Source organism: Oncorhynchus nerka, linkage group LG22, assembly GCF_034236695.1.
Source record: "Oncorhynchus nerka isolate Pitt River linkage group LG22, Oner_Uvic_2.0, whole genome shotgun sequence".
NCBI lineage: Eukaryota > Metazoa > Chordata > Actinopteri > Salmoniformes > Salmonidae > Oncorhynchus > Oncorhynchus nerka.
In genome coordinates this window covers 39,953,614-40,097,792 of record NC_088417.1, presented here as the reverse complement: position 1 = coordinate 40,097,792, position 144,179 = coordinate 39,953,614, and the positions used below count along the sequence as shown (strand labels likewise).

At 43.6% G+C, this 144,179-nt stretch overlaps 6 protein-coding genes and 1 pseudogene across 8 annotated transcripts in view; 4 read left to right on the top strand and 3 right to left on the bottom strand.

The window, feature by feature from the left end:
- The window catches only part of LOC115105163 (tyrosine-protein kinase Yes-like), a 51,363-nt gene extending 26,472 nt beyond the window's left edge, over nucleotides 1-24,891 (top strand). The window contains exons 3-11 of one of the 2 annotated variants that reach the window (XM_029626844.2): nucleotides 479-577; nucleotides 1,640-1,743; nucleotides 2,101-2,250; nucleotides 4,775-4,930; nucleotides 11,061-11,240; nucleotides 16,866-16,942; nucleotides 17,331-17,484; nucleotides 19,161-19,292; nucleotides 22,621-24,891. In XM_029626844.2, coding sequence (XP_029482704.1) covers nucleotides 479-577; nucleotides 1,640-1,743; nucleotides 2,101-2,250; nucleotides 4,775-4,930; nucleotides 11,061-11,240; nucleotides 16,866-16,942; nucleotides 17,331-17,484; nucleotides 19,161-19,292; nucleotides 22,621-22,829 — 1,261 coding nt within the window. In that variant the 3' untranslated portion in view covers nucleotides 22,830-24,891. Of the gene's footprint in view, nucleotides 1-478; nucleotides 578-1,639; nucleotides 1,744-2,100; nucleotides 2,251-4,774; nucleotides 4,931-11,060; nucleotides 11,241-16,865; nucleotides 16,943-17,330; nucleotides 17,485-19,160; nucleotides 19,547-22,620 lie in introns of those variants that run through there. The other variant, XM_065007145.1, reaches the window with a different exon arrangement.
- Nucleotides 24,892-25,131: 240 nt separating this feature from the next.
- enosf1 (enolase superfamily member 1) lies at nucleotides 25,132-30,248 on the top strand. 2 transcript variants are annotated; one of them, XM_065007146.1, is made up of 16 exons: nucleotides 25,132-25,497; nucleotides 25,630-25,732; nucleotides 26,034-26,149; nucleotides 26,263-26,349; nucleotides 26,678-26,704; nucleotides 27,169-27,241; nucleotides 27,394-27,432; nucleotides 27,624-27,706; nucleotides 27,980-28,081; nucleotides 28,299-28,421; nucleotides 28,510-28,644; nucleotides 28,863-28,904; nucleotides 29,026-29,155; nucleotides 29,346-29,445; nucleotides 29,601-29,682; nucleotides 29,785-30,248. In XM_065007146.1, exons 1-16 carry the CDS (start codon nucleotides 25,417-25,419, stop codon nucleotides 29,869-29,871), a joined length of 1,410 nt encoding a protein of 469 aa, XP_064863218.1. In that variant the 5' UTR covers nucleotides 25,132-25,416; the 3' UTR covers nucleotides 29,872-30,248. The 2 variants fall into 2 exon arrangements, with proteins under 2 accessions (XP_064863218.1, XP_029482705.2); XM_029626845.2 differs by lacking the exon at nucleotides 27,980-28,081 and having other exon boundaries at nucleotides 25,134-25,497.
- A 1,627-nt stretch (nucleotides 30,249-31,875) lies between these two features.
- LOC115104529 (thymidylate synthase-like) lies at nucleotides 31,876-33,048 on the bottom strand (annotated as a pseudogene).
- A 4,162-nt stretch (nucleotides 33,049-37,210) lies between these two features.
- On the bottom strand, nucleotides 37,211-38,437 carry LOC115104528 (zinc-binding protein A33-like; the record flags this gene model as incomplete). Its single annotated transcript, XM_029625890.2, has 2 exons — nucleotides 37,211-37,968; nucleotides 38,266-38,437. Coding segments are annotated over 2 exons (711 nt in total), but the record flags the coding sequence as incomplete, so codon positions are not given.
- A 28,692-nt stretch (nucleotides 38,438-67,129) lies between these two features.
- On the top strand, nucleotides 67,130-115,048 carry LOC115105161 (collectin-12-like). The gene is made up of 10 exons (XM_029626841.2): nucleotides 67,130-67,730; nucleotides 73,568-73,618; nucleotides 100,779-100,901; nucleotides 111,224-111,310; nucleotides 111,535-112,578; nucleotides 112,687-113,184; nucleotides 113,314-113,450; nucleotides 113,558-113,667; nucleotides 113,836-113,981; nucleotides 114,131-115,048. The coding sequence occupies exons 1-10, from the start codon at nucleotides 67,724-67,726 to the stop codon at nucleotides 114,148-114,150; spliced, it is 2,223 nt and encodes a 740-aa protein (XP_029482701.1). The 5' UTR covers nucleotides 67,130-67,723; the 3' UTR covers nucleotides 114,151-115,048.
- A 1,543-nt stretch (nucleotides 115,049-116,591) lies between these two features.
- LOC115105162 (very-long-chain (3R)-3-hydroxyacyl-CoA dehydratase 1-like) lies at nucleotides 116,592-128,525 on the bottom strand. Its single transcript, XM_029626842.2, has 7 exons — nucleotides 128,281-128,525; nucleotides 124,348-124,465; nucleotides 124,137-124,155; nucleotides 123,460-123,548; nucleotides 123,031-123,152; nucleotides 117,869-118,047; nucleotides 116,592-117,475 (listed from the first exon to the last, which is right to left on the bottom strand). The coding sequence occupies exons 1-7, from the start codon at nucleotides 128,397-128,399 to the stop codon at nucleotides 117,393-117,395; spliced, it is 729 nt and encodes a 242-aa protein (XP_029482702.1). The 5' UTR covers nucleotides 128,400-128,525; the 3' UTR covers nucleotides 116,592-117,392.
- Nucleotides 128,526-132,636: 4,111 nt separating this feature from the next.
- On the top strand, nucleotides 132,637-140,511 carry LOC115104608 (transmembrane protein 236-like). The gene is made up of 4 exons (XM_029625967.2): nucleotides 132,637-133,203; nucleotides 133,638-133,710; nucleotides 137,567-137,690; nucleotides 138,205-140,511. The coding sequence occupies exons 1-4, from the start codon at nucleotides 132,794-132,796 to the stop codon at nucleotides 138,948-138,950; spliced, it is 1,353 nt and encodes a 450-aa protein (XP_029481827.1). The 5' UTR covers nucleotides 132,637-132,793; the 3' UTR covers nucleotides 138,951-140,511.
- Nucleotides 140,512-144,179: the final 3,668 nt, after the last annotated feature.

Genomic DNA, 144,179 nt, shown 5'->3' with positions numbered 1-144,179 from the left:
AGTAGGCCACTATATAGGGAATAGGATGCCATTTGGGATGCAGGCTCCCTCTTTGCACCTGTTCTATACAACTTTCTTCCTACATGTTAAATAAAGGTTAAATAAAAATCGAATTAAAAAAATTTGAAAAACATGGATTAGAGTTTTGTTTTCACCCTCTGATCCAGTTTTTTTACACCCAGATCGCTGGAGTCTTTCATTTATTTAACGAAACCCTTTTAACACAGATGTGCCTTAGGTCATAAATACCTCTCTGCTCTAGAATGTAGCCTTGGTTGACTTTGTTCAATTCAAATATAATGCAGTGCTGTGCTGCGTGCCATAATATAGCTATAGAACACATGCATAAAAGACAGCATGTACAAGACATAACCAGACTTCCGTTACTAGGAACCGTGTGTGCTGGAGTGTGCAGACATAGTAGTGACACTAGATCTGGATGATTCTCTCTTTCGCTCTGTGTTTTTTCCCCCTACAGAGAAGGGGACTGGTGGGAGGCGCGCTCCATCAACACAGGGAAGAAAGGATACATTCCCAGTAACTATGTGGCTCCAGCTGACTCCATCCAGGCTGAAGAGTAAGGCCCTTGTTTATCCTCTCACCTAACCTAACCTGATTAGGACCTTCCACTGACACAACAGCGCTATCCTAACCACAGCATCATGATCATGCATCACATGCCTCTCACTGGAAGCCCATTCACATTTATTTTTATTTTTTATTTAATTTAACCAGGCTAGACAGTTATTTGCAATAACAGCCTCCTGGGGTACAGTGGGTTAACTGCCTTGTTCAGGGGCAGAATGACAGATTTTTACCTGGTCAGCTCGGCGATTCGATCCAGCAACCTTTCGGTTACTGACCCAATGCTCTAACCACTAGGCTACCTGCCGCCCCCAAACTAGAATAGCTCATAGCTTCTTCTGCTCTCCTGAGGCCATATGTATCAAGCGTCTCAGAATAGGAGTGCTGATCAGGTTCCTCCTGTCCATGTAATCTTATTCATAGCGATCTACAGATGTAGGATCTTAATTAGATCAAGACAACTTTCCTGCAATTTTGAGGTTTAAAAAGACTTCTGAAGTTTCCACTTTGACATTTCAGACTTAATTTTCATAATGTATCAACCCCTACCAAAAAATGTCCATTAATTCGCATGACTTGTTGCTGCAGGATTATTTTCCTGCTGTAGAAAACGGTCTCAAATTTAAAACGGGCTCTAAATCAGCACTCCTACGCCTGAGACACTTGATCCATGTGTCCCCAGGGGGTTTCATCTACCATCTCGTGTTGGATATAAGCCTAGAGGTTTATGATCGTTTAGCAAGGAAATAGAATGTAATCCTGTTTGTTCGATGACCCCTGACGGACTCAAATAATTCTGTATTTCCTCTCATTGTGTATTTCAAGTTTGACTTTTCCAAACACGGAAATGATCCTTACGAGTATTGAGTCAAATAAAGTTAATAATAACATAAGCCGGTATTCATGTTAATGTGTGTCCTCATAAGAATAGAAGGATGTGCTAGTTCTGGAGCGCAGTAAATACCTGGAATGGCTGGGGTTTCTCAAGGACAGATTTGGGAAAGGCTCATTTTTACAAAGGCTCAACTCATTCTAAGTCTGTGTTCTTCCTCAGGTGGTACTTTGGTAAAATGGGCCGTAAAGATGCCGAGCGGCTGCTGTTGAATCCAGGCAACAACCGAGGCACCTTCCTGGTGCGAGAAAGTGAAACCACTAAAGGTGACGATGATTAACGTGGAAAACGTGCATGGACTGCATCTCAAGTAACCCGCTATTCCCCATGTAGTGCACTACTTTTGAGGGTTCATATTCATAAAGTGCCTCAGAATATGGGTGTGCTGATCCAGGATCAGATTCTCCCCGCCCAGAATAATCTGATTCATTGTGATCTAAAAGGTGAAACTGATCTTAAATCAGCACTTGAGCTCATATGGTGCCCTAAGTAGTGCACTATATGGAGAATAGGGAGTCATGTAAGACATAGCCAGTGACACTCTCATTTACATGAATAGATAAAGCCTAGATCTTAATACTGTTGGTTGGATGGACGAAGAATCTGGTCATTGTCTCCTCCAGGTGCCTACTCCCTGTCCATACGAGACTGGGACGATGCCAAAGGCGACAATGTGAAACACTACAAGATCCGCAAACTTGACAACGGGGGTTACTACATCACCACACGCGCCCAGTTTGACACACTGCAGAAACTGGTCAAACACTACACAGGTAGGTCTTGTAGCTCTTTTTCATAGGATCTCTCTCTCTCTCTAAGCCACTCACTCACCTCTCTTCTCTAACACTTTCTTACAGACCTGCAACCCTCCAAATGTAACCTTGCTGAGCGTGAGACACTCCTATTCATTTCAATGAAACCTGGGTGGAAGCAGCACGGCTCCGCGTGAGGCTTGCACTGCTCATCGTAAAATTACACTGGTTCTATTTTGAAGAGTATGATGTGCAGCTCACACACAAGAACACTTAATAAAGTGGCTTGCGTTCTGTTCACGCCGGCAAAAGGTCACGCGTCCAGTGTGTTACCTAAAAAACAACTGTTTTCCCAACAACCGAGTGTAGCTCCCCAGTAACTTTCTCATTCACAGCTTCCCTCCCTTCTCCAAGAGCAGAGCAGTTCCTGATCTAAAATTCACTCTCTTTTACCACAGTCTCTCTCTGTCCCTTGTCTGTGCTTCGGTAATACCTGGCTAACCTGTAATTGTCCCGGTGATTTCTCCAGCTAGAGGAATGGTATTCAGATTGAATATTTAATGGATACCTTCCTCAGGTGCTTCTCTTGCCGCTAAAGGAGAGAGGTTAAAGCGCTCTGGGAGAGCCCACTTTACGGCTTGGTTTCAAAATGCACCAGAGAAGAGTAGATTATGTCCCAAATGGAACACTGTTCCCTACATAGTGCACTACTTTTGACCTTAGCCCTATGGGACCAGGCGAAACGTAATGCACTACAGTGGGGGAAAAAGTATTTAGTCAGCCACCAATTGTGCAAGTTCTTCCACTTAAAAAGATGAGAGAGGCCTGTAATTTTCATCATAGGTACACTTCAACTATGACAGACAAAATGAGAAAAAAAATCCAGAAAATCACATTGTAGGATTTTTTATGAATTTATTTGCAAATGATGGTGGAAAATAAGTATTTGGTCAAATAACAAAAGTGTACCTCAATATTTTGTTATATACCCTTTGTTGGCAATGACAGAGGTCAAACGTTTTCTGTAAGTCTTCACAAGGTTTTCACACACTGTTGCTGGTATTTTGGCCCATTCCTCCATGCAGATCTCCTCTAGAGCATTGATGTTTTGGGGCTGTTGCTGGGCAACACGGACTTTCAACTCCCTCCAAAGATTTTCTATGGGGTTGAGATCTGGAGACTGGCTAGGCCTCTCCAGGACCTTGAAATGCTTCTTACGAAGCCACTCCTTCCTTGCCCGGGGGGGGTGTGTTTGGGATCATTGTCATGCTGAAAGACCCAGCCACGTTTCATCTTCAATGCCCTTGCTGATGGAAGGAGGTTTTCACTCAAAATCTCACGATACATGGCCCCATTCATTCTTTCCTTTACATGGATCAGTTGTCCTGGTCCCTTTGCAGAAAAACAGCCCCAAAGCATGATGTTTCCACCCCCATGCTTCACAGTAGGTATGGTGTTCTTTGGATGCAACTCAGCATTCTTTGTCCTCCAAACACGACGAGTTGAGTTTTTACCAAAAAGTTCTATTTTGGTTTCATCTGACCATATGACATTCTCCCAATCTTCTTCTGGATCATCCAAATGCTCTCTAGCAAACTTCAGACGAGGGGGACACGTCTGGCACTGCAGGATTTGAGACCCTGGCGGCGTAGTGTGTTACTGATGGTAGGCTTTGTTACTTTGGTCCCAGCTCTCTGCAGGTCATTCACTAGGTCCCCCCATGTGGTTCTGGGATTTTTGCTCACCGTTCTTGTGATCATTTTGACCCCACGGGGTGAGATCTTGCGTGGAGCCCCAGATCGAGGGAGATTATCAGTGGTCTTGTATGTCTTCCATTTCCTAATAATTGCTCCCACAGTTGATTTCTTCAAACCAAGCTGCTTACCTATTGCAGATTCAGTCTTCCCAGCTTGGTGCAGGTCTACAATTTTGTTTCTGGTGTCCTTTGACAGCTCTTTGGTCTTGGCCATAGTGGACTGTTTGAGGTTGTGGACAGGTGTGGTTGTGGACAGGTGTATTTTATACTGATAACAAGTTCAAACAGGTGCCATTAATACAGGTAACGAGTGGAGGACAGAGGAGCCTCTTAAAGAAGAAGTTACAGGTCTGTGAGAGCCAGAAATCTTGTTTGTTTGTAGGTGACCAAATACTTATTTTCCACCATCATTTGCAAATAAATTCATTAAAAATCCTACAATGTGATATTATGGATTTCTTTTCCTCATTTTGTCTGTCATAGTTGAAGTGTACCTATGATGACAATTACAGGCATTTTGAAACCAGCAGGTCCAAGCCGTGTTAAACCATCCTCTTCTCATTCATATTTTAGCTGTGTAATTATAGGCTGAATTTAGCCGTATCGCATGGCGTACGGAAACACTTGAAGTAATGTGTGAAATGTCCCCTTTTTAAGCTACGTTCGGTTTTCCTTGTATATTAGTAACTCCTGTGACTCGTAAAAATATTGACCATGGTATTTATGTGTGTGCGTGCGTGCGTGCATCTGTGTGTGTGTATATGTGTGTGTGTCTGTCTCCCCGCTCAGAGCATGCAGACGGGCTGTGCCACCGGCTGACCACGGTGTGCCCCACGGTGAAGCCCCAGACTCAGGGCCTGGCCAAGGATGCCTGGGAGATCCCCCGGGAGTCCCTCCGCCTGGAGCTCAAACTGGGCCAGGGCTGCTTCGGAGAGGTCTGGATGGGTAAGACTACCCACACACATACAGACAGACAGAGACACACACACACATACTTGACACATAAAATCACCCAGCAGTGCTATTTGTAGAGTTAGCTCAGAGTAATTGTTTCAATTTTTCAACCATTCCCGAACCTGCAACCAAAAATAAGCTACACATGGGCAGTAGCAAAACAAGTGACCAAATGATTGTCTCTTCGCATGCAAAATCTGCAGAGCTGTGAGGGTTGTATCCCCCATATATATGGCATTCTATTGGTTGCAAGAATTTTGTTTAATAATTTAAATTGGAAAAACTCTACGTTTTGAACCCGGCGTCGTTTTGTGTATCAATTCATAAACCATGTGAAAGGAATTGGTGTATCAAAAATCTCCTCCCAACTACTTTTCAACCAGTATGGCACATCTGTCAATTGTTTGGTCCTAAAATGAACATGGGACACTTTTTTTAATCTATCACAATTTTCTATAGCCAACTTTGGTATTTAATGCAAGGCTAACAGACAAGTTTCTTACCTTCTCACATATCCACTTGTGTCATACATTTTTGCAGTAATGCTGCAATCAGTTGGTTGTAATTTTGGGAAGAGCAGACATTTCCATGTATTTTTGTTAATTGCATGTGTGACATAACTCCACCAGTCCTATTTATGATATAATTCACAAAGATCATATTTATTTATTTTTATAAATAATGTTTTTTCATCAATTAGTATATTTGAGTTAAACCATAGTATTTGTTCTGTATTTTATAGTGGATTAAACTGAAATTGCAACCAACCAACTGTTCCTAGGCTGTCATTGTAAATAACCATTTGTTCTTAACTGACTTGCCTAGTTTAATAAAGGTTAAAATGTATATAAATATTTATTTCAATAAAGGGGAAAAGGACATTCTTAAACATTCTTAGAGAACCAGTTCAGATTTAAGTATAGTTTTTGTGTGATTGAAGCCTTTAGTGAGAGTTCCGATGCTTTAATATTTAATCATTTCTGCCGTCGGAATTAATATTCAATATATAAAAAGACCTGTTTAATTTTGTCTCGCTTCTATTCCAAATAAAGTGAATATTTTTTGCTCATACAATAAATAAATAAAACTTTTTTAGGTGTAGGCAGGGCCATAAGTAAATAGGTAAACTGGGATATGACTGAATAATTCATCAGGGTGCACATCATTATTCAGTATTAATCCAGAGAGGTTAGAAAAATGATCTAGCTCCTGTCAGGCTGTGCAGGGATCCAAATCAGCGTACAATGACACCTTTGTTTTTAAGCCCTGGATTTCTAGCCCCTCAATATTGTTGTCGGATCTGACTTTAATAGCTAACATTTCGATGGCCATAATAAATAGATATGCCGATAGTGGACAACCTTGTTTTACTCCTCTTGACAATTTATTACTTTCTGAGAAGTAGCCATTATTTACTATTTTACATCTGGGGTTACTGTACATAACTTTAACCCATTTAATAAGAGATTCTCCTAAATTAACATAGTCCAGGCATTTATATATACATTTCGGGCGTACTTTATCAAAGGCCTTTTCAAAGTTAGCTATGAATACCAGGCCTGGTTTCCCTGATTTTTGTTGTTATAGTGTTCTATTGTTTCCAGTACTTATCTTATATTATCTCCAATGTATTGTCCATATAAACACCTGTTGTAAATGACTGTTGTATCTGGAAATGGCAGATTTGTTTATTTTTATGGAATACCTACATAGGCGTACAGAGGCCCATTATCAGCAACTATCAGTCCTGTGTTCCAATGGCACGTTGTGTTAGCTAATCCAAGTTTATAATTTTAAAAGGCCAATTGATCACTAGAAATCCCTTTTGCGATTATGTTAGCACAGCTGAAAACTGTTGTTCTGATTTAAAGAAGCAATAAAACTGTCCTTCTTTAGACTAGTTGAGTATCTGGAACAACATTCGATTACAGGCTCAAAATGACCAGAAACAATTAACTTTCTTCTGAATCTCATCAGTCTATTTTTGTTCTGAGAAACGAAGGCTATTGCATGCAAGAAATTGTCAAGAAACTTCAGATCTTGTTCAACGCTGTGTACTACTCCTTTCATAGAACAGCACAAACGGGCTCTAACCAGAATAGAAGGAGAAGTGGGAGGCCCCGGTGCACAAGTGAGCAAGAGGACAAGTACATTAGAGTGTCTAGTTTTAGAAACAGACGCCTCACAAGTCCTCAACTGGCAGCTTTATTAAATAGTACCCACAAAACACCAGTCTCAACGTCAACAGATAAGAGGCGTCTCTGGGATGCTGGCCTTCTAGGCAGAGTTGCAAAGAAAAAGTCATATCTCAGACTGGCCAATAAAAATAGAAGAATAAGATGTTCAAAATAACACAGACACTGGACAAAGGAAGATTGAAAAAAAGTGTTATGAACAGACAACTCTAAGTTTCAGGAGTTCGGATCACAAAGAAGAACATTTGTGAGAGACCGAAAAAATGAAAAGACGCTGGAGGAGTGCTTGACACCATCTGTTGTAAAGACGACTAGCTTTATTGAGCCTCTGCCATGTATATCTCACTCGTTCAGGATATTTAAGCCTCCATATATCCACTAGTTCCAATATACTGATAATATTAGTAATTTCCTTAGGTGTGAGGGTGATAGTTTGCAGTGTGATTTCCTTTATGCTCCATTGAGTTACACTATATATACAAAAGAATGTGGACACCCCTTCAAATTAGTGGATTCGGCTATTTCAGCCACACCCATTGCTGACAAATTTATAAAAACGAGCACACAGCTGTGCAATCTCAATAGACAAACATTGGTAGTAGAATGGCCTTACAGAAAAGCTCAGGGACTTTAACATGGTACCGTCATAGGATTACACCTTTCCAACAAGTCAGTTCTTCAAAATTCTGCCCTGCTAGAGCTGCTCCGGTCAACTGTAAATGCTGTTATTTTGTGGTGAAAACTTCAAGGTGCAATAAGGCTCAGCGGACCAGAGAGTGCTGAAGCATGCTGAAGCATGTCGTGCGTAAAAATTGTCTGTCCTCAGTTGTGAAACTCCCTACTGAGTTCCAAACTGCCTCTGGAAGCAATGTCAGCACAATAACTGTTTGTCGGAAGCTTCATAAAATGGGTTTCCATGGCCTAGCAGGCGGCTGCTCAAGGCTAAGATCACCATGCACAATGCCAAGCGTCAGCCGGAGTGGTGTAAAGCTCACTGCCATTTGACTCTGGAGCAGTGGAAACATGTTCTCTGGAGTGATGAATCACGCTTCATCATCTGGCAGTCCGACAGACAAATCTGTGTTTGGCGGATGCCAGGAAAACGCTACCTGCCGAATGCACAGTGCTAACTGTGAAGTTTAGTGGAGGAGGAATAATGATCTGGGGCTGTTTTTCATGGTTCAGGCTAGGCCCCTTAGTGAAGGGAAATCTTTGTCTAGATAGGTGTGGAGGAATTTGACTGTCATGCACAGAGCCCTGACCTCAACCCCATTGAACACTGTTGGGATGAATTCTCAGATTCTCAGCCAACGTAATTTCGAACACATTCGCCTTGTTTGTACCCCTTCCCAACTCAAGAGAATACTTTGTGTGAATGCATATACAGTTTGGCTGTTTAAGAAGGCATGCTAAATTGAGCATGAATGGGAAGATTTAATTAACCAATATCTAGTCCAAGCTGATGGAGCTCGCATATCCCCTTTCCCCCCAACACCCACACAAGTGTCCCCCATTGTGACCTATCTTCCGAAGCACCTCTGTGCAGTCAGACCATTTTATTATTCTGTGCCGCCAAGGCCACAATAATATGCCCCCACTCTGATTGTCCGAGTGCAACTCCCTCCCCATGGGTTACTGCAGCCAGTGTTTCCAGCACAGCCATTACCTGGGTGGGGGTACTCCACCGGAATTCCCACCGGCTAGGTGCGAGGTCATCAAGGTTCTCATTAGCAGCTTTGAGAAAATCCCATCTGGGTCTTTGGCTTTTGGACCTACCCTGCCAGGCAGGGTCAGACTCTTGTGGGGGCGGTGCTGCTTTAGTGGATCTCAGACCACATGACTGCATAGGCTACTTGCAGCAGGCCTATAAAACGGATAAGGACTAATCCTTAGTGGGTGGGTCACTCAGGTGGGTGTCTAGGATATAGGGTTGGCACTGTGCGATCATGATAGGACAAAAAGCAAGTTGGTTAGAACAAAAAACAAGTTGGTTAGGACATCTACTTTGCATGACACAAGTAATTTTTTCCAACAATTGTTTACAGACAGATTATTTGACTTATAATTCACTGCATCACAATTCCATTGGATCAGAAGTTTACATACACTAAGTTGACTGTGCCTTTAAACAGATTGGAAAATTCCAGAAAATTATGTCATGGCTTTAGAAGCTTCTGATAGGCTAATTGAGGTATTTTGAGTCAATTGGAGGTGTACCTGCGGATGTATTTCAAGGCCTACCTTCAAACTCAGTGCCTCTTTGCTTGACATCATGGGAACATTTTTTTTAATCAGCCAAGGCCTCAGAAAAAAAATTGTAGACCTCCACAAGTCTGGTTCATCCTTGGGAGCAATTTCCAAATGCCTGAAGGTACCACGTTCATCTATACAAACAATAGTACGCAAGTATAAACACCATAAGACCATGCAGCTGTCATACCGCTCAGCAAGGAGATGTGTTCTGTCTCCTAAAGATGAACATACATTTGTGCGAAAAGTGCAAATCCATCCCAGAACAACAGCAAATGACCTTGTGAAGATGCTAGAGGAAACGGGTACAAAAGTATATATCCATAGTAAAACGAGTCCTATATCGACATAATCTGAAGGGCCCCTCAGCAAGGAGGAAGCCTTTGCTCCAAAACCGCCATAAAAAAAGCCAGACTACGGTTTGCAACTGCACATGGGGACAAAGATCGTACTTTTTGGAGAAATGTCCTCTGGTCTGATGAACAAAAATAGAACTGTTTGGCCATAATGACCATTGTTATGTTTGGAGGAAAAAGGGGGAGGCTTGCAAGCCAAAGAACACCATCCCAACCATTAAACACAGGGGTGGCAGCATCATGTTGTGGGGGTGCTTTGCTGCAGGAAGGGACTGGTGCACTTCACTAAATAGATGGCATCATGAGGACGGAAAATTATGTGGATATATTGAAGCAACATCTCAACACATCAGTCAGGAAGTTAAAGCTTGGTAGCAAATGGATCTTCCAAATGGACAGTGACCCCAAGCATACTTCGAAAGTTGTGGCAAAATTGCTTAAGGACTTCAAATTCAAGGTATTGGAGTGGCCATCACAAAGCTCTGACCTCAATCCTATAGAATATTTGTGGGCAGAACTGAAAAGGCGTGTGCGAGCAAGGAGGTCTACAAACCTGATTCAGTTACACAAGCTCTGTCAGGAGGAATGGGCCAAAATTCACCCAACTTATTGTGGGAAGCTTGTGGAAGGCTACCTGAAACGTTTGACCCAAGTTAAATAATTTAAAGGCAATGCTACCAAATACTAATTGAGTGTACGTAAACTTCTGACCCACTGGGAATGTGATGAAAGAAATAAAAGCTGAAATAAATCATTCTCTCTACTGACATTCTGACATTTCACATTCTTAAAATAAAGTGGTGATCCTATCTGACTTAAGACAGGGAATGTTTACTAGGGGTAAATGTCAGGAATTGTGAAAAACTGAGTTTAAATGTATTTGGCTAAGGTGTATGTAAACTTCCCACTTCAAATGGATGTTTGTATATCCCATATCTGCGTAAAAGTGAAGACTCGCTCTGTCACAGTGGCATCCGCTTCTTCGGGGACTCAAGTCCTTTCAGCTTCAGCTCATAACTTCATGTGTGCTTTCCTCTATGTACCCAAATACACCCCGTTTGTCACATTGTACCTATGACACACTGTGTAACTCTATAAACAGTAGCCATACTATAATATGTCAGAGGTTTGCATCCCAAATGGCGCCCTACTCCATATGTAGTGCACTTCTTTTGACCAGGCTGTGTAGGGAATAGAGTGCCATTTGGTACACATACATAATGTGTACTGTGCTGGAAACAACCATTTGTTTACTCCTGTTTACACTATTGTCTTTCTGGTACAATATGACTCAAACATGACTTTTGTCATTCTATTCAGGCACGTGGAACGGCACCACCAAGGTGGCGATTAAGACCCTGAAGCCAGGCACCATGTCCCCCGAGGCCTTCCTCCAGGAGGCCCAGATCATGAAGAAGCTGAGGCACGACAAGCTGGTGCCCCTCTACGCCGTGGTGTCTGAGGAACCCATCTACATCGTCACTGAGTACATGGCCAAAGGTACACTTCGTCGTACGCACGTATAGCAGATGCGTATAAATCACACACACACATATTATTGTACACACACGCATGTGACATGGAAATCCGTCGACATAGTTACAAAGTACATGACTAAACGCACCCATGATTATGACACACGCATGCATAAAGGCACGTACGCATGCGTTGCATAACCCATCTGCATAGGGGCAGTAGTCAGAGGGCTTGTTCGACATTGCAGGCGACTGCCGACTGACTGATCTACAAATGACCTTGCATCATAAATAACTACTCCTTATTATTTGTGGATCAGGCAGTCAGTCACATTTTACCCAAAATGCTTCACGTCGGCAACAATGTGGAACAAGCCAACAGACATGGCTAGGTAGCAGGTACACATGTTCATGACACACACAGATGCAGTGACGTGTGTGTGTGTGTGACTGGCAGCATGGTGTTGAGATGTAGATCTACGGCTGATCAAATGTGTAATTAAAAAAGGTATAGCTAGAGCCTCTCTCCAGAAGGGTCCTTACACACATGCCTGGGGCAGGTGATTGGCTGACTGGCTCAGCTGGCGCTTGTTATACATGTGTGATGGAGTTGGAGAACCTGACATGGAATTTAATACAAAGAAGAGAAAGCATGAGATTTGGACGTTAGTTGAATGTCTCCGAAAGATCTTAGGGCGCAGAACTTGTGAGAAAGTTTGGAATTGGAAGTTTTACATTTACATTTAAGTCATTTAGCAGACGCTCTTATCCAGAGCGACTTACAAATTGGTGCTTTCACCTTATGACATCCAGTGGAACAGCCACTTTACAATAGTGCATCTAAGTCTTTTAAGTGGGGGGGGGGGTGAGAAGGATTACTTTATCCTATCCTAGGTATTCCTTAAAGAGGTGGGGTTTCAGGTGTCTCCGGAAGGTGGTGATTGACTCCGCTGTCCTGGCGTCGTGAGGGAGTTTGTTCCACCATTGGGGGGCCAGAGCAGCGAACAGTTTTGACTGGGCTGAGCGGGAACTGTACTTCCTCAGTGGTAGGGAGGCGAGCAGGCCAGAGGTGGATGAACGCAGTGGCCTTGTTTGGGTGTAGGGCCTGATCAGAGCCTGGAGGTACTGAGGTGCCGTTCCCCTCACAGCTCCGTAGGCAAGCACCATGGTCTTGTAGCGGATGCGAGCTTCAACTGGAAGCCAGTGGAGAGAGCGGAGGAGCGGGGTGACGTGAGAGAACTTGGGAAGGTTGAACACCAGACGGGCTGCAGCGTTCTGGATGAGTTGTAGGGGTTTAATGGCACAGGCAGGGAGCCCAGCCAACAGCGAGTTGCAGTAATCCAGATGGGAGATGACAAGTGCCTGGATTAGGACCTGCGCCGCTTCCTGTGTGAGGCAGGGTCGTACTCTGCGGATGTTGTAGAGCATGAACCTACAGGAACGGGCCACCGCCTTGATGTTAGTTGAGAACGACAGGGTGTTGTCCAGGATCACGCCAAGGTTCTTAGCGCTCTGGGAGGAGGACACGATGAAGTTGTCAACCGTGATGGCGAGATCATGGAACGGGCAGTCCTTCCCCGGGAGGAAGAGCAGCTCCGTCTTGCCGAGGTTCAGCTTGAGGTGGTGATCCGTCATCCACACTGATATGTCTGCCAGACATGCAGAGATGCGATTCGCCACCTGGTCATCAGAGGGGGAAAGGAGAAGATTAATTGTGTGTCGTCTGCATAGCAATGATAGGAGAGACCATGTGAGGTTATGACAGAGCCAAGTGACTTGGTGTATAGCGAGAATAGGAGAGGGCCTAGAACAGAGCCCTGGGGACACCAGTGGTGAGAGCGCGTGGTGAGGAGACAGATTCTCGCCACGCCACCTGGTAGGAGCGACCTGTCAGGTAGGACGCAATCCAAGCATGGGCCGCGCCGGAGATGCCCAACTCGGAGAGGGTGGAGAGGAGGATCTGATGGTTCACAGTATCGAAGGCAGCCGATAGGTCTAGAAGGATGAGAGCAGAGGAGAGAGAGTTAGCTTTAGCAGTGCGGAGTGCCTCCGTGATACAGAGAAGAGCAGTCTCAGTTGAATGACTAGTCTTGAAACCTGACTGATTTGGATCAAGAAGGTCATTCTGAGAGAGATAGCGGGAGAGCTGGCCAAGGACGGCACGTTCAAGAGTTTTGGAGAGAAAAGAAAGAAGGGATACTGGTCTGTAGTTGTTGACATCGGAGGGATCGAGTGTAGGTTTTTTCAGAAGGGGTGCAACTCTCGCTCTCTTGAAGACGGGAGGGACGTAGCCAGCGGTCAGGGATGAGTTGATGAGCGAGGTGAGGTAAGGGAGAAGGTCACCGGAAATGGTCTGGAGAAGAGAGGAGGGGATAGGGTCAAGCGGGCAGGTTGTTGGGCGGCCGGCCGTCACAAGACGCGAGATGTCATCTGGAGAGAGAGGGGAGAAAGAGGTCAGAGCACAGGGTAGGGCAGTGTGAGCAGAACCAGCGGTGTCGTTTGACTTAGCAACGAGGATCGGATGTCGTCGACCTTCTTTTCAAAATGGTTGACGAAGTCATCTGCAGAGAGGGAGGAGGGGGGATTCAGGAGGGAGGAGAAGGTGGCAAAGAGCTTCCTAGGGTTAGAGGCAGATGCTTGGAATTTAGAGTGGTAGAAAGTGGCTTTAGCAGCAGAGACAGAGGAGGAAAATGTAGAGAGGAGGGAGTGAAAGGATGCCAGGTCCGCAGGGAGGCGAGTTTTCCTCCATTTCCGCTCGGCTGCCCGGAGCCCTGTTCTGTGAGCTCGCAATGAGTCGTCGAGCCACGGAGCGGGAGGGGAGGACCGAGCCGGCCTGGAGGATAGGGGACATAGAGAGTCAAAGGATGCAGAAAGGGAGGAGAGGAGGGTTGAGGAGTCAGAATCAGGAGATAGGTTGGAGAAGGTTTGAGCAGAGGGAAGAGATGATATGATGGAAGAGGAGAGAGTAGCGGGGGAGAGAGAGCGAAGGTTGGGACGGCGCGATACCATCCGAGTAGGGGCAGTGTGGGAAGTGTTGGATGAGAGCGAGAGGGAAAAGGATACAAGGTAGTGGTCGGAGACTTGGAGGGGAGTTGCAATCTAGTAAAGCATCTAGTAAAGATGAGGTCGAGCGTATTGCCTGCCTTGTGAGTAGGGGGGGGAAGGTGAGAGGGTGAGGTCAAAAGAGGAGAGGAGTGGAAAGGAGGCAGAGAGGAATGAGTCAAAGGTAGACGTGGGGAGGTTAAAGTCGCCCAGAACTGTGAGAGGTGAGCCGTCCTCAGGAAAGGAGCTTATCAAGGCATCAAGCTCATTGATGAACTCTCTGAGGGAACCTGGAGGGCGATAAATGATAAGGATGTTAAGCTTGAAAGGGCTGGTAACTGTGACAGCATGGAATTCAAAGGAGGCGATAGACAGATGGGTAAGGGGAGAAAGAGAGAATGACCACTTGGGAGAGATGAGGATCCCGGTGCCACCACCCCGCTGACCAGAAGCTCTCGGGGTGTGCGAGATCACGTGGGCGGACGAAGAGAGAGCAGTAGGAGTAGCGGTGTTGTCTGTGGTGATCCATGTTTCCGTCAGTGCCAAGAAGTCGAGGGACTGGAGGGAGGCATAGGCTGAGATGAACTCTGCCTTGTTGGCCGTAGATCGGCAGTTCCAGAGGCTACCGGAGACCTGGAACTCCACGTGGGTCGTGCGCGCTGGGACCACCAGATTAGGGTGGCCGCGGCCACGCGGTGTGGAGCGTTTGTATGGTCTGTGCAGAGAAGAGAGAACAGGGATAGACAGACACATAGTTGACAGGCTAGAGAAGAGGCTACACTAATGCAAAGGAGATTGGAATGACAAGTGGACTACACGTCTCGAATGTTCAGAAAGTTAAGCTTACGTAGCAAGAATATAATTGACTAAAATGATTAAAATGATACAGTACTGCTGAGGTAGGCTAGCTGGCAGTGGCTGCGTGGTTGACTTTGTAGGCTAGCTGGCAGTGGCTGCGTTGTTGACACTACACTAATCAAGTCGTTCCGTTGAGTGTAAAGTTCTACAATGCTGCTATTCGGGGGCTAGCTGGCTACCTAGCAGTGTTGATTACGTTACGTTGCGTTAAAAGAACGACAATAGCTGGCTAGCTAACCTAGAAAATCGCTCTAGACTACACAATTATCTTTGAAACAAAGACGGCTATGTAGCTAGCTATGTAGCTAGCTACGATCAAACAAATCACACCGTTGGGACTGTAATGAAATGAAATGAAAATGTGATACTACCTGTGGAGCGAAGCGGAATGCGACCGGAATGCGAAAGTTCTATTCAGTAGACGTTGGCTAGCTGTTGGCTAGCTAGGAGTGACTCCTACGTTAAGGACGACAAATAGCTGGCTAGCTAACCTCGGTAAATTAAGATAATCACTCTAAGACTACACACTCTAAACTACACAATTATCTTGGATACGAAGACAGCAAAGACAACTATGTAGCTAGCTAACACTACACTAATCAAGTCGTTCAGTTGAGTGTGATAGTTACTACAGTGCTACGGTAGACGGTGAACGTTTGCTAGCTGGCTAGCTGCTGGGCAGATAGGAGGACGACGAAATACGATAATTACGCAATTATCTTTGATACAAAGACGGCTATGTAGCTAGCTAAGAAGAAATTGCTAAGATTAGACAAATCAAACCGTTGTACTATAATGAAATGTAATGAAATGTAATGAAAAGTTATACAACCTGCAGACCGAAGCAGACCGAAGCGCGGATGCGACCGCTCGCTCCAACCTGGATATTACGCCACAATGCACACGTCACCCTATTAGAAGTATCCCGGACAATTTCCTTAAATATTACATTTTTTAAGTGTTATGGCCGTTTTAATTAACGTACCCTACCGGTTGAAAGTCCTTGGAAATCCCATGTGGGTTTTGGAGGCCCGGAGCAGAGATGTTTAATTGAAAACTGCAGCAGTTTTGTGGCGAGCATTCATCTTTCTTGACTGCAATGCGTCTCACTGTTTCTTTTTAATTAGTGATTGAACACTAATGACTTATCCCTAAGTGGACTCAGTGATGTGTGTGTGTGTGTGTGTGTGTGTGTGTGTGTGTGTGTGTGTGTGTGTGTGTGTGTGTGTGTGTGTGTGTGTGTGTGTGTGTGTGTGTGTGCGTGTGTGTGTTTGTGTGTGTGTGTGTGTGTGTTCTAAATGATATTGCATTGGTGTGTGTGTGTAGACTAGCCTAACTCACAAGGGAGTGTGTGTTTATCCCATTGATGTCCCCTGTGACTCTAATCTTGGTTTCCTCTCACACTGAGGAAATGTTTGTGTCCCAAATGACACCCTATTCCCAATATAGTGTATTAGTTTATATAGTGTACCAGTCACCAGGGCCTCATAGGGCTGTGGTAAAAAGTAGTGCACTATATAGGGAATAGGGTGTTATTTGGGACACAACCTAAATGTCATTAAGAGCCATGTACCAAGCATAGACACACGCTGCTAGCTTCATCAATACCAAGGGAATATTTAAGATGTCGTATTTAAGAAGCCTTAAGTCACTATTTCTGTGGTGTTTTGTTGCCGCACCGTTGGCAACATTTACAGCACTCTCTCTCTGGTACAGTAACTGTCATGTGTTGCTGATTTTGTAATTGTAGGAAGTTTGCTGGATTTCCTGAAGGAGGGAGATGGTAAATTCCTCAAGCTTCCCTTGCTGGTGGATATGGCCGCACAGGTAAGTCAAAAGTCAGCCTCTCAGTAAACCACCATGTATGATTGCAAGTTTCTCGCCCATCAGTTTCTCCACCTAAGGATACGTTTGGCCTCTTTTTGACTACCAGTAGTACATGAAAAAACTATTTCTTCCTTTCTCCATCACAAGATTCCTCCCTCTTGTGTGTATCGATGGGTCCCAGATGGCAACCTTTTCCCTATTTAGTGCAATACTTTTACCCAGGGCCCATAGGGCTCTGGTCAAAAGTAGTGCACTATATAGGGATTAGGGTGTCATTTAGGACTTAACCTAAGAAAGGCTGCTCAGCTCTGAGTGGGTCACATCAAATATTAACGTGGGCATCAGTGAGGAAATGGAGTGTTTAAACTATTTTTCTTGTTTTCCTCAGATCGCTGACGGTATGGCTTTCATCGAGAGGATGAACTACATTCACAGGGACCTCCGTGCCGCTAACATCCTGGTCGCAGACAACTTGGTGTGCAAGATCGCCGACTTCGGTCTGGCCAGGCTGATAGAGGACAACGAGTACACGGCTAGGCAAGGTTAGTAGAGCACAGAGTAGGCTTGAGCGGGATACCGTATACCGGGGTATTTGGAAATAGCCACGGGGTGGTTCTTTAATACCATCAATACTAATAAACAATTTTAAGTTTTTCAATACATTGTAATATTTGTAGCTATTTTTAAAGTAAATACCTGTAGTCAACTTGTGCAAAGCGTTCTTATTTCACCTGTCACATTATTTTACATTATGAAGCTTACCTAGTTCCCCAGAACAGTTGATCCAGTCACGTGTTTGTTTGTAAATAGCACAACGGGAGAAAGAGGGAGCAGGTGAATCCAACTGTGTATTGACAGGGGTCGTGTTTTATATTGAAAGTCTTTTATTTATTTTTTTGGGCTTCAATAGAGTGGTCAGGGACGGCGCAACTATAGTTTTCCTTCACGGAAAATACATAAGTGCAACACAGAAAATAGCTTCATTTTCGTCAGATTGACAACACAGGTGCAGCGCTATTTGGCTGGCAGCCACACAACTAAATGAGCTAACAATGAAAAAGCAAATACGATGCATGGCCGTGATGTTTGTAATATTTAGGCCTGTCGTAGAAAGACTGTAGCCAGCTACATTTCCTAATGTTTTGCTTCAAGTTCATCTTGAAAAGCACCGGAGTTAAGTAGCTGCACATCAGTCAGAGCGCGGCCTGCCCATTCGAATGCCCGTTAGTGAATTCTCATCCGAGTTTAGAAGTGCCACTTGCGCACAACATTTGTCTGGTGCCGAGCAAGAAATTACAATAAGAAGCATTTTAGATCTGTGTTTACAAAACACAGCAAGATATTTCGTTAAATGTCAACCCACTGGTTTGGCCTAGCTCCCCAATCAGAATGTATTTTTCTTCACAAAGGGGCTTTATTACAGACAGAAATACTCCTCAGTTTCATCAGCTGCCGGTGTGATTGGCTCGTTAAATGTCATTATTGTAGGGCTCATAAAATGCATTGAATATATGGCGCATCAGGATTGGATGTTCATGCTGATCAAAGCTCTAATCAAATCCAGACATATTTATATCCTTTATAATGCTTTAGATCGACACTTCAGGTTTTAGTGGGAAATACCGGGTTTCCCGGGAGAAAAGTCGGAATGGAACATTTGTAAAATACCGGGAAAATACTCTGCCCTATTTCCTACCATGGTAAATTAGGCTAATGACGAAAAGCAGATGGTCATATCCAATCGGATTAGTTGAGGTGAGCAAACTCTTTCTCAAGCTTCCTGCTGCTTAACCATTTAAGCCCGATGGTTTCAGCAGAGAACTAGCACTCCTTTTCCCACTCAACAACACTCTAAAACCTCAAACCTTTTGGAATGGGACTTTTGATTTTTCGCCCCGCTGTGATATATTAATGATATAGGATTCTTTTTTGATCAATTACCTTGCAATCAGATCACACTTCAACCGTAAAAAAATTCAGCTATGATTCATTTTGTTACGGGAGGTCAATAGTGTAATTGTTATGGCAGACTTGAGTGTGAACTGTAATATCGGTCACCTCTCAGTGGTTATGGTACAGAGCTGTAAAGGTCTCTGATGACCCCTAGTGGAAGTTAATGTTCTGTCTCGCTTCTTTCTCTCTCTGTATTTCCCCCTCTTCTCTCTCTGTCTTTGTCCCTTCCCGCTCTTCTTTTATCCCTTCCCCTCCTGGTTTTTAGGGGCCAAGTTCCCCATCAAGTGGACGGCTCCTGAGGCTGCTCTGTACGGCCGCTTCACCATCAAGTCAGATGGCTGGTCGTTCGGCATCTTACTCACCGAACTGGTGACCAAGGGCAGGGTGCCCTACCCAGGTGAGAACACATACACAATGAAAAGCCATGTTTGCGTCCCACATGGGACCCATTTCCCTATACAGTGCATTTCCTTTGACTAGAGCACATAGGGAATGGGCACTATGTAGGAATTAGAGTGCCATTTTGGGATGCAGTCCCATAACAACAATGGCAGTCTGTGAGGCTGTCCATCTGGATACACCATCAAGTCAGATGGCTGGTCGTTCGGCATCTTACTCACCGAACTGGTGACCAAGGGCAGGGTGCCCTACCCAGGTGAGAACACATACACAATGAAAAGCCATGTTTGCGTCCCACATGGGACCCATTTCCCTATACAGTGCATTTCCTTTGACTAGAGCACATAGGGAATGGGCACTATGTAGGAATTAGAGTGCCATTTTGGGATGCAGTCCCATAACAACAATGGCAGTCTGTGAGGCTGTCCATCTGGATACACCATCAAGTCAGATGGCTGGTCGTTCCATCTTACTCACCGAACTGGTGACCAAGGGCAGGGTGCCCTACCCAGGTGAGAACACATACACAATGAAAAGCCATGTTTGCTCCCACATGGGACCCATTTCCCTATACAGTGCATTTCCTTTGACTAGAGCACATAGGGAATGGGCACTATGTAGGAATTAGAGTGCCATTTTGGGATGCAGTCCCATAACAACAATGGCAGTCTGTGAGGCTGTCCATCTGGATAAGATACTTCAATTGTATGATGCCTGAAGCTGGGAAGCAGATTTCTTGTGTGACCAGGAGGAGTAGTCATAAATTAGATGCCAGCGCAATGTAAACAAGGAAGTGACTAATTTGGTTAAAGGTGATCCGTCGCAAGTCTTATAGCCTAGACTAGTTAATACTGTCATAGGAAGTGGGCCAGGGGTGACACTGTCTGATTGCTGTTTTTGTCTCTGTGGGGTAAACACACACACACACAAGCTGGCTGAGATTAGAGGAGACCATCTGGTGGGATTTGATCCGGAGATTGAACACCACTCTTGTTTAGAACCATCTGTCCCAGACTGATCGAGCTCTGGGGAGAGAGAGAGGGAGGCTGGCGGGTGCTCTGAAACACTGACACACACAGACACTAACCTTCAGGCCAGGCTTTAGAACCGAAATTATTTTCCAATCGTTTCGTTCTGAACAGTACCATTATTATAATTTTTTTCCCGACCAGCAAAATGAAATTCTGAACCAGTTTGAAACCCTAACCCTTTCTGTTACTTTTTAAACCTCTTGAAATGAACCTTTTTATTACATTTAGCTTAATATTAAATTACTTCACCAATCAGTGCAGGTAGAGCAGGTTGCTATGGAGTGTGCAAACTATTTACATGCGTTGTACAGACCATTGTAGGGCGCGAGATGCGACTGAACATTTGCAGGTGGGGAGAGACGGCGGAGGAAGAGGCTTGACTTGAAGCGCTGGGCATCTTGTTGTTATGACATTCGTTATCTGAATTAGGCCCACAGAATTATACCTACGGAGGAGCGGCTTCTACAGTATGAAGGAACTTTGAGTGTCTTTGAACTTCAGAGAGTTGCCTTAACGTTGGACCAGAGCTAGCTAGCTATCTAAGAAGCGTGTGTGTGCAGAGCGGCACCAGAATTTAAATGAAAACAAGTCTTCCCTTTTTGTAGTTAATAAATAACTACAGTGCCTTCGGAAAGTATTCAGACCCCTCAACCTTTTCCACATTTTGTTACGTTACAGCCTTAATCTAAAAAAAAAACTTTTTTTTAAATACCCCATAATGACAAAGCGAAATTAGGTTTTTAGATTATTTTTGCAAATTTATACAAAAGAAAAATTGCAATACCTTATTTGCATAAGTATTCAAGGACATAAAAATTGAGCTCAGGTACATCCTGTTTCCATTGATCATCCTTGAGATGTTTCTACAACTTGATTTAGAGTCCACCTGTGGTAAATTCAATTGATTGGACATGATTTGGAAAGGCACACACCTGTCTATATAAGGTCCCACAGTTGACAGTGCATGTCAGAGCAAATACCAAGACGACGGAATTGTCAGTAAAAGTCAGGAGACAGGGGTGTGTTGAGGCGCAGATCTGAGGAAGGGTACCAAAAAACCTCTGCAGCATTGAAGTTCCCCAAGAGCACAGTGGCCTCCATCATTCTTAAATGGAAGAAGATTGGAACCACCAAGACTCTTCCTAGAGCTGGCCACCTGGTCAAATTGAGCAATCGGGGGAGAAGGGCCTTGGTAAGGGAAATAACCAAATACCCAATGGTCCCTCTGACAGTGGAGATGGGAGAACTTTCCAGAAGGACAACCATCTCTGCAGCACTCCACCAAACAGGCCTTTATGGTAGAGTGGCCAGAAGGGAACCCACTCCTCAGTAAAACGCACATGAAAGCCCGCTTGGAATTTGCCAAAAGTCACCAAAAGACTTTCAGACCATAAGAAACAAGATTCTCTGGTGTGATGAAACCAAGATGACACTCTTTGGCCTGAATGCCAAGCGTTACGTCTGGAGGACACCTGGCACCATCCCTATGGTGAAGCATGATGGAGGCAGCATCATGCAGTGGGGATGTTTTTCAGAGGGAGGGATTGGGAGACTAGTCAGGATCGAGGCATAGATGAAGGAAGCAAGGTATAGAGAGATCCTTGGTGAAAACCTGCTCCAGGACCTCAGAATGGGATGACGGTTCACCTTCCAACAGGACAACGACCCTAAGCACACAGCCAAGACAACGCAGAAGTGTTGACAAGTCTCTATGTCCTTGAGTGACCCAGCCAGAGCCCGGACTTGAACTCGAACAAACATCTCTGGATAGACCTGAAAATAGCTGTGTAGCAACGCTCCCCACCAACCTGACAGAGCTTGAGAGGATCTGCAGAGAAGAATGGGAGAAACTCCCCAAATACAGCTGTGCCAAGCTTGTAGCGTCATACACAAGAAGACTCAAGGCTGTAATCCCCGCAAAGGTTCATCAACAAAGTGCGGAGTAAAGGGTCTGAATACTTATGTAAATGTGATATTTCCATTTTATTCCAAAAATGGGGGGGGGGGGACATTTTAATCTAATTTAGAATAGCTTGTTACAAAATGTGGAAAAAGTCAAGGGGTCTGAAAAACCTTCCGAAGGTGCTGTATCATTACAGATTCTGTTCCTTGAAAAAATTTCATTGTTTTAGGATCTGTTCCCTGAACCGATTCCAACCCCTGATTCAGGCCTCCTTTTTATTTATGCTTTTTGAGGGGGAGGGAGGAGGGGGGTGTCTCAGTGGAATTAGATCACCCCCCCCCCCCCCGCTCTGTTATTTATCCCTTTCTTTCTATTTCTCTTTCTCCACCCAGGCATGGTGAACAGGGAGGTCCTGGAGCAGGTGGAGCGGGGGTACCGTATGCCCTGCCCCCAGGGTTGTCCCGATTCCCTCCACGAGATGATGAAGCTGTGCTGGAAGAAGGACCCCGACGAGAGGCCCACCTTCGAGTACATCCAGTCCTTCCTGGAGGACTACTTCACAGCCACAGAGCCACAGTACCAGCCCGGGGATAACCTATAGTCAGGCCTGGCCGCAGCGCAGCCCTGGACCCCTTCACCGTGCAAAGTATCCCTCCACCCAGGAGGAACAGACTTTGATACTGACGCATGAAGATTAAATGCTATGAATAATGTGCTTCAGAAAAGGCAACTGGAAGCTTGGTTATCGAGTTGCACAAACCACTGCTATCCTTGATGATAAAAATAAATATGCTATTTTTTTTTTTTACACTAATTTTTACTGATCATTTTGTCTTTTTTATTTCAGGTACTACAGGTCTTAGTTTGTATGACTTTACTCCTTTGTTCCTTTGTTTTTTTTTATTCCTCAATTTCCCACATGGTTATAATGATCATGTTCTTTTTCGAAGTGACCAATCATTCTGTTGTGTTGTTTCTAAAATCTTTGTTGAACTGTGAAAATGCCACATGAGAGAGATGGGTAGGTGCCCTTGGAATAAGAGCTCTTCAAAATGGTGGATGAGAGAGAAGGATGTACTGTAAGCGATGAAAATATTGTCAAGTACTGTGGGAATATTTCAGTTAGGATAATTCAGTTCTGTGTTCAGTACATTTCATCAGTTCAACTGGAAAATGCTTTTTTCTCCTCCTGTGTTTTTCTGAACGATTGACTTGAGTGACGCGGATCAGGGACAGTTGCGTGGGTCCGTCTAGTCTGCTCATTTTCTATTTTATTTGTTGATTTTATTCTATGTAACTGTAAGAATAATTAATATCATGGACATGGTTCTAGGTTCATGTGAAGCCTTCCCTTCGAGTCCTTCAGTTGGACATTTTTACAACACTAAGGCCATCATGTTGTGTGTCCCTGACAGACCATTGCTATGCCAAGTTAAATCGCCTCTTTAAAGATCACTACAGAGTATTTTCTGCATATGTAGTTGTAAGATGAAGTTGCACCTAAACACTGATCTTGGTTCAATTTAGCATTTCCCCTACTAATTGTTATGGAAAGGGAAGCTGATCTTAGATCTGTACCTAGGGGAAACTTCACCCCAGAGCAATATATCACTGTGAGATGGGAGAATATTCAGCTCTCCTTGCAAAGCCCACAGCCCTGTAGCTCACTAAGCTACAAGCCAATGTGTCTCGTCTCTGCACATATCATAGCACTACACAAAAACAAACTAAATATTCACCCTCTTAGTTCCAGATTTGAATTTGTTGATACAACCACCTGATTTGGCCATTACATGCCAGAAATTGGTTCTACACACCTATGTTAAAGAGGACTTGGCCTTCTCTTTCACATACATGGAGAAGTCCTTCAACAAACGTTATCTTTTGGATTGTATACTTGACTCATCCTCACGTGTTTCATTTTTAGATCTAAAAATTGTTTTTAAAAAAGTAACAATTTTGCCTTTATGGGAATATATTGCCAAAGCACCTGAACTGTTTTATGTTGTCTACATGTGATTTTATTTTGTGAATGGATTTAATTCAGTCTACAGTTTCAGCCTAGATACAAAGAGAATGAGTTTTTATTTCCATTTTCGTTTTTATAAAGTAGCCATAACCAGTGAGCAGTCAGTTATTTTAAGACTGCAACAGGAGGAAGCTCAAAGGTCTTTTTAATGTGTCATGTCACATCAACAGTTGTCATTTTACTCCTTTGTTGTTCTTTAAACTCATCAATTCAGTGACGCATTTGATTATGCATACTTGCATAGATGGGCAGAACACACATGTTCAGCTGAGGTTTTAAAGAAGGGCTTTGTACAAAGTTGTGAAATCCTAATTTTATAAATAAATTTAAAAAAGGACAGCAAAGACTAGAATGCAAGTCATAAAGTTGGTGAAAAGATCAATAAATATGATTTAGATACTAATCTGTGGAATTTGTAATTAAACATTACAAAAATTAAATATTTCAGATTTTAATGTGTGCTATTTGTTGAACTCGTTAGATTCATCAGTTTCATACAGACAACAGACAGTTGATATTGCGTTTTTTTAAGACAGCTAAGACTAGAATGCAAGTTATGAAGTTGGTGGAGTAATAATTATGGATGCTTATCTGTGGAATTTGTAGTTATACAATTAAACATGTCGGATTTGAATGTGTGCTATTCTTGTTGAATTCGTTAGATGCAATAGTTTTATACAGACAAACAGGGAGTTGATGACACTTGTCGAGGCACGAGCTGTCACAATGTTAATATTATTGGCATGAATTCATTTTTTGACAGTTGCATTGACGGAGATCTATGAAACTGCCCCGGATTTACCGAGGCTATGGCCCGTCACGTGACCAGACGTATCGGTTAAGGGAGGCCAGCCCTGCTCAAAAGTGAACGGTAATCTGCTCTGCACTCACTCATTACTCCAGGCGCGTCACTTTTGCCTGTCGGACAGAACGGAACACCCGGCTCAAGCCCAAGAGGCAGCCGGTACCCAGGAAGATTGTAAATCAACGCCAAACTGGTTCACCCGGTTGTAGCCACTATGATTGCATAAAGTCATGTGAGAATCACACTTTTCCTACGCGGAAAGGCATTTCAACCAATCGCAGTGGGCGGGACTCATGTTGAGCAAGCGATAGTACACTAGCGGGCTACTTCCCTGTCTAAAAGAAATTGAGCAAAATGACTAAAACAATTATAAAGTTGACTGTCCGCGATGTCAGATTTCCAACATCTTTGGAGCAACATGGTTCAGACGCAATGGTAGGTGCATCAATGCAATGAATGCGTTCTTGCAGAAGTTGCAGACAATTTATTTCTGCAGCACTTTCATTTTCCCCTACCTATGGTCGGCCTAAGGATCATATAGGAAAATACACATTTTGCTTCTTTCAGCACACCGACCCGGACTACTCTGTCGCCTATGTTGTCATCGAAACTGATCAAGGAATGCAAGGATATGGCTTGACTTTTACTGTGGGGAGAGGCACAGAAATTGGTAAGATTCTTGATCCAACGTTCACCATTTCAATGTGTTTTTGAGTGTTATAGTTGGTGGGCTTTGTTTAGTAGTCTAAATACATGTTATCCACAGCTACATCTTGTGGTAGTATGTGTAAACACAACACAGTCTGGCTTTGTATGCATAGGTGCAACCAGAACATAGGTACTCCCAGATCTCTAAATTATTATGCATTACATGCTAGTTGTCCCCATGTGAACCTATCTGCCAGTCTGAGGATAATACTGTGTACTTTTTTTCAAATGACTAACATTTGTCCCTTTTTTAAACTGTGCAGTTGTGTGCGCTGTGGAAGCCCTGTCAGCCCTAGTTGTGGGGAAATCTCTAGAGGAGATTGTGAGTGACTTCCGTGGATTTTACCGGCTCCTCACCAGCGATGGACAGATGCGATGGGTGAATATACACAGCCACTCCAACACAAACTACCCTAATCAATCCACACTGAGTAACTAACACTTCACTGAAAGATGTGTGTACGCATCTCTTTTACCCCGGTCTTGTACCAGATTGGACCAGAGAAAGGAGTCATTCAGTTGGCCACTGCGGCGGTCCTGAATGCAGTATGGGACCTCTGGGCACGGTCCGAGGGCAAGGTGAGAGAGTGGAGTCCTGTCTCCTATATAGTGCGCTAGTTTTGACTATGGCCCACATTGCCTCAGCAATCGTTGCGGTCTGAACCTTGTAACTGATTTTATTTAATTGTTCAAATGAATTGAAAGCAGTAACCCCTCGATGTACTCTGAACATATCATAGGACCAAGAAAATGTATTCAAAATATATTTTTTGTGTTGATTTTTGGAGATGAGGGTTTTCATCAGACAGCGACACTATGGATGTTAGTGGTCCAGGCATGCCAAGCAATATAGCAAGACACTTCATATGTCGAGATACTGCTAAAATGACTGTCCTTTTGTCAACAGCCACTGTGGAAGCTGCTTGTTGAAATGGTAAGTTGCTGATATGGAGAGCTTTTTAGCTTTACTCTTGAGTAAAGCATCAAACTTAAAGGTTTATTTATTTATTTTTTTTCTGACAATCATATCTGTATTTTGGATGTAAATGGCATGTTCTAGAAATGTCAAGACAGAAACTTACCCAAACCAGCGATTGACATCCTCGTTCTGTAGTAATGTGGGCTCGAACAAAAGCTCCAAATGTGTCTTTATAGAAACGGAAAAGCTGTCCGTATAGTGATGCAGGTCTTTAGATGTGTACAAATGAAATTGTCGTGCCGAACTTTATCCGCCACGTCATATTCAGTTTTGTGCGACATTGAAATATGACTTTGCGGATAAAGTTTGGAATGACCCAATGTAATGTGTACATCTTGGAATGTGCTGTAATCAGACACGTTTTTAGGATGAAGTAGTGTATGTACGTGTGCCTGTACACGCTTGTGTTCTTGCCTCAGGACCCCAGAAAGCTCATCTCATGCATTGACTTCAGATATATCACTGATGCCCTTACTGAAGAGGAGGCCCTTGGTACGTCTTGCTGAACACTGTCCATAATATGTTCCTCTATTGGCCATCGGCACTCTGGTTTAACAGGTTCACAAGGTAGTCTACAAACACCATTACCTATTATCTTTGATATGCGTGTTCTCTCTCGTTCGCTCTCTCTCTCACTCTCTCAGATATACTTGTGAAAGCTCAAACGGGGAAGCAGCAGAGAGGTAAGCACACAAAGGGCCTGAGCGACGTTAACGGCTTTGATAAGTGGAGTTTAGTGGCTGTAATTGCTCCTCCATGAAGTGATTACAATCCCATAATATACTCAGTACTGCAATTATAAAAATGTACCTTCCTCTATTGGAATATGAATTTTATTAATGAAGTGTATTGATGTGAATGTATGACCTCTCAGTGGACCAGATGCTGAAGGAGGGTTATCCTGCCTATACCACCTCCTGTGCCTGGCTAGGATACTCCGACCAGCTGCTGAAACAGGTCTCCTCTCATACATATGCTGTGCATTGGTCCGAGTACCAAATGGCACCTTATTCCCTATGTAGGGCACTACGTTTTACCAGGCCCCATAGGGAAACCGTATATACAGTGTGGTCCTAAATTATTGACACCCTTAATAAAGATGAGCAATAATTACTGTATTAAATTATTAAAATACTGGGCTATAATTAATGCAAAAAAGTGGATTGTTTTCTATACTAATACAATTTATAAGTTTAACAAGTGATACCTTTTTTGTTCTCAAAAAGATAGGTGTCAGAATTGACACCCCTGAAGACACTTGTGAATAAAGGAGTCAAAAGTGTAATATTTGGTCCCATAGTCCTAGCATGCAATGACTACATGAAACGAATGGTAAATGTGTTTGTCACTTATTTTAAATAAGAATAGAATGTTTATAAACACTTCTACATTAATGTGGATGCTACTATGATTACGTATAATGATAAGTGAAAAAGTTAGGGGGTCAAAGATCATACCACCAAAGACATGCTAACCTCCCCTGGTAGTAGTAATTGTGAGAGGTTAGCATGTCTTGGGGGTATGGGTGTCAATTTCTATCTTCCTGTAGCTGTGCACCGATGCACTAAATGATGGATGGACCAAGTTCAAAGTGAAGGTGGGGGCTGACCTAAAGGATGACATTCGCCGGTGCAGTCTCATACGGCAGATGATTGGACCCCACAACACACTGGTAAATCTGTAATGCCGTTGGATTCAGTAAACCTCATGCACAGGATTGGCTCAATTCATTCTGCAGCCAATTGTCTTCTCTTTTTCAGATGATTGATGCCAACCAAAGGTGGGACGTAGGCGAGGCCATAACCTGGGTGACCAGGCTGGCTGAGTACAAACCCCTGTGGATCGAAGAGCCCACCTCCCCTGACGATATCCTGGGACATGCTGCCATCTCCAAGGTGATGAGGGAAGGATCTGAGGCCTGGGTTCTTAATTGCTTTGTGATCCCTCACGTCCTATTTCCCCGCCTCCTTTTCAACTGTATTAGAGAAGGTCCCTCCCCTTGGACCTTTTCTCCAATGTGTTTTGAGGAGTCAAGGAGATGGGATGTGAGAAATTGCGGAAGCACAAATTGAGAAACAGTCATGGATTTAACGTCTCTGTTCTGCCATTGCAGGCCTTGGCGCCGCTTGGCATTGGAGTGGCCACAGGAGAACAGGTTAGGACTCCCTGTGTGTCAATGTTACTGACTCATCGTGTTCAGTGTTTTACACTAGCGCTGTCAGTATTTAGTCAGTTTAACTGATATGTAATGAATGTTGTTCTTGTGGCTCCTCCAGTGCCATAATAGAGTGATGTTCAAGCAGTTCCTCCAGGCGTCAGCGTTGCAGTTTGTCCAGATTGACAGCTGTAGACTGGGAAGTGTCAACGAGAACCTAGCCGTGCTGCTCATGGCCCACAAGTTCAAGGGTAAGACATCAGCGGTCATATTCATAAAGCATCTCAGAATAGGAGTGCTAATCTAGGATCAGTTTGGCCTTGTAGGTAAGATTGTATGGACGGGGGGCTTGATCCAAGATCAGCAGATGCTTGATGAGTATGAGCCCAGCTGTGTGTCTCTGCCCGTGCTGTGTGTTTATCTTTTAATCTATTTCCCCAGTGCCTGTGTGTCCTCATGCTGGAGGTGTTGGACTGTGTGAGCTGGTTCAGCACCTGATTCTCTTTGACTACATCTCTGTGTCTGCCAGTCTTGACAACCGGTGCGTGGACATCCCAGCCCATCATTCTAAACCATTCAAGCTACAATGACATAATATAGAATATAACAATGACCCCATAATTATTTCATTTGGTTGTAACTGTAATTATTTGAGCTGTGGTCAGGTGCTGAAATAAAATCTGTTCTCTTTCTAAGGATGTGTGAATTTGTGGACCACCTCCATCAGCACTTCAGAAGTCCCGTTGTGATTCAGAACGCCCACTACATGCCTCCCAAGGTATGGTTTTTATCAAAATGATCTGGTGTTGTGATCATGAATTTAAATGCTGTGGCTCTTTAAAGTCTTGCCCATGGTTTCTGTTGGCTATTGTTCCATCAGGATCCAGTCTACTCCTGTGAGATGTTTGAGTCGTCAGTGCAGACACACCAGTACCCTCAGGGGCAAGTGTGGAAGAAGCTCCAGTGACGAGTACGGTGTCGTGGAGGAAGCCGGGCAGTTAAAGTAGATTTTTCAACCAATGATTTTCTTAAGTAACCATTGAAGAATTCCTGTATTTGGTTAACAATGCACAAGATGAAATGATTTTACTTTTGTATGTTTCTAAAAGGGATGTTTGTGCCAATAACTAAATGTATATATTCTTTATTTACCAAATTCCTTTGATACAAACAATATAAAATACACAATTGAATCTAAAAAGGCAACAGGTAGACACTGTACTGTACCAGAATATTTCAATCAAAAAGTAAACCTCCACCCAGCTATTACACTGAACAAAAATATAAACACAACATTTAAAGTGTTGGTTTCATGAGCTGAAATAAAAGATCCCAGAAAAGTTCCATATGCCCAAAAAAGCTTATTTTTATTTTTTTGTGCACAAATTTGTTTACATCCCTTTTATGGCGCATTTCTCCATTGCCAGGATAATCTATCCACCTGACAGTTGTGGCATATCAAGAAGCTGATTAAACAGCATGATCATTACACAGGTGCAGCTTGTGCTGTGGACAAATGGCCACTAAAATGTGCAGTTGTCACAACAATGCCACAGATGTCAAGTTGAGGGAGCGTGCAATTGGCATGCTGACTGCAGGAATGTCCACCAGAGCTGTTGCCAGAGAATTGAATGTACATTTCTCTACCATAAGCTACTTCTGTCATTTTAGAGAATGACTGTGACGGAAGTCGCAGCAGTTTCAACTGTACCAGGTGGATGTCTTGTATGGTGTTGTGTGGGTAAGCAGTTTGCTGATGTCAACGTTGTGAACAGTGACCTGTGGTGGTGAGGGTATGGGCAGGTGTAAGCTACAATAAATGAATAATTGCATTTTAATCGATGGAAATTTTAATGCACCGAAATTCAATGACGAGATCCCGAGGCTCATTGTCGGTCCATTAATCCGCCGCAATTACCTCATGTTTCCGCATAATGCATAGCCACATGTAGCAAGGCTCTGTACACAATTCCTGGAAGCTGAAATGTCCCAGTTCTTCCATGGCCTGCATACTCGGACATGTCTCCCATTGAGCATGTTTGGGATGGTCTGGATCGACATGTACAACAGTGTTCCAGTTCCCGCCAATATCCAGCAACTTCGCACAGCCATTGAAGCGAGGGACAACATTCCACAGGCCACAATTAACAGCCTGACCAACTCTATGTGAGGGTGTCGCGCTACACAAGGCAAATGAATGGTGGTCACACCAGATACTGACTGGTTTTCTGACCCATGCCCCTATTTTTTTTTTTAAGGTATCTCTGACCAACCGATGCATATCTGTATTCAGAATCATGTGAAATCCATAGATTAGGGCCTAATGAATTTATTTCAATTGACATTTCCTTACATGAGCTAAACTTCAGTGAAATCTTTGAAATTGTTGCATGGTGTTTTATTTTTGTTCATTGTAGTTAATTGAAGGCCATTTAAACTGCCATCTACATTTTGATGATGCGTTGGAGATTGTAGTCAACGATCTTAGTCTTCTGCACGGAAGTAATCTATTTTTTTTCCACTGTCCGAATGAGCTTCGGCTTGGGGAAGGGCCGAATCTCTCTGGAGCTGTCAGGGAAGAGTCATCACGTTTGGGCCGCGGCCAGACATTTTGTGTCAGAAAATGATGGATTGAGCCAATGGTTTTGCAATGGGAGTCATCCGTTGACGGATAATGGACGACCGTCCGTCAAACGCACAATATGTAGGCCTTTGTACGTTTTGCAACCAGTCCGAAGATAGTTGAACTTTTGATGGACAAATACAGAAGGATGAATGTGTATTTGTTTTCATGCTTCTGTGTGGCCATAGCTTTACACACTTGTCACTGCAGTGTGTATAACTCGGTTGTTGTATCTGTCATGAACCTACTTTCACCAGGCTGGAGGGAGAAAGGCAGGAATGAAATACCTTATTTTACTACCCTGCTTTTATTATAGACTGGTTATTACACTTAAAAGATCATCCTTTGTGTCGAAGGGAGGGTGTTAGCGAATAGGGGATTTAAGCTGGTGTCTGCCCCACCTCAAGTCCTGTGATGTGTGGTCGATCATGTAGGTGAGGATGGCGTAGCTGGCGATGTTGAAGGGCACTCCCAGGCCCATGTCCCCCGAGCACTGGTACAGCTGACACGGCAGCTTCCCGTCAATTGAATTACAACTGACACAGGGCAGGGGGGCAGCGCCATATGGTCTGGGAACAACACAGGCACAGGTGTGTGAGCAATACAAACCAACATTGACTGTTAAGTGTATACACAGTGAAGTCAGTGAAGACTGTCAGATGCCTTTGAGGTTCCACGCACACATGATGATTCTTCTGGATTGATCTTGATTGTGTCAACTTTCTGTAGTTAGTCCACACTTTGTCCTGTGTAATCTATAAGGGAAGTATTATCCATGAAAATTAAGCACTAGTTAAAATTGAAACACTCATATCATAATCCTACAATACCATGTTAGTGTGGTGTACCTGCATGCATATTTCTGTATTCCGCACCATAGTGCCTCCACTGGAAACTATACACAGGTCCCAGGTCTCCCTCATCCCAGTCTCTGAACCCCATCTTGTCCAAGAAGTGTCAGGACCCGTTTGCATCTCAAATCTTCACCCCTTTCTCTGAGCTCCTTGGCATTTGTTGAGTCCTGCAGCATACACTCACAGAGAACCAAGACCTGTCAACTTCTCTGTCCCCTGTATGGTATGGAGCACCACCTACTGGATGTAGCATGCAAGTGCGTAGGCAGACCTACAATTCAATGCATTTTAGCTAACACACAAGTGTAGATTATTTCAGAGGATATGGTTTCATTCTTACTTTGATAAACCAAAGTAGTTTTTCAAGAATTCCTTTCCAGAAAAACTATTTTCGGCGTCAACAAAGGAAACTGATCTGGAATGATAAACTAATTTGCAAGATGGCGCCGACAGATGGTCGCCTCGCTTCGAGTCCTTAGGAAACTATGCAGTATTTTGTTATGTTATGTATCATTTCTTTGATTGTTAGGCCAGAAAATCTTAAGTTTTATTACATCCAGCCGGGAAGAACTATTGGCTATAAGAGCATCGTCAACTTACCAACATTACGACCAGGAATACGACTTTCCCGAAGCAGATCCTTTGTTTGGACCACCAGCCAGGACATTGGATCTAATCCCAGAGGCCGATCCAAAACAACGTCGCTGCAGAAGAGGTAGACGGAGCGGCCTCCTGGTCAGACTTCAAAAGTGTGTACACTGCTTCCGAGTATATTGCTCGCCAATATCCAGTCTCTAGATAACAAGGTACAGTATATGAAATTAGGGCAAGGGTTGCCTTCCAGAAAGACATCAGAGATTGTAACATTCTCTGTTCCACGGAAACATGGCTCTATCAGGATATGTTGTCGGAGTCGGTACAGCCACCGGGTTTCTTCATGCGTCGTGCAGACAGAAATAAACATCTCTCTCGGAAGAAGAAGAGCAGGGGTGTATGTTTCATGATTCATGACTCATGGTGTAAAAACATCATACAGGAACTCAAGTCCTTTTGTTCACCTGACCTAGAATTCCTTACAATCAAATGCCGACCATATTAACAGAATTCTCGTCGGTTATTGTCACAGCCGTGCATATACCCCCTCAAGCAGACACCACGACGGCCCTCAAGGAGCTTCACTGGACTCTATGTAAACTGGAAACCATATATCCTGAGGCTGCATTTATTATAGCTGGGGATTTTAACAAAGCAAATTTGAGAACAAGGCTTCTTATATTCTACCAGCACATTGATTGTTGCGCGGGCAATACACTAACATTTGCTACTCTACCTTCTGCGATGCATACAAGGCCCTCCCCCGCCCTCCCTTCGGCAAATCCAACCACGACTCCATTTTGCTCCTACCGTCCTATAGGCAGAAACTCAAACAGGATGTACGCTTAAAGATTGTTTTGATCACGCCGACTGGGAAATGTTCCGCGCAGCCTCAGAGAATGACATTGATCTATACGCTGACTCGGTGAGTGAGTTTATAAAGAAGTGCATTGGAGATGTTGTACCCACTGTGACTATTAAAACCTACCCTAACCAGAAACCGTGGATAGATAGTGGAATTTGTGCAAAACTGAAAGCGCGAACCACGGCATTTAACCATGGAAAGGTGACTGGGAATATGGCTGAAAATAAACAGTGTAGTTATTCCCTCCGCAAGGCAATCAAACAAGCAAAATGTTGATATAGGGACAAAGTGGAGTTGCAATTCAACGGCTCAGACACAAGACCTATGTTGCAGGGTCTACAGGCAATTACAGACTACAGAAAGAAATCCAGCCAAGTCATGGACACCAACGTCTTGCTTCCAGACAAACTAAACACCTCTGCCCGCTTTGAGGATAATACAATACTGTGGGCCTCCTTCTTCTTGACCGACATAAGACATTTAAACATGTTAACCCTCGCAAGGCTACTTACCCAGACAGCATCCTTAGCCGCGTCCTCAGAGCATGCATAGACCAGCTGGCTTGTGTGTTTTGGACATATTCAATCGCTCCCTATCCCAGCCTGCTGTCCCCACATGCTTCAAGATGGCCACCATTGTTCCTGTACCCAAGAAGGCAAAGATAACTGAACTAAATGGCTGACTACCGCCCCGTAGCACTCACTTACGTCATCATGAAGTGCTTTGAGAGACTAGTCAATGATCATATCACCTCCACCTTACCTTCCACCCTAGACCCACTTCAGTTTGCATACCACCCCAACAGGTCTACAGACGATGCCTACAGCTCAGCCTTCAACATCATAGTACCCTCCAAGCTCGTCATTAAGCTTGAGGCCCTGAGTCTCAACCCCACCCTGTGCAATTGGGTCCTGGGCTTTCTGACAAGCCACCCCCAGGGAGTGGAGGTAGGAAACAACATCTCCATTTCGCTGATCCTCAACACTGGGGCCCCACAAAGGTGCGTGCTCAGCCCCCTCCTGTACTCCCTGTTCACTTATGACTGCGTGGCCAGGCACGCCTCCAGCTCAATCATCAAGTTTGCAGACGACACAACAGTAGTGGGCTTGATTACCAACAACGACGAGACAGCCTGCAGGGAGGAGGTGAGGGCACTCGAGGTGTAGTGTCAGGAAAACAACCTCTCACTCAACGTCAACAAAGCAAAGGAGATGATCGTGGACCTCAGGAAACAGCAGAGGGAGCACCACCCTATCCACATCGACAGGAGAGCAGTAGAGAAAGAAGAAAGTTTTAAGTTCCTCGGGGTACACATCACAGACAAACTGAAATTGTCCACCCACACAGACAGTGTGGTGAAGAAGGCAGCATATCTTCAACCTCAGGAGGCTGAAGAAATTTGGCTTGTCAACTAAAACGCTGAAACTCACAACGCATCACCGGGGGGAAACTACCTGCCCTCCAGGACACCTACAGCACCCGATGTCACAGGAAGGCAAACAGATCAAGGACAACAACCACCCGAGCCACTGCCTGTTCACCCCGCTACCATCCAGAAGGCGAGGTCAGTACAGGTGTATCAAAACTGGGACCGAGAGACAGCTACTATTTCAAGGCCATCAGACTGTTAAATAGCCATCACAAACACAGAGCGGCTGTTGCCTACATACAGACTCGAATCATTAGCCACTTTAATAAATGGATCACTAGTCACTTTAAATAAGGCCACTTTAATAATGTTTACACATCTTACATTACTCATCTCATATGTACAGTGCCTTGCGAAAGTATTCGGCCCCCTTGAACTTTGCAACCTTTTGCCACATTTCAGGCTTCAAACATAAAGATATAAAACTGTATTTTTTTGTGAAGAATCAACAACAAGTGGGACACAATCATGAAGTGGAACAACATTTATTGGATATTTCAAACTTTTTTAACAAATCAAAAACTGAAAAATTGGGCGTGCAATTGAAAGGTCATTTCCGATTTACCTGACATATGCAGCGTTTACCGTGAATGCAGTCTCCGGCTAAAGCAGGAACATTGCCTTTAAATTTCAATCATGTTGTAATGCTCAACTTCCACGATGCGGAATGAACAGGACCCACAATCATAGCCTGTATAGGCTATATAGTGTTTGTTTACAAACATTGCACTCTCTTGCACTGACTCTATGCACACACACTGGACTTTACCCACACACTCACACATTCTTACACTTACCCCCCACCCACCCACACACACACATTACATACTCCCACTCACACATATAACATGCACACACATGCATACTAATGCCACACACACACACCACTTATTGTCACGGCTGGCTGAAAGGACTGGACCAAGGTGCAGCATGGTAAGCGTACATTTTTTCTTTATTCAAAATGATGCCGACAAATGAAGAACATAAACCAAACCGTGAAGCTTTGGGCTATGTGCCCTGAACAAAGACAAACTTAACTTCCCACAAAACAGGTGGGGGAAAAGGGTACTTAAGTATGGTTCTCAGAGACAGCAATAGACAGCTGTCCCTGATTGAGAACCATACCACATATAAATACAAAACATAGAAAAAAAGGACATAGAATGCCCACCCTAGTCACACCATGGCCTAACCAAAATAGAATAAAAAGCCTCTATGGCCAGGGTGTGACACTTATGCTGCTTCTACTGTCTATTATCTTTCCTGTTGCCTAGTCACTTTACCTCTACCTAAATGTACAGTACATACAGCAGCTACCTCAATTACCTCGTATCCTTGCACAACTTGGTACTGGTACTCCCTGTACTCTATGTGCTTTTCTACTCCCTGTATTATAGCCATGTTATTTATACTCTTTACTTTGATTCATTATTCACTGTGTATTTATTCCTCATGTTACTATTTCAAATTTGTATTCGATTTTCTCACTATTTCTTATCTTATCTAACTGCATTGATGGTCAAGGACCCATCAGTAAGCATTTCACTGTTAGTCTACACCTGTTGTCTATGAAGCATGTGACAAATACAGTTTGATATGGGTTCTGATGGGGTTTGACAGTTGTACTAAGCTCATGAGGCATTTATAACATACAGTATATTCTTCAAGAATCAATGGGTAAATATAATTTACTTATAAATCCAAAAATGGATGTAGAATAATTCAAATACAAAATTCAACAAAGTCAACAGGTGGATAAAATAAAATAGCCCCCCCTACCACCACACACACAATACACTATTATACCGAATTTAAAAGAGTAGACATTATACCAGTTGACCATAGAGAGAGTAATAGGATACGGCATGTGTCAAAATTGATTGATTGCTGACCTTATGACCTGATGACAGGGGGGGGGGGCACATATTCAGTACATGTCATCAGGTCATAAGGTCAGCAATCAATCAATTTTGACACATGCCGTATCCTATTACTCTCTGACCATTATTGTGAGAAACTAGAATCACACACACATTTCACTTGACACACTAACAGAGATGAACAGATTAATCTCTCATCCGATTTCATCTTCAAGACATAATCACCATCATTATCAAAGTTAATAATTCACACACACAAAGACACACAGAAACACACACCTTACTGAGATAACATTGTCAGAGACACCTCTGATTGGCAGATCTTTATATCAGGGTTGGTGGCATTACTACTGGGTCCAACCATACAGTATGGGTACATCCTCTCTTTAAATTGAATGTCTTTGTAAGTGTAGATGTGAGTCATATATTTGGAGTCGTAGAAAGATACCTCCCCACTGTCATAGTCCAGCTGCACTTTGATCCTCTGGGGTCTCCTCTGCAGAGGGAGGATCCCACCTACTCCTGCTATGTACTTGCTGTTCCTCAACCAAATAGCCCAGATTCCACATTCTGGTGACACAGTCAGATTTTTCTTCCTCTCGATGGACTCTTCGGCCACACCCATATCCCAGAGAGGATGGTCCTCCACCTCCCAGCTGTGCTTTCCTGAGCTGAACCCTTCAGAGCCCAGTACAATTTGATAATTCTCAAACCGTTCTAGGTTCATAGGTTGCTGCTGCCATTTTTGACTCACACTGGTCAGATCGTCAGACAGAGAAAGCCAAGGGGCGGCAGTGTTGGGGTCCAGAATCACGGGAGCTGTAAGACAAAAGACAGACATTCTGTTGGTTAGAGAATATAATATACACTATCAATAATTTGTGACCTGGGTTGTTCTAGTGGTCTAAGCCTCAGGAATACATATATAGCAGCAGCATGGGTTCGAATTCGGCCTAGGCTATTTCAGAACACTCCCTTATATCTTAACCTTTCTATCCTATCCAATATAAATATGTACGGTGTGGAACCGCCCAACTCCTTCAAAATAAACGATCAATAATGTATTATGAAAGTACTTACCATATTAATTGATGTATTATATTGTGCAGTACTCACTGTGTTTGATGATCCCCTGCATCTTCTCCCAGACTCTGAACTGCAGGTTGCCCAGGTGTTTGGCTACATTTATCAGTGCTCCTGAGAGCAGCTTTGGATTGGGCAGTGTGCACTGGGTCCTAGGAAAACGTTCAGGTGTCAGTGATGCTTTGGGGTTGGGTTCAGAACCAGAGAGAAGAGAGAGGAGGCATATCACTTACTTTTCTATCATGGCCTTGTAGTTCTGCAGATGAATACAAGAACAACATACTTATCAATGTTATCAACGATGTAATTCATGTATTTTTCTGTGTGGAATGTATTTAGAATCTATGTAAAAAAAAAACATATTACATTATGTGTCTGAAAGAGAGAAGTTCTTACCTGCACCAATGAGATGTCTTCAGTTCGCAGCTCCTCTATATCTCTGATTGTGTCTGAAAGTGATAATGTACCCCTGGTCATCTCTTCAATCTTCTTCATCATCTGAATCTTCTGCTGCTCTTCCTCCCCCACTGCAGCTATCCTGGCCTTCTCTTCCTGTCGTAGAAACTGGTAAAGCTTCTCAAACTCCTCCTCAATCTGCCTCTCTGTGTTCCGGGCCTGGCTCTGAAAACAGTGAGAGAAATAGCTCTCACAAGTGAAGTCCATTATTGCTGCAACCTTGTTTGACTTGTACTCACCTTAATGTGTTTAGTTGTTTGAGCACAGATTTGTTGAATTTTCTTAAAGTCATTCAGCTTCTCCTCAAGGGGCTTTAGGCCAGTCTGGAATGAGACTTCATCCTGGAATAGGACATAACCTCATTGAAAGAAACTCATTTTACTGGAGAGAGAGCAGTCTAACTGTATTACTCAGCTGTAACCTTAAACTCTACTGGGTTATTCCATGAAAATAGTGCCTGTTGCATCCCTTTGATAATTTAAGTAGAAATTGTGGACCAATATTGAATTTTATAAGCCTGTTACAGATGTAGGATCTTCATTTGAGCCATTTTGTTTTAGCAGGAAAATAGGAAATGTCAATCATAATTAAATAGACATTTTTGTAGGGGTTGATACATTTTCCATTAGGGCAAATCAAGTCTGAAATTTCAAAGTTGAAATGACAATCTTCAGAAGCCTTTTTAAAACTCAAATACACTACAAGTTTGCATTTTCTTTAGTGCAGGAAAATTCTCAGTAACAAAAGATTGATCAAATGAATATCCTATATGACATCTGTATATGAATTGAAGTGCCCTTTAATATAGACCACATGGATTATTCAATAAATCCGATTTTTTTAGAAGAATAAAGACTTGCTGAAGTGCCAAAAGGCAGCATTTTGACATGTCCCTCCTTGCACCCTTGACTTCAAGGAAGATTTTTACCCACTTAACCTCACACTTTGCACCATCATTGTAAAGCCCTAGTTATTTTGTTGCTTTGACAAAGTCATTTCTGAAGATTTTTTATTTTATTTGATGTGATTAGTGTATCATTTACGTATGTCCCTCATTTTAAGGTCAACCCTGTTATGTGAACTGAACTCTCGTTTTAATATGGTTAAACTATTCCTTTTTTTTTAATTCAAAAGAAACAGACTTCTAGTATTAAAATCATAGTGTAAAACCTGGTGAGCTGGTTCTATGCTTTTTGGCCATTTTTTGGTGTTTTGTGGAGTTAAACTGAGTGGGTCGAACATAACACGTCAACCCTGTTACTCATAGACCGGCTAGAAATATTTTAACAATATCTAGAATTTGTTTAAGCTTGCATTCAATTGCCACTCCCTGTTGCACACAACAAGCTTCCATTCCCCATTTCACAACGGGATTTATGGCTGATTTAAGATGAAATCATCAACCCTGTATCACGATCGTTGGAAGCACACTCGGACCAACGTGCAGCGCGATCTGGGTTCCACATCTTTTTAATTTAAAGTAAGTGAACCACAAAACAATAAAGAATAAACAAAACGTGACGACAATGGTGTGCTAACATACAACTACACATACACAATATCCCACAAAACACAGGTGGAAAAAAGCTACCTAAATATGATCCCCAATTAGAGACAACGAATACCAGCTGCCTCTAATTGGGAATCATACAAAATCCCCAACATAGAAAAACAACTAGAACCCCACATAGAAATAATAAACTAGACTAACCCCCTGAGCTACTCTACCATAGAAAATAAGGGCTCTCTATGGTCAGGACATGACACCCTGTTACGGTCAACCCTATACTTTATTTGGCACTTACTATATTCTTTTTTTATTTAACCTCTTGAAATGTGACCAAGTTACACTTTTCAAAATCCACTGAATTTTTGGAACAACCTTACTAACTTCTTTACTGAGGTAAAATGTACTAAGTTGCTCTGGATATGAGTGTCTGCTAAACGTAAATGTAAACCAGGGAATCAGTGACCCAGTGAAAGACACAAATCTGTAAGATTTTCTGCAGTTCAATCAATAAATTAATTATATATCAATTGATGTAAATGCATCATCAAGAATATATTTTTCATGAATGTATCTAATTACATAGGTTATTGTTAGATGATGGCTAATTAACTTGGCTCTTGGTGTCACCCTGCGAGAGTTTGTTACATTAAGAATATACCTTGCTGCAGTAGAGGTATTTTGAAAATAGTTCAAGTTTCAGAACTATTGCTATCCTATGAACTCATTAATCAAATTGTGTGTTCCTGCAGCTGCACAGAAGAGCTTGAATCTTTAACTATGAACACTGCAGAGCTCCTTAGATCCTGATGCCAACATAAAGGACTCACCAGACTCGTATGAGCTCTCTTTTCAGTCTTCTGTAAGAAGGACTCACACAAGTTCTTCAAAGCCAGGTTAGGTAATTCCATCAAAGATGTGCTCCTGCAAAGTGGACAGCCCCGAGATGTGGTCTTTTTCCAGGTCTTCTCCAGACACTCTTTACAGAAGCTGTGGCTACAGGACAGGATGAGAGGACGCTCGAAGATTTCACCACACACAGGACAAGAGAGATCCTCCTCTGGGAGAGACGATCTGGAAGCCATTTTCTCAGATGGTGCCACTGACGGAGAGATCTTTATACGCTCCTTCCAAGCTGAAATGAAATGTTTTAGTTTCACCTTTGAAATGAGCACTAAGATTGGACCCAGAATTACAAAATGTGGAAATAATCAATACAATGTGGTCAGGAATATTGATTGATTTCATATACCACTAGCTACCTTCAGTTAACTGGTCAGCAAGATTATTGTTTTTCATTCTACGTAGGATATCCAGTGTGACATCACATTTACATTTACATTTAAGTCATTTAGCAGACGCTCTTATCCAGAGTGACTTACAAATTGGTGCGTTCACCTTAAGACATCCAGTGGAACAGCCACTTTACAATAGTGCATCTAAATCTTTTAAGGGGGGTGAGAAGGATTACTTTATCCTATCCTAGGTATTCCTGAAAGAGGTGGGGTTTCAGGTGTCTCCGGAAGGTGGTGATTGACTCCGCTGTCCTGGCGTCGTGAGGGAGTTTGTTCCACCATTGGGGGGCCAGAGCAGCGAACAGTTTTGACTGGGCTGCGCGGGAACTGTACTTCCTCAGTGGTAGGGAGGCGAGCAGGCCAGAGGTGGATGAACGCAATGCCCTTGTGTGGGTGTAGGGCCTGATCAGAGCCTGGAGGTACTGAGGTGCCGTTCCCCTCACAGCTCCGTAGGCAAGCACCATGGTCTTGTAGCGGATGCGAGCTTCAACTGGAAGCCAGTGGAGAGAGCGGAGGAGCGGGGTGACGTGAGAGAACTTGGGAAGGTTGAACACCAGACGGGCTGCGGCGTTCTGGATGAGTTGTAGGGGTTTAATGGCACAGGCAGGGAGCCCAGCCAACAGCGAGTTGCAGTAATCCAGACGGGAGATGACAAGTGCCTGGATTAGGACCTGCGCTGCTTCCTGTGTGAGGCAGGGTCGTACTCTGCGGATGTTGTAGAGCATGAACCTACAAGAACGGGCCACCGCCTTGATGTTAGTTGAGAACGACAGGGTGTTGTCCAGGATCACGCCAAGGTTCTTAGCGCTCTGGGAGGAGGACACAATGGAGTTGTCAACCGTGATGGCGAGATCATGGAACGGGCAGTCCTTCCCCGGAGGAAGAGCAGCTCCGTCTTGCCGAGGTTCAGCTTGAGGTGGTGATCCGTCATCCACACTGATATGTCTGCCAGACATGCAGAGATGCGATTCGCCACCTGGTCATCAGAAGGGGGAAAGGAGAAGATTAATTGTGTGTCGTCTGCATAGCAATGATAGGAGAGACCATGTGAGGTTATGACAGAGCCAAGTGACTTGGTGTATAGCGAGAATAGGAGAGGGCCTAGAACAGAGCCCTGGGGGACGCCAGTGGTGAGAGCGCGTGGTGAGGAGACAGATTCTCGCCACGCCACCTGGTAGGAGCGACCTGTCAGGTAGGACGCAATCCAAGCGTGGGCCGCGCCGGAGATGCCCAACTCGGAGAGGGTGGAGAGGAGGATCTGATGGTTCACAGTATCGAAGGCAGCCGATAGGTCTAGAAGGATGAGAGCAGAGGAGAGAGAGTTAGCTTTAGCAGTGCGGAGGGCCTCCGTGATACAGAGAAGAGCAGTCTCAGTTGAATGACTAGTCTTGAAACCTGACTGATTTGGATCAAGAAGGTCATTCTGAGAGAGATAGCGGGAGAGCTGGCCAAGGACGGCACGTTCAAGAGTTTTGGAGAGAAAAGAAAGAAGGGATACTGGTCTGTAGTTGTTGACATCAGAGGGATCGAGTGTAGGTTTTTTCAGAAGGGGTGCAACTCTCGCTCTCTTGAAGACAGAAGGGACGTAGCCAGCGGTCAGGGATGAGTTGATGAGCGAGGTGAGGTAAGGGAGAAGGTCTCCGGAAATGGTCTGGAGAAGAGAGGAGGGAATAGGGTCAAGCGGGCAGGTTGTTGGGCGGCCGGCCGTCACAAGACGCGAGATTTCATCTGGAGAGAGAGGGGAGAAAGAGGTCAGAGCACAGTGTAGGGCAGTGTGAGCAGAACCAGCGGTGTCGTTTGACTTAGCAACGAGGATCGGATGTCGTCGACCTTCTTTTCAAAATGGTTGACGAAGTCATCTGCAGAGAGGGAGGAGGAGGGGGAGGGGGAGGAGGATTCAGGAGGGAGGAGAAGGTGGCAAAGAGCTTCCTAGGGTTAGAGGCAGATGCTTGGACTTTAGAGTGGTAGAAAGTGGCTTTAGCAGCAGAGACAGAAGAGGAAAATGTAGAGAGGAGGGAGTGAAAGGATGCCAGGTCCGCAGGGAGGCGAGTTTTCCTCCATTTCCGCTCGGCTGCCCGGAGCCCTGTTCTGTGAGCTCGCAATGAGTCGTCGAGCCACGGAGCAGGAGGGGAGGACCGAGCCGGCCTGGAGGATAGGGGACATAGAGAATCAAGGGATGCAGAAAGGGAGGAGAGGAGGGTTGAGGAGGCAGAATCAGGAGATAGGTTGGAGAAGGTTTGAGCAGAGGGAAGAGATGATAGGATGGAATCCACATCCACAGCCATATTCTCTCCATAGGTCCGCACCAGCATATCCACCGTTTCCTCCTTCTTTGCATTCTGCAGTTGACTTGATGGGATGGAGGGACAGCTTTCAAACTTGTTCTGAATCATGTACCACTGAAATCTTTTCAGGTCATTTTCACCCAGCTCTTCCAGAATGTCCATCAGCAGCTTAGGGACAGGAATAGGTGTTGTCATCGTAGAACACCAGATACGCAACAGCACTACTGGCAGTACACTTTAGCCGTTAATTCTAACTTTGTACATAAGAATCCCGGTGTTGCGTTCGGGAGAGTGAAGGTCACAAACAGCCCTTTGGTAATTGAGTTTGGTGAAACACCTCCAGAAAGGTGAAGTTACAGGAAAGCAGAACTTCTGTGAGACAGAAAAAACATTAGTTAGCTTGTATGTGGCTGTACTTTTACCAATGACAGAATGATTACAGTGCAGTTATAGTACACGCTGTCCTCCGTAAAGATATCAAGTCAGACGTTTACCTACATTACTGTTTCAGCTTCTGGAAAGTCACCGTTTTGAGTCAGAATAGGTCTGTTTCATATTCGCTCTTTGTAAGTGTTCAGTATTTCTAACAGTTTAAATCCCAATGTAAATTAGAATCCTGGAGTTAAGGCATGTGTGAATCCTGGAGCGCTGAAGAGTTAAAATGCTGAACTGTACTTCTCTTCAACAGTCGGGGTAGGGTTTACAGGAAATCAGGAGTCTGGTTATGCACAGTAATGGTGTACTGTAGATAAGAATGAAAGACACATCACTGACTGTAATATGTCATATACAGGCCATGTATTGTACAGACACGCTCTCATGCACCCCTGCCTGGCGTCTCCCTGTGACTGTATCAGATTACAACAAGTGTAGACCTTACCGTGAAACACTTACTTACAAGCCCTTATTAACCAACAGTGCAGTTCAAGAAGAGTTAAGAAAATATTTACCAAATAACTAAAGTAAAAAATTATAATAAAGTAACACTATTGCTATATACAGGGGGTACCGAGTCAGTGTGCGGGGGTACAGCTTAGTTGAGGTAATTTGTACATGTAGGTAGGGGAGAAGTGAGCATGCACAGATAGATAATGGTAATGGTCCTAGACTAGTTGTTCCAGTACCGTTTGACGTGCGGTAACAGAGAAAACAGTCTATGACTTGGGTGACCGGAGTCTATGACAATTTTATGGGCTTTCCTCTGACATCGCCTATTTTATAGGTCCTGGATGGCAGGAAGCTTGGCCAAAGTGTTGTACCGAGCCATACGCACTACCCTCTGTAGCGCCTTACAGTCAGATGCCGAGCAGTTGCCATACCCTGTGGGTGATGCAACCGGTCAGGATGCTCTCGATGGTCCAGCTGTAGAACCTTTTGAGGATCTGGGGACCCATGCCAAATATTTTAAGTCTCCTGAGGGGGAAGAGGTTTTGTCATGCCCTCTTCATGACTGTCTTGGTGTGGTTGGTAGTTCATTGGTGATAATGAACTTGAAACTCTCATCCCGCTCCACTACAGCCCCGTCGATGTTAATGGGGGCTTGTTCGGCCCGCCTTTTCCTGTAGTCCACGATCAGCTCCTTTGTCTTGCTCACATTGAGGGCACCACACTGCCAGTTCTCTGACCTCCTCCCTATAGGCTCATTGTTGTCAGCAAACTTAATGATGGCAAACTTAATGATGGTGTTAGAGTCGTATTTGGCCACGCAGTCTTGGCTGAACAGGGAGTACAGGAGGGGACTAAGTACACATCCCTGAGGGGCCCCAGTGTTGAGGATCAGCGTGGCAGATGTGTTGTTGCCTACCGTTACCAGCTGGGGGTGGCCCATCAGTAAGTCCAGGATCCAGTTGCAGAGGGAGGTGTTTAGTCCCAGGGTCCTTAGCTTAGTGATGAGATTCGCGGGCACTATGGTGTTGAACACTGAGCTGTAGTCAATGAACAGCATTCTCACATAGGTGTTCCATTTGTCCAGGTGGGAAAGGCAGTGTGGAGTGTGATTGAGATAGCGTCGTTTGTGAAGCTGTTGGGGCTGTATGCGAATTGGAGTGGGTCTAGGGTATCCGGGAGGATGTTGTTGATGTGAGCCATGATCAGCCATTCAAAACACTTCATGGCTACCGACATGAGTTCTACGGGGCGGTAATAATTTAGGCAGGTTACCTTCGCTTCCTTGGGCACAGGGACTATGGTGGTCTGCATGAAACATGTTGGTATTACAGACTTGGTCAGGGAAAGGTTGAAAATGTCAGTGATGACACTTGCCAGTTGTTCCGGGCATGCTTTGAGGACACATCCTGGCAATCCTTCTAGCCCTGCGGCTTTGTGAATGTTGATCTGTTTAAAGGTCTTGCTCACAACGCCTACCGAGAGCGTTATCACACAGTCATCCAGAACAGCTGGTACTCTTGTGCATGCCTCAGTGTTGCTTGCTTCGAAGCGAGCATAAATGGCATTTAGCTCATCTGGTAGGCTCGTGTCACTCGGCACCTCACGTCTGGGTTTCCCTTTGTAGTCCATTATAGTTTTCAAGCCCTGCCACATCCGATGAGCATCAGAGCCGGTGTAGTAGGATTCAATCTTAATCCTGAATTGACGCTTTGCTCGTTTGATTGTTCGTCTGAGGGCATAGCGGGATTTCTTATAAGCGTCTGGATTAGTGTCTCGCTCCTTGAAAGCGGCAGCTCTAGCCTTTAGCTCGATGCGGATGTTACCTGTAATCCTGGTTGGGATATGTACGTACGGTCACTATGGGGACGATGCCATCGATGCCCTAATTGATGAAGCCGATGACTGAGGTGGTATACTCCTCAATGCCATTGGATGAATCCCGGAACATATTCCAGTCTGTGCTAGTCCAGTCCTGTAGCGTAGCATCTGTGTCACTTCCATATTGAGCGAGTCACTGGTACTTCCTGCTTTAGTTTTTGCTTGTAAGCTAGAATCAGGAGGATAGAATTATTGTCAGATTTGACAAAAGGAGGGTGGGGGAGAGCCTTGTATGCATCTTTGTGTGTGGAGTAAAGGTGGTCTAGTGTTTTGTTTTCTTCTGGTTGCACATGTGACATGCTGGTAAAAATTTGGTAAAACTGCATTAATGTCTCCAGCCACTAGGTGCGCCGCTTCTGGATGAGCATTTTCTTCTTTGCTTATGACCTTATAAAGTTGGTTGAGTGCGGTCTTAGCGCCAGCATTGGTCTGTGGTGGTGAATAGATGGCTATGAACAATGTAGATGAAAACTCTCTTGGTAGATAGTGTGGCCTACAGCTTATCATAAGGTACTCTACCTCAGGCAAGCAATACCTCAAGACTTCTTTAATATTAGACATTGCGCATCAGCTGTTATTGACAAATAGACACACACCCCCACCCCTCGTCTTACCAGACGTAGCTTCTCTGTTCTGCCGGTGCATCCCGCCAGCTCTATATTATCCGTGTCGTCGTTCAGCCATGACTCAGTGAAACATAAGATATTACAGTTTTTTATGTCCCATTGGTAGGATAATCTTAATCGTAGGTCATCAATTTTCTTTTTCATTGATTGCACGTTAGCCAGTAGAACGGATGGCACTGGGAGTTTACTCGCTCGCCTACGTATACTCAGAAGGAATCTCGACCTGCGCCCCCATTTCCTCCGTCTTTTCTTCACGCAAATGACGGGATTTGGGCCTGTTCCCGGGAAAGCAGTATATTCTACTCGTTAGAGGAAAAAGCTTCTTCCAGTTCGAGGTGAGTAATTGCTGTTCGGATGTCCAGAAGTTCTCTTTAACATTATGTACAAAATAAGTTCAAAATATAAGTTACAAACAACGCAGAAAAACGAATAAAATAGCACAGTTGGTTAGGAGCATGTAAAATGTCAGCCATCCTCTTCAGCACCATATTATTATCATGTGTGTGCAGTCTGTACGGCCAGCCTAAAATCAGAACTATATGTAGGATATTTTACTTACATTTGTGTACCACTAGTTAGTATAATGTGTTACATTACGTTATGTCACGTTACAAATAGTTTCGGAAACCCTGACCTAGGAGCAGGAGCACTACACTCCTAGAAAAAAGGGTTCTTCGGCTGTCCCCATACGAGAATCCTTTTTGGTTCCAGGTAAAACCTTATTGGATTCCATGTAGAACAGTGGTGGTTGGTGACATATGAGGGAGGATGATTATTTTTTTTATGAGCATGGCCTTATTTCTATTACAGCATATTGTCATTCATATTCCATTCACCCAGCTCAATGTAACATCGATAGGTTTAGGCGACTACATGATACTCAAACTTTCCCTATACCCATCACGAGGTTGCTACAAACTAGCCTATGAATTAAAGTTTACAATGTAGGTGCACAGGACAAAATACATTTTTTAGTAATCAAGGTGACAGACAGTGACACATTCAATAACGCCTTGCACACTCTTGCCTGCATCTTGATGATTTAGGGTATAATAATTAGTCCAACAGTTGCAAACGAGAGTTTCTATTGGACAAACTCAAGTATGTTTATCCCCGTTTCATTATGTTTGCTTACGTTTAAGAAATATTTTCAACAGAATCGGCGGAATGAATACACCCCTGATCACACGCAAACACAGTTCACTTTCAAAGCAGCGACATAAAAACAGCATTAACATTTTGCTCATTGTGTAATTCCTTCTCACATCTACGTGTTCTCCTCCTCACCTTTTCGCTTCACTTGTGGACATCAGTGCACAACACATCAGATTTCTGTGATGAGGTGAAAAAACCTATCCAAGCCAAACTTTCCTATCATAACTGCTAACCGCTACACTCAGCGTACATCGTTGTCACCATATTAGCTAAAGTCAACATAGCTACTATAACTAACGCGTTACTAAACCCGCTGCAATCATGCAGTACAGTAGTTTAGCAGTTACACTGGCGGTTTTACTTGGTGGTAAAAGCTTACATTGACTTGGAAGAGTTCCAGTGTTGGACAGCCATAGCCAGCTAGATAACATAGCATCCCTCTCTGTTTGAGCCGGGTGTTTGATTAGGCTAAACTAGCTAGCTGCATTCACTAGCTAAGTGAAAGTGAAACAAAATAAATATAGCTCTCTCTTTCTCTCTCTCTTGCTTCTCATTCATTTTTAAAGAAATACATTTGTTCAAAACTGTTCAACCATTGTCTTTCTCTCTCTTTGAGTCAACTACACACCCCGTTTTATGCACTGCAGTGCTAGCTGTAGCTTCTGCTTTCAATACTAGATTAATTCTCTTTGATCCTTTGATCGATCCTTTGATTGGTTGGACAATATGTCAGTTCATGTTGGAGAACGTCCTCGGAACGTTGTCATAATTACTGTGTAAGACTATGGAAGGGGATGAGAACCATGAGCCTCCTAGGTTTTGTATTGAAGTCAATGTAACCAGAGGAGGATGGAAACTAGCTTTCCTCTGGCTACACCATGGTGCTATATTTAAGTATTTAAAAAAAAATGAAATTCACTGAGGATGGTCCTCCGCTTCCTCCTCTGATGCGCCTCCACTGATGTAGAACCCTCTGTGCAATTGTATTACAGATGTCTTACTTAAGATACTAGTTGAAGAGGTAAGGTTTGATATGGGCAAACTTGGGAATGTTGAACACGAGGTGGGCTGTGGCATTCTAGATACATTCCAGGGGTTTGATGGCACAAGCAGGGAGCCGAGCCAATAGAGAGTTGCACTAGTCCAGACGGAAGATGAAAAGTGCCTGGACCTGCGCTGCTTCTTGTGTGAGGAAATGTTGTAGAGCAATGAACCTGCAGGAGCAAGTCACTAATTTGTAGTGTTGCACAGTACACTAAAACTTCTGTACTTTTTTAGTACTAGAACATGAAAAACGGTTTGGTACTAGAATTTGTTTTACTTTAGGTACTTCTGTCAAATGTGTCTCACGTCTCACGTCCTATACTGATTGAGAGGATCAAGTCTGTCTATCATTGGAGCCGATGCTCCCTATAGCGCGAGTGCACCTTGCTTCTTGCCTGCTCCACTTACTCATTTCTAGAGCACTGGAAGTCGTGGCTGAAACATGTTAGCTCCCCACTCATTCTGCACAAAACTTAACACACTTGAATAACGCAACACGGCATGCAGAAATGTTGAAATTGTTCATTAATGTTCGCAAAACAATGTCCATACAGGGTAGAACACTTTACAATGCCAGAAGATACCGGTAGCTTCCAGCTTTGTAGGCTAACTTTCCTTGCTAACTTACAGCTGATGCTAACATCAATTCACTACCCTAGTACTTGTTTTGTGATTATATGCCAACCATAACACAAAATATGCTGATTTCAAAGCTTATTGTCACCAAAAACTTCATGAATTCACTTAGGGAAGAATTCCGACCCAAGTTAAGCGTGTGTAAATGTAACATCATTCCCTTCCTTATGCACTTTTCTCTCTAAAAGTATTCTGACCTTGAACTTCAGCCATATTCACCTGCTATTTGTTTAGGGTGGAGATCGAACAAATGAAGGTGTGGCAGAGGTGTGTCCACAGACATGTCGCGTTCTGATTTTGACTCAAATAATTCCACCACCTTTACATGGGAGGAAACCATGAACAAGGTCTAGCGAACCTACTGGTTCCAAGTGGAAAAAGCATGTACTTTATTTTTGATAAGCTATTGATAAGATCTAGGTATATTAGTAGTCTGATACTATAGGGGGATTTTAATGTCTTAATTATAGGCTACCACGACCTTCTGTTTCCTATTTCTATCATGTTAAATATTGGCCACTATCAGTATCGACCGTCAGTCGTCAGAGGATCATTAGTAACAGTTGATAACATATATAAACATTTTTTTTTTTTATATGCTAATTAAATCGTTGGAGCAGAGCGCAGACCAAGGTATAACAGTTTGAAACCAACCAATTATGCAATGCTTGGCCGTGTCATCACACAGTTCCATGGTTTAGTGCAGGCAATAGACTAGGGCCCATAAACTCTACTCTGGACCTCGAAGCCAGTTCCACTGCATTTTTTTCATTGCTCCCCTCTAATCAGGGACTGACTTAGACCTCGGACACCAGGTGTGTGCAATTAATTATCAGGTAGAACAGAAAACCAGAAGGCTCCAGACCTCGTAACGTAAGAGTTGAGTAACCCTGGACTAGGGTATAGCCTACTATTGTACCCTATTTCCCTTTAATAATTATATGTACACTAATCTTCCAACGTTACCATGGGTTGAAGAACTGAACGTGGCAATTTTCTGAATTAATCAAACCACCATTTTCTTGCATAAAGGCTCTCCAAACCAGTTATTTTTATGATTATGATACTTTGCTAAGCCTAAATAAGAGTTTTTCTTTAATCTACCAATTGGTATTGAAACAGAGATGAATATGCATAGATTTATTGTAGATGGCTTTCTTTCATTGATCCCTAATATTCTAAACCAGTTCTCTTGATATATTTTTCTCTTGATATATTTCATAGTCCATAGCCGCAGCACCCCTTGAAAAATCTGAATAAATAAAAAAATGAACAAAAATGTTTCCCCACAAAAGTAGTGCACTGGGCCTTTACTAGTCGTATTAGAGGACCAATATAGCCGTCTATAGTGCGGGCAACAACTAAAAGTTCTGCGCAGCACCCCCACCACCAAATATATTTTGCGGTGAGTCTTTCGAGTCTGAGTGAGCCTGTCGACAAAATTCTATTTCCTACAACGTATTTAAAGTGATGGCTTAAGAAGAAAAAAACACATATTGAATGAAAACTCCATGAGAAAATTTGCAAGTGGGAGGGTTTTTAGCGGTTGAATTACACTTATTCAATGCCTGCAAGGTAGCCACACCTGCATAAGTGCGTTATGCAACTGAATAAGGTAATGCCCCCTACACATCATCTTCAAGGAGTCTTGCCCCACTACTGAATGGAGAAGTGTAGCGTTTGCAAAGCAATATAGGGGAGAACACTCGTCAGAGATCACATTTATACATAGCAAAATATGACATTTTCATTCAAGACAGGATGAATACTGTACATTGTTTAAGGTGATAATAAGCCATGTTTTGTTTAGTTACAAACTAGTCAAGCTAGTTTGCACTGCATAGTGGCTACAGTGGTTTCTTATTTAAAAGTTGCATCATACAGCTTGCGTGATGCTGCGGTATAGTACTGCATGTTACAATGCATGACTTCATTGTATTTTACTGTCAGCCATTGTTGCAGTTAATGCTTGTTCAAACCACCAAGGGGGCATCTTTGAGGGTGTCTTCATGAAGCTTGTTGGCAATTACTTTCCCAAATAATCCTACAGAAGTCTATGCAGGCCAGATGTTTTGATTGCTATACTGAAAGAGCAAAGCAAGTTCATTAATTTTGTTGACATGTAAACAAACATAGCCTCAGCTACTATAGCACAGAGAAATACATCTTAAAACATGCTATTCTGTTCTTTTGAAATACATTGTTTTAGTATCATGTTTTCTTATGACCTTCCTAAACAAAATAATAATGGATTTCTATGTCATTGTGTATATTAAATTGATTTATTAGACTGGCAGCTATTGGTAGGATACTCCTAAAAGCTAGGCTACTTTGAAGATACCATTGTAGCTAGCGACCACCACCTAATAATTATAATCAAAAACAATCATCATTACCATAACAATAAACTTAAAAGGGGAGGAAACAATCATAAAATATAATTGGCTTAACAGCCAATGTGTATTATTTAACATTACTATTCAAATAGTACTTATAGGAATGGGTATTTGTTTACAAGTTCAAATCAAATCAAATTTTATTTGTCACATACACATGGTTAGCAGATGTTAGTGCGAGTGTAGCGAAATGCTTGTGCTTCTAGTTCCGACAATGCAGTAATAACCAACAAGTAATCTAGCTAACAATTCCAAAACTACTACCTTATAGACACAAGTGTAAGGGGATAATGAATATGTACATAAAGATATATGAATGAGTGATGGTACAGAGTGGCAAGTTGCTAGTATTCCCATAAAGTCATTGCCGAAAACAGATATTAATCTTCTGTGGTTTGGTAACTTCCTGTTCTTCAACAGACTCTGGCTGGACTGAAGAAAATGTCAAAGTATGCGGCGTCCATCTCGCAAAAGAGCCTTCAACCACGATTTCTTCTCCCTCGCCAAACATTTTATTTTTATTCCATGCATTATGAAGGCTACAAATTCAAATGTGTTCCAAAAATCTATACATCCTTCTTAAATAGTAACACGAAACATCAGATAAACACAAAAACAGAAACAGATACAGTACATTGTTTTTACATTCATTTTCATTTACATTTAAGTCATTTAGCAGACGCTCTTATCCAGAGCGACTTACAAATTGGTGCGTTCACCTTAAGACATCCAGTGGAACAGCCACTTTACAATAGTGCATCTAAATCTTTTAAGGGGGGGTGAGAAGGATTACTTTATCCTATCCTAGGTATTCCTGAAAGAGGTGGGGTTTCAGGTGTCTCCGGAAGGTGGTGATTGACTCCGCTGTCCTGGCGTCGTGAGGGAGTTTGTTCCACCATTGGGGGGCCAGAGCAGCGAACAGTTTTGACTGGGCTGCGCGGGAACTGTACTTCCTCAGTGGTAGGGAGGCGAGCAGGCCAGAGGTGGATGAACGCAGTGCCCTTGTTTGGGTGTAGGGCCTGATCAGAGCCTGGAGGTACTGAGGTGCCGTTCCCCTCACAGCTCCGTAGGCAAGCACCATGGTCTTGTAGCGGATGCGAGCTTCAACTGGAAGCCAGTGGAGAGAGCGGAGGAGCGGGGTGACGTGAGAGAACTTGGGAAGGTTGAACACCAGACGGGCTGCGGCGTTCTGGATGAGTTGTAGGGGTTTAATGGCACAGGCAGGGAGCCCAGCCAACAGCGAGTTGCAGTAATCCAGACGGGAGATGACAAGTGCCTGGATTAGGACCTGCGCTGCTTCCTGTGTGAGGCAGGGTCGTACTCTGCGGATGTTGTAGAGCATGAACCTACAAGAACGGGCCACCGCCTTGATGTTAGTTGAGAATGACAGGGTGTTGTCCAGGATCACGCCAAGGTTCTTAGCGCTCTGGGAGGAGGACACAATGGAGTTGTCAACCGTGATGGCGAGATCATGGAACGGGCAGTCCTTCCCCGGGAGGAAGAGCAGCTCCGTCTTGCCGAGGTTCAGCTTGAGGTGGTGATCCGTCATCCACACTGATATGTCTGCCAGACATGCAGAGATGCGATTCGCCACCTGGTCATCAGAAGGGGGAAAGGAGAAGATTAATTGTGTGTCGTCTGCATAGCAATGAATTCAAATTCATTGAAAATTCAACATTCAAAGAAATTTGGAACGCTTAAGCGTATCAATTAATTTCATTACCTTCTTATTTTTACAGAGCATAGTATTCAATGTGGAAAATGTATTGTTATTATTTTTTTACTTAAAAATGATTGAATAGGATGTTTTTTTCTTAAATGTCATTTTATGGGATGTAATATTTTGGAAGAACTTTAATCAAATTCATCACATACATTTCATTAGTGGAGAATCTTGGACTTAAAAAAAAAGAACATCAGAAGCTTCCAGATGGATGTTCCTACCAAATATTTTATCCAAGTCCAGGCGAAGATCCACTCAGAACATAGTCATAGGACTTGTTTCTCAAACTAGACATTCTAATGTACTTGTCCTCTTGCTCAGTTGTGCACCAGGGCCTCCCACTCCTCTTTCTATTCTGGTTAGAGCCAGTTTGTGCTGTTCTGTGAAGGGAGTAGTACACAGCATTGTACGAGATCTTCAGTTTCTTGGCAATTTCTCGCATGGAACAGCCTTCATTTCTCAGAACAAGAATAGACTGACGAGTTTCAGAGGAACTTTCTTTGTTTCTGGCCATTTTGAGCCTGTAATCGAACCCACAAATGCTAATGCTCCAGATACTCAACTAGTCTAAAGAAGGCCCGTTTTATTGCTTCTTTAATCAGAATAACAGTTTTCAGCTGTGCTAACATAATTGCAAAAGGGTTTTCTAATGATCAATTAGCCTTTTAAAATGATAAACTTGGATTAGCTAACAAAACGTGCCATTGGAACACAGGAGTGATGGTTGCTGATAATGGGCACCTATATAGATATATATTTTTTTTTAATCTACCGTTTCCAGCTATAATAGTCATTTACAACATTAACAATGTCTACACTGTATTCCTAATCAATTTTATGTTATTTTAATTGACAAAAAAATTAGCGTAAATGTTCGCCGTGTCTAAACACATATGGGACACAATTTGAGGGATTTTAAATGATATTATTAGTAACCAATCAGATCAGTAACAGATCAGTTTTCTTTAAAAAACAATGACATTTCTAAGTGACCCCAAACTTTTGAATGGTAGTGTACTGTATATGTTAATAAAAGTACAGCATTTTAAAAAACTTGATTGATTCCAATATAGAGATTAATAACAGAGGGGAATCTGATAATGCAGAGATTCCAGCAGGGTGTGAGTTGAAGTAGTCAAATCTGGAGCTGACAAGGGCTGGAATGTAAATGACGTGATCATCTCGGTTATCTAACATCTGAGAATGGGCAGGCATTCCCTCGGATGAAGAGCATCTCCGTCTTGCTGAGTCTGTGCTGTCACCCAGGTGGAAATGTCACCTGCATATCTGATGTAGGAAAAGAGTTGAGTGTCCTGTCAATATCCAGGCTGCATCACATCCGGCCGTGATTGGGAGACCCATAGGGTGGCATACAATTGGTCCAGTGTCATCCGGGTTTGGCCGGGGTAGGCTGTGTTAAATAAAGGTGAAATAAAATTGAAAAAATGTTTATGTATATGTACTTTGTACATGTGTTTGCATGTGATTATACAGTTGAAGTTGGAAGTTTACATACACTTAGTTTGGAGTCATTAAAACTCGTTTTTCAACCACTCCACAAATTTCTTGTTAACAAACTATAGTTTTGGCAAGTCGGTGAGGATATCTACTTTGTCCATGACACAAGTAATTTTTCCAACAATTACTTACAGACAGATTATTTAATTTATAATTCACTGTATCACAATTCCAGTGGGTCAGAAGTGTACATACACTAAATGACTGCGCCTTTTAATAGCTTGGAAAATTCCCCCAAAAAATGGTAGACCTCCACTAGTCTGATTCATACTTGGGAGCAATTTCCAAATGCCTGAAGGTTCACGTTCATGCCTGAAGGTTCATCTGTACAAACAATAGTACGCAAGTATAAACACTATGGGACCACGCAGCCGTCAAACCGCTCAGGAAGGAGACACTATCTGTCTCCTAGAGATGAACATACTTAGGTGCGAAAAGTGCAAATCAATCCCAGAACAACAGCAAAGGACCCTGTGAAGATGCTGGAGGAAACAGGTACAAAAGTATCTATATCCAAAGTAAAATGAGTCCAAACCTGAAAGGCCGCTCAGCAAGGAAGAAGCCACTGCTCTAAAACAGCCATAAAAAGCCAGACTACGGTTTGCAACTGCACAAAGATCGTACTTTGTGGAGAAATGTCCTCTGGTCTGATGAAACAAAAATAGAACTGTTTGGCCATAATGACCATCATTATGTTTGGAGGAAAAAGGGGGAAGGCTTGCAAGCAGAAGAACATTATCCCAATTGTGAAGCACGGGGGGTGGCAGCATCATGTTGTGGGGGTGCTTTGCTGAGGAGGGACTGGTGCACTTCACAAAATAGATGGCATCATGAGGGAGAAAAATTATGTGGATATATTGAAGCAACATCTCAAGATATCAGTCAAGAAGTTAAAGCTTGTTCGCAAATGGGTTTTCCAAATTGACAATGACCACAAGCATACTTCCAAAGTAGTGGCAAAATGGCTTAAGGACAACAAAGTCAAGGTATTGGAGTGGCCATCACAAAGCCCTGACCTCAATCCTATAGAAGATTTGTGGGCAGAACTGAAAAGCATGTGCGAGCAAGGAGGCCTACAAACCTGACTCAGTTACAACAGCTCTGTCCGGAGGAATGGGGCCAAAATTCACCCACCTTATTGTGGGAAGCTTGTGGAAGGCTACCCCGAAACGTTTGACCCACGTTAAACAATTTAAAGGCAATGCTACCAAATATTAATTGAGTGTATGTAAACTTCTGACCCACTGGGAATGTGATGAAAGAAATAAAAGCTGAAATTAATCATTCTCTCTACTATTTTTCTGACATTTCACATTTTTAAAATAAAGTGGTGATCCTAACTGACCTAAGACAGGGAATTTTTACTAGGAATAAATGTCAGGAATTGTGAGAAACTGAGTTGTATGTATTTGGCTAATGTGTATGTAAACTTCCGACTTCAACTGTATATCTTGGTATATATATATATATTTTTTTCTATTATTACTATCATTATTGTGTTTTGTGGTTGAGGGTTGGGGGGAGGTTGATGGAGATGGTGGAGGTGCTGGGGGTGTCCTATTGAGGGCAAAGGGACTTATTGGGGAAGGGATTCTTCATGGAGGCACATTCAATCATAGTTTTGTTTTATTATATTGTTATACATTTTTTTATATAATTTGTTTTCTATTATTATAACAGTTTACTGTGATTATGGATATGCACTCATGTTGACTTATATATTTGAACTTTCTTTTTTGCCCAGAGTACAATTTTTTTGATTTCTTATTATTTTATTATTACTACTGTACCTACATTCTTAAAAACGAAAAGAGAAAAAGTGTACAAATAATGTAGAAAAAGCCATAAGAGGGAAAAGCACGACGGGATGGAGGATTGAGGGATGGGTAGAAAGAACAGTTGAGGGCTCTGAAAACTATTAATAGTGAAATAACCACTTCCTTTTGTGACTAGACTAATAGATATCCTGTGGCACACATCAGAGGGCATGATTCGTCACCAAAAATGATTAGGAAGTGTGCCAGGCCATGCAGTCCCAAGATAGAAGGGGGGGGGGGGGGGGTGTATTTTCGGCAGGCAAGAAAATAGCCTTGCCGAACTCCCCCTCTCTAACTTCCTTCATTTTGTGGCTACAGTCAAATACTCTCTGTGGCACACATCAGAGTCAAATACTTTCCATAGAACAAACTTCACATCAGGATGGGCAACTGAACTTAATAATGAATGTATGTGTGTTATATTAAACATAAAGGAGGGAGTAAAATGTAGGCAAGCAATAAACATTTCAGAACAACTACTAGTCGAATAAGACATGGGAGAGATGACGATTTTTGGCAAAGAGATTTATTTATAGAATAATACACTTGAAACAAATAGCCAAACCGAAAACTGCAGACATTACCTAGTGCCTCCCCGCGATCAAACCGACATAAAGATAAAATTAAAGGCAGCTTAACGTGATCAGAAATCTCAACTAGCCAGCAAGTTGCAGCAATGAAGAATTGAGTGTGGCAGGGGGGAGGGGGGAGCTTTTCGACACGTCACCGGGACAAGACAGATGTTTTTATGGCTAACAACAGCAAACGTGCTGCAATAAAAAACATAGTTCTACTCACCAGATGATGATCATTTCAAAATTAGCATCTTGTTGAAAGTTATTCTTGAAAAGGGAGAAGCTAACAAATTAGCAACAACATCCTCTTTGGTAACACTTGCTACAGCCGCTGCAAACTACCCAAAAACAAAAGCTAACTAGCTAGCTATACCATGGGAAAACTACTGTCCGCTATTGTGCAGTGACCTGTTGGCCTTCAAGAAACAATAAGTTTTCATACGTTTTTGTAAAAACGGTCCCACTCATTAAGTCAAAATGTGATTGGTTGATTCCACTGTCACCCCAAATTTTACCCTAATACAGTTGCCTTTATCAAGCTTCTGATGGCCTAGCGAATGGCTGACTCAGCTAGCTAGATGTTTCTCCCCAGAGACCAGCAAAGAAAAATCCTGATTAGATCTTTTTTCGCTTCAATGTTAACCTTTTCCTTTCCAACAAAATCTGAAGAAATCAAATCAGAACAACATTGAAAATAATAATATCATTATCATAATTTTTATATGATTATAATAATTTTTAAAATCCTTAGCCCTTCTCTGAAGGCATAGAAGGACCATTGTTCGCCACTGTGTTTGAGGTAGTAATCATTTGTAGAGAGGCCCTATTTTCCCTCAGCATGTATTTTTTGGGGGGACAAAATTAGAATCATGGACATGAATGGGACTCGCATTTTTCTGGTCTCGGTCTTGACCCCTTGTCCCCCCCCAGTCTGAGACTCGATTAAAATGAATGAATATTTTACTACATGAAAAAAGAAACGTGCTCTCTTGACTGGCCCTTAGGTATGTCACAATGGGCCACAACTATCGCGGCTCTGCGGCTGTGGACTCTGAATTCGTCTTTAGAGTGATGCCATCTTATGTAACCTTCCTGGAAGTCATTGATTTGTTTAGAACGCTTGATCTTGTCTGATCTTCACAGATCAGATGAGAATAGACACCACAGGTGATGTATTAGTATTTATGTCTTCTGCCACAAGGGGGTGCCATATCTAAATTATTCAGACGAGTTATGAAAATAGGCCTATGATTTGTAAAAGACATTGCGATTCATGAGGACAATAAATAGCTATACAGAATAGATCGACCATGATTTTTATCATTCACATTTTAGGCATGGATTATGACAGAAAATAATTTATGTCCACAAAATAAATAATCCACTAAAATGCAACGGAAGTTACTGAATAGTGGATGGCAAACTACATAGTAACTCAATGCTAAATTAACGTTCTTTTCTCCCACTGACAATATTCATATTCTGTATTTCTGTCAGAGCTAAATATCATCCCTAGCAAAAAAGACAGTAAGAGCAAAACACATGACAAAAGACACCACACAGCCTTTCTCTTAGCGCAATATCAGTCATCAGTTGTTCCCAATACAAAAAAATAGGTACAGTTGAAGTCTGAAGTTTACATACACTTTAGCCAAACACATTTAAACTCAGTTTTTCACAATTCCTGACATTTAAAACAAGAAAAAATATATGTTTTAGGTGAGTTAGGATCACCACTTTATTTTAAGAATGTGAAATGTCAGAATAATAGTAGAGAGAATGATTTATTTAAACTTTTATTTATTTCATCACATTCCCAGTGGGGCAGAAGTTTACATAACCTCAATTAGTATTTGGTAGCATTGCCTTTAAATTGTTTGACATGGGTCAAACGTTCCACAAGCTTCCCACAATAAATTTGGTGAATTTTGGCCCATTCCTCCAGATAGAGCTGGTGTCCACTGAGTTTGAAGGTAGGCCTTGAAATACATCCACAGGTACACCTCCAAATCGACTCAAATGATGTCGATTAGCCTATCAGAAGCTTCTAAAGCCATGACATAATTTTATGGAATTTTCCAAGCAATTTAAAGGCACAGTGAACTTAGTGTATGTAAACTTCTGACCCACTGGAATTGTGATACAGTGAGTTATAAGTGAAATAATCTGTACACAATTGTTGGAAAAATTACTTGTGTCATGCACAAAGGAGATGTCCTAACTGACTTGCCAAAACTACAGTTTGTTTAACAAAAAATTTGTGGAGTGGTTGAAAAACTAGTTTTAATGACTCCAACTTAAGTAACTTCCGACTTCATAGAAGCTTACATACATGCCTAATTACTTTAAAAAAAACGTATTACATACCACAAACCAATCAGAGAGCAACATGGGAACATGCTATAGGATGAATGACAAAAACTCCTTCAGAGATGAGAATATCGTCCTCCAAAACAGAAGCAGCAGACTCGGTAGTGGCTTGCTCTTGAGAGTAAGGTGTGCGCATTACCCAAGGATTGTTATATTTATATGACCATTAAGCCTGCCATCATCAGCACCTTACCTGCACCGCTGACTAGGGACTACAGTTTTAGTTGCATACACAAAAACAACAATAACAGTCTGTTGATCTTTTCCATAGGGCTCCAGAGAGTAATTTCTCCATAGGCTAAGTGTCCTAGTGAAACTATCTCCATGAATCCCCCTTATTCACACTGCAGAGAGATGGCGAGAGAGACCCATAGGACAGACAATGGCACCGGAGTCTGAGTATTGACTCTACTCTTAATCTAAAATGTCTGCCAGCACCAACACCGGACAAACACTCACTCACATCCCTGGGCCTCAGGGTGGCTCCATGCCAAAAACACCCAAACTCTAACCCAAACACCATGGCATGAATATAACTACTATTCCCTGAAGGAGGGAACAAGGTATAACATACTATTGGGAGTCAACAACCAATCATATTCACCTGAAGAAAACTGAAATCATGCCCAATGGATGACGAGCCCGCCCTCGGAAGCCCCGCCTTCCTGGCTATAGTACAGGGACAGACAGGTCAGCTAAAGGCTCAAACCTACAAGGAACCGTGGATAACCCGGATAAATGTGAAACCTGTGTGCTGCCTAACACCCACTCCCGGACCCATCATAAGAACACATTGACAGCAGTTACATCCAAGCGATAAAACCTTACCAAGGTATGTGGGGAACCCCAACTTGCTGCAGCACAGATATCACCAATTGTCATTTCCCTGAACAATGCCCAAGAAGCCACCACACCACTAGTGGAGTGAGCACGCACACCGCTAGGCAACCCTTGTCTTTTTGCTGTCATATGCCAGGGAGATCCACAATCCAATGAGAAATACCCTGTTTAGAAAGCGCCCTACCCTACGCTGGATTGGCGAAACAGACAAAAAGCTGGTCACAAATGCGGATAACCTTGTTCATATTCATATACACTGAGTGTACAAAACATTAAGAACACCCCGCACCCCTTCAAGGCGCTTAAATATTTTGTCTTACCCATTCAACCTCTGAATGGCACACATACACAATCCATGTCTCAATTGTCTGAAGGCTTAAAAATCCTTATTTTTTTCAATTCATTTAACCTTTATTTAACTAAGCATGTCAGTTAAAACCTTTCTAGCTCAACAACATTCCGATGAAAAGGCAGTGCGCGAAATTCAAATATATGTTTTAGAAATATGTAACTTTCACACATTAACAGGTCTAATACAGCAAATGAAAGATAAACATCTTGTTAATCTACCCATCGTGTCCGATTTCAAAAATGCTTTACAGCTAAAGCACAACATATGATTATGTTAGATCACAGCCAAGTCGAAAATGCAGAAATATAGATAAAATTCATCACTAATCTTTGATGATCTTCATCAGATAACACTCATAGGATATCATGTTACACAATACATGTATGTTTTGTTCGATAACTTGCATATTTATATCCAAAAATCTCAGCTTACATTGGCGCCTTAAGTGCAGTAATGTTTTGATTCCAAAACATCTGGTGATTTTGCAGAAATACTCATAATAGACATTGATAAAAGATACTGGTGTTATTCACAGAATTAAAGATAGACGTCTCCTTAATGCAACCGCTGTGTCAGATTTCAAAAAAGCATAATCTGAGAACGGCGCTCAGAACCCAAAACAGCCAGAGGAATATCCGCCATTTTGGAATCAACAAAGTTAGAAACAACACCATAAATATTCACTTGCCTTTGATGATCTTCATTAGAAGGCACTCCCAGGAGTCCCAGTTCGACAATAAATGACTGATTTGTTCCATAAAGTTCCATCATTTATGTCCAAATAGCCACTTGTTGTTAGCGTGTTCAGCCCAGTAATCCATCTTCATGAGGCGCAGGCACTTCATCCAGACAAAAACTCAAAAAGTTCCGTCACAGTCCTTTAGAAACATGTCAAACGATGTATGGAATCAATCGTTAGGATGTTTTTAACATAAAACATCAATAATGTTCCAACCAGAGAATTCCTTTGTCTTCAGAGAAGCACTGGAACGAGAGGTAACCCTGTCGGGAGCGCGCGTCATGAGACCAAGGCTCTCTGCCAGACCACTGACTCAAAGAGGTCTCATGAGCCCCTCCTTTATAGTAGAATCCTCAAAACAGTTTCTAAAGACAGTTGACATCCAGTGGAAGCCCTAGGAAGTGCAACCTCATCCATATCTCAATGTGTATTCGGTAGGCCAAGCTTTTAAAAACTACAAACCTCAGATGTCCCACTTCCTGGTTGGATTTTTCTCAGGTTTTCGCCTGCCATATGTGTTCAGTTATACTCAGACAGTTTTAGAAACTTCAGAGTGTTTTCTGTCCAATAATAATAATAATATGCATATATTAGCATCTGGGACAGAGTAGGAGGCAGTTCACTCTGGGCACGCTATTCATCCAAAGTGAAAATGCTGCCCCCTATCCCAAAAAGGTTTTAAGAACAAATTCTTATTTACAATGACGTCCTACCCTGGCCGAACTCTAACCCAGACGACGATCTAGCACTGAGATGCAGTGCCTTAGACCGCTGCGCCACTCGGGAGCTCTTTAACCTGTCTCCTCCCCTTTGACAAGTGAGATCAATAAGGGATCATAGCTTTCATCTGGATTCACCTGATCAGTCTATGGCATGGAAAGATGTTTTGTAGAATCAGTGTATGTGCGTAAACACAGGCCATGCAACCTCAGTTGTTCACTGGAAGCAAACGGAGGAGGTGAGAAAGGGAACAGCTCGAAAGCCAGGGACCTGTAAGCCATAAACAGAACCGTGGGAGAAAAAGTTGCATTAGAATGTAAGATCACTTTGAAGTCGCCAGGCACTAACTCCAAACAGGAAGGGTGTACTGATAGCATGTGGATATCCCCAACAGTTTTGGCTGACGACAAGGCCATGAGTAGGGCAATTTTGTAAGAATGGACCTTCAGGTCCACAGACTCCATTGGTTCAAACGGAGACTCACACAGAGTGTTCAGGACCAAAGCCGGGTCCCAGGTCGGTGCAATAGGCTTAGACACTGGTCTGAGCTGACGTACGTCTTTCAGGAACCGCACCACAAAAGGATGATACCTCGGGGTAGCGCCGTCAATCCCTACATGACACGTCGAGATAGCTGCCATATAAACCTTCAATGTGGAAAAAGAAAGGCCCTGCTCAAAAATCTGTCCTCCAAAGAGCTTTGAAAAGGGGAAACTCTTTTAGTCTGACACCAACCCTCAAACGCGCGCCACCTATACGTATGCAACCCTTTCATAGAGGGCGCACGTGCTAATTAAATTTGAGAGTAAATCCCGCGCCGTCAAATTGAACCTTTCAGGGGCCAAACCCACAGATCCCATGTCTGCGGTTGTGGGTGCCAAACCCTCCCATGACACGGAACCCTCCACGGTTCCCCGCCCAACAGGTGGAACCAGGGTTGTCTGGGCAAACGGGTAGCCACCAGAATCAACAACAGACCTTTCTGACGGACCTTCTCCACAGTGGCCTCCACGGACCGTCTCCAAAGGCCATTGATACACCAAAGCATCCGTTCCCAATGAAGCACCCAGATCCCTCATTGAGAAGAACAGACGACAATGCACGTTTTTCTTGCGATGCATAAAGATCTACGTTGGACCTGCCGAACTGGTAACCATATCTGGGCACCCAGAGGGGTGCATTCTCCACTTCGTAGAGATAGAGTATAGAAAGTACCATAGAAAGTAGAGCTGCATCCACGTTGCTCCTACAGCAAATCGATATGATACATCTGAAGCATTGTGACCACATTCAACGACCGGGATGTCACATCCTCAACCTTGTACACTTAGCCTGGCTGATCCACCAAGAACCGGCACTATTTTATTATAAAGCATTGTGTTAAGATTAGCCCCTTTGTTAGCCTCTGGAGTTAAGTAACTCGCCAGCTTTCCATCCATCAGTGGTGCGCAAACGAGCTCCGCCTCCATACATACCCTTTACATTCATGAACCCGCCATGACCTGGTAGCACTAGCTTGGGTGAACGAGGGGAATCCCATGTTGCCTTTAGCTCATCGGCAAAATCTTTAAACAGGGGTAAGCGACGCTTCACCGCTGCAGGGACAAGAGGTAAATACCTTCCCCCAAACCTGGAGGAACTCCACTGCAGGTGAGAAGATGACCAATCCACCCCCAGGTGATCTGCTGCCCTACGACACAACTCCATCAAAGGCGCATTAACCACCAATGGTTCACTACTCTCCTGTCATCCGATTCACACGGAAAACCCTCCAAGAGCAAACCAGGGATAGTGCTGTATATCATTCCTGGAATCCGGACTCTGAACACTGCCAGAGAAACCGGAATGAGCCTCACATCAACTCCAACCACCGCTGCTGCTCTCTCCCGGCCTCAGACAACCCCTTTTCCCGAGGTCGCTTCACCGGAAGACCCTTCGCCAACAACAATCTTTCTCACAAAGTCAACTTGACACCCAATGGAAGTCGAACCCAGCCAGAGACAATGGTCACATGAACTGGTCCAAGCCAAAGCTTTCTCAGCGTGTTTCAACCGCAAGCAAACAGGACAGCACTTGTGAGTATCTTTCATTTTCATTGTGAAGCTACATGCCCTAGGGCACCATCAGGTTCAAACTCTGCTGGTTAGCCTTTTTGAATTTACTCTTACTACTGGCTCAAGTAAGGAAGCACTGGCTACACAAGCAGAGCAGAAAGTAGTTAGCTTTTAGCAAACACAAAAAACGATACCAGGACCCAAACTTACAACCGATACCAGGACCCAAATTTACAACATGGATGCCGAGCCACCAAAAGCTTGGCATCCATTGGCCCGTTGGACGTAATTTCAGTTTTCTACAGGTGTATATGATTGATTGTTGACTCCCCACAGTATGTTAAACGAAGTGACCTGCTGAAAGGGAACCTCCTTTCACTCAGGCGCCTCAATAGCCACCATGCATGCAGCTCTGTGCGTGTGTGTTTCTGTGTGAGTCGGTCTGTGCGTGTGAATGATGTTTGCTTTTCACTTTCTGACCATGTTTATATAATTCTGATCATGTGACAATCTAGCGCTGGTCCAGGGTGTTAGAGCACGTTCCTTGGCTAACTTAGTGAAGAATGTGGAACTTATAGCGCCTATGTGGTATCTATCTCCAGCCAAGTTAATATGAACCCTCTGTACTGCTAAGAGCCCTGACCCAGCAAATGAGGTCCCAACCTCTGAAAGAGGCCCAGGAGGAGTCTGGTCTACAGACTACCTGCCACTCTGATCTTTACCTGGGGCCTAATACCAGCCTGCAGCTGCAATTATGGCCGATAGTAAAACAACAGTTTTGCAGCCAAAAGAAAAACACTGGATGACCCCTAAAATTATTTCAGGCAGGTTTGGAATCTGATACACTCCAGACTGTCATAAGCCAAGCCCTTAACACTGAGCCTGGGTTAGTCTGGGTTATGGGCTCCGTTATCCAAAGAGAAGAAGGATGAGTCCCAAATCTCACTCTATTCCTTATGTAGTGCACTACGTTTGATCAGAGCTCTACAGGACTCAGAGTCGAGTCAACCTTGCCTGTTTTGTCAGAGATCGATCTGTTTGTAGAATCAAATTGCGACTTAGTGCGTACCAGAGGATCAGCTTGAGGGTGAACACCAAGGGAGCGTACTGCACACACACACAGACACTAGATACTTTGTTCAATGTGGACGTAAGAGCCAAATGTAGGTAACTGTCTATTATTTTGGGACAACCAGAAAAGCTGTGTGTTTTTTTAAATGTAAACTTTATTTAACTAGGCAAGTCAGTTAAGAACAAATTCTTATTTACAATGACGTCAGAACGACAGATTTTGACCTTCTCAGCTCGGTTACTGGCCCGACGCTCTAACCACTAGGCTACCTGCCGCCCCAGAAGTAGTATCCCATTGACACTCAGTAAAACATGCGGCTTTGATGTGCTAATTAGCCTGAGAAAATCATGTGTCTTTGATCAGTGGGACTGCTTCTGCAGGGCAAAGAGGTTTCAGGGGCCACAAACCAGAGAGGGCATGTTCAATGCTTGGGTTCCCATTAGGCTGAATGAAATGGTATGGCATTCCACACCCCCAGCTGTGATAACTTCTCCCAAATGTGATAATAGTCATTGGTAGTAGTGGAGACATTTTACAACTTTATCCCTTACGAAAAAAGTTTGCAGTCAGAATGCAGTATAACTGCACTACACTGCAGTATGCTACAAATACTGCATCCAAAAATAACAACTTTTTTACTGCAGTAATTTTGCAGTGTAACTGCAGTTAGAGTGCAGTATGTGATAACTTCTCCCAATTTTGATAATAGTCACTGCAGTTATTCTGCAAGTACTGTTTCGAAATACCACAGTAGACTGCAGTTAATGCACTTTTATGGCAGTTTCAAAACGGCAATCTTTTTTTGTAAGGCATACAAGAGAGAGCATGCATGGAGATTCAACATTCCAAATATGTTGTCTAACAGCCTATCAAAATCCTACTTGAAGTGAGAAAGAATGCAACATCTAAAACACAATGCATTAAAGTCGCTGGCAGGTCCAGTGACGTTGGTTTAGCCCCCCTGCCCAACCCCTTTGAAATGGTCTTTAATGGGTACCAGATTTTTCACCCAGTAATCTAATCTCTTGCCAGCAGTTTCTCAAGGTATCCTACAGTTTGCGCTGAAAGGCATCCTCACCTTTAAGGAGAGCGAGGAGTGTGTGGGGTGTGTAGAACGGAGCTGCAGACGCGGGACTTCCTTCGGCTCTAAAATGTTTGTGAGTTTGTGATTGTGGTCAGCGCTGCACACTGGAAAGAGCCATATTTAATATAACCTAACAAAAGTCACGGGTGCATTTTCCAGCGCAACACAAAATATTACGAATACGGGGAAATTTAACTTTCTCTGTCCAGATTTTATCCAACAGTGTGGGCAAATAACGGAACAATGGGATTCTAACGGGATGTTCGAGATTAACATTTTACGGTCGTGCGCAGTCCTCAAATTCTGAATTTGGATGATCGGAACTTTTTTGTGCGAGCGTTTAGTTTGCTGTTCTCCCAGCAACTGATTCAAACCTGCTCGTTTGGACTGAATTTTGAGATGAACAAAAAGTGACATAGCGACTCATCTCTTCTGCACTCCTAACCGATTTATACAACGCCATGAAAGGTACAGTATGTGTTATGCAAGGTTCTGTTCATCTTTAAAATAGTTTTTTAGAAGTTTGAAGTGGTAGCCCAAAAAATGGTTTCGATAAATTATGTATATGTGCCTGAGTGTTGCACATCTGGATGAGATTAAGTGCTTGTTGTGTGGAATTCAGCTGTATTGTGAAATGACTTGGCCTTTCTCCGCCAGTCGCATCATTCTCTATAGTAGTGCATTGATTGAGTAACTGTTTTTGTTTGGTTACTTTAGGTCCTTTGTGATATACTGTATATCAGTGCTGCTTTTGTTCTAGCCTGTACTAACAATAAGACCGTGTGCACAATTGTTATTCAAAGGGAAATATTAATATATTTTAGGCAGGGAGGTGTATTACATTGATTTGATTCTCTCCTTATGATTCCATGTATAGACCTAATGCAGCCTATTGCATTTTTACAAAAAGTTAACTCCCCTGTGGGACACCAACGTTTTGTTACCCCTGTGACACATGACCTAATGACGCCATAGATGGGGACTCATCTCATATGTCTCTCAGAAGTGATCGAGGAACAATGGGACACGTCATTCAGTATGTTCATATGCACATGAAAAATAATGGTTCTAAATAGTACCAGATAGAGGTTATTTGTCTTGTAACCATAGCGGACTCTTTTGGTGCTATATAGAACCCTTTTTTGAAAGTGCAATACAGAGCAATGCTCATTAGGTTCTAAATGGAACCTGTATGGTGTTATAAAGAACCCTTTGCCTGAGGTTCTATATAGGACCATTAACAAAGGTTCTATATTGCACCAAAAAAAGGTTCCGCTATGGTTACAACCCTTGTTGGGGCTATATAGAACCCTTTTTATTGTTCTTCACAGAACCTTTAGGGACAATGGTTCTATAAGGAACCTTTCTCAATCTGAAATGTTCTTTGTAGAATAACCATACAGTGTTTTTGATTCTGGTCAGCCATATTATATTGTTCAAATTCCTTAGGTGTTATTATTGAGTTAACTGACACATTTAATCAAGTGAGCTATGTCTGGAACACCTGCAGGTCCCTGAGGAGAGAATTTAGATTGAGAACCACAGACTGATTTATTAAACAATTCCCAATTGACACAAGGCCATACATGAGTATTTTACAAGACGCAATCACTTGCCACAATCATATAAAATGTATGGTGCCTAACACAACACATTGCATAAACTGGAATGACACTCTCACTCACGGTCGCACAAAAAGAGCTGTGAGCAAGCCACACCACCAAAATATTCTAATGAGCCACAGCCCCTACATTTTAATTACCACTAAAAGAGCAAAGAACCCTTTTGGGAACTGTAAAGAACCACGGTAGAGCTCAAACGGTCCTTTGAGGCATTATGGGTCCACATAGAACCCTCATTTTTTAGTGTGTAGTCATCTCTCTATCATAGACACAGAGTCCCAAATGGCGCCACCTTTCCTTATAAAGTGCACTACTTTTGACCAGGGCAGCTAGGGCTCTGGTCAAAAGTAGTTGAAAGAGAGCAACCCGGCTCCACGTATTTTACTGGTTTGTGACTCACTGACACCCTCCCCGGTTAGAGGGGAATAAAGCAGTCCAAGAGTTTTTTTTAATTTATTTTTTATTTTTTCACACCTTTATTTAACTAGGCAAGTCAGTTAAGAACAAATTCTTATTTACAATGACAGCCTACAAACAGTGGGTTAACTGCCTTGTTCAGGAGCAGAACAACAGCTTTTTACCTTGCCAGCTCTGGGATTCAACCGAGCAACCTTTCGTTTACTGGCCCGAAGCTCTAACCACTAGGCTACCTGCCACCCCAGGTAACACACTAAGGAACTTTAATCACACACAGAAGAAGATGAACATGGATATGTTTTCTGTGTTCACGCATCCCTGTGTGTGATTAAAGTTCCTGTGTTCTATCCACCCACACTCACAGACTGGAATAACACAGTTCAGATTTTAGTCAATATTTACTCCCTTGGAGAGCGTGCGTCAGGCTGGCTAGCCAATCTGTGCCTGGAGAGACTGCACTGCTAGAGCGTGCACTAGGGTGAGACACATGGCTATTGTTCGATTGGCTGAAGCCATGAGCTGTAGGAGATATTGATCTCTCACATGACAGGGAAGAAAGAGTGAGAATGGGTGAGTCAGACAGCGTGGCTCCAGAAAGCAAATAAACAAAAGCTCACACAAACAGTGAAATGTAACACCCTCGGCAGGAGATTCTGTAAAAGCCACCCCTAAAATATGTGCAGCATATTTACAAAAGGGAAGGATTCCCCTGCCGGAGATGTCAGTAGTGGTGCTCCCCGCCACCCCATGTAGTTATTCCATGCAGTCACTCCATCAGCTGCAGGTCAGGAGCTGCCAGGGAACAGAGGATTTAAGGCATCCATGCGGGTGGCACTTTGGAGTATGGCCAGCCCACTGTAACAAGTCCAGGTGCTGGGTGGGGGTTTCCTCACAGAGGCGGGCCATGCCCCAGTAGTGGAGAGTAGGTGCGGCGGTGGTTCCCCCACAGAGGTGGGCAAGTCCCCCAGGTCAGGAGGCAGTGCTGGTGAGACCAGGGCAGGTGGTGAATAAGATCACAGCCAGGAGCGGGAATAGGTTGTTCCCCTGGGATAGGACACTGGAGGGTGAAGTCTGGGGGGCTGGCCCCGGTGAGGTCTGATCCAACCCCCACAGTCATGTTGGTGGTTGAGTGCAGAGGCAGCAGGTCCAGGACTGGAGCTGGGTCAGGCAGTACACGCTAGGCAGGGGAATCCTGAACACACAGAACCGGACCCAGGGCTGTGGTTCTGTCAGGTGAAGCTGTACTGTCAGTAGATGGTGACAGTGCTGTGGCTCGGTCCCCCCATGGGCCCAGGTAGCAGCAGACAGGTCCGGTGCTGCTGGAGGGTCCCCTAGTGCAGGGACAGGCAGAGAGTCAGAGGCAGACAGGGCCGCTGGCGATGGCTTTCCGGGTAGCTTGGCTGTTGATGATCCGGTGGCTGTGAGGACTAGAGTCCAGTCAGCAATATAGGCTTACTACCATGTGGCAATGCTACTGGAAGCGCATCCCGGGCACGGGAGAGGACTCTCCCAGACTCCACAGCAGTGGAGGGGGGATGGGGAATTACATCTTGTGTGTGCTTAGTCTCCATAGCAGGCAACTCATGAGGACCAGCGGGGGCCGAGGACATGTTCTCAGTTGTTGCCGGGGCTGGAGAGGCATTATAGTCACACCAGATGGTCACAGTCACATCTGGCGACGGTGACAGGCCTAAAAAGACAACCCCTTGCTGCTGTCCCCCGTATGACTGTCCCATGCTTTCCACTGCAAACCGCTGGGAATAGCTCCCCTGACAGGAGGAAGCCCCGGATCTGGTCCTCTGCTGCGAAGTATCACTTGAGAAGACTGTATATTCCTCTCAACATGGGCAAAACGGGACTCCTGCACACACTATGACAAATGCAGCGATGTCCACGGCGCTGCAACTCCCCGGCACTCCAACGCAGAAGAACAATCCACGTGCTGGGTTGCTAGGGATGCGGCCCCACCTGGTGCTGAATAGTATCCCACAGGTGGAGGAGAGGGAACATTGGGTCCATGCTGAACCTCGGCACCCTCTCTGGTTCACATAGGCTCCAGAGAGGGTAGTAGTATCTCCACATGGTAGTAGTCCACTGGATCCCCCGGGAACCATACTCGAAAGACCATGAAAGAGAGTGACCTGGCTCTACGTATTTCACTGGTTTGTGACTCACTGACAATGCCCCCGGTTAGAGGGGAACAAAGCAGCCCAAGAGATAACACACACAGGTGCTTTAATCACACACAGGAACCTCTTCATGTACCTCTTCATCTTCTTGGGGTGTATATGATGCCATTAGGGACGCAACCAGGGTCATAGAGTTTGTGTTAGTGAGCGTCTCTTAATTTATCTAAGCAGTGGCGTCATTATTTGCTAATTATAATAACCGCCACACCCAACATATCCCACCCCTGTCGCCCTTCCCTCCCCCTCCCCCTCACACTGCCCTCAGACGACACTGCCTCTCTCTTCAAAAGGGTTCTTTGGTTGTCCCCGTAGGAAAACCATTTTGGGTTCCAGGTAGAACCCAAAAAGTTTCTACTTGGAGCCAAAAGGGGTTCTTCAACGGGTTCTCCTAAAGGGACAGCCAAATAACCCTTTAAGGTTCTAGATAGCACCTTTTTTCCCCCAAGAGTGTACATCTGCTAGCCATTATGAGTGATGTTCTTCTTTCTCTGCCGCCGACCTGCGCTGGGTTCTAGTGTAGTGTAGCGAAGTTGAATTAGGGTTTACGGTCAACAACCCAGAGAAACCGCAGCCTGTGGCTTATACAGGAGTCCTCCTGTCTCCTTCCCACACAGAGAGAGGCACTTGATGGGGAGTTATAGCCTCCATGACATACCACGATGATAAAGCTCAGTGCTGAGTAAGGCCTATTAATCCTTCCTATAGAGAAAGGCATTTGTGTAGTATCCTGGCTGCCACAAATGCCTGTTGGTGTCCTGTATCCATTTGGTTACCTAGTCTGTGTCTCAAATGGCACCCTATTCGCTATGGTGCACCTCATTTGACCAGAGCCCTAATGTTGATTTTTGTGGTCAAATAACCATTTCTTTGTGGATTTTGATCAGTGCTTATTGTCTTGCTGGAAGATCCACTTGCGGCCAAGTTTCCGCCTCCTGGCAGAGGCAACCAGGTTTTTGGTTAAAATGTCCTGGTACTTGGTAAAGTTCATGATGCCGTTGACCTTAACAAGGGCCCCAGGACCAGTGGAAGCAAAATATCCCCATAACATCAAAGATCCACCTCCATATTTAACTGTAGGTATGAGGTACTTTTCTGCATAAGCTTTTCAACACCAAACCTTCTACTGGTGTGCGGGGCCATAGCACCGGTTCCAATCCAAGTGCCAATGCCGTTTATCAAACTCCAGGAGGTGCTATGGTCAGATGACATGGAAATAGAGCTAAATGGTTAATTGACCACAAAATAAACATTTTGAAATGGCCATCTAAGTCTTCGGACTTGAACCCCATTGAAAACATGTGGTTTGTGGTTTGAATTGAAGAGGGCAGTCCACAAGAGCGGATGAAGGATATCAAGTATCTGGGAAGATTCTGTATGAAGGAAGGGTTTAAGATCCCTCCCAACATGTACTCCAGTCTCATAAATCATTTTAGAAAAAGGCTCAGTGTCTTTATCCTCGCACAGGAGGGTGCTAGAGAATTGAAAACAGGGTGCCAATAATTTTGACACCTATCTTTTTTAGATTTTTTTAACAAAGTCTTTTTCTCCGAGCAATTGTAATAGTATAAAATAATATAATTTCCCTCGTATTTGTTTTATACATTCTTATTTGTTCATCTTCATCAAGGGTGCCAATAATTATGGAAACGGTCCCTTCAGGATCTTGCGATTTACTTTGTGTGATAGTTGAGGCTTTAAAGGCTTGATTTCTATAATAAGGTCTCTCAGCCAGAGTAGTAACAGAACAATTGTTGGGAGAACATTCTGTCCTGACCTCTGCCTGAGTCCCAAATGGTACCCTATTCCTCATAGGACTTTGACCAAAAGTCGTGCAATATACACAGAATAGGCTGCCACTTGGGATGCAGACACACAGCGTACGAAGGTTTCCTGACATGCTTATTACTCTATGCAGTGGGTTTCAGTGTGTGACTGCGGCACTATATTCAAAATAAATATCAATTGCATTTGTTCTGGAACCAATGGAGTATACACTGTTCATTTGTTGCCGTGCTTGTGTGTGATTTTTCTCTTGGACCTCACTCTAACACACGTGTATCTGTTGTTATTCCCACAGACGATTTTGCCGACGAGGAGGAAGTACAGTCTTTTGGATACAAGCGGTTCGGTGAGTACAACACAACTCTCTTCACTCTCTTTACTCCCACTCCCCAACTGAGATCAATGTCAATCTTTCTCATCATCATCAAGTGATACTTTGCATGCGTCCTAAATGGTGCCATATTCCCCATGGGCCCTGGTCAAAAGCAGTGCCATTATATAGGGAATACTGTAGGGTCTCTTTTGCGATGCAAATCAAATTTGATTTGTCACATGCGCCGAATACAACAGGTGGAGGTAGACCTTACAGTGAAATGCTTACTTACAGGCTCTAACCAACAGTGCAATTTTTAAGTTAAAAAAAGGTTTTAGGTGAACAATAGATAAGTAAATAAATATAACAACAGTAATAAAGACACAATAGAGAGAACAGTCTATGACTGGGGTGGCTGGGGTCTTTGACCATTTTTAGGGCCTTCCTCCTACACCGCCTGGTGTAGAAGTCCTGGATGGCAAGGCAGCTCAGCCCCAGTGATATTCTGGGCTGTACGCACTACCCTCTGTAGTGCCTTGCGGTTGGAGGCTGAGCAGTTGCCATACTGGGCATTGATGCAACCAGTCAGGATGCTCTCGATGTTGCTGCTGTAGAACCTTTTGAAGATCTGAGGACCCATGCGAAATATTTTTAGTTTCCTGAGGGGGAAAAGGCTTTGTCGTGCCCTCTTCACGACTGTCTTGGTGTGTTTGGACCATTTTAGTTTGTTGGTGATGTGGACACCGAGAAATTTGAAGCTCTCAACCTGCTCCACTACAGCCCCGTCGATGAGAATGGGTGCGTGCTCGGTCCTCCTTTTCCTTGTAGTCCACAATCATCTCCTCAGTCTTGGTTATGTTGAGGGAGAGGTTGTTGTCCTGGCACCACCCGGCCAGGTCTCTGACCTCCTCCCTATAGGCTGTCGTTGTCAGTGATCAGGCCCACCACTGTTGTGTCGTCTGCAAACTTAATGATGGTGGTGGAGTCGTGCCTGGTCACGCAGTCGTGGGTGAACAGGGAGTACGGGAGGGGACTGAGCATGTACCCCTGAGGGGCCCCCGTGTTGAGGATCAGCTGTTATGTAGCCATTGTTTACATCTCAGGACAGACAGAAGGCAGTATGAGCTGTGTCTACTCACTGCCTTTGGGACCGTGCGGGGTTAAACATAACAGCTTTTTCTGGGTGACAGCCTTTGTGGTTTAGCCCGTACCAAAAGCAGCACTCACAGCTTGATGGGGTCAGGAGGTCACCAGTTCATAAACACATACACTCATTCACTGATAGACATGCATACACACACATACTTACACACTCACATTCTCAAACTCACATACACATAAAGACAAAGCGAGAGAGGGAAAGAGAAGAAATGGGAAAGACAGAAACACACCCCCTGGGATGGAGAACGAGAGAACGAGAGAACTAGAGAGCGAGAGTACTGCACCATTGTACTGTTGATCTAAGGAGGGATTTGGGAGCCTCTCTGTCTCTCTCTCTCTCTCTCTCTCTCTCTGGAGAGAGTTACTCCAATCCAGAATGACTTGGTCCATCAGTAAGGATGGAGGGATGAAGGGATGGAGGGAGTGGTCCCCGATGTTGACCCCAGCACCAGCGGAGACGAGCTCAAACTGTGCTTTACCACAATCTCTCTCATCACAGTGTCACCCGAGAGGAAGCGTCCTGTTTGTCTTCGTGTGAGTAGCCTGCGCCGCGAGCCCAGCCAGCCCTCCACTCATGGACTTGCGTTCCAAATGGCACCCTATATAATGCACTCCTTTTCACCAGAGCCCTATGAAAGGGAATAGGGTTCTATTTCGGACGCAGACAATGACAGCTGTTGGCCTGGCCTGCTCTGCTCTTATTGGTCCCACCTCCTCACTCTGGATTTGTTATTGTGCAACAGAACTATCTGCGTGATGATCAGAACAAAGTGTATAGCCTTGTTTTTTAAGTGCGACGTGTGTAACCTTTGAACTTTGAACCATTTATTTTTTCTCTATGCCTAGCTTTAGTATTAATGCCCCGTAGTGCAATGTGCAATTTTAATGAAAAGGCTTGTTCACTGCTACATGGAACCAGTGCCCCCTGTGTAGAGATGCCACCATGGAGACTCAATGGAGAGGGGTGTCGAGGTGTCTCAACCAGCATAGGGCATTTTACTGAATTTCCACTATAAGACTTTACCCCGGTGTTTGGCTGAAAGACACAGACTTTTGTGATTTCAGCTATGATTCTTGGTCTACACTGTCTAAACTGTCTACACTAGCCCCCCAAAATACCTAAATAGGGCTTTTCCACTGCTGCACTGGTGAAACTGGGGACAATGTCCTCAAAATCGTAGGGCCAGAGGTGGGGATGAGGGGTGGTGTTACTGTAAATATGGGAAATGTGGGTAACATGTTATTATAGGACAATCCCGATCTTGGCTATTAGTGTCATGTAGATGTGACAGTTTTAGTGGTTTATTTTACAATACGATGTCTTACTGAAAATTAAACGGATGGTTATGAAAGTTCCTCTGTCCATTTTGTTTTAACTCGCCTGCCTCAAGTTGTTTATCAGACGTTCCTGCTCCAGTATGTCCTTCCGTTTAACCTCGCTTGGGAATTCCAGACAGCGGCTGGCGCTAGTAGTCCCAATGTTCTTATGAACAGCAGGCTGATCCGTAAGGCAGGTAGAGAATTCGCAGAGCATCGAGCCAAACGCTTTTTCTTCTTTTTCTCAGCATATCCTAACTCTTTCAGGACAAGATGGCTGTATTTTCAGAGTGAGACAGAGCAGAGTGAACTCAGGCTTACCTCTGGCGTTCTTTCCGGCACGAAGAACTTGGGATCGTGGTATTAAAAGCAAGAAGGTGTAATATCAACACACATGTCCTACTAACACTTTGTGACCACATGTTGAAATGTGTTTATGTGCTTTTGGTGAAGTCCTGACCCAATTGGCGACATATGTCTGGAGTCACCATTTAACTCTCTCTCTCTTTCTCTCTGTGTCAGAAGAAGCTGAGAGGATATGGCCTTGGGTTTACGCACGGATACATATTCAACAGATATAGTCCTGTTTCACTTTCTCCTTTTGCTCTCTCTCTCTCTCTCTCTCTCTCACATATATATATATATGGGCTGAGTGAATTCGTATGGTATTCCCATCAGTCTCTCCTCTGCCAAATTGAAGCCAGCTCAAAATTACCTCCCCAGTCCTCAAAGTTTCTGACAATTTTTTTCTGTGGGGGGTTGACGTAGGAAGGTCATTAGGAGGAGGGGGAAAAAATGGACTCTGTTGTTCGGCCGAACCCCCACAGACTCTTTTAAAGCTGGAATAAAGTAGGATCTGTCATGGGCCTGAGGAGCCGTCAGCCATCTTGGACTTCAACCACTAACCTGGGCATCATTACTTTCATATCTTCTGCTGTCAGTTAGTGACGTGGATGAGTGAGCTCTGTCTCTCCAGTCCAGGTAGAGGCTTGGAACAGTCAGAGGAGCACATGTAGAGAAGTAATTTTTTGTCATGGTGGGTGGACACCTGAGATCTGAGGCTTGAGGTTTGAGGGTTTCTCTTCAGATGAGTCCCAAATGGCACCCTATCCCCTATGTGGTGCACTATAAAGGGATTAGAGTGCCATTTTGAAGCAGACTTCTTCTGCTTCTCTCAAACATCTTGGTTTGAGGAGTCAGGCCAGGCATCCTGCTGACGGCGTTAAACCCAGAGTGTGCTGATCAGTTTCCTGAACTTGTTATGGTTTCACTCCCGGTCGGCACGGCCAGGTATATTCCAGGAGAGTGTTGCGGTGTGGTGCTGGAGTCGGGCCCGGGCCCAGCTTTGTCAGCAGCAGCAGCATAACCAGCCATACTGGTGGTTTCGCTCCAATGGGTTTGGCTGGCATGGGACGCACTTCACGTACCCCTCCCCTACCCAACCTCAACCTCACCCCTCTGACTCACCCTCTTCCTATCCTCACCCACCACAGAACATTTATGAGTGTCCCAGCCCCATGCTTGGTGAGGTTGGGAAAATAAGTGAATTCAATATCGAATGACATTGACGTTGAATGAGACATAGTATGCCACTGGATCTTTCCCAGTGATCCCAATTAATTAAGCTGTGTCATTAATTATCTGCCGATGCTATGTCGTGTTAGGCAACACTATGAAGGAGTGGAATGCACTTTTATGTGGTTCTTCTGTTACGGAAGCTGTGGTGTTGCAGTAACAAACCCCAGTCCCCATATTGCTCTTTCTCTGTTAAAAGAGATTTTGTTTACCCATTATTGTTGTGAAGGAATGTCTTAAATGTGCTTACCACCTTTTCTGAATTTGAGAGGTTTGTTTGGGCTATATAAGGAGTAGAGGGAGAGGGATATGTTCATTTTCTCTCCCTCCCTGTTGTTTCTGTTCTCTTTTCGTTTGCATGCTTTTGGCCTGTAGTACAGTTTGATTGTACTTTGGTTCTATTCAGGCAGTTTGGAGATGGCTTTATTCTATTTATGTTCATTGCTCAACCATGCAATAAAGCAACCTGTAAAATGTTGTTCATATTCTTGCAGTAAATATTGTGAATTTTAGGTGTCAATGTGGGGGTTTGGAACATGGATGACCAGTGATGTTTTTGCCAGAGTAACACGTGCAACCTGTTAGAGCTACTAGTTCCCCTTTGGGAACTCACCTCACCCCCCCTGAGCTGTAATGTGGCGCAGGGAACGCAAGAAATAATCCTAAAAATATTTAACCTCCACAGAATCGCTTGAAAAATGGCTCAAATGAAAGATAAAGAAGTTATTTATCTACCCAGCAAGTCAGATTTCTAAAATGTTTTACGGCGAAAACATAGCACATATTTATGTCCAACCACCACTGCATACATACCTCATTAGCTTAGCCAAGTAGGAAAAAATATGCAATCAACAAACGCAGGATTAAAAGAAAAATAATTTCACTAACCTTTTGAAATCTTCATCAGATGACAGTAATATAACATGTTACACAGTACATTCATTTTTTTTTCAATAATATGCAATATATATCCATAAATCTCTGTTTACAATTATGCATCGTTCAAAAAATGCTACTGCAATGTCAGGAGAAATAAATAGCTCCGGCAGATAACGTCAGCTAACAAGGAATACACATCATAAACTTTGACTAAATATGCATGTTTTACATATGTATGGCAAGATAAACTTCTTCTAAATGCAATTGCTATGTTACAATTATTTTTAACGTTACATTTGGCGTTTACTAGGCTATAATAGAGAGTCGGCGCTCTCATTTAGCATGCTGACTCCTCTATCATGGAGTCGGCAGAAACCCAAAATGAAGACGTAAATATTCCCTTACCATGGCTGTTCTTGCTTCAGAAGACGTGGAAGGGTTAATACTCACCAAGTTAGCGTTCAGTTTGCAAGTCTGTGTCTTTCCGTTCTCAAACTAGACACTTTTCGGTCGAAATGTATGCAAATTTCAAGTGGCTGCGCACCAAAACGTCGAAAGTATACATTATATTTCGAGTAAACTTGTCAAACTATGTTTATAATTAAGCCTTAGCATGTTATAAAGGTCTACAGCAATCGTGAGGGCGAACAGATTAGCACACGTTGTTCAGTCTGTCCTGGGAGAAAGAGAGAGAAATATCCAATCTCCCATTGGTGAAACTTTTTTTTTGCGTCACCGGGACGTTTGGTCACGCTGAACGTCTCGTGAGCACGTGATTCTCACAGTTACAGGCCTCATCGAAAGCAGGCTTCACGCTGAAGACATAGAACGTGTTTCCATGGTTATAGCTCTTTGGGAAGTGTGTATACAATGACGTCAAAGTGATGGCAACTTTTCCCATTACAAGAGAGACTTTGGGAGAATGCATGCCCTGAGACTTCTGCTTTAGCTAGAGACAAAATTTAAACGGTTGTATAAGCTTTAGAGTGTTTCCTATTCGATAACATTTTTTAATTGCATATATTAGCAACTTTTGACAAAAATTTATCATGGTTTATATGGGTGCCGAATTCCTCCAGAAGGGGCAGTATTCAGGGCTAGCCCTAACAGGTTTAATTAAACCTTATTTTCGTTTCATTTTGCAATTCAATATTTCAGTGACTCTGGTTCATTTGTGTGTGAAGAAAAACAGCCTCCCACTACACACACACACACACGCGCCTGAGGAGGCTGGTGGGAGGAGCTATAGGAGGACAGGCTCATTGTAATAGCTGGAATGGAATAAATGGAACAAAGTCAACCATGTGGTTTCCATATGTTTGATACTGATACACAACCACATGCTTGACTTTGTTCCATCCCACCAGCCTCCTCAGGCGTGTGTGTGTGTGTGTGTGTGTGTGTGTGTGTGTGTGTGTGTGTGTGTGTGTGTGTGTGTGTGTGTGTGTGTGTGTGTGTGTGTGTGTGTGTGTGTGTGTAGTGGGAGGCTGTTTTCCTCACACACAGGTGAACCAAAGTCACTGAATTGCAGAATGAAATGAAAATAAGGTTTAAGCACCAGCACATGTGTTACTCTGGCAAAAACATCACAGTTCACCCGTGTGCCAAACCCCCACTTTGACTCCTAAATTCACAATATTTACTGTTTAATTCTGACGGAGAAAAAGAGAAGTTTCTTCCAATGTTTTTGGCGTCCATTTTTGTTGTACATGAGAAAAAGGGTGCCACATCTCTGAAAAACTTTCAACCTTGTTTTTATTTTGTTGCCAAAATGTATAATCTCTGTTTTCCTAATCACTCCTCCCACCAACCTCCACACACACACACCATAATATCCCACCATGTCCTTGGGCTGACCCACGTTGTTTTTGTAGTACACTTTCTCATGTTTGAATTAGGTTCAAAATGGCCTCCTCTTGAGAGCATTTTTAGAGGTTTTTCTCTGGTTAAATATGAACTTTAAAATAACAGACTAAGTAGAGTCCATTGCCAGGCCACCTGTGTACCTTTAAGATCTCCTATGAAAAGGAGTATATTACACTTGGCAAGCAGGCAGTAATTTGTTCCAGAGACCACGCTTGCTGTACTGGAGACAACCATGCCTCTTTAAAAGGATTTCATGCTAAAGGTGTATGTGTCTGTTGGGGTTGAGGGGGTTGTGTGTGTGTGTGTGTCTGTGTGCATACGTATGTGTGTGTTTGTTTTGAATGTTCTAGAGACCCCAGGCTCCCTAAACCCCACACATGTTAATGATGAATTTGGGGATTCTAATTTCTACTCATTTAGCATAGCCTACCAATAAAAAAATCCTGAGACTGTTTTTGGAAGTCTGAAACTTTAATGAAAGAAAGAAATTGACCCAGCCAGCTGCCAAGATCAACCTACTGCTTCCTGGTTTTGAAAAGTGGAGCTGTAGTGGAGAACAGATGCATTCTGGTCCAAATCCCAGTCAAACCCATAATGACTATCACATTTTCAGACGTTGCCAAGATTGAGACGCAGAGAAAGTGGTGTCATATTTTATTTTTGAGGGCATTTTTCTGAACCCAGTATACCTACTTTTGCTTAATCTGCTTATCCCACCACTGCTAATGCAAAAGGGTGAGTTTACAGCAATGATGACAGGAAACACCATTTTCATAATAAGAGATGGCATAAGTCAGAAAGTTTGGCATTAGCTGGGATTGTTTTCCTCATCTTAGTCAGAGCTCTCAACAGCTGGACCTCACACTAACATGGTCAACCACTTGTAAGACCATAACTCAACCATGCCAGCCTCAACAACAAGAGAGCACAGTCTGGTCAGGCCTCATCGGCTTTGTCATTGGCTAGGAGTAGACCCCTTACGCACGTAGAGCAGCGCTCCACTTCACAGACTTGTGAGGTTAGTTTTGTTCCGTCTTTTTCACCAATTATTATCCTTAAAGGTCATTGACCTGGACTGTATACATAAGGCTTGGACATTGTTTTTAAGACTGTTTTATAAGTCCTCACGGATACCAAACTAATTTGAATACCATTTTGTCTGTTGTTGATTAGAGTTTGTTCCAGTAAGTGCTATTTACTTGGCAGATCATAGGCCCAAATGTCTGTCAGTCAGATGTCTGCTCTGAATCCCTTGTCTCTAATTGGTTAAACAAGTGTTTGACGGTCGGAGAGCGTACCACTCTCCAGAATGGCATTTGTCTGTCTGCGCAGGTTTTGGAATCCCTTTGTGGAGATGCTATTCCTGTTCAACTAACTGCAGTGAATGGCTTGCTGTCATGGCAACTGACAGGCCACTCCCCCGCTTCCAGCCACAGATGTGGTAGGCCACCCAGGGGAACTCTATCAAACTTCCATCACCCACGATACAGCAAGGCAGACAGGAGATGCTCTATTGTTTGAGCCCTCAGAATACAGCTCATCGCTTTGATTGGCGGTGCCTGCTTTCCTTTGCATGTTCATCTGTTGATGTTGTACATTTCTCAGGATTTGGGAGAAAAAACACATATATTTTGGTCATATATCACTGTCCATGTGGTTTCCTGTCACTCAAATGTGTCTGTGTGGAATTGTACTCCCACTCACGACTCAGAAATGACTCTCATCTGGTTTTTAACCTTTCGGATGTCATTTGTGTCCAAGGCAACGCTGTATTTATAATGGAAGTTTCTCTGCCTCTTTAGGGGTAAGAGTTTAATACCACTTATATGCCATTGAATGAATCTCACTTCCTTACTTTCACACCAAGAGACACTGAAACACAATTATTTCTCTCTGGTTTATGCATTGCCTAAAGAGACACTTGACTGAAAACGACATAAACCACTTGAGAAGCTACAGTATTGATCCAACCAATAATACAGACCACACTGGTTTTAGTGTCACTATGCAAACCACAAGTCATTATTCCACTGAATGACAGAGCTACTTATTACAACCTAACCTTAAAACCCCCCAAATCAAAAAGTGTCTTCTTCCAGATTGACCAGAAACCATCAAAACCAAACCAACACCACAGTGGGAGAGTAAAGTAACAGAACATGAGGTCACATGGGAATGCAAGCCTCTGCTCATTGCCCAGTTCAAACGTAGTGCACTATAAAGGGAATAGGGGTGCCATTTGGGATGCTGCCAGAAGCAGGAAGTTGTCTGTAATTGGCTAAACTGTGAGGACATGACTACAGTGATGCCATAGTAAAAGAGGTATAATAGGTCAGCTCTCCATATGGCCCTGTTACTGAGCGATATGGCCAAGGTAGTGATGACTTTGGCTGATGTGTGTTCGCCTGGGCAGTAAAAGAGTTGGTCCATTGTGACTTTCTCAACCTGCTTCCTATGAACTAGCCCAAGAATCTGCTCAACACTTTTATGGCCTCGTGGTTCTATCTGGCCCCCACATTTTTTATTTTACCAGGTAAGTTGACTGAGAGCACATTCTCATTTACAGCAACAGCCTGGGGAACAGTTACAGGAGTGAGGATGAAGGAGCCAATTGTAAGCTGGAGATGATTAAGTGACCATATGAGGGCCAGATTGGGAATTTATCAAGAACACCAAGGTTAACACCCCTACTCTTACAATAAGTGCCATGCAATCTTTGGTGACCACAGAGAGCCAGGACACCTGTTTATCATCCCACCCGAAAAACAGCGCCCTACACAGGGAAATCTCCCCAATCACTGCCTCCTACTGGCCCTCCAACACAACTTCCAGCAGCATCTGGTTTCCCATCCATGGACCAAACAGAACCAACCCTGCTTAGCTTCAGAAGCAAGCCAGCAGTGGGATGCAGGGGGGTATGCTGCTGGCATAAACATTGAACATCTGCAACATTGGAGCAGACTGTCGTGTAGTAGGCTCAGTAACATGAATACACAATGGGTATAATTAAGGGTAAGATTACTCGGGAAGCTCATCACAGCATACATCATCAGCACATGCATACTCTTCTTCTCCCTATCTGAAATCCTGTTCTCGTTGTACTTCCGTTCTGTGTCAGAATACGTAGAATAAAATACCTGTATGTCTCTAGTGGTAACTGTGGGTAGTGCAGCAGAACACATATTTCCACTTGTGAAAGTAAAGCTCTCTCTAAGAATAACCCAATGAAAGCATTCCACAATTCTTCAAGTTAACAGTTATTTTTATACAAAGCACAGAATAATAACACTGTTAAAACGCACACTATAGTAACCATACCGACAGTAACATCAGAATATCACATTGACACTTTAGCAGTCAATTACTGTACTCACAATCTTTCAGGTTTTACTGAATGTAGTCCTTTAGCCGAGCCGTGCATCCTCTCACTCTCCTTTTGAATATTCTGTTGTGAGTGCAAGGACACTTGGGAATCAGCTGCACCGTTTTATAGCGTGGCCTGCTCAGGACACAGAGAGAGATGCAATGAATTCTATGTCTTTACGTCATCAAGAACATACAGTGGGGCAAAAAAGTATTTAGTCAGCCACCAATTGTGCAAGTTCTCCCACTTAAAAAGATGAGAGGCCTGTAATTTTCATCATAGGTACACTTCAACTATGACAGACAAAATGAGAAAAGAAAATCCAGAAAATCACATTGTAGGATTTTTAATGAATTTATTTGCAAATTATGGTGGAAAATTAGACCTGCACCAGGCTGGGAAGACTGAATCTGCAATAGGTAAGCAGCTTGGTTTGAAGAAATCAACTGTGGGAGCAATTATTAGGAAATGGAAGACATACTAGACCACTGATAATCTCCTTCGATCTGGGGCTCCACGCAAGATCTCACCCCGTGGGGTCAAAATGATCACAAGAACAGTGAGCAAAAATCCCAGAACCACATGGGGGGACCTAGTGAATGACCTGCAGAGAGCTGGGACCAAAGTAACAAAGCCTACCATCAGTAACACACTACGCCGCCAGGGACTCAAATCCTGCAGTGCCAGACGTGTCCCCCTGCTTAAGCCAGTACATGTCCAGGCCCGTCTGAAGTTTGCTAGAGAGCATTTGGATGATCCAGAAGAAGATTGGGAGAATGTCATATGGTCAGATGAAACCAAAATATAACTTTTTGGTAAAAACTCAACTCGTCGTGTTTGGAGGACAAAGAATGCTGAGTTGCATCCAAAGAACACCATACCTACTGTGAAGCATGGGGATGGAAACATCATGCTTTGGGGCTGTTTTTCTGCAAAGGGACCAGGACGACTGATCCGTGTAAAGGAAAGAATGAATGGGGCCATGTATCGTGAGATTTTGTGTGAAAACCTCCTTCTATCAGCAAGGGCATTGAAGATGAAACGTGGCTGGGTCAGCATGACAATGATCCCAAACACACCACCCGGGCAACAAAGGAGTGGCTTCGTAAGAAGCATTTCAAGGTCCTGGAGTGGACTAGCCAGTCTCCAGATCTCAACCCCATAGAACATCTTTGGAGGGAGTTGAAAGTCTGTGTTGCCCAGCAACAGCCCCATAACATCACTGCTCTAGAGGAGATCTGCATGGAGGAATGGGCCAAAATACCAGCAACAGTGTGTGAAAACCTTGTGAAGACTTACAGAAAACGTTTGACCTCTGTCATTGCCAACAAAGGGTATATAACAAAGTATTGAGATAAACTTTAGTTATTGACCAAATACTTATTTTCCACCATAATTAGCAAATATATTCATTAAAAATCCTACAATGTGATTTTCTGGATTTTTTTTCTCATTTTGTCTGTCATAGTTGAAGTGTACCTATGATGAAAATTGCAGGCCTCTCTCACCTTTTTTAAGTGGGAGAACTTGCACAATTGGTGGCTGACTAAATAGTTTTGAGCCCCACTGTATGTGCTTGGTCCTTTTGTTTGGATAATTTTGCGTGGCGCACTGTAATTTGGTGCACCCTTTTTGACATGAAAGGGAAGTTTTACCCGCACATGATCTCCCTCTTCGATGGGCGATTGTTTCACTCCCCTGTTTTGTCGTCCGTATAGGATTTCCCTTTTTCTTGTGTGGCACGCACTCTAGTACGCACGCATTGTCAGAGACGGAGGGACTCTGTTTGCCATTTGCTAACAGTCTTTTAGAACTCGGGTCCAGCGTTCCACCGCACCATTTGCCCGTGGGTAGTACATAGACACGTTGGAGTGTTTAATGTCTCTGTCATGGAGGAATGAAGTCCATTCCTTCGAAGTGAATTGGGCACCATTATCGTTTACGATTTCGTAGCAATTTCCGTAGCGTCTGAACAAATCAGTTAAGAATTTAATGATAGTCTGGGTAGTTACATTACTGGTAAACACAGCCTCAGGCCATTTACTGTAGTAATTCACGAGGGTGATTACGTAACGACAATCTGCTGGGGTAGTTTCAAACAGACCAACAATGTCAATTCCAAATTTTCGCCATGGACCTTCAGGAAGGGAAATAGGCTGGAGAGGCGTGACATGCGCCTTTGCAGTTTTGTCATTTGTCTGACAGAGTTGACATGTTGATATTTTAGTTTGTACAGACGTGTCCATTCCAGGCCACCAGTAGAGCTTACAGAGCCGTTGTTTTGTTCGGACGACTCCCTGGTGGTTGTCATGAGCTAGTGAAACCAGTCTGTGACGCAGTTTAATGGGCACTAGCAGACGGTTTGGACCATCTCACACTGATCCGTCTTGTACAGAGAGTTCCTCCCGAATGGGAAAGTAAGATACCAGATCTGGGGAAACATTTTTCCTCGTTTTGGGCCAGCTTTTTTCAATCTGGCTGCGTAAAACACACAGTTCTGGGCATGTAGCAGATTCGGAGGAGAACTCAGCCACTGACAGTGTATTAAGCCCAGTGGATAGCAGGGCCACTAACTCAGGTTCAGTGATTGGGACAACATGATATTTTGGCTAGCCGAACTGTAGAGGACCCGACGGAATCTGAAAAGGCAGTTGTGAGTTCTCATCATGAAGGAGGACCTGAAAGTTGGCACTAGCCAAATCAATGGTTGAGAACATAGTAGCGCCTTGTAGCTCAGCGAAGAGATCTTCCATGTGAGAAAGTGGCTAACTGTCAATGATCACTGTTTTTTTTGGCTCGTACAAATCTACACACATGCGAACATCTCCATTTTTATTTTTAGTAACCACTATATTTTCTCTATGACATCAGGTCAGCAGAGACCACTTTTTTTTAACAGACAGTGGTAGTCGACTTAGTTTTTGTTGCACAGGAGTAACGCCATCTTTGACTTTCTGTGGTCAACTTGGGTAGTGCAGCAGAACACAACCTTGACCTTGTGTATTTTTGGACCATGTTACAGTCTTCCAGAACAATACATCAACTGTACACAGTGCCTGTACACAGTACACCGTGCCTGTATATGTTGACATTACGTTGTTGGAGCTGTTTTGGCCAGAGTGTAGCAAAGTTTTAGTCCCAATAGTGTACTCAAAACATTACACTTTGTTACCAATGATAGGTCATGGATTCAGCCTTTGTGTGTCAAATCAAATTGTATTTGTCACACGCTTCGCATGAAACAAGTGTAGACTAAACAGTGAAATGCTACTTACGGGTACTTTTACAACAATGCAGAATTATAGATAAAAATAGACCATTTTAAATAAAACATAGAAATAGTGACATGAGGATTAAGTACACAGTGAATAACCAATAACAAGTAAAAAATAATATGTCTATATACAGTGATTACCAGAACAGAGTCGATGTGCAGCGGAATGAGGTCATTGAGCTATGTACATATAGGTAGGGGTAAAGTGACTAGGCAACAGGATAGATGGTAGCAGCAGCGTGTGTGAAAGTATGTGTGCGTATGAGTGTGTGTCATCAGTATGCATGTGTGTGCATGTTATGTGGGGGTGTAATGCAGTGTTTGTGTGTGTGTGTGTGGGTAGGTAGAGTCCAGTGTGTGTGCATAGAGTCAGTGCAAAAAAGGGTCAATGCACGTAGTCCGGGTAGCCATTTGATTAGCTACGGTATTTAGTAGTCTTGTTAAGCAGTCTTATGGCTTGCGGGTAGAAGATGGTCAGGTTCCTGTTGGTTCCAGTCTTGCTGCACTGGTACTGCTTGCTCTTCGGTAGCAGAGAGAACAGTCTATGGCTTGAGTGACTGGAGTCTTTTACAAGCTGGTCAGCGCATGCTCTGAGTACGCGTCCTGGTATTCCGTCTGCGAATGTTAAGCTGTTTAAAGGTTTCACTTACATCGGCTACACATCACACAGTCGTCCGGAACAACTGGGGCTCTCATGCACGGTTCAGTTTTGCTTGCCTTGAAGCGAGCATAGAAGGCATTTAGCTTGTCTGGTAGACTTGCGTCGCTCGGCAAACTCGTGGTTGGGTTTCCCTTTGTAATCCATGATAGTTTGCAAGCCCTGCCACATCCCATCGCATGTCAGAGCTGGCGTTATAGGATTCGATCTTAGTCTTGTATTGATGCGTTGCCTGTTTGGTGGCTCGTCAGATGTAGTGGTGGGATTTCTTAAAAGAGACCAAATTATTGTCCCACTCCTTGAAAGCGGCAGCTCTAGCCTTTAGCTCAGTGCGGATGTTACCTGTAATCCATAAATTCTGGTTGGGGTATACGGTTGAAGTTGGAAGTTTACATACACTTAGGTTGGAGTCATTAAAACTAGTTTTTCAACCACTTCACACATTACTTGTTAACAAACTATAGTTTTGGCAAGTCGGTTAGGACATCTCCTTTGTGCATGACACAAGTAATTTTTCCAACAATTGCTTACAGACAGATTATTTCACTTATAATTCACTGTATCACAATTCCAGTGGGTCAGAAGTATAATTACACTAAGTTGACTGTGCCTTTAAACGGCTTGGAAATTTCCAGAAAATGATGTCATGGCTTTGGAAGCTTCTGTTGGGCTAATTGACATAGTTTGAGTCAATTGGAGGTGTACCTGAGGATGTATTTCAAGGCCTGCCTTCAAACTCAGTGCCTCTTTGCTTGACATCATGCGAAAATCAAAAGAAATCAGCCAGGACCTCAGAAAAAACATTGTAGACCTCCACAAGTCTGGTTCATCCGCGGGAGCAATTTTCAAATGCCTGAAGGTACCACGTTCATCTGTACAAACAATAGTACGCAAGTATAAACACCATGGGACCACGCAGCCATCATACCACTCAGGAAGGAGTTCTGTCTCCTAGAGATTAACGTACTTTGGTGTGAAAAGTGCAAATCAATCCCAGAACAACAGCAAAGGATCTTGTGAAGACGCTGGAGGAAATGGGTACAACATCTATTTCCACAGTAAAATGAGTCCTATATCGACATAACCTGAAAGGCCGCTCAGCAAGGAAGAAGCCACTGCTCCAATACCACCATAAAAAAAGCCAGGCTACGGATTGCAACTGCAAATGGGGACAGAGATCGTACTTTTTGGAAATGTCCACTGGTCTGATGAAACAAAAATAGAACTGTTTGGCCATAATGACCATCGTTATGTTTGGTGGAAAAAGGGGGAGGCTTGCAAGCCAAAGAACACCATCCCAACCGTGAAGCATGGTGGCAGCATCATGTTGTGGTCATAAAATTTGGTCGCAAATGAGTCTTCCAAATGGACAATGACCCCAAGCATACTTCCAAAGCTGTGGCAAAATGGCTTAAAGACAACACAGTCAAGATATTGGAGTGGCCATCACAAAGCTCTGACCTCAATCCTAAAGAAAATTTGTGAGCAGACCTGAAAAAACGTGTGTGAGCAAGGAGGACTTCAAAACTGACTCACTTACACCAGCTCTGTCTGGAGGAATGGGCCAAAATTCACCCTACTTATTGTGGGAAGCTTGTGGAAGGCTGCCTGAAACGTTTGACCCAAGTTAAACCATTTAAAAGGCAATGCTACCAAGTACTAATTGAGTGTATATAAACTTCTGACCCACTGGGAATGTAATGAAATAAATAAAAGCTGAAATACATAATTCCCTCTACTATTATTCTGACATTTAACATTCTTAAAATAATGTGGTGATCCTAACGGACCTAAAACAGGGATTTTTTTACGAGGATTAAATGTCAGGAATTGTGAAAAATGTAGTTTAAATGTATTTGGCTACGGTGTATGTAAACTTCCGACTTCAACTGTATATGTACAGTCACTTTGGGGACGTCGTCGTCAATCCACTTATTAATGAAGCCGGTGACTGATGTGGTAAGCTCCTCAATATTAGCAGATGAAAACAGTGAAACAGTCCTGTAGCTTAGCATCTGCTTCATTATACCAGTGCCGTATTGAGCAACTTCACTGGTACTTTTTTGATTTTTTGCTTGTAAGCAGGAAGCAAGAGGATAGAACTATGGTCTGATTTGTCTAAGGGAGGGCGAGGAATGGCCTTGCCTGTGTTTCTGTGTGTGGAGTAAAAGTGATCGAGAGTTTTGTCTCCTCTAGTTGCACAGGTTACATGTTGGTAAAAATGAGGTAAAACGTGCCAACATGGTTGTGGTGGTAAATAGACCATGGTTGTGGTGGTAAATAGACAGCTATGAAAATGTAGATGAAAACTCTCTTGGTAAATAGTATGGTCTGCAGCTTATCATGAAGTATTCTAACTTAGGCAAGCAAAAACTCAAGACTTTCTTAACATTAGTTAAATAAATGTTAAATAAAAAATGTAATTAAATTAGAGATTGAGCACCAGCTGTTGTTAACAAAGAGACACAACCTCCTCCCTTTAAAGGGTTTGTTTTAAATCTCCTAGACAGACAATCATGATTTCCTCTCACTCATTTATTAAAGGAGAGCTTGAGTTAGCCACTGACACATGCTGTTAGTCTTGAGAATAGACAGATTCAGATCGGTGAGCCAACGGCACAGAGGCCGTTTCCTCCAGGTGCCACCGTGCGGCTCCGTCAGAAAGAGAAAAAAAAAAAGCCTAAACAAAAAAAACTAAATTCTGCAGTCCGGTCTCGACGATGCATAGAAAACCAGCGAGATGTATATTATCCATGTCCTCGTTCAACCACGACTCTGAGAAACATATCATATTACCGTTTTTCAGGTCCCGTTGATAGGATAGTCTCAAACGGAGCTCATCCAGTTTGTTCTCCAGTGACGGCACGTTCGCCAATAGAACAGAGGGCAATGGCGGTCTATTTGCTTGCCGACGTAGTCTCGTCAGGGCACCGCCTCACCTGCCTCTCTTTCGCCGCTGCTGCCTCTTTCAAGTCACATGGATTAGGGTCTGGTCTGGAGTAAGCAGAACGCCCAGAGCTGCCAACGCGTTGAAGTAGAAATGTTCGTCCAAATCCAGTTTACTGATCGTTGTTCTGATGTCCAGAAGCTGTTTTCATAGGAAATTCATAGGAAATGATGTGGGAGACATTATGTACAAAAAAAAAAGTTAAGATCAGCGTAAAAAAACACACAAATTAGCAGAATTGGTCAGGAGCCCATAACATGGCTACTATCCACTGCAGTGTGTGTGTGTGTGTGTGTGTGTGTGTGTGTGTGTGTGTGTGTGCGTGTATATCAAGTCACATTTTATTTGTCACATGCGCCGAATACAACAGTGAAATGCTTGCTTACAAGCCCTTAACCAACAATGCAGTTTTAAGAACATAACAAAACATTGTGTTTGTGCCTGTGCATGCATGCGTGAATGTGTGTGTGTGTGTGTGTGTGACTGGGGTGATTTAAGTAGAACCTCATGGCTCTTTCTGAAGTTAAATCACTTCTGGCAGAGCTGTGTTAGGAGTTCATTCTCCATCTATTTCCCTGTACCATCGCATTTTACACGCACACCATGCAATCAATGGGTCACGCATACTGTACATGTCTTAAAGTCAAACACAACCATTTAATTACCTTATGACATAACCATTCATGGAATGAGTGTTGGGTTTGACTGGGGCAGTGTAAGATAGTGTATGCCATTTTCATGGGCTGTGGGGTGCAACCATAGTGAAATAGAACGTGCTCCATGATAGATAGACACACAGTGTAACAGTGGGTCTAGAGTTGGACCGGGACTAAGATTGAGTGGGGTTGGGTCAGGAGGGCTGGGAGAGAGAGTAGCATGCATTTTCCTCTTTATGAGGTATGAGCTCAGCCTGGACATGTGAATGTTGTCATCTTGCACAGGGGGGAGTTCATTTGCGCTACTCAATAAAACATGCTTTACGACCACCGGCGTCTTGTTTATGGTGTATTAGGAAGTAAACGTGAACTGTTGGACACAGAGCGCATAGTTCATGGCTAACAAGGTCTCTGGATACTGCCATGGTTACTGTCAGGAGAGGGGCAGGTAGTTAGGAGAGGAGGAGACAGAGAGAATGAGAGTGAGAGAGACCGAGAGCAAGAGAAACAGAGGGGAGCGAGAGCACACTGGAAGGTGCTATTCCTAGTGTAGCCATTACAGAATCAAACGACAACAAAAGGAGTCAGTCAGAAAATGTCATGCCTCAAATACCAGGTCATGGTTTATTTTTCCAGCTGTGTGCATCAGAGGAAAAATGTCCTCTTGTTTGTTTTATTTCCTTTCTAGTTACATTTAGCTTGTTTGTTTCTGTTTGACATTCTGTCTTTTCTCTATCGTCACCTGGGGTCTTTGTGGCATCTCAGTTCATTTTGATTGGCCCTTGAAGGACCCAGTACGAGATGAGACCCAGGGGGAGATGAGTCAATTTTAAAGAGGCAGAGACATAGACCCGGTTCCAAGCATTACAACAACACTAAGCGGAGCATAGAGACACTGCAGGAAGGCTTTGGAACTCAGCGTGCTGGTTACGAAAGAGAAGGGGAAAGAGACACATTTCTGCCAAATATTCCTGTTGAAAACGATGACTTTAAGTGGATCACTGATTCTCACTTTTTCAGATTGAGCTCTTTCTCTCTAGGCCTTTATTTAAGAAGATGCTGAATCAAGTGTGGACATACAGTATGCATTTGACTTTTGTTGTCGTTTAGCAGACGTCTTTTTAGACCACAGTTGTATGGCGAGACATTTTTTTAGGCTCAGCCAAAGGACTTCTTAACTTTCCTGTTGAAATTCATGGCAGGTTTCTGTGCGTCAGTCCATGTTACCTCTGGCTATGTATTATTATAGTCATCAACACCACTTCCACTCGTTCTTTCTGCTAATGTTAGGTATTTCTGCTTCTTAGAGAGTATGATATTAAGCTCCTACCAGTGATGGTGACAGGAGTTTAATATCGCACACACACACACACACACACACACACACACACACACACACACACACACACACACACACACACACACACACACACACAGCATCAGGTCTTAAAAACCAAGTTGTTTCTTGGATCTCAAATCCCAAAGCTGAAGGGGCCTTTCCACCCCCCCACTCCACACCTTTCTTGATAGTTTTATGGAAAGATGACCTGTTTTTGTAACTGCTGCAAAAAAAGTTGAGTCTGTACAGACCCAGGGAGGGCCTCTGAGGTTGGGGTGGGGAGGGGGTTAGCTAAGCAGGAACCCAGTATGTACTGCTGCCTGCCTCCCTTCCTCTCTGCCTGCCTGCCTCCTTTGCATACCTTCCTGCTTGCCTGCCCTCCCTGCCTGCATGGCTTAATGAACTCATCTGAGAACCATTTTGTACATGTTTATTTACCTCTACTGGACAACTAGGCACGGTAAAGAGTGAAGAATTTGACCACCTTTATATCTACAGTAGAGGCACCATTTTATATTTCTCTCTCTCGTTCATTTTTTTTGAGTTTGAGCAGCCCAGATATGTTTCTGTCCCCTACACTCCCTTTACCTGTTTGACATTACTCAGGAGATCAGAGAAGGGTGTCTGGGAGATTGACAGATTATTGCAGCATGTAAAAGACATGCACCTGACTCCCTTTATGAGAACAGAACCTGGGAAATAGCATGGGAGAATGTAAGCTTGGCGTATGGGAACATGAAGTATGGTGGAATGTAGGCATTTGAATGATTGTGAGTATGTATTTTTTGGTCATATCCCAACATTTGAGGATACTCTTAGATAACCAGTAGAGACCGGTATATGCCGGTACGTGACCAATATAAATTAGTAAACCAGTACATGACTCATAGAGACCAGTAGGCAAACAGTAGAGACCAGAAGAGACCGATATGTGACCAGTAGAAACCAATAGAGACCATTAGGTGACTAGTGGAGACCAGTAGAGACCAGTGTAAACCAGTATGTGACCAGCAGAGACCAGTAGGTAAACAGTAGAAACCAGAAGAAACCAGTAGTTGACCAGTAGAGACGAGTAGGTAAACAGTAGAGACCAGAAGAAATCAGTATGTGACCAGAAGAAACCAGTATAGACCAGTAGGTGACCAGTAGACCAGTAAAGACCAGTATATGACCAGTCTGAACCAGTAGAGACCATTAGACCAGTAGAGACCAGTATGTGACCAGTAGAGACCAGTAGACCAGTATGTGGCCAGTATGTGACCAGTAGAGACTAGTAGATCAGTATGTGACCAGTAGAAACCAGTAGATATGTGATAGAATGGCTTTGTGTGTTGGTAGGAGGAGCAGTGGTTTCATCTATGGGGACGTGGCAGATCCCTGTCTCAGACTCTCCTAAGCTTTCTGTCACAGTGTCACACATTGTCAAGCTTCCTGCTTGGCTCCTCATACTGTCCTTTGGCATGGCAGGAGTTACTGTCTGTGTTCTTTACTGTCACTGCTACAGCCACTCTGCTTTCTCTCCACCTCTCCCCATGTTCCTCCCTCTCTGTTCCCCTCTATCCTCCCTCTCCACATTTCTCATTCCCCATTTCTATCCCTGTCCAATTCTTTCTCTTCTGTCATCGTCTGCATGTCAATCCCTCCCTCCCTCCCTCCCTCCCTCCCTCCCTCCCTCCCTCCCTCCCTCCCTCCCTCCTCTCCACACAGAACCGCTCGCATCACGTCCGCCTGTCTCGTGTGGTGGATGCGAATGGTTTCCATCACATGCAATAAAAGAGATGGAGCCTAAATCAGGCCACACATGGTGTCAGAGGTGGTGTCAGTTTCCTAGGGGCCCCAAGAGACACCGCATGAACTCAGAGCCCCCTGGCCGCTTGGTTTCTCCACTCCCAATGTATTACGTCATTCACAGGTAGAAACTAAGTGAACACAGGGGGCATGTTTTGGATCACATTCAATCCAAGCTGTTAAAAGTCCGTCATTAGGCAGGCGGTACTGCCAGGACCTCCCCTGTAGTAGGGAGAGCTGGACTGAATTGTATTTTGAGCACATTAAGCTCATTTAGCTTGAAGGCTCAGTTTGGAGCCTGGGCATAAACCTAAGGCACGGTGGGTCACCTCCCCCTGCCCACAGAGCAGCATCCTGGTAATGGGAAGCAGAGCTGAGTCTCTGCTGTGCCAACCCCAGTGATACCTCCCAGTCAGTCACACACAGATACATTGGCTGAGTCTTTTATTGCATTTTCATTTCATGACAGGATTTCACATTTTTGTAAGCCATTTCTTCATGTTTATTCATTCACACACAGATACATACGCATACTGTAAGCACGCACGCCCACTTGTACACACACACATGGACGGACACACACACTTTGTCTCCTGCTTCTGTACTACTTCGTTATGCTATTGAGGAAATCAGAGCTGCGTATGAGTCATTCGTTGAGCCATCCTCCCCCTCCAAATTGTAAAAGGATCTTGGCTTGTTTTACAGGTATATCAAATGATCTTATTAAACTTCTCATCTCTATTTGGAGTAACGAGCCACAGATGGGCTGCAAGATGTCAGCTATTTTAAACCTGCTTTAAACAAGTCCAGCGTTTAACATGATTTACAAAAACAAATGTAACATCCAACCATATTGTCCAGTTTTTTTAACGACACCATTTTGGTGTTTTTGGCACAACGAGGTTATCCATGACTGTCCATTGTCTTCCTGAGTCTATCCCGAACGAGTCTGTTTCTCAACCACCTCAACCATGGTTGACGAAATAGAGAACCAGAAATTCACTTTCACATGACAATGCAATGGTTGCTTTCCTGGAGCTGATTTGTGTTAATTCCAAGGGTTGAGTGTGTTTTAGGCAGGGCACAGTTCCAGAACACTCTCGGATTGACCTCAGCTCAGAGCACTCTGTTCTAATCGGTTACTATAGCTTCCTCCTCATATTTACTGTAAATAAACACTGTCTTCTAATGAGCAAGGCCATATCAGTTCTGCTTGGACGTTTGCACCATGGACACCCGTTTGCCCTTCTGGGCAAGAATTTAAAGGAGAAATCTGGGATTTGTTGATCCATTTTTGGACAGTTAAATTAAGGATACCACCTGACCAGTTTGATGTTTTTAAAGTCCCGGAGTGCCCCTTTTAATGGTCAGTTTGAAGGAGAGAACAAGTTGACGAGGATACAGTTCCAGTATATGTACCAAACATTGGTCAAAGAGACTGGGACATAACAGCGTACTCCAGTGTGATCAAGGTAGACATGGTCAGGATGTAATATCAACTCAACAGCATTCGAAGAACAATAGCGTACATTGTTCATCCCAAACGTCCACGATCAGGAAAACCGCCTACTGTAGTTGTGAAAAGCGATGGTCGTTCATGGCTTGTTATGGAAAAGTTATTTGTGTTTGGAGCGACATTGTGTTTTGCTACGAGCAGTAAACGTGTTTTTGTCAGCCTGTGGTCTCAGTATCTTAGATGTTGGTTGTTTTGGGGTTGTGGTTGGCCCAGGCTAAACTAGGTTTGACCTCGCAGCTGAGGGAAGTGATGGCCAACCCCTGTCCAGTTGAATGATCAGCAGCCGGTCTGAAGGAACCATGAAACTCCACATATAGACAACACGTTGTCGTTAACGGAAATGTTTATAATCACAGACCAGTCGGTGAATGATTTTCACTGAGAAAATGGTTGGCTTATGTTAAGTCTTCAGTCCAGATATGCAGAGACTAGAAGACATTTAGCTGCAGTCCAGTACACCCAAACCTCAATGTCTAAATAGTATCAGCTATCCAGGTGGTTCTGTCCTCAGTGTTGCGGTCTGTTTTGAGGATTTGCTCCTGTGATCTGATATGAGAACAGACAGTTTATGTTCCACTTGGTTTGTTTGAATTGTCCAATGTCCATCTGTCAAATGGCTATTACTCTAATCAACCAGAGAATCTAGAGTCCTTGTATGTATCCCGGGCGCCTATAGTAGTAAACATACAGATGCTTTCCCAGTGATATAGAGCCCTATGGGTCTGTGTCTGTTGTCCTGTTGCCAGACCCCAGGGCCCATCCAGGAAGTCACCCACTGGGAGACAAACAACTAAGCCATGACATATGGATCATGACCGTGGACTGAGACGTTCTCTGGACTGAGAAAAAAACACAGGTCCAACAGAACAGCTGCTTCATCGGAAACCTCCGACCCAGTCTGCCTCCTTGACTCTAAATCTGACCATCAATGGGGGGGTTTGCTTTGTCGTTGTATGTTGATGGTGGCGGCCATGTTTGTGTTTTGACAGCTGTCCTCCATTTTGGATACTTGGACCGCTAACCCTGAGAGCTCAGTTGATCCTGTCGACATTCTCTAATGATGATAGGGTCGGAACGCCTTGTCTGTGTATTGTAAAACATTCCTTTTTATAGTGTTTTGACTTACTTTTAGCACAATAGATTTATACAATATCTGTCAACATATTTGGATAGGTCTGCATCCTTTTGATTACTTAGAAGTGATGTATGTTGTCGTGTTCTTTTTTTTTTTTTTTAGCAGTGGAAGCCGGCATTGGGTTTGCACTCCAAACACGCGTCAGTCGTTATGAATGTCCTTGAAGCTTTGACATCCATTTTTGTTTCGCCCTAACAGCTACAAACTGAATGACCATTGCCATGTTCTACAATGATCCATGCACGGAGGCAAATTGAAGAGGAGCTTTGTCACTGGCCAATACATCTCACCGGCCAATACTTTGGTCAGCTGCTATAAGGCCTGTCTGTGGTGATTCTGACTGACTGGCTGCACACGAAGAATCGGCACAGTGATTTTTAAGAGATATTCTTGGCAGCTCCGTGCCTCCACACTCCTTCCGGTAAATCTCCTTTTCACTTTGACTTGGCTGAGTGGACAGAATGCATCTTCCAGCTGGAAAGGGTGTTAAAACTGAGGTCTGCTCCCCAATGATCATTACAGGTCCCAGGACAGCTATAGAAAAGGAAGCCTGTTAACCTCGCTACCTTGGCCAAAGTCCCACTGCGGCCCTATAGCAGCAGAGCAACCTGACTAGCTGATCACTTCAGTATTTTCCAATTGGCTAAAGTTATCCCTCGCTAGCTATACTGCTCGTCAACTGCATGGGCGGCGACTCAAGTGCTCTGGCACTCAAGCACTTGAGTGGTGCCACATTTGGTGCCCGGGCACTTGAGTCGCCACCCATGGTGCCAGAACTTGAGTGCCAGAGTCTATTCTCCACCAATGCTTTTCTATAATGGGAATGATCAGGCTTTATACAACGGGTGGGTCTAATCCTGAATGATGTTTGGTTAAAACCGCATTCCAGCCGGTGTCTATTCCACAAATTACCATCGGCTAAATCTATGACGTTGAAATGCCTATTTACTCTGTTCCATCTGATACTGCACAATCCACTGTCTCTTCAGCTCCGCCAGGTAATTTCTATACTAGATATACAATGTAAAAAGCATCTGGACCTTAACTACCATTTTGTTTAGACTAGCATTTGGTTTTCAACAGCGGAGATTTGCAACTGACATTTGCAATATTGTTTCAATATTGAAATTCGATCTCCAGCTGTCCTATGGTAATGAACCTGTCAGGAGTCGGGACGAGACAGACAGACAGGCTGGCAGCTTTTCTCTGCCAGGCGAAATCATGAATCAGCATCATTTGTATGGATATATACAAAGAAATGTCAAAGGAAAACCACTAAATGCAGCTTCAGTTTGAAGTGATTATGTTAGCTGTGTGTCCTGGCGAGAGAGCAAATGTTCTATGCCAGGTGAAATCGCGCATCATTAGTTCATTGTTATGGATGTACCCCCCCCCCCAAAAAAAAAATCACTAGGAAACAGCTTAAACAAATGCAAATGCAGCTCCTTTCACTGTTATTCTGACTGCACTGTTGGACGCGACTGTGTTTGCAAGCAAGGGATAAGAACATTGCCAGCTATCATGGCAATGAAGCATTTAGAATGGATGACTGGGTGGCATCCATAGAATTAGAACAAAACGATTGGTTCGGGTCTCTGGCCAATGAACAGATAGAACGAACGACCAGCTGGCTTGGGTAGCGAACCTCGATCTCTTGGAAGGATGAAATAGTATGAATACATTCATCAAAGTAACAATTTTTAAAATGAAAATATGTCAATCATTATTTGAATATGTTGTTAATTAACCCGTTGTAGAAAAGTAATAGTGCCCTCGAAGCAGTGGTTTGAAGGATATATTGGCACGGGGTCTTGGGCCTAACATCACCCGTGCCAATATATCCTCCAAACAACGTCTTCTCGGGCATTATCACTTATATAATTCATTATCATAATCGTATTACATGAGACTGCAAGCCCTATAGGCATTTATTAACCATGGGTCAAGGAGTTTTAACACAAAGATTGCGTTGGCACAGGCCATCTTTGTGTTGCCATGGAAATGTTGGAAGTGGCTTTCCTTGAGCTGGGCATGCAAATCAGTTTCATTTCAGGTACATGAAAAGCAGGACCTTTCTTTTTTTTCACCCACTTCCTGAATTCAAATGCAATACAGCTGTGTTCCCTTCAGCACTGTGGATCTCGGCACTCATCTGTCAGGAAAGATATCCTTGGAAAGAAATATTCCAGGAAAATGTAAGAGAATGCCAACATTCCTCCATGACTTTCCCCGCTGGTTGGAGGCACTTGAAGGTCCCTGGTTTGAATACATACTCCTACATACTGATGTTGATTATTGAATCCAGGAACTGTCTGTTTATGTTTCATTATGAGGTGTGTGTGTGTGTGTGTGTGTGTGTGTGTGTGTGTGTGTGTGTGTGTGTGGGTGTGGGTGTGTGTTATAGTGTCTGCCAAGTGAAGGCTTTCCCAGGAAAATAAGCCTGTGGCACAGTGTAAACAGTTTGGGGGGGTCTTGTTATGGTGTCCCTTGCCCCCTCACCACCCGGGGCCTCAGGGAACAACTGGGCCCTTTAATGTGGCCTCCAGGCTGTTTGTACAGATGTGGGGATCTGGAGATTCAGACCCAGGGCCTGGTGAACCCCAGACCTCAGCCCACATAGGGCCAGCCAGGCCACGCTTTGACAGGGCTCTCTGCTGTCTCAACATAGCCAGACTCTGACATAGCCGGACTCTGACATAGCCAGACTCTGACATAGCCGGACTCTGACATAGCCGGACTCTGACATAGCCGGACTCTGACATAGCCTGACTCCGACGAAGCCTGACTCTGACATAGCCTGACTCTGACATAGCCTGACTCTGTAGCCACCTGAGCCATAATATATTCAAATGCACCCTAATCTCTTATAGTGCCCTACTTTTGATGAGGGCCCATAGGGCTCATAGGACTCTGGTCAAACGTAGTGCTCTTGCACTATATAGGGAATAGGTGCCATTTGGGACGCACCCCTAGGTAGAGTGCAGAGATGCAGGATATCCAGTCATAGGATATAATATATTGAATATACACTGAGTGTATAAAACATTAAGAACACCTTCCTAATATTGAGTTGCACTCTACAAGGTGTAGAAAGCGTTCCACAGGGATGCTGGCACATGTTGACTCAAATGCTTCCCACTGTTGTGTCAAGTTGGCTGGATGTCCCTTGGGTGGTGGACCATTCTTGATACACACGGGAAGCTTTTGAGCGTGAAAAACCCAGCATTGTTGCAGTTCTTGACACAAACCGGTGCGCCTGGCACCTACTACCATACACCATTTAAAATGCACTTAAAATCCTTTCACTTCCTATGGCAGGGGTAGTCAACTAGATTCAGCCGCAGGCTGTTTTTTCTTGGAGCAAATTATCTGGGGCCCGGAAAATAATGATTATAATTTGTACACTGCAAATTGGCCACAACTGGCCACAATTCCAAAAATACATTGTATTTGAAAATAACAATAATTGTATACCTTGATTACGTTGAGACATGATCAAATATCTCTCTTTTTTTGTGGGAATACCTCCCCCACTTGGGGGCCTGTTTTTGTTGGCGGGCCACCTGTTGCGTGTGTGTGTGTGTGTGTGTGTGTGTGTGTGTGTGTGTGTGTGTGTGTGTATGGTTACAGTTTGAATAGTGTGAACAAACTAACTATGATGCTGTCGAGAACTCATTTTAACATGTTTTTACGTGCACATTTTCTCTCTCTTGTGTAGGTATCCAGGAGGGTACCCAGTGTACTAAGTGTAAGAATGAGTGGGCACTGAAGACCTCCATAGCACTGCTCTACGTGCTGTGCACTCTACTCACCATTGCTGTTGCTGTCCTCGGGTATAAAGGTAAGCAAGGACACCTGTCAGTCAAAGTGCATGCTTCTGTAAACTGTATTTCTGACTGTAGATAGTTTACACTACCTCCACTGGTGTCTATGGACATAATATTGCTTTCAGAATAAAAGTCCCCAGGGTACAGACAATTACAATGACTCAATACATTATGCCTAAAATAAAAGTCATAATACCACTAAGGCTATACTACTTGTAAGGTAGGGGGAGACATCTCTTCATGCTTGTGTATCTGCCAAAGTGGTTGCTACTTTAGAGACATAGAATGGAAAGTCTAGCTATGTCACTGTGTAAGCTGACTGGGACCGTGGTGACCAGCATTGCTCAACCAAACCTTATTACGCCTTCACATTGAGAAAGTGAGTGTCCAAACTGTGCGTGAGGTCCTTCTCCACATCCTGCCAGGAAATAAGATCACCCCTGTTTGGTCACCATGAGCACAGTGTGTTTGTTTGCTTTGGAGTGTGTGTGTGTGTGTGTGTGGGGGGGGGTGTGTGCTGTATGTGTTTTGTGTGTGTGTGTGCTGTATGTGTTTTGTGTGTGTGTGTGTGTGTGTACGTGTGTACGTATGGACGTGTGTGTGTTTGTGTGGGCTAATGTCCCCAGTGACTCCTTACGGTCTGCCCAAACATGACATAGATGCTGTTGGGCAAGGTTTCATTGTTCTTAATTCAGGCTAGTGGAAGAGTCATGGAAACTCTGAGCGATCCCACTGACTGTAAGACCATCACACTCTCTGAAACCAAAACAAGCCCTGTTCTCTCCAAAGTGACATTAACTCAGCCGCAACCCGCCCCCTTTTTTGCCTTTATTTGAAATCCTCAGCGCTCTTGTATGTTCTCCCCCTTGCACCCTTCCTGCACCCCTGCACACCCCCGTTCCCCCTCTCTCGGGACCCAATGACTTACTCTCAGCTTATTTTACCAACACCCCCACACTCACACCTCAAGGAACCGACCCGCGGTTTTGTCGAGCTCCACTTCCAGTCTGTGTTCCGATTTTTCCAGCTTTGGGAAAACTGTCCCGCAACGGTCCAAAGGCCGAACTTAGACTGTTCCTGTGATAATTACGCTAACCGATCTCATGTGTGCACAAATAACCGTTTTAACATCGCTCGTGGTTGTTGGGTATTTTCGACTAAATTAAAAGTGATGTCCTTTACACTCACAATTGGGTTCAGTCAGTCAGTAGTCAATCCTCATCCTTGTTCCACACTGCACATTTTCATGTAGCCCTAATTAAGACCAGATAAGCGGTAAACTCACTGCAACTCTAGCAAAACCCACTAAAATGTTTTTTTACTGGCAGAGCTGTAGTAGTGGGCTGTCCAGGGAACCACAGCTCCACAGCCTAACCATGCAGTCAGGTTTAGATGGTTATGTGAAGTAAGACTAGGGTTGTGGCGGTCACGAAAATACATCAGCCGGTGATTGTCAAGCAAATATCTGTTGGTCTCACGGTAATTGACGTTAATTAACATAAACACATTTCGCGTCTCCTGGCTTCCACATACACTGATGCAGACCTTTGGAACGTCTACATTTTAAAACATCGAATAAATCCATGTAATATAGCCTACACCTTCACAAAAGATCCATTATTTAAGTCTATTTCAGAAGAGCAGAATAGCATACTCCGAGTTGTCCTTATGTTAGCTCCTGATCTGTCCCTTGAATGAGTAGATGTTCTAAAACTTTGGACTGGTAGTGTATGTACTCCTATATGCTTAATTAAGAGTTATTCATGTAACTTAAGTTGTTCTACAAACGTTGGTCTGTATGTTTCGATTTTTAAGACATTGTAAGGCTGCATGATGCGACTCTAATGATGATTTGAAAAAAGTTGCTTGAAAGGCACAAGTTTTTTTGCGCAGGCTGCACACACTTTATCTGTCTCTCATTCACATTTTGGCAAGTACTTGAAAATGCCTTTAATTTCACGGCGGAATCCCTTTGTGTGGCCGTAATGCACCCCCAAAAAAATCTATACCTTTTGCGGCCAGTGGCCGTTGTATCCTTGGACCGGAGTGCTGCTTTGTGCCCTTCTCCCTGAGTGCTGCATGCTCCAAAGCACATCTCTCTCACATGGCTCTCCTTCGCAGGATCGCGTCTTTCTCACAGGCTACAAGTGAAGACAGACACATCGGGGACGCAACTGCGCGCATCCTTATCTAATCCCGAGGTACATAGTAAAGATATTGAAAGAACTGTCCACATTTACTTTTCGGCAGCCAGCAAGCTGATTAAGCCTAATGAACAGCAAAAGCACTAGCCAATGTCAATCTACTATCCGCCATAGTACAAAAGTTGACCTATTCTGTGCGAGAAACAAATATTTGAAACATAGTCTGGGACAGTTGTGGGATGCGATAGATCCCAAATTAATACAAAGACTGTCACGGCTTTCTTCCTGGGAAGGAGAGGCGGCACAAAACGCAGCGTGGTTATAGTTCATGTTTTTTTTTTTTATAAGAAAACTCAAACATGAACAAACTACCAAACAATAATCGTGAAAACCGTAACAGTCCTAACTGGTGCATAAAACACAAAGACAGGAAACAATCACCCACAAAATCTCCAAAGAATATGGCTGCCTAAATATGGTTCCCAATCAGAGACAACAATAAACACCTGCCTCTGATTGAGAACCACTCTAGGCAACCATAGACTTACCTAGACAACTAAACTGAACACAACCCCATTAATCTAATAAACCCCTAGACAAGACGAAACACAATAAATCACCCATGTCGCACCCTGGCCTAACCAAAATAATAAAGAAAACAAAGATAACTATGGCCGGGCGTGACAAACACTAAAATCCCCAAAATATTTTTACACAATATGGCTGACGCAGCAGATCAGAATGTTTAGCTGTAAATGTTGATCAACTATTAGGCTGTTTTATCACGTTATAACGCAGCAATGCGCACAAAAGGTCCATTAGCGGGAAAACACCGTTATCAAAAGTCACCGTAAATGCGATACAGTCAATGCTTTTATTATAAAGGTGCATTTTAATGGTGAAAATGATCTCCCCCAAACTTGAAAGGTACTCGTTACTTATGTATGCCAGTTAGACTCCACACCCCTTGTAATTTTTAGAAGTTATTTGGCACTTTAGTTGTGATACAAACATTATCAAAACATATAGGCCTATGGGCTAGGCTTTATGAGGTGTGCGACTATAATTCTAAAAAGTCGCACAAAAATGTATAATTTCTTGCCTTATGCTGGGCATTGTTCACAAGTGATAATATATCATTTACAAGTGATAGGCTAATATTGTCAGACTATTCTTGATTTAATCTTGTCGTTACATAAATTTGAAGTCAGAAGTTTACATACACATTTGTGTATTACATTACTGTATTACAGTTTTTAAACCACACCAAAAATGTCTTATTCAGAAACTATAGTTTTGTCAAGTCTGTTGTGTCATGCACAAAGTAGATGAAGGTACCAAGTTCATCTGTACAAACAATAGTACGCAAGTGTAAACACCATGGGACCATGCAGCCGTCATACCGCTCAGGAAGGAGATGCGTTCTGTCTCCTAGAGATTAATGTACCTTGGTGCAAAAAGTGTAAATCAATCCCAGAACAACAGCAAAGGACCTTGTGAAGATGCTGGAGGAAACAGGTACAAAAGTATCTATATCCACAGTAAAACGAGTCCTATATCGACATAACCTGAAAGGCCGCTCAGCAAGGAAGAAGCCACTGCTCCAAAACCTCCATTAAAAAAACCAGACTATGTTTTGCAACTGCACATGGGGACAAAGATCGTACTTTGTGGAGAAATGTTGTCTGGTCTGATGAAAAAAATATATAACTGTTTGGCCATAATGACCATTGTTATGTTTGGAGGAAAAAGGGGAGGCTTGCAAGCCGAAGAACACCATCCCAACCATGAAGCAAGGGGGGGGGGGGGGCAGCATCATATTGTGGGGGTGCTTTACTGCAGGAGGGACTGGTGCACTACACAAAATAGATAGCATCATGAGGCAGGAAAAGTATGTGGATATATTGAAGCAACATCTCAAGACATCAGTCAGGAAGTTAAATCTTGGTCGCAAATGGGTCTTCCAAATAGACAATGACCACAAGCATACTCCCAAAATAGTGGGAAAATGGCTTAAAAACAACAAAGTCAAAGTATTGGAGTGGCCATCACAAAGCCCTGACCTCAATCCTATAGAAAATGTGTGGGCAGAACTGAAAAAGCTTGTGTGAACAAGGAGGCCTACAAACCTGACTACACCAGCTCTGTCTGGAGGAATGGGCCAAAATTCACCCAACTTATTGTGGGAAGCTTGTGGAAGGGCTACCTGAAACGTTTGACCCAAGTTGAACAATTTAAAGGCAATGCTACCAAATACTAATTGAGTGTATGTAAACTTCTGACCCACTGGGAATGTCATGAAAGAAATAAAGCTGAAATAAATCATTCTCTCTACTATTATTCTGACATTCACATTCTTAAAATAAAGTGGTGATCCTAACTGACCTAAGACAGGGATTTTTTACTATAATTAAATGTCAGGAATTGTGAAAAACGGAGTTTAAATGTATTTGGCTACGGTGTATGTAAACTTCCGACTTCAACTGTATACCAAATAATATATGTGTGAAATTTGTTTTGATTTAGAATCGACCAGTATCATGCACCTGTCTCAAAACCGGGGCAGCGGGAAAAATGTCATCTATGCACTTAAATAGAGAATGGAGGACGCTTTTCCTGTGGTTCATTTTCAGGCCAGCCAGGTGTGCTGATTATTAGGAAAGTTGAGAAATAAATATAGTAGGCCTAACCTATAGAAAGCTGATGCGATCCTCCTTTTTTAAATATAGGCCATCACTCTGTTTTCTCGCTAAATTGCATAGCCTATATAAAGGTTGCGCAACATGAGCTCATGGGCTCTCATGAAGTGTCTGATTAGATTTTTGATTACATTTGCATTGATGTCAGAGTGATTAGAGGGACAATAGAGTGCTGAGTACCAGGCAGTTAACAAGTTTGATTAGGCTACTAATGACCATCAGCAGCATCAGAGCTTGGAGAAGCCTAATTACAGTGACTAAACAGTCACGTGGAATTTGACCGCCTTAATGACTCGGGACTGCCCTTGTGTCGGTATTATAGTCACCGCAACAGCCGTAAGTGAGACCCCAATGTACTATTCACTTCACATATGTATTATGTACTGTAGGATGCAGTGTGGCCAGATATCTTAACATCGAGCTGACCCTACGCTCTCTAAACTCACCCATAGCAATGTCCTTGCTTCATCACCTGATCTCTTTATGGTGTGTATGTGATCTCCACTGAGCTACAGTATAGAACCTCCATGGTAGGCTGTGAAAACCTCTTCTCCAGCTCTCAGACATTGTCCTGGCAGGAAAGACTAGGGTTGCGTCCCCTATGGGGGCCCTGGACAAAAGTAGCGCACTGTATAGGGAATAGGGTGTCATTTGAGACACGACCCAGGCTATATGAGGGAGGGATTAGACACAGGTGAATATGAGGAGGGAGAGGAATCAGAGAAGAGAATAAGAGGGTGTAGGGGGAGTCTCGCCCTCTCTTTGGCCTCACTCAGCACTCATGCTGCGTTCTCCCTCTCTCTCATTCTGCTCCAGCTGTGTACATGGAATCTGTCACTACATTCTGGGCTATAATATTGAGCTTTAGCAAAAATAAGCAGAGGTGTCAGGGTGTGTGTGTGAGTTTGTCGTGTGCTTGCGTGTGTTGTGTGTATTGTGAGGAAGGGATGACACCCAGAAACCACAGCTGCAGCACAGCTGGCCTAGGGCATAGCTCTGGGGACCAGATATTATACAGTGTGTGTGTGTGTGGGTGTGCGTGCGTGCATGCGTGCATACGCGTGTTTATATGTGTGTGATCATGTGTGTGTGTGCATGTGTGTGTGAGCACGTGTGTGTGTGAGTGCATGTGTGTATGTGCATGCGTATGCGTCTATCAACACAGTATTAAAGATATTTAAATATATATTTATGATAAAATGGATTCCAACCACTAAGAGCATCCGTGTGTGTGTGTGTGTGTGTGTGTGTGTGTGTGTGTGTGTGTGTGTGTGTGTGTGTGTGTACTCTCCCTGTGATTCTCCAGCATTCAGCTAAACCATGTAAAGCATGACTGTCGTTCCAGAGTAGCAGTCTAGCAGCGTATGTGGGCCATTTAGGATGCTAATTGTTTCATAACTTGGAAGAGAGTTTCCCAAAGTTGTGTTTTTAATCCACAGCGTTCTGCATTAACGTCTATTTGAATCCAACATCTAGACAGAGAGGAAGTAATACATTAGTACAGAGAGCATCACACCGAAGTGATTAAAGTTTAACAGAGAGGATGAGTGCAATTAAAAACATGTCCCCCAGACATAGAAAGAAGTCAAAACAAACAACAGATAAACTGTGTGTGTGTGTGTGTGTGTGTGTGTGTGTGTGTGTGTGTGTGTGTGTGTGTGTGTCTTTCTCTCTATAACAATTACAATGTGCAGTAGGTGTACGGTTTGGTCTGCAGACCTGAGCTGAATGTGTCTTTTGTGCTCTGTGTGGTACAGTAGTTTGTGGTGTCTGGAAATGTGTCTCGTTTAGTTTGCAGTGGAACGTTTCATTTCAGACTGGCCATGCCTCTCCACTCTGAGCTAATACTACTCTTTCAATCGAGAGGGCATTTTTCTAGTTCATATGTTTTCTTTTTTTTGAGAGAGAGTAATTTGGGGGGCGGATAGTCATCTATGAGGGTAAACATTTGAAACATATTTCCACCATGAAAAGGCTGCTGTACATCCGTAGTGGCATTTGTTTTCCGTATACAGGCAACTTGAGTTTCCCAAAACATTAGGACGTCGACTCTGTACAAAACCATTTTCCATCAGAATTATATTCTCTCTGTTTCAAGTCTGGATACATCTCTTTGAATGGTAGGGAGTGTTGTTTTGATTCCTTGTTTCCTGTACTGGAAAGAGAGGGATGGTGGGAGAATTAGACGTTCAGTGAGTGTATGTAATAAACGGTTTCTCAAACATGTGGAAGCACTTACTCCGGCGTTCAACACACACTACTACACACGTCTATGAGGCTACCCATACCAGGCCCATATTCAGAAAGCGTCTCAGAGTAGGAATGCTGATCTAGGATCAGATTTGCCTTAAATCATTATGAACAAGATCAGCACTGCTACTCTCAGCCGCTTTGTGAATATGGACCCCGGTCAACGCTATCAGCTACAGTAGGAGTGATTCTAACACAGGACACTCACCTGAAACATATTCCATCTAAATGTACAGACTGTACTGTTGAGATGAATTCCCTGCTGTGCATGCAAGCAAATATGGCACACATTTTTGTTTGCCATAATTACAGATGGAACACATGCAAGTCATTAAAAGCTTGCATGAAACTTCTGGGTTTCTATTTTCAGAAGGCATTTTTTTCCTATTGTTTGTTGACAATGAGAAAAGTACACTCATCCTCGGCGGTTTGAAGAATGTTTCTCTGTCTCTCGTCTCTCATTTCCAGTCGAAGTTGCCTTTCATTGTCAGTTAGACGTTCTATCATCACTAGTCTTCCTTAATTACGGGGCCCTCTTTTATGTTCTATGTAACTTGCAATGTTGAAGCATATTTATTTTTTCCTTTATTACAACTGTGCCGTAGAAACATGTAAGATTCAGTGGTTATTTTAGCATGTAAATCTTTTTGGGGCAAACTTTTTTTAGATTCATGCCAGCAAAGCCACTACACAACACAACACCAAACAATAAAGGAATTGGACTATAACAGTGACAAACGGTGCCCACAAACTGTTAGGGCCTACATAAAGCTGTCCCAACATCAGCAGTCCCAACAACAGTCCTAACATCTTACCACTGCTAAACCTGGTTATCAGGTTTAGCAGTTCAACGAAACAGTTAATTCAGCCTCATTTACTGCCTTAAAAAAAAACATATCTTATATGGCTGACTAGCTGAAACCAATGTGGTTTCTACCAAATTATTAGGGTGAGGCACATGGTCTACTAACAGCTTACTACACAACATACACTTAGTATTATTTTCTTGGCTACAAGTATACATGCAGTATCACCCTGGCATATTACATCATTTATGCAGCAGCATACAAGATATTTTTGGACTCACCTTGTTGTGCTGTGCTCACTTAAACTGGAAGGTGGCACGACCGTCCTTCTTTTGGGCTCTAGAAAGAGGACCGAAATCACTACTTGAAATGTCGGAACTGAGATTTCCCAGTTCCGAGCATGGCCAATGTATTCAAACTTTTCTGGCCCATGGCGTTACCTTTTTTTTCGTAATATCCAATTGGTAGTTACAATCTTGTTTTATCGTTGCAACTCTCCTACGGACTTGGAGAAGGTCGAGAGCCTCACTAGTTCTTGCTTAACCCGGAAGCAAGCCGCACCAATGTGTCAGAGGAAACACGCACCCGGCCCGCCAAAAGGAGTCGCTAGAGCACGATGAGACAAGGACATCTCGGCCGGCCAAACCCTTCCCTAACCCAGATGACGCTGGGCCAAATGTGCGTCGCCTCATGGGTCTCCCGGTCACAGCCGGCTGTAACACGGCCTGGGATCGAACCCGTGGCTGCAGTGGCGCCTTAGCACTCATTTTTGAATTAGCAATTTCCAACTTGTTGTGTGATGTTTATGTCCAATGGCCGATGAGCACCGATACATTTTATCTATCATTTCTCTTCATATGACAATGATTGAAAAGGATTTGCCAGTAGATGGTTGACTTCATGCATGAAGACGACTGCTTGTCTAGCTTGCTAGCTAAGATTTTGAAAGTATGAAGTTGACATGATCAGTCCAATCAAAGCTACGGTAGATATAACGTGATTTGATGTAATTTTATCTGTGGTCAATGGCCTTGAGCCTTCATGGATGGGCACTTCTAATGTAAGTCTATGGCAGCACCCAGGGGGCTTGAATGTTCGAGCTCTACCCATACATTTTGCAGTCCCCATGAGTGACAGAACACTGAGCCAATTACGGCACAACTAAAGAACATTACCAACCCCTAAGCTCCGTATTTTCCTCTGGCTGCCCCACCACCACAGAATGCACTGAGCTAGGCTGAAACGTCTCCATTTGGAGATGCTTTACTCAAGAAAGCAAAAAAAGAGATCGTGTTTGTTTGCGGCTTTATTAACTCAAAGATTATTATAATATTTTTTTTTACATTGTTTGCAAACTGATATGCGATACGTATTAATGCCAAAATAACATGAAAAACAGCCGGGACTCTGCAGGAAAGCTTCCTCGCCCCTCACTGTCTGAGACTGGTATACGGTAGATGTAAAGTACTCTGCAACTACACCTTACACATTGAAAGCTACGAAGATCATAAGCACATACAGCATGACCAGGGAGATACACCCAGTCATAACAGTGGGATCTATCTATCCATGTCCTACCGTGCTCTCAGTCAGAGGGAGGGAATGAGGTGATGCTAAATCTTCTCATCCTGTGTCTTTACGATGATTTGGCCCTAGAATAAAATAGATGATTATACCCATTAAAGGTTTAGCTTGGTGGGGTCTTTGAGCTTGATGGTTTGGTTGGTCTTTACCTGTGGAGGATAGAAATGACAGAAATAGCATGGTGTGCAGTTTTTACCACTGGTTTGAACCCCTGTGGTCTCCAATTAGATGGTTAGAGATGCCTCCATAGCCTGTGGTGGTGGTGGTGGTGGTGGTGGTGGTGGGATGATTCCCAGACACATTCCATAGGAAATGAAGGGTCCTGTCGCCTGTGGGGGCGTAAAGACCCTGCCTGACACAGCGTCTGTTTCCTTAGGGTACACTTTGAACCCCCTGTTTACTGAGGACCCCCACTTGGGTTGCTTCCTGTCCCCCAGGGTCCCCCTGTCTCTGTCCCACTTTGATCATCTCCAGATCCTACTCCCTCTGACCACCCACCCCCTCTGCACTCATCTTCCAGTGACTTCAGTGTCTCATGCTCAGTATTCATGGACGCACCAAGTCATTGAGACATTATTGTGTATTACATGACCATTTCCTAATCTTAGAGCTTGTGATTGCTGAGGCAACCATTATTACATACCCACCAGATAAATATACATCTTATATGATATCTTATATATTGTGTCTGAGTGAGCTTTCATAAGTATCCTGTCTGATCCCTTTTGTATAGTTTCAGGCTATTCTGCCCATCCTTCTCAGACTGTTAATATTGTATGGAGCCAACCACTGTGCTGAAGACCTAACCCTGATCTTTTCTGTGTTGTGCTGTGTTGTTTTGTTTGTTTTGCAGTGGTGCAAAAGGTTGACAATGTGTCCGAAGGTATCGAGAGCTATGGGGGGAAGATCATTGCTGTGGAAACAGACTTGAAAAAGCTAGGTGAGTTTCAACCCTACCTACCACATGGTCACAGCAGTATGGAGCATATACGCTAGCCAGTTGACCATACAGTATCCCTTGTACTATGGGTCTATGCATTATCTTGAATATATCAAATGAATCAGAATAGCTGTTTTTTTTTGAAACATTCATCATTGAGAGAAGTGTAACTTCATCTAACTCTCAGTTATAAAGTCCAAGTCAATTTGATCCCATGTTCCCAGATGACCAGACTGGCGAGAAGTCGGAGAACACCACCACAGAAATCCAGGCCTTTAAGAACAACATCTGGGCTCTGCAGAGGCAGCTGTCCGAGGTGGCTGAAAGGAGCAGTAGTAACCGGGCAGCCCTGGGTCGTCTGCAGGATGCTGGCCAGGACATGCAAGGCAGCCAGGGCTCCATCCAGGGTCTGCTGGATGCCAACACAGCCATGCTGAGGTCCGTCAACGGCACCTTGCGGGCCTACGGCGGCACCATGGAGGGTCTTCAGGACGACACGGCTCGGCTGCAGACGGAGCTCCAGGAGCAGGTTCGGCAGCAGGGCCAGGCCCTGTTCAGCATCGGGAATCTCAACCTCACCCAGGCCCAACAAAGGGGCCTGATCTTGGCTTTGCAGAGGTCAGTGGACGACACCAGCCAGGCAATCCAGAAGATCCGCAATGACTTCCAGAGCATAGAGCAGACGGCCAGGCAGACTAAGTCGGATGCTGATTGGCTGCGGGAGAAGGTGCAGAACCTCCAGGTGCTGGCCTCCAACGCCTCTGTCCTGGCCAAGGCCAACAACGACATTCTGGAGGACGTGGGTTCTCAGCTGGCCTCGCTGTCCGGACAGCTGCAGAACACCTCCAGCCTGGCGGAGAACCACGACCAGACCCTCAGGGAGATCATGGACCAGCAGAGGGACCATGACAACCTCACCTCCTCCAAGTTCGACCAGCTGGAGATACGCCTGGACGAGTCGGAGGGGAGCATCGACCGTGTCACGGGCAACATCAGCTTTACAACCCAACTCCTGGGCGCCATCAATCTCAACCTCAACGAGCTGCGCACCTGCGCTGAAACGGTAGGACGCCACTCCGACTACCTGGCTGACCTGAACTCCACGGTTTTGGACGTGAGGTCGGACACCACCACACTAAGGTTGCAGCAGGACGACCTGGCGGCCCGCCTCGACAAAGAGGTCACCAGCCTCTCCATTGTCATGGAGGAGATGAAACTGGTGGACAGCAAGCACTCACAGCTAATCACCAACTTCACCATTCTCCAGGGTGAGGGCACACACTAAATAGTAGCTTTTTATTTTGTTCACGTAGAAGTGTGTTGTAAACAGTTGAACAGACACGTTTCAAAAGAAAACATAATGTTTCTTGTTTCAGGTCCACCTGGTCCCAGAGGCCCGCGGGGAGACAAAGGACCCCAGGGAGTGGCAGGTCAGGCCGGTCAGAAGGGGGAAAAAGGGGATAAAGGTGGGCCTGGGGTGCAGGGGCTCCGTGGAGAGAAGGGATCACCAGGACCACTGGGACTAACAGGTTCCAGAGGTCAACAAGGCTCACGGGGCAACCCAGGTTCAAAGGGCTCCCGAGGGTCAGGCGGCAGGGCAGGACCTCCGGGTGCGAAGGGTGAGCCAGGAACGGCTGGGCTCCTTGGGAGAGATGGACAGCCCGGTCCTCAGGGGCCCCAGGGCCCGCCGGGAGACCTAGGACAGGTGGGGCCGGCTGGGGTACAGGGACCCAGGGGAGTGATGGGGCCTGTGGGGGCCCCAGGGCCACCTGGACTACCAGGACATCCTGCCCGACCTGCAGCAGTAGCAGCAGTGCCTTTGGCCTCTGTCTCTCTGAAGAGTGACTCCCCCGCCCCTACAGTGTTGGCCCCAGGTAAGACTCACGCATAATACTCTTTATACACCATTAATATCTCTGTATCACTCTGTCAACACCATCTATGAGTTGACAGGACATGAGTTAATTGGTGATAGTTTGACAATATAACCAAATTAACTTCAGGTTGTCCTCATGAGTGGGTTGGCTTCAGAGACAAATGCTACCACTTCTCCAGGGAGCTGCACAACTTTGACGATGCAAAGAAAAGCTGTGATGCCCAGACTGCGTCAATGGTGATCATTAACGATATCGCTGAACAGGTGACAGTCCTTCTTATAAGCCTTTTGTAATACAATGCACATCTGTTTGAATATTCATAAAATGAGTGACATTACTGACATCATGTTTTCTTTCCCCCCCCCACCAGAAATGGCTGCAGAAGCAGACCTCTGGAAAGGGCTACTTCTGGATGGGTCTGACAGATAGGGAGAAGGAGAATGTTTGGCACTGGCTGGATGGAACCGAACCTGCCTTCACGTGAGTATAGTACCTCAGTGACAAGGCTGATCCCTTGTGAGACCTCACATTGACATCAATGTGTGACTGAAGGGAAGGTGTCTGAAGTTAGGTTTCAGTCCTCACTGAATTCGTTTCTATAGTTGGAAGGAATTCAGTGTGTGAGTGCCCTCTGCTGTGTGATTGTAGGAAGTGGAAGCCGGGCCAGCCAGACAACTGGAGCCACGGGCATGAGAGAGGAGAGGACTGCGCAGGCCTCATCCACGAGGGACTGTGGAATGATTTCTTCTGTGAAGATCTCATCAGCTACATCTGTGAGAAAGCCATGGAGAGCTGTGAGTATCCGTCTGTCTGTCTCTTTGTGTGTCTGCTTGTCTGTCTCTGAAGTTTTCTATCCGCATCGGATTCTTCTGTCTAAGTCATAGTTATATTGTTTGCATTAAAAAAGATGTGTATAATCTATCCGTAATATCATTTTCTACAGCAAAAACTCCAGGGTTATAGCACCCTCTGGGGAAGAAGAATAAGAAGCACAGTTGAGTCAGAGGCGGTGTGGTGAGCAGCATTATGTTCCACCCACAAGTGTAACTAGCCCTCTGACACACTTTTGCATGGATATGCTGTATGGAGAGAGACGAGGGACAAACTGCACATGCCTGAATCGGGACTAAGGCTGCATTCACTGAGCTTTCCCCCTCGAGTGGCCAGATTCAGCTATCCTCCAAAGTGATTCCAGACCATTACTTCCAGAATTTGCATTCCAACAACATGACAATCAAGAGTTGAGAGGATCCATATTGTTTTTTAAAATAATGACCCAAGTAATTGACTCATAGATTGGTCTCATTGTTTTTAATGCTGTTTTTTTGTACGACTTTAGTCCATTTATATCCGATTATCTGAATGTATATTTTCATATTGCAGTTCTTCTCAATGTAGATCATTATTTCAGCAGTGCCAATGGGAATCACCACAGTGCCCTTTTCACGGTTTAAAGTCTAGTTCCACAATGATGTAAGGTGCAAAATGATGCGCAAAAAAAGAAGCTAAGAAATGTCGCTGATATGCTATCCTTGAGGAACACCCGTCCTTTCTCAAACCTCAAGAACTGTCTAGCTATATATATATAAAACTATGTTATTATACACATGCATTTGAATAAATGATGTATTTACACACAACAGTCAGAAGGTCTGCTTGGTTGTAAGTCAAGATTGCACAAGTGTACATGTTAGTGTTTCTTGACGGCACTGTACTTTGGCTTATGGTGCCTGTATTGTTTTATGAGTGTGAACTTTCCACAAAGTAGCAATAGTCTGTGGTCACGTTCCAGGCTGACTACATTGCAAACGTTGCATTTACATCAACCAATGGTTGCGAGCGACCCCCCCCCCCCCCCCCCCCCAAAAAAAAAATAAAAAATAAAAATAATGCAGCAGCAGCACACATAGAAATAGGAAGAATAGTACGGGCTTGGAACCTTTAACCCTGGCAATTTGACTGATGAACTCACGGGTAAACGCGCAATGGCTGCCTGGTATTGTGATGCAATAATTGTCATGGTAATGTATAATGTTCATTCAAATGTTAACTGATGTGGCTCATGCAATGGAATGTATTTTTTGTAACGTCAGTTGAGTTTGAATTAACAAATCAGAGCACATCCTGCTTCTACTTCCTGCTTTGCACACTCACAATGGCCGCCAGTCCACCCGTTATGCCATCATTGACTTGATTTAGGACACCCGTTCTAGTCATTCTATTTATATGGCAGCACATGTTATCAGGAGTAACGAAGGAGAGGAGAAAATGTGGTTCTAAAACAATGTAATAAAAATGTTGTCACTATTCTAATGGTTATAACGGAGACCGTGGTCATTTGGCTGGCCATTACAGCATCCAAAAATCCATGACCATCACAACCCTACTGGTCGTGTTCCAGGATGACTACATTGCAGGCGCTGCGTTTACATCAACCAATGCCACATCATCGACTGAGCAGTCAGGCATCCGATTGCTATATCACATGTGGTTATGATGTGGCTGCTGAACACCTATCCAGGTGTTGTGAGTTCTGGCAGTGCAATGCAGTCGGCCTGGAACGCAGCACGTCTGTTTTACTGGAGCTCTTACCAGAGGCCTCATTTTCCTTTATGGTGCCAGGAAGTTGATTCCATCCTCGGATCCATGATACTGTCTCTTCACACGTACATTTGTGACTGGACAAACAATAAGAGTCCAGTGATTTTTGACATTGAATTTTATTGTTTCATTCTTTCTTTCTTGTCTAGCCCTGATTCATAGCATGATGTTGATTCATTCAGCACACTGTAGCACAGGGCTAGGTATCGCAGTGCATACAATTAGATGACCCCAATCTATCCTTCAGCTGCACAGAAGATTGAAACGATCTGACACAGTAGCACCTTTTAGCAGAGGGAATCTAACGCTAACTACCAGTCCATTACCAACAAGGACAATGGATCCTGAACACAGATTTTTAAAACATTAAGAACAAAACAGTGACTAACTGAAGACTGTGAGTGCTCAGATATAAATGTATTATCTCGTATCTTCTCTGCGTGTCTCCTATGTTGGCTTGAACTTTCAAAAGAGAACGCTTTTCTGCAAATATTCAACCTTGTTTTAAGATGTACACTTGTAAATACATTTGACTGAGCTCTTGGTAAACATGAAAACAACATGGAGAGAACATTAGAGCTGAGCAAAGCAACAACAAAAATATTTGTTTCGTCTAAGCTACACCTAAAGCACTAATAACATTCAATACAAGTGTTTTACTGTTAAAAACCATAGAATTGCCAACCTTGTGATATGTGAATAAATTAAGTAATTCTTCAAATGCTCCAATCTGTGCATAAAATAACCTAACGGTGGCGTTTCACATTTCATTGTTTACAAATAAAGTACAACACACATACTCCGAGGAAGCAGCATATTTATTGTCGAGGTATAATACGTCTATGCAGAACTTTTTCTCTTTTTTTGAGCTTCTGTCTAGTCATTTTTGCAACATGCTATTTATGTATAAAATCACTGTGGTGGAAAACGTTTAAAAATGCTTAAAAAATGTATTTCCAATTTAAAAGAAAAAAAAAACCCAGCTCAGGAGCCTCATCCCTCCTTTCATACAGATCACCCGTCCCTGGTTCCCTCGAACTTCCTGTTGCACTGATGGTGGGTTCAGTATGTATCTGCTGTGTGGTTGACCCAATGCACAGCAAGCGCCTTCCAATATTGTACTGTTGCAGTTGAGAGCAGGTAATCAGTGCAGTATGCTATCAGGTTGCAGAGGTTTAGGACAGCATGATGTGGCCATGCTGGATAGTGGATTCAGTGCTCTCTCTCTCTAGCTATCTGCACTGGGACAGTGTTCCAGTTTTGCGATGATGATGATTATTCAAGCTATAGATTGTACTTATTCCTTTTTCCACATGAATGACTATTCCGCTGACTACTCCTGTTCTGTAATGATTCTTCTGGTTGACTGATGTCTGTTGTGGATGATTCTGATGAAGGTTATTCCTGTTGGGTAATGATTTATCTTGTATTTAATCCAGTTGGGTTATTGCGGTGAATGACAAAATCCTGTTTCGGCGATTATTGCTTGGTTAATCCCGTTATGTCGGTAGTGGTCTGACTCTCCCGGTCGCTTGCGTTGCAGTGTGGAGAACTTTGGCTCGCTGTTCCAAAACGAACGCCAGGTGCTGGACTGTGAGGCGGCTCTACTCATCCTTCTCCACTATGATCTCTCCAAGAAGCACCTTTCTCCTCTGACGGAGCATGTGGAAAAAGAGCTGTGGGAACACTAGGAGAGAGACAGAGATTTTACCCACCAATCTAAACAATTATCCAGTCCAGATTAATATGTTAACAAAACGCCTTCAAAGGGTGAAAGGCACTTAACCATCAAACACTGGGTCCTACTAATTATCCAAAACAACCCAAACCATCCCCAAAGTACCCCAAAACAGCCACCACAAACAACCAAAATTAACAACAGCCGCCACAAACGTAACCCAAACAACCCAAATGAACAGCTATCACAAACTACCCGAAAACCCCAAATTAACAACAGCCATCACAATCTACTGAACTCCTGAACAATTCTGCCGGTCAAAACAAGAGAAAATCAAAACCCATGAGTAACTAACGCCCACCTAGGCTGAACATACAAAACACGCTGTACGCAGCTGCTTACATGGGATGTAGGAGAGCATGACGATGATGAGGAAGTAGTAGTAGTCGAAGGAGATGTTGTACTTGTTGGGGAGCCTCATGGACAACATTCCGGTTTTGCGAACGAACGGCAGAGCAGCGTAAATAGTCAGGAGTTCTCCGGCCACTCCGAGAGGGTACATGATGATAAACATATTGTATCTGACAGGGAGAGAGGATAGTCATGAGTAACACAAACACACAGAGGCATGCACACGCGCACACACACACACACACTTCAGCTTAAGGGCCGTGCAGTAAGGAACGACAAAAAAACTAAACTTCACACTATGTTGGAATGCATACCCTGCAAAATGAAGGGGAAAAATGTGTGCCATCTTGATAGTGTCTTGTAGCATTTGCCAATGAATTAGGCCACTAAATGGCTGATTACCATAGTGACGGCTGACATGTTTTTAGTATATATTCTTGTTCTGAGAAATTAAGGCTATTCCGTGCGAGAAATTGCCAAGAAACTGAAGATCTCGTACAACACTGTGTACTACTTCCTTCACAGAACAGTGCAAATTGGCCCTAACCAGAATAGAAAGAAGAGTGGGGAGGCCCCGGTGCACATCTGTTCAAGAGGACAAGTACATTAGAGTGTCTAGTTTGAGAAACGGACGCCTCACACGTCCTCAACTTGCAGCTTCATTAAATAGTACCCGCAAAACACAAGTCTCAACGTCAACAGTGAAGAGGCGACTCCGGGATGCTGGCCTTTTAGGCAGAGTTGCAAAGAAAAAGCCATATCTCAGATTGGCTAATAAGATGGGCAAAATAACACAGACACTGGACAGAGGAACTCTGCCTAGAAGGCCAACATCCCAGAGTCGCCTCTTCACTGTTGACGTTGAGACTGGTGTTTTGCGGGTACTATTTAATGAAGCTGCCAGTTGAGGACTTGTGAGGCATCTGTTTCTCAAACTAGACACTCTAATGTACTTGTCCTCTTAACTCAGTTGTGCACCAGGGCCTCCCACTCCTCTTTCTATTCTGGTTAGAGCCAGTTTGCGCTGTTCTGTGAAGGGAGTAGTACACAGCGTTGTACGAGATCATCAGTTTCTTGGCAATTTCTCGTGTGGAATAGCCTTCATTTCTCAGAACAAGAATATACAGACAAGTTTCAGAAGAAAATTCTTTGTTTCTGGCCATTTTGAGCGTGTAATCGAACCGGCAAATGCTGATGCTCGAGATATTCAACTAGTTTGAAGAAGGGCAGTTTTATTGCTTCTTTAAATCAGGACAACAGTTTTAAGCTGTGCTAACATAATTGCAAAAGGGTTTTCTAATGATCAATTAGCCTTTTTAAAATGATAAACTTGGATTAGCTAACACAACGTGCCATTGGAACACATGGTTGCTGATTATGGCCCTCTGTACACCTATGTAGATATTCCATAAAAAAATCTGCCGTTTCCAGCTACAATAGTCATTTACAACATTAACCATGTCTACTTTGTATTTTTGATACATTTTATGTTATTTTAATGGAAAGAAAACAAGGACATTTCGAAGTGACCCCAAACTTTTGAAAGGTAGTGTATAACAAATCAAATCAAGCTTTATTTATACAGCACATTTCAGACATGGAATGCAACGCAATGTGCTTTACAGGAAAAAACAAATAAAAAAAACTATGAAAATAAAAGCTGAAAATGTACCACACAACAAACATAAGATAAAAAAACAAAAGAATGAAACAAACTGAACAACTAAAAAGCACCCTGAGGAAAAGCAAAGCTAAAAAGATGTGTTTTAACATCTCTTCTAAACATACCCACATTTTCGGCCCCCCCCCTCAGGTTCTCTGGCAGGCTACTCTCCATGCCTCTTGGTCCTAGGCTTTAGGGGTAGTTAAAAAGCCAGTAACCAGAGGAACTGAGGGACCTACTGGGTACATAACTTAAAAGCATCTGACATGTATTGGGGTGCACAATCGTGGATTGATTTAAAAACCAATAGAATAATCTTAAAATGAATTCAAAAACTCACAGGCAGCTAGTGAAGAGACCTTAAACCCGGTGTAATGTGTGCTCTCTGTCTGATCTTGGTCAGTACCTGTGCTGCAGCATTCTGTATGTTTTGCAGTTGACATAATGGCTTTCTTGGGTAGACCAGATAGGAGAGCATTACAGAAGTCAAACCTTGTAATAAAAGCATGGATAAGTCTCTCTGTTTCAGCCTGAGAGAGAAACGCCCCCACCGTGGCAATGTTCCTCAGGTGATAAAAAAAACTATTTTGGTCACATTCCTAATGTGTGATTCGGAAGTTGAGTTAAGAATCTAAAATAACACTTAGGTTTTTTTTACCTGGTGTTTTATCTTTATTGCCTGTGAATTAAAAATGTGCCGCTAGATTCACTCTCTGTGCTTTGGCTGCAACAATAAGTACCTTGGTCTTGTCTTGATTTAGCCAGAGGAAGTTGTGAGCCATCCAAGTAATTAAATACTAATACAGTTTAATAATTTATCCAAGGAGCTCAAATCCTCTGATGACATAGAGATGTAAAGTTGTGTATCGTCTGCATAGCAGCTACTGTGCTTTCTGATAATGCTGCCAAGGGATAATACACATAAGTTGATCAGTACCAGACCCAAAATTGACTCTTGTGGAACGCCACATGTGATATGTATTTTCTCTGAGTTATGTTCACCAAGGGTGACAAAAAAAACAACTCTCGACCGGTTAAATAGATCCTAAACCAATTTAGAACTGTACCGGAGAGGCCAACCCAACTCTCCAGTCTGTCCAGAAGGAAATCATGGTCAACAGTGTTGACTGCAGCACTTCAATCTAAGAGTACAAGGAGAGAGAGAGAGCTGTTTGGCATCTGTGTTGGCTCTAAGATAATTTATCACTAACTAAGGCTGTCTCTGTGCTGGGCATTAAAACCAGATTGGAATTTTTCAAAAATACAGTTGGCACTTAAAAAAGGATTTAGCTGTTTGAACACCAACAGGTCTGAATGCCCCCAAATGATCAGCTTAATTAACATTAAGTGTTTTAACATTACTGGATTTCTGCACATCATTATTCAAAATGTACAGGGGGCCGTTTCCCGGACAAAGGTTATGCCTAGCCCTGGACTAAAAAGCACTTTCAATGGAGATTCTCCATTGAGCTTGGTTTTCAGTCCAGAACTAGGCTTAATCAGTGTCCAGGAAACCATGCCACAGTGTTTAATATTGGTTAATAAACAACCCAGAAAGGAAGGATTAAATATACCGATAATTACACTACTGTATTCCATTTCAAAAGTGAACAAAAATGTATGGGGGATTAAAACGAGTCGGTTATGAAAGGAGAGGGATCTATATATGTGGTGATGTTGGTGCGTAAGAATCCCTCATTTACTCAAGAACGTGGCGGCGGCTCGGGGGAGCATTTGGGCGGATGTGAGTGAAATGTTGGCCGAGCATTCCATTCCCGAAACAGATGGTCTTAAAAACAGGAGCAGCTGAACATGAGCCCCTCTTCCCTCCCGCTGCGGGGACCTGGCTGCGCCCCTCCCCTCCCTGCTTAAAGGAACCCTTGAGATCACTCAGAGGGGGACCGGGAATGGGGGTGGACGAGGGTGGAGGAGAACAGGGGTAACACTGACCGATCAAGACCAGCGAAGCAAACCCGCAAAACCCAAGAGATTTGTCGTACATGTAAACAAACATATTGAATGTACAGTACTGTGGTTACAGGAACAAGATTCTCACTCACTGTCACCCAAACTCATAGCCACCGCACAGCCGTGCAAAAAAAAATAATGGGGTCGGTCGCTAATCTGATTTATAGACATTCAGATTTTGAACGGAAAGCAGCAAGCTCTTAGCCATAGGATCCCAGGACTCTAGGTCAGTCAGATTGCTCCCCAAGTGTGTAGTAGGCATTCTTCACCAGTGCTCACATTTCATCTGAGGGCCTTCATATGAGAGCCAGACAGTTACACTTCACGAGTGTTCTTGATAGTCCCACGTTATGTCACCGGTCTGCTGACAGCGGTGGTAAATAGAGTGTTTGTGTATAATGATGAGCGTTGTGTCTGATGATATACACATAAGAAATAGGTCTTTTTACTACAGTACTGCTTAGCTGTTGGACTGGGGGGGGTAACACCGACACCTAACCCCCTGTCACCATCAGCTAATGCCATGTGTTACAGTAGTTGTGTATGTCTGAGACTGTGAATTGCAGACCTGGGTTCATATACCATTTGAAAGTGTTCAAATGCTTGTGGCGTTTGCTTAAGCTTGCTTCGCGTGCCAGATAGGTGGGGTTTGCAGCTTTGGGACTATTCCATTGGAAGTCAGGGAAGCTTAATCAAGCACAGATAAAGTATTTGAAATGATTTAAAATAGTATTTGAACCCAGGTCTGGTGCAGTGTATGAAAGACAAAATCAGTGGTGCTATGGACCACACAAGCTGTGTGTCTGCATCAAAGAGGCGTGAAGGAATGTTGAAAGTATGAGAGAAAAGATGACACCATCCTTACGTCATCCACATCTGGAAAGACAATAACAGCTTGACTCAGAGCTGAATATGAGGAGAAACCTTATTATCTCAGAGTATAAATGCTGATCTAGGATCACGTCCCCTGTCTATGTATTCTTAATCATTGTTGTTCTTATTCATCAATCATACTCTGAGATGCTTCATACATATGGCCCGAGAATAAATCCCAATCCCTGCACTGATGGTGTCACCACCTTTTCTCCAGACTCTGATCCGTATGCTTATCAATGCCTGATCGCCTAGCATGTAATCCATTGGGTACCCACAACTGTCCTAGCCCATAAATCAAAGTGATAATGCCAGAGTACTAAGTGTTAGCAGTTAGGTCAGCCAACATCCATATTGAACGGGCTAATCAATAAACACAACACACTCATTCTGATCACATGCTGCCTGGCTATGAGCCAAGAGATTCCTTATGCATGGCTATAGGCTAATACTGGGAAGCATGCCAGGGGAAACGCCAATCAAACCAAACCGACATGCACAGAACTGTAACAGCGACGCAAACCCTAGCTCTTGTCCAGGGCGTTTACGTGCAGCTTTCTGATGCTGAGAAGGCTCTGCATCAGCAAGCCGCATGTAAACACACAGAACCAGAGCTACCCAAACCCGGCCCTCCCATCCCCATCTCCACCTGGCCCATTTGATGAAGTATGGCAGGTGGTTGAGCAGATTAAATGTATAGAATGAATATCTGGTAATCTCTGTCAACGTCCAAACGACCAGGAAGAGGATTACACTTTCTTCGTTCTGGATCTTCCAAAAAGTCAACATGGATAGGAACAAAACAAAGGCAGAGAAGATAGTTAACAGTTAATGGGGTCCATGTTGTAGAGTAGGATATTACTACAGTTGCGCTCCGGGGAGAAGTTTCCCCTACGTACAGATCTAGGATCAGCTTCCGGTCCCCCAATCCTAAACTTAACCATTGGTGGGGAAAATGCTAAACTGATCCAAGATCAGTGTCTAGGGGCAATTTAACCTCACCCACTCCAAGGCATCTCAATGTAGATGGTAACCAGGGTTACAAAACACCTCTTTGGTGATAAATCATGATAGTCACCTGTTTGATGCTGTTGGTGATGAACCACACCATGAAGATTCGTGAACACACTTGAACCCCGGTCACAATTACAGAGGTCCTCACGATTCCTACAGGGTCAGAACCGGGGAAATAAACATTGCTGTCAGAGCTAGGAGATATTCACATGATATGTTTGATTGTTTTTTTGTACTTTTACCCATTTTTCTCCCCAATTTCGTGATATCCAATTAGTGGTCTTGTCCCATCGCTGCAACTCCCCTATGGACTCAGGAGAGACGAAGGTCGAGAGCCATGTGTCCTCCGAAACACAACTCTGCCACGCCGCACTGCTTCTTGACACATTGCTCACTTAACCCGGAAGCCAGCCGCACCAATGTGTCAGAGGAAACACCGTCCATATGACGACTGAGGTCAGCTTGCAGGCGCCCGGTCCGCCACAAGGAGTCGCTAGAGTGTGATGGGACAAGAAAATCCCAGCCGGCCAAACCCTCCCCTAACCCGGACGACGCTGGGCCAATTGTGCGTCGCCTCATGGGTGTCCCAGTCACGGCCTGGGATCGGGGTGTCCCAGTCACAGCCTGGGATCGAACCCGAGTCTGTGGTGACACCTCAAGCACTGTGATGCAGTGCCTTAGACCGCTGCGCCACTTGGGAGGCCGTCACATTACATGGTTGTTAATCAAGACAATACGTACCGATTGCACAGTGCCCCACCTGAAAGAAGATAACAAATCAGAGTCAGTGAATCGCCTCTCCTCACTTCTTCTCCGCATCAAAGTATTTAAAGCACACAGAGGGGTCTTACCAGTAATTTCAACATTTGCCTATTTTCCCCAACTGTCTTCGTTGAATACTTTGTTTGAATATGGCTGTATAGAGAACTATGCCAAAATCCCAGAAACTCACCTCAACTAACGCAACTGTCTGGAAGAACTTGAGTGTCCTTGCTATACTTTTGTACAGACCCTTGTGTGTGGCCTTCTGGAGGTAAAAGCGCATCATTGCCATAGCCAAAACCAGCCACCTGGAAAAGAAGAACAAATATTTATAACATCTGAATAACTGTATTTTACATTAGAGTGTGCACGAGAAGGACATAGATTACAGAATACATACCACTTTGGAGTTACAGTACAAAAGTACACAGTTCAATCACTGTCTCCATAGCATGTTTTCACATGCTCAAATTTGTAGTTTCACGTTATCACGTTATCACGTTAACGTCACATAAGATCACGTGATCACATACTGCCACGTCAAATTCATGTTTATTTTTTTCTGTAAGGCTTTTACAGTACTATCGTAAGCAAAAGCAGAATGGACACCAACTAAACTTGTATGCCTCCTCATCAGCCACGATAAGTCCCAAATGGCTCCCTATTCCTCACATAGTGCACTACTTTTGACCAGGACCCTAGTCAAAAGTAGTGTACTGTGTAGGGAAAAGGGTGCTATTTGGGACACACATACAGTGTCAGTTGGTGAAACAGGGAGCACCAAGTCCTTTCTACAGAGGAGATAATTGTCTCTAGCCTGGTACTGCACACACGAATCTGGCTATACATCAGTCACTAAAGCACAGCTATATGCCAGGCAGAATGTAAACACAGAATTCTGGGGAAAGCTTGCCAGGTGGTCATCTCTCTGAACTAGCAGCAACCCTGCTACTGCAAAAACTACATTCAGGAGGAACTAAAGATTCATTTGTTTAAATCAAGCAAATCCCTGAACCATCATGTGCAGACACCATTTGTAGAGCACTATACTAACACAATACAATCTTTATTGGTCCATTACACACAGGATACAACAAAAAACATGTACGTTTTTGCTATCACAGTAATATGCCTAATTGGGCCTTGTGACCTTAATATGTTTGAATTAAAATCAATACTACATGTTTTACTATTTAATTGCAGATCCATTTTGAGGACCATTTAAAGCTAATTCTCTGTGGCTTTAGTCAAAGGTAAAGATCAGGTTAAACAACAGAAAGGTGTGAGAGTTCTTGTACAGAACTTACACAGAAGATCGGGGGCCGTATGGGTCAAGAGTCTCAGAGTAGGAGTGCTGATCTAGGATCAGGTCCTCCCTGTCCATGTAATCTTATTCAATGTGATCTAAAAAGGCAAAACTGAACCTAAATCTGCACTCCTTTACTGAGAAGCTTGATAAACACCGCCCCTGGTATTCACCATTTGCTTTTTAAACTACGCATGACCTGGGGGAAATGGTCTGTGTTGTCTTTACATTTACACGTCTAGTAGGTCAGCAGTGTTACGGATCTCTGTGAAGGTGTGTCTGTGAAGGTGTCTTTGTGGGTGTTGGCATTCAGCGGTTCTCTTTTTCTCTAAAACGTGTAACTTAAAAAAAAAAACGTTTGTCATAGGATCACAAATACGTACAGTATTAGTAATGAGGCAGGCCAAAGTTGCATAGTTTACTCAACCATATTCCATATTCCACTAAATTGAGATAACTAGTATTTTACTGTCACATTTTAAAATCCCCATTAGATCACACTTGGTCCCTTGATTCAGTATTAATGGCTAAATGGGCTCCTAGCAGGATTAGGCCCTGGACATTACACTGACATCATATGCCCATGAGATACAGTACCAGTCATAAGTTTGGACACACCTACTCATTCTAGGGTTTTTCTTTATTTTTTCTACATTTTAGAATAATAGTGAAGACATCAAAACATCAAATCACACACCCTGGAATCATGTAGGAACCAAAACAAATCTAAATATATTTTATATTGGAGATTCTTCAAAGTAGACACCCTTTGTCTTGATGACAGCTTTGCATACTCTTGGCAATCTCTCAACCATCTTCATGAGGTAGACACCTGGAATGCATTTCAATGAACAGGTGTGCCTTGTTAAAAGTTCATTTCTGGAATGTATTTTCTTAATGCGTTTGAGCCAATCAGTTGTGTTGTGACAAGGTAGGGGTGGTATAGAAAGATAGCCCTATTTGGTAAAAGACCAAGTCCATATCATGGCAAAAAACAGCTTAAATAAGCAAAATTAAACAACAGTCCATCAATAAGGAACATTTCTAGAACTTTGAAAGTTTCTTCAATTGTAGACGCAAAAACCATCAAGCGCTATGATGAAACTGGCATGAGGACCGCCACAGGAAAGGAAGACCCAGAGATACCTCTGCTGCAGAGGAAAAGTTCATTAGAGTTAACTGCACCTCAGATTGCAGCCCAAATAAATGCTTCACAGAGTTCAAGTAACACACACATCTCAACATCAACTGTTCAGAGGAGACTGTGTGAATCAGGCCTTCATGGTCAAATTGCTGCAAAGAAACCACTACTAAAGGACACCAATAAGAAGAAGAGACTTGCTTGGGCCAAGAAACACGAGCAATGAACATTAGACCGGTGGAAATCTGTCCTTTGGTCTAACGAGTCCAAATTTTTGATTTCTGGTTTTGACTGACATTCCTTTGTGAGCCGCACAGTAGGTGAACAGATGATCTACTCGTGTGCTTCACACCGTGAAGCATGGAGGAGAAGGTGTGATGGTGTGGTGATGCTTTGCTGGTGACACTGTTGTGATTTATTTAAAATTCAAGGCACACTTCACCAGCATGGCTACCACAGCATTCTGCAGCAATACGCCATCCCATCTGGTTTGCGCTTAGTGGGACTATGATTTGTTTTTCAACAGGACAATGACCCAAAACACACCTCCAGGCTGTGTAAGGGCTATTTGACCAAGGAGAGTGATGGAGTGCTGCATCAGATGACCTGGCCTTCAGAATCCCTCGACCTCAACCCAATTGAGATGGTTTGGGATGAGTCAAGGAAAAGCAGCCAACAAGTGCTCAGCATTTGTGGGAACTCCTTCAATACATGGAAAAGCATTCCTCATGAAGCTGGTTGAGAGAAGCTGGTTGAGTCAATATTTGAACAGCTCTTTGGATGTTTGAATCAAAAGTCTGGTATCTGTTTCCTCTGTATGAGGGTGATCAGGTACAGGGGCTTATAACCAACCACCTCTTGGTCATTGGGAACAAAAGTCTAGACAACTGAACCTAGTTTTCACACCTTCATGTAATTCCAAAATACCCATTATGTGTAGAACAGACAATAAACTACATTGAGTGGTAGTGGAGATCACTGAGTGGAAGTGGATCCAAGATATCCTTAAAATGCGCATTGTATGCATATCTCCAAAAAGGCGCACTCCTCGTTAAAGTGGCTCAGACCAATGCAAATTAATGTAAAGAGACCATCAACAGATTAATAAATTATTGAAAATTTAGCAACCAATAAAGTAAGTTCGTTTAGTGAGTTCACTAAAATAACTAAAAACACTTGAGTAAAATAATTGCGTAGTCGCGCCAGCGCGGTTCGAAGCGCATACAATTGCAGTTATAAAAATATGCCAATTGCGCATTTCATTCTCCGAGATCGGTGCTCCAGTGTCAGCGTTCCGGCTATACTTATCACTGCGACCGTGGAGGTAAGGCTGGGTAATGACGCTGACATCGTGTAATCGACCGTATTTGGACAGGTTGAACCCGCGCCTGGGGCCGTACTTCCACCGCCGTTATTTAAAAATGTTTTAAAAGATAGACAATTCTCAAATAATCAATGTGAATTCTTGGACACCTTTCAGATCAAGTCCCTTACTTTTATTTTGCTGACTGCAACTGAATGGGACACTTGCACTGTCAGAGACACCACGGACCTATAAACAGCAACACACGCTTGCTCACAGCAACACACGCTTGCTCACAGCGCTCTGGTGCATAGCGAAGTGTTCAGGGAGTGGCTACTTTATAAACAGCTATAGGGTAGAATAATCCACATACCCGGCCGTCATGGCGATGTTGTAGAATGTAAGCCATGCGACAGCGATTGCACTTTTCGTTCTCTTCTTGTTGTTGTTATCCTTCTCTTCAACCGAGCCGTCCTCCTCCATGGACGCCATGGTACCGGGGACAGAGTGGGGAAAGTCAGAAACGGTGCACGAGCGCAGTTGACAGCTGGGATTGGGAGCAGCAGGGTCATCCGTCAATGTACCCACGGCAGCCCTCTCGCGGGACTATTCCTGCAACAAGTGCGTGGTGGCAAGTCCCTAAGAAAAGTCCCGCCGTTAATGAGTCATCCAATCAAGCATTTGCCCCGGTAGTGGCACCTGCCTTCATTAGAACAATTTAATGTAACTGTAACTGTTCATAAATTGTTGACTATAATAATTTCACTTGGATATTAGGGTATATAATAGTTATAAAAGTAGTTTTGTACCCTGAAGAACAATGGTGGTCTACATTGATAGCTATACATATGATGTGATCCTAATCCTGTATGCCTTTAATATTAGGGTGCTCTAAACTATAAATACCCACCATTTAAATAGCTCCATCTTATTTTAACTGTGCATAAATACAAAATAGATAGCCAACTTGGGCATTCAACATCTTTAAGGCCTCAACTTCACTATCCAGTTCTTGACTTGGGCAGGAAATCAGTACTGGCGCCTAAAATGTTCTCCTGCTTGAGCTCCTGTTCCTCTTATAGAATATTAGCTCAAACATATTGTGGAGCTCCTGCACCTAAATATAAACAGTACCGGCACCCAACATGAGTACCGACACCTATTCCAGTCCAAGTCGCTAACCCAAATGGTCTCCACTTGATGTTTAATTGTATTTCAGAGCTCTTTCCAATTCCTTTGATCTCTTTCAGATTTATAGTAGGGTACTGCCCTCTGCCTGTAGGGGCTGGAAGGAGTTGCATTCAAAACCACAAAGCTTTGACTATCCTGTTTTGAAAAGTGTTTGGACTGGGTTAAGGGGGGGGGGAGTGTTGTCCCAAGTTAAAGGGACAGTGTTGACCGGGGTTAAAAGGGGCAGGGTTGGACTGGGTTAAAATAACAATGTAGTTTTGGGTTAGTGGGACAGTGTTGGACTTTCTTAAAGGGGCAGTGTTGTAAGGTTAGTTAGGGGAGTTGGTAGTTAACGGGGCAGTGGTGGACTTTCTTAAAGGGGCAGTGTTGTAAGGTTAGTTAGGGGTTGGTAGTTAGCGGGGCAGTGGTGGGCTAGACTAGGTGGGCAGCGTTGGCGTGGGTTGGGGTGGCAGTGTTGTGCTGGGCTGGGTAAGGGGGCAGTGTTGGGCTGGGTAAGGCGGCAGTGTTGTGTTAGGCTGGGTAAGGGGGCAGTGTTATGTTGGGCTGGGTAAGGGGGCAGTGTTGGGCTGGGTAAGGGGGCAGTGTTATGTTGGGCTGGGTAAGGGGGCAGTGTTGGGCTGGGTAAGGGGGCAGTGTTGTGTTGGGCTGGGTAAGGGGGCAGTGTTGGGCTGGGTAAGGGGACAGTGTTTGGTTGGGTAAGGGGACAGTGCTGGGCTGGGTAAGGGGGCAGTGTTGGGCTGGGTAGGGTGGCAGTGTTTGGACTAGAGCCCTGCACTCAGTATTGGAGGCACAGTTTGAGAAAGTGCATCACTGTAGGATCTAAAATTAGCTCCTCTCGTAGTACCCAGCATAAATGTGTGTAAACTAAAGACACCACCAAATATAGTGCAAGCCTCCTAATCCGGATCCAGTTACAAGTGTTCAAATGGCTGTGTCTCAGGGTCGGACTCAACAATGACTACCTGAGAGAGGGTTTACGGTGTGTGTCTGTGTGTGTGTCTGCGTGCGCACACGTGAGTGTGTGTTCATGTCGCGATCCTTTCTATACTACTCCCTGTATCTGAACAATGTGGAGATCGCAGGCATCATTCACACGTCAGTGTTTGAATCACACACATCTCATCCCCTTCTTGGAGTAATCTGTTGCCAAGTGTGTGTCCTCATGTTCAAAGAATGCATCTGACCTGATGAGGAGGGGAGGCTATCATCAACATCTGAAACTGATAGCCAGCATGCATGCTCAGCAGAATATAACCAGGGGGGTAATTAACGTTTGATTTATACGGTGTATTTGTGTTTTAGCTGTAGTGAATTGGCAGGAGGAACATAGTGACATGCTTATTATTCCGAGCAGTGTGTCTTCACACGGCTAGCGAATACCTCACAGCCAGTAAAGGGTCACTGGAGAGTAACCCGATGCACGTAAATGCAATTGGGACCCGGGCCATAATTGCCAATGTTTGTGTTAAAGTCTGCCCAGTGCATGTCTCATTATAAACTCAGCAAAACAAGAAACGTCCTCTCACTGTCAACTGCGTTTATTTTCAGCAAACAATACATGTGTATATTTTTGTATGAACATAACAAGATTCAACAACTGAGATATAAACTGAACAAGTTCCGCAGACATGTGACCAACAGAAATGGAATAATGTGTCCCTGAACAAAGGGGGGGTCAAATCAAAAGTAACAGTCAGTATCTGGTGTGGCCACCAGCTGCAGTAAGTACTGCAGTGCATCTCCTCCTCATGGATTACACCAGGTTTGCCAGTTCTTGCTGTGAGATGTTACACCATTCTTCCACCAAGGCACCTGCAAGTTCCCGGACATTTCTGAGGGGTATGGCCCTAGCCCTCACCCTCCGATCCAACAGGTCCCAGACGTGCTCAATGGGATTGAGATCCGGGCTCTTCGCTGGCCATGGCAGAACACTGACATTCCTGTCTTTCAGGAAATCACGCACAGAACGAGCAGTATGGCTGGTGGCATTGTCATGCTGGAGGGTCATGTCAGGATGAGCCTGCAGGAAGGGTACCACATGAGGGAGGAGGATGTCTTCCATGTAACGCAAAGCATTGAGATTGCCTACAATAACAACAAGCTCAGTCCAATGATGCTGTGACACACTGCACCAGACCATGACGGACCCTCCACCTCCAAATCGATCCGACAGAGTACAGGCCTCAGTGTAACCATCACCCCTGGTGAGACAAAACCACGACTCGTCAGTGAAGAGCACTTTTTGCCAGTCCCGTCTGGTCCAGCGACTCCCAGCCTGATGTCTGATGAGGACCTGCCTTACAACAGGCCTACAAGCCCTCAATCCAGCCTCTCTCAGCCTATTGTGGACAGTCTGAGCACTGATAGAGGGGTTGTGCGTTCCTCTTGTCACTTCGGCAGTTGTTGTTGCCATCCTGTACCTGTCCCGCAGGTGTGATATTCGAATGTGTACTGATCCTGTGCAGGTGTTACACATGGTCTATCTCTGCTAGGATGATCAGCTGTCCATTCCTGTCTCCCTGTAGCACTGTCTTAGGTGTCTCACAGTACGAACATCGCAATTTATTGCCCTGGCCACATCTTCAGTCCTCATGCCTCCTTGCAGCATGCCTAAGGCACATGCACGCAGATGAGCAGGGACCCTGGGCATCTTTCTTTTGGTGTTTTTCAGAGTCAGTAGAAAGGCCTCTTTAGTGTGCTAAGTTTTCATAACTGTGACCTTAATCGCATACTGTCTGTAAGCTGTTAGTGTCTTAACGACTGTTCCACGGGTGCATGTTCATTAATTGTTTATGGTTCATTGAACAAGCATGGGAAACCGTGTTTAAACCCTTTACAATGGAGATCTGTGAAGTTATTTGGATTTTTACGAATTGTCTTTGAAATACAATGGTACTGAAAAAGGGGCGTTTCTTTTTTTGCTGAGTTTAGTAGGTTCATTTGCATGGTTAGGTCCACGACTCCAGACTGTCTGTCAGATTATCGCTCTCATAACTTCTTCTCAGTCAGATAAGAGTTACTCTTTATTATGATTTTATTTGAAATCTAATCATCTGCATTCATTAATAATATAACTCAATTTCTCATCAGTAACACTTCATTGAGCTTGTCTTAAAAGTGTATTATCTCTCCTCTCTCTTCTCCCAGGCTTTCTATTCCTCCCTCCTTCCCTTGTTCTTCTCTTCATGTCTCCCCTACACTCATTTCTGTCTGGTCTGGAAGGGGATACATCATCTCTACATCTGCTTTATGGCTTTTGGTTGCAGTCCAACACTGTTGTGCCACACTGCTCGCAGAGTGTTGCAGAGGACCACTAGATGGGGATGTGTAGTCATGGCAGAATAAACATGCAACTCACAGGACATCCAAATGATAAAAAGAGTGTGCTCTCTCCACTGCTCCTTTAAATAACATGGGACTGCAAGTGTTTGGCGTGGTCCGTAACGATTCTGCTCCATAGGTATATTTTCTCTAGGTTTCACATCTCTTCCCAGGAGTTACACTCTTTCTGAAATATAGTACCCTTGAAGGGCCAGAGAGAGAGAGAGAGAGAAATTGTTTGCAACAGTCATATATAAAGAGGTTAGCGGGGCAGTCACATCACACCGTCATGACTGCGGCGATAAAGGTACACAATGCCTAGTGCAGTGTAAGCAAACGGCAGAACAGCGAGCGGGAGCTGTGGCGTGTGGAAAATGCTAGTGGACACAGACAATGCAACAGGCTCAGGCCTGACTAGCCCTCAGAGGGACAGGGGTCGCCTCACTGCGGACAACAGCCCCCTCTCTCCCTCCCTCCCTCTGAGGGCTAGCCAGCGCAGGGGCTGCCACAGCATGGCCTCGGGGAGGACGCTGAAGTTCGCCCTGTGCGAGGTGCTGCAGTTTGTAGGCCTGTGCGTGCCGCTCTTCATCGTCATGCAAAGGTTCGCCCTCATCGTGGCGCGGGTCAAGAGCATGGCGCAGCCGCCTGGCGACGCCAGCACCGCCTACTGGCTCATCGTGGCCTCCTCCATCGCCTATGTCACCTCCACAGCCCTGCTGGTCTGGGTGCCCATGAAGTACATGGTGTTCACAAATAAGACGTTTCTTGTCGGCAGGAAGAAGTGGTGAGTGTCTTTCTGGTCTATCTGGTTTGTTTGTTCTGCGGCCTGGCTTGAAATCTATGCTAGGAGCTGTGTCTGAGCTGTAGCTGTATTTTTTGTAAGCATTTCACTGTAAGGTCTACTACATCTGTTGCATTCGGCGTATGTGACAAATAAAATGTGATTTGATTTTTAATATAACAGCACAGTGTTTTCTGGTCCTGAGCCTTGCGGTGTAGTAATGGTTGTCTGGTCTGTGTGGCATGAACCTGACTGGTAGCTGTGCTGTGTCTGACTCGACTGGCCTGCATTTGGTTTGGCAGTAGCTGTGCCACGTCTATCATGCCAACATCGAGCATTTCCAAATGCATTGATATTTTCCTTTTTCATAACCTCTAGCCTATAACTATTGCTCCTTTCTCTCTTTCCTTCTCCCTCTCTCTCTGTCTCTCTCTCAGGAGGCCAGTGGCCCTGGTCTATGTGATCCTCTCCACATTACCCTGCTTTGCCTTTCTCATCGCCAGCTCAGAGGTAAACCATGTGACCCTGGTATCATGCATCATTTGTTTATGCTCGTCTCAGTGTGTCTATGTTTCCGTGACCTTTGACTTAGATTTACCATTGTAGGTGACCTTTGACACTCAACCTGTTGGTTACCTCTGAAATGGAAGTGACACTTACAGAGAGACATTCTAACTCAGAGGTATTCACATCCAGGCCTTCAGGTCTATATTATTGCTTGTTTCCTGGTACCCCTGGTAGTTAATTAATAGATTAATTATGCCTTTGATTAGTTCCAGAGTCCACTCACCTGATGTACCAGTTCCGAATCAGTCTAGATGATTCCATGCATATCGAACCCTACTGAGCACGATGCAGACTATTGTCTACACTCTTAGAATTAAGGGTGCAATATTGTACCCTGGAGTGTAAGTAGATCAAAATACACATAATGTACCTTCAGAGGTACACATACAGTATGAACTTACAAGGTATTGTACGGTAACTTTTAGGGTACTGCGTGATAAAGAGCATAATGGTACATTTTTTGTACCCAATATTTTGAACATACAGTGGGTCAAAAAAGTATTTAGTTAGCCACCAATTGTGCAAGTTCTCCTACTTAAAAAGAAGAGAGAGGCCTGTAATTTTCATCATAGGTACACTTCTATGACAGACAAAATTAGAAAAAAAATCCAGAAAATCACATTGTAGGATTTTTAATGAATTTATTTGCAAATTATGGTGGAAAATAAGTAATTGGTCAATAACAAAAGTTTCTCAATACTTTGTTATATACCCTTTGTTGGCAATGACAGAGGTCAAACATTTTCTGTAAGTCTTCACAAGGTTTTCACACACTGTTGCTGGTATTTTGGCCCATTCCTCCATGCAGATCTCCTCTAGAGCAGTGATGTTTTGGGGCTGTTGCTGGGCAACACGGACTTTCAACTCCCTCCAAAGATTTTCTATGGGGTTGACATCTGGAGACTGGCTAGGCCACTCCAGGACCTTGAAATGCTTCTTACGAAGCCACTCCTTCATTGCCCGGGTGGTGTGTTTGGGATCATTGTCATGCTGAAAGACCCAGCCACGTTTCATCTTCAATGCCCTTGCTGATGGAAGGAGGTTTTCACACAAATTCTCACGATACATGGCCCCATTCATTCTTTCCTTTACACGGATCAGTCGTCCTGGTCCCTTTGCAGAAAAACAGCCCCAAAGCATGATGTTTGGATGCAACTCAACATTCTTTGTCCTCCAAACACGACGAGTTGAGTTTTTACCAAAAAGTTATATTTTGGTTTCATCTAACCATATGACATTCTCCCAATCTTCTTCTGGATCATCCAAATGCTCTCTAGCAAACTTCAGACGGGCCTGGACATGTACTGGTTAAGCAGGGGGACACGTCTGGCACTGCAGGATTTGAGTCCCTGGCGGCGTAATGTGTTACTGATGGTAGGCTTTGTTACTTTGGTCCCAGCTCTCTGCAGGTCATTCACTAGGTCCCCCCGTGTGGTTCTGTGATTTTTGCTCACCGTTCTTGTGATCATTTTGACCCCACGGAGTGAGATCTTGTGTGGAGCCCCAGATCGAGGGAGATTATTAGTGGTCTTTTATGTCTTCCATTTCCTAATAATTGCTCCCACAGTTGATTTCTTCAAACCAAGCTGCTTACCTATTGCAGATTCTGTCTTCCCAGCCTGGTGCAGGTCTACAATTTTGTTTCTGGTGTCCTTTGACAGCTCTTTGGTCTTAGCCATAGTGGAGTTTGGAGTGTGACTGTTTGAGGTTGTGGACAGGTGTCTTTTATACTGATAACAAGTTCAAACAGGTGCCATTAATACAGGTAACAAGTAGAGGACAGAGGAGCCTCTTAAAGAAGAACCTACAGGTCTGTGAGAGCCAGAAATATTGCTTGTTTGTAGGTGACCAAATACTTATTTTCCACAATAATTTGCAAATAAATTCATAAAAAATCCTACAATGTGATTTTCTGGATTTTTTCCCCCTCATTTTGTCTGTCATAGTTGAAGTGTACTTATAATGAAAATTACAGGCCTCTCATCTTTTTAAGTGGGAGAACTTGCACAATTGGTGGCTGACTAAATACTTTTTTGCCCAACTGTAAATGTACAATCATGACAGTCTTGTTTCCCAGGGTACAAATGTATTTTGTGTACCCTTAACTCTTGGATGGTACTGATCTGTACCTTTGCTTACCATAAAAGCAATGTATTGAAGAAAAGTACATATTCGTACCCACCATGTGGCATGTAAACTATAAGGTTCACACCACAGTATAAAGGGTCAAATTAGTTTAATTTTAATGATGACATTGATCTTGGAACTCACTTGGTGAAGGTCACAGGACTAAAAATGAATGAATCATGTCTCTGTTACTAACAAATACAGTCATGGGTGGTAACTTTACTACTCACTCGAAAAGGCAAGGCACACCAGTACATTTTATTGGAGGCATGGCTTAGTGGGGGCGTGGTTTTCAGTTAGTTATTTTTTGGCTACCCGTGAGTGGAAGTGTTGTACCAGTTTAAGTGGTCTATGGTAGAAGTACACTTTTGCTACTTTAAAGGAACAATTGGCTTTGTTACTGTGGTGGTTCCCTATCAAGGCATATTTTTCCTTTTCTAAAAGCATGCTTTTGTATCTATGAACTGTACGTAAGAAAAGTATGAACTGGGGTACAATTATGTATCTATAACTGAAGGTAGAAAGGGCGTACTACAGGTTACCACCCCAGTGACAAGCATTTGTACCCCTTTAGGGACAAATCTATGAGAAAAAAACCTGAGTGTACCATCATGACACAACTACAAGATAATGAAGTTATTTGAAGTGCGGTGTCCTAGCAGGGGTCTTATGAGAGAGGAGGGGGTAAAATTGATGAGTTGAGAGTAGTGATAGTACGTTTGATCAGAGGCATACATCGAAATTGCTAATAAGCAATGTACTTCGGAGCAGTGTGCCGACTCCTGTATTACTTTATCAGAAGCACGTGATTAATGACGTCTGGAGCATCGTTTCACCGAACAACCATTGGTTTGGTAGAAGACAAAAAGGCTATGCTACGTACAGGCTACACAGGATGTGGGACGTTGTAAATAATCATTTGGCTACTCTAAATGATTTTTACCAGCAGGTGCCACTAGTGTACACTGTGTTGATCAAAGCCTAGGGTAATGAACCTATTTTTGACGCTATTGGCTGGAAAACCTAGTTGACAGGAACATGTGTAGGTTCTCAGAGGAGCAATCTACAGCCCTATGGCCAAGGGGCCACTGATAAGCAGCCGAGTTCCTCTTCCTGTCCCAGCCGCCCTGGTCACATCAGCTGTCCATCTGGCACTTTCCCACTTCCTGTCTGTGAAGAGCCCACCTCCTATGAGCCCACATTCTAGAGGTTCCTGAAGATCCAGGGGTGACCTCAGGTCCTTGGCTTATCTACTCTCTTTCACATAAGAGAAGCCATAAATTAAGCTCAGATGACTCCCAGTCTCTTTTGTTCTGTGTCCTGTAGGCAAGTAGTCCTGGGTTAAGCACATACCAGAGCTAAGTGATTAGCCCACTAATCCAGTATCACAGAGGGTATATAGCACTCATAGGGTGCCATGTAGCATTTGGAGAAGGTTTGGAGGGGAAGACCGGCACATGACCATTTCATTAGATCACAATCAGGGCTAGAAATTGTAATGAAAGCTACTTTATTGAGGAAGAATGTTCTTACTATGACTGATGTGGTTGTCCCACCTAGCTATTGTAAGATAAATGCACTAACTGTACGTTGCTCTGGATAAGAGTCTGCTAAAATGTCAACGTCATCTGATTCAAATCACAGATTGGTTTTGATCATTGTTTTCTATCAGGTGCAGATCAATAACAGTATAAGGCAGGACACGTTCGCAGAGCTCCCTGTGTCACTGATGCTCTTCTCCCTCATCTGCATCGATATCCTGGAGAGGATCCGCCACTGTCGACTCACTGGACATGGTGAGAATGCAAAGCTCTGTGTTCTGCACACACGTTTAACTGAACACTAGCTAGCTACTGTAGTCTGAATACTGCCTGATCCTCTGCCAACTCAGAACTAATTTCATTAAGACAACAATAGTGTACACTATCGGAGGATATGTTCTATATAGAGATACAGTATGTATCTCAGAAAATGAACAGGAAATTCTCTGTACAACCCCCCAATTGATTTTTGGTAACACAGTGTTGAATTGGCAAAAACCATTAAATGTTCTAAGGACGGCTGTCACTTTCTTGGAATCCCTTTATTAGAGGAAATAACCAGATCCTTCTCATTTTCCACTGATCAGAAATGCTATTGTATTATGGTAAAATATAGTGCCTATAGAGCCCAGAGAGACCGTCACTGTGTTGTCCTGTGTTCTACACTTTTGGGCTGTGTGGTGTGCATGTTTGTGCCATAATGAGATGTTCTGATCTGCGTCATTCAGTCACGGCTAACATACTCATGTGCTGTTGTCTTTCCGTCCAGCTAATGAATTGGACCGAGATGCTGAGATCCCTTCCAATGTCCTCACACACGTGGAGCACCTACGTGGAACCCCAGTGACACCAGTAAACCCAGCAAACCCTGCGTCACCCGTAACGCCAGCTGTGCCCGGGCAACCTGCACAACCAGGGCAACCTGGTCCAAATGGGCAGGACCAGAACGGGGCGGGCTCACGACCAGAGGCCAATGGGACTTTCCAGGGGATGTCAGGTAACCAGATACCAGGGAGACAGTTTAGCATTTCAGGCCTGAGCTCACGCTCGGCACGTTCGGCACGCTCGGCACGCTCGGCACACTCTGTCAGCACGTCGGTGGACCGTGGAGTCTCACCATATGCGTACACAGGGCCGCTGCACTTCCTGTGTGCCAGCGATGCCCGAGCCGAGGTATTTGTGGACAGCTTTCTGTTCTGGATGGACACAGTGGAGATGGTGAGGGTGGCTGGGCACCCAGCGGTCTACTACTCGGGCTGGGTGTTCCCGATCTACATCTTTAGCTACCTGTCGTGCCTGCGGCTGGTTGTCATGCCCCACAGTCCCCTGCTATCATCACTAGGCGTGGCCCTGCAGGATTTGCCCTTCCTGTTTGTGCGTATCGGCCTCATCGCCTTCTTCGGCTTTGTCACGCCCCTCCTCTACCTGATGAAGAACCTGCTCGTCTGCCTGGCCTTCATCTACTTCAACTTTATGACCAAGCTGAGGGTCTTCAACACCGAGAGGATGTTCTGATCTGAGTCGCCAGCCAAGGATGAGAAAAAAACAATGGACAACAACCCACTGGGCAAAAACTGGTTTCCACATCATTTCAATCCCCCCAAAAAATGTGATGACGTTGTCATCAACGAAAGGGAATTTATTTATTTGTTTTTTAACCTAAATCCAATAATATTTTTTGTTGATTTCACATTGTATTCACAACTCAACCAAATGTAAATCAAAACTAGACGTTGAAATTACGTCTGTGCCCAGTGGAAATGGAGTTCATAACAGAGACACCAAACCAAAACAACAACTGACTCACGCAGCGATGAGAAGAATTGGAGCGGATTCCTGTGTTCGGCACAGCAAAGAGAGATTGATCCATTTCATAATGATGATTCTGATTAAAGGAGGGACAGGATGACAATTGTGGAGCTTTTTGCAGGTTAAAAGGGAACTCTTTGGCAATTTGTTCCCGTAAAGGGGATGGAGGACATTGACTGTCAGAGGACTATGTGTTGTCTTGGTGTTATCTTATTTCCTATTTGTTCAACGTTGTTTTTTTACCCCGCAACTCTCCTTGCCCCCTTGTCCCCAACCTGAACCATGGCACTTTGAGAATGTAAAGAACCTGTCATGTCACTTACAGATTTGATAACAGATAATATATAATGTTTCTATTCTATTACCATAAAGTGCAGTGAATTGTGTAAGAATATACATACATGTTGTTATACATCCCAGATTTTCTTCCCTTGCTAGGTTATCATATCCACACATTTAAAACAAAGCGTGAGTTTGTACAAATGAAACATATTTTTGGGTGTAAAAATGTATAAAGACAAATAGAAAATCTGAGAGAAAAAAAGACATCTGTTTTATGATATGATTTCACGTGAGCATGAACTGTGTATGACTGCATTTATATGCGTGTGTTACCGGCCTCAGTCTGTAGGTGGCCTGTAATAGTAAAAAGAACGGACACACGTTTACGTTTGCAAAGATCTGTCGCTTTCTATATTATGAAGATTTTTTTTGTCTTCTACAATTGTCTTTTTTCTTGTACGTACACTACCGGTCAAAAGGTTTAGAACACCTACTCATTCAAGGGTTTTTGTTTATTTGTATTGTTTTCTACATTGTAGAATAATAGTGAACACATCAAAACTATGAAATAACACATATGATATCATATAGCAACCAAAACAAAGTGTTAAACAAATATTTGAGATTCTTCAAATAGCCACCTTTGCCTTGATGACAGCTTTAAACACTCTTGGCATTCTCTCAACCAGCTTCACCTGGAATGCTTTTCCAACAGTCTTGAAGGAGTTCCCACATATGCTGTGCACTTGTTGTCTGCTTTTCCTTCACTCTGCGGTCCGACTCATCACAAACCATCTCAATTTGGTTGATGTCGGGGGATCGTGGAGGCCTGATCATCTGATGCAGCACTCCATCACTCTTCTTCTTGGTCAAATAGCCCTTACACAGCCTGGAGGTGTGTTGGGCCATTGTCACCAGCAAAGCACCCCCACACCATCACACATCCTCCTACATGATTCCATATGTGTTATTTCATAGTTTTGATGTCTTCACTATTATTCTACAATGTAGAAAATAGTAAAAATTAAGAAAAATCCTGGAATGAGTAGGTGTGTCCAAATCTTTGACTGGTACTGTATATACAGTGGCAAGAAAAAGTATGTGAACCCTTTGGAATTACCTGGATTTCTGCTTAAATTGGTCACAACAATAGACAAACACAGTCTGCTTAAACTAATAACACACAAAAAAGTATATGTTTTCATGTCTTTATTGAACACACCATGTAAACATTCACAGTGCAGGGTGGAAAAAGTATGTGAACCCTTGGATGTAATAACTTGTTGTCCCTCCTTTGGAAGCAATAACCTCAACCAAACATTTGATGTAGTTGCGGATCAGACCTGCACAGCGGTCAGGAGGAATTTTGGACCATTCTTCTTTACAAAACTGTTTCAGTTCAGCAATATTCTTGTGTTGTCTGGTGTGAACCGCTCTCTTGAGGTCATGCCACTGCATCTCAATCGAGTTGAGGTCAGGACTCTGACTGGGCCACTGCAGAAGGCGTATTTTCTTCTGTTGAAGCCATCCTGTTGTTGATTTACTTCTGTGTTTTAGGTCGTTGTCCTGTTGCATCACCCAATTTATGTTGACCTTGAATTGGCGGACAGATAGCCATACATTCTCCTGCAAAAAGTCTTGATAAACTTGGGAATTCATTTTTCCGTCGATGATAGCAAGCTGTCCAGGTCCTGAGGCAGCATAGCAGCCCCAAACCATGATGCTCCCTCCACCATACTTTACAGTTGGGATGAGGTTTTGATGTTGGTGTGCTATGCCTTTTTTCTCTACACATACTGTAGTGTTATGTGTTCCTTCCAAACAACTCAACTTAGGTCTAATCTGTCCACAGAATATTTTGCCAGCCACGCTGTGGAACATCTAGGTGCACTTTTGCAAACTTCAGACGTGCAGAAATGTTTTTTTTTGGACAGCTGTGGCTTATTTCGTGGTGTCCTCACATGCACACCATTCTTGTTTAGTGTTTTATGTGTCGTAGACTCATCAACAGAGATGTTAGCATGTTCCAGAGATTTCTGTAAGTCTTTAGCTGACACTGTAGGATTCTGCTTAACCTCATTGAGCATTATGTGCTGTGCTCTTGTAGTCATCTTTGCAGGACGGACAGTCCTAGGGAGAGTAGCAACAGTGCTGAACTTCCTCCAGTTATAGACAATTTGTCTTACCGTGGACTGATGAACATCAAGGCTTTTAAAGATACTTTTGTAACCCTTCCCTGCTTTATGCAAGTCAACTATTCTCCTTTTTTCGAGGCATGATTCACATCAGGCAATGCTTCTTGTGAATAGAAAATTCACATTTTGTGAGTGTTTTTTATAGGGCAGGGCAACTCTAACCAACATCTCCAATCTCATCTCATTGATTGGACTCCAGGTTAGCTGACTCCTGACTCCAATGATCTTTTGGAGAAATCCTTAGCCTAGTGTTTTACATAATTTTTCCAACCTACACTGTGAATTTTTAAATCATGTATTCAATATAGATGAGAAAAATACAATATTTTGTGTGTTATTAGTTTAACCTGTTGAGTGTAGGGGGCAGTATTTTGATGTTTGGATGAAAAACGTACCCAAATGAAACTGCCTATTTCTCAGGCCCAAAATCTAGAATATGCATATACTTGTCAGATTAGGATAGAAAACACTCTAAAGTTTCCAAAACTGTAAAAATATTGTCTGTGAGTATAACAGAACTGATATTGCAGGCGAAAACCTGAGGAAAATCCAACCCGGAAGTGCTGTTTTTCCTGAAAGTTCTTTGTTCCATTGCCTGCCTTTGCTCCATTTAAAATGTTTATCAACCAGATTGGGGCGGCAGGGTAGCCTAGTGGTTAGAGCGTGTGACTAGTACCCGGAAGGTTGCGAGTTCAAACCCCCGAGCTGACAAGGTACAAATCTGTCGTTCTCCCCCTGAACAGGCAGTTAACCCACTGTTCCTAGACCGTCATTGAAAATAAGAATTTGTTCTTAACTGACTTGCCTGGAAAAATAAAATTCCTTTTCCTATGGCTTCCCCATGGTGTGAACAGTCTTTAGACATAGTTTCATGCTTTTATTTTGAAAAATGAGTGAAAAAGATTGCGTCATTGTATGTCTGGGTGCCAGCAGCGTTTTGCATGAGCAACAGCTTGGAGCAGACATTTTCTCTCTCTCCTATTGAAGAAGCTACAGTCCCGGTTGAAATATTATTGATTATATATTGTAAAAACAACCCGAGGATTGATTATAAAAAACGTTTAACATGTTTCTACAAACTTTACGGATACTATTTGGAATTTCTGTCTGCCCGGTCGTGACCGCTCGAGCATGTGGATTTCTGAACATAACGTGCCAACCAAATGGAGGTATTTTGGATATAAAAATAATCTTTATGGAACAAAAGGAACATTTATTGTGTCCGAAGATCCGAAGATCATCAAAGGTAAGCAATTCATTTTATTGCTTTTCTGACTTTCGTGACCGATCTACTTCGCTGCTAGCTGTTTGTAATGTTTTGTCTGCTGAGAGAAATGTCCTTACATAAATGCTTGGTATGCTTTCGCCGAAAAGCTTTTTTGAAATCTGACACGCCAGGTGGATTAACAACAAGCTAAGCTGTGTTTTTCTATATTGCACTTGTGATTTCATGAAAATTAAATCTTTTTTGTAATTTAATTTGAATTTGGCGCTTTGCAATTCAGCGGATGTTGACGAAAATGATCCCGTTAACGGGATGGGTGCATCAAGAAGTTAAGCACACTGTGTGTGTCTTTTGTTGTGACTTGGATGAAGGTCAGATCAAATTTGATTTCCAATTAATGCAGAAATCCAGGTAAATCCAAAGGGATCACATACTTTTTTTTACCACAGTATATAATTATATACACAGTTGAAGTCAAATGTTTACATACACCTTAGACAAATACATTTAAACTCAGTTTTTCACAATTCCTGACATTTAATCCTAGTAAAAATTCCCTGTCTTAGGTCAGTTAGGATCACCACTTTATTTTAAGAATGTGAAATGTCAGAATAATAGTAGAGAGAATGATTTATTTCAGCTTTTATTTATTTTGTGTAACTGAGTCAGGTTTGTAGGCCACCTTGCTCACACACACTTTTCAGTGTGTATAGGACTGAGGTCAGGGCTTTGTGATGGCCACTCCAATAACTTGACTTTGTTGTTCTTTTCAATGCATTGAAAGTATTGGAAATGTTTCTTTCTTCAGTGTGACTGGCGATCAGAGATTACCCACCTATTTTTTGTACCACTATATCACAGGATGAAGACTGCCATGACCACTGTAATAGATTGACTTTGTTGTCCTTAATCCATTTTGCCACCGCTTTGGAAGTATGCTTGGGGTCAGTTGGAAGACCCATTTGCGACCAAGCTTTAACTTCCTGACTGATGTCTTGAGATGTTGCTTCAATATATACACGTAATTTTCCTGCCTCATGATGCCATCTATTTTGTGAAGTGCACCAGTCCCTCCGACAGCAAAGCACCCCAACAACATGATGCTGCCACCCCCGTGCTTCACGGTTGGGATGGTGTTCTTCGGCTTGCAAGCTTTCCCCTTTTTCCTCCAAATATAATGATGGTCATTATGGCCAAACATTTCTATTTTTTTTTCATCGGACCAGAGGACAT

Excerpts from the sequence above, each read along its gene's own strand:
- LOC115104608 (XM_029625967.2), top strand. The coding sequence starts at position 132,794 with ATGCTAGTGGACACAGACAATGCAACAGGCTCAGGCCTGACTAGCCCT. Across the intron at positions 133,204-133,637 it reads CTTGTCGGCAGGAAGAAGTG|GAGGCCAGTGGCCCTGGTCT; the intron begins GTGAGTGTCTTT and ends TCTCTCTCTCAG. Across the intron at positions 133,711-137,566 it reads TTCTCATCGCCAGCTCAGAG|GTGCAGATCAATAACAGTAT; the intron begins GTAAACCATGTG and ends GTTTTCTATCAG.
- LOC115105162 (XM_029626842.2), bottom strand. The coding sequence starts at position 128,399 with ATGGCGTCCATGGAGGAGGACGGCTCGGTTGAAGAGAAGGATAACAAC. Across the intron at positions 124,466-128,280 it reads AACATCGCCATGACGGCCGG|GTGGCTGGTTTTGGCTATGG; the intron begins GTATGTGGATTA and ends CTTCTTTTCCAG. Across the intron at positions 117,476-117,868 it reads CATGCTCTCCTACATCCCAT|TGTTCCCACAGCTCTTTTTC; the intron begins GTAAGCAGCTGC and ends TCTCTCTCCTAG.
- enosf1 (XM_065007146.1), top strand. The coding sequence starts at position 25,417 with ATGACTAAAACAATTATAAAGTTGACTGTCCGCGATGTCAGATTTCCA. Across the intron at positions 28,082-28,298 it reads ATGACTACATGAAACGAATG|CTGTGCACCGATGCACTAAA; the intron begins GTAAATGTGTTT and ends ATCTTCCTGTAG. Across the intron at positions 28,905-29,025 it reads GAGTGGCCACAGGAGAACAG|TGCCATAATAGAGTGATGTT; the intron begins GTTAGGACTCCC and ends TGGCTCCTCCAG.
- LOC115105161 (XM_029626841.2), top strand. Across the intron at positions 111,311-111,534 it reads AACAGACTTGAAAAAGCTAG|ATGACCAGACTGGCGAGAAG; the intron begins GTGAGTTTCAAC and ends CCATGTTCCCAG. Across the intron at positions 113,185-113,313 it reads CCCTACAGTGTTGGCCCCAG|GTTGTCCTCATGAGTGGGTT; the intron begins GTAAGACTCACG and ends AATTAACTTCAG.